A 125,434-nucleotide genomic window follows, 5' to 3' on the forward strand; every position below is an offset into this window, starting at 1 on the left:
TGTCTTAAGATTGAAGGACAGGCTCCCTCAGATGATTACCCGCATTACTCCTAAAAACAAATGCTTTGGAGGGAAATTGGTTAGAATAGCAATAGTGGCTTAAGGTGAACAGCAGAAGGGAAATCTTTTTAGTGCCCTGAGTTAGAAAATCATTTGTAATTTTCCCTCAAACCAGGTTGAACTTAATACACAAATTTAAATGTTTGCTCTTAAAGACATAGAGGCCCTTTAAGAAAACAGTTTTTGGCGAAAGTAATGATAGATAAATCAGTGGAAAATAAATTGAGCCCGTTAAAAAAAAGCTAGGCATTTACTCCTACCTCATTAAATCTTTTAATTTTGACAATGTTGATGAGGGATAGAAGCAGAAAAATGTTCACCTTTAGCCCAGAAGGCTGACCTATAGCTTGCATAGATCCGATAAGGATCAAATATGTACTGGTTGCTACAGTCTTAAAGGGTCTCATGACTGTTTACGTAATCTCATTGATAGTTAATATGGAACTGAATGATAAGCACCAGAGAAATCTTCCGAAAGTAGTTTTACGAGTAGAAATTTGAAGAAGACATTTAAGATCTAATACTCCCTGCATATCCCCTCCCCCTTGAACACTAAGCATATAAGCACTAGCTACATACAGCAAAAGTGCAGCTCTTTCTACCTGATGAGGGAGTGTGAGGCAAGCAGAGGGCAAAGTCCGGGCTAACGGCACTTCCGCCCAGGTGGGACATGTATGATATTCCTTGGACACTCCCAGCTACCCCAAAACAGGAAAGGACAAATAAACAAAGGTTAAACTATAGGAGTGTCCACCAGTTTACAAGAAAGAGGCAGTCCCATCTGTGGTCTGAAGTCCAGGAACTCCCTACTGTCTTAATGTTAATGCTTTGCTAGAGGGAAAAACAACCTTAGCTTGAAAGTAGGTAGGCCTCTGATAAGTCTTTAGCATGTGAAAGTCTCTTTGGAAACTCCCTCCAGACTTTATCTCCCCCGACTCCCTAAAACGGTTACCCCCCCAACACTTGCAGTGCACCTTTTTCTGCCCATGGATCCTGTCCCTGTGCTGTAATAAAATCGCCTTTTTGCACCAAAGATGTCTTCAAGAATTCTTTCTTGGCCTTTGGCTCCGGACCCCCCACCACCCCAAAACTTCATCACTACCCACAAGTCCTGCCCTGCGCTACTTAAATAAATTTACTAAATTGCACTGCAAAATGTCCAAAGATTTCTTTCTTGACCATCGTGCTCAACAATCTCACAACAATGAGATTTTTAAATTGATGTGTCATAATTGTACCGTATAATGAGTTGTTGGATATGGTTCACTTGCAGACTGTTCTACCTAAGTTAAGCAGAAATTTATTACTGGGTGTGCGATGGCTTAAACTCTTTGGAATGGCAGGAACTAAGTGAACTTCTTATAAGAACTTCCACTTGCCCGCTAATTCCTGATTCCCGAGGCAGCACTGACACCGGGAAGTCATCAAACTAAGAGGCAGAGACAGTCAGAATAATGCAGGCTCCTGTTGTGTTTGCAGCATCAAAAACAGCCCCTGCTGTGAGTCCTGTGTCTGTGGATCCAGTGTCCCTGACTGGTAGAACACAAACCCATCCACAGCCATAACAGTGAAGGCATCTGGGAAGTGTAGTTTTTACCTTCCAACCTCAAAGACACAGAAAGATTAGAAGTAGGTTCATATGAAGTAGAGCACTGAATCATAAATTATTCAACCATTCTTTGAATTTTGGTTTTAGATTGATACATATTTTCAATTTTGTATACAATTTAAATATTGATACATATTTATCATTTTATGATAATTAAAATAAATTCCTAGAAGTGAAATTTCTACGTCAAACAGTATGAATTCTGTTGAAGTTTTTCATAATTATTGCAAAATTGCCCTCTTGGAAACTTATATCAGTTTATATTCTTTACAGCCAACTTTGTCAATCATGATTAATGAGTTTGTACTTTTAAGAAGAAAAATGACACATCAATTAAAAACTAAGAATTTCAGAAGTGCCTGGCTGGTTCATTCAATGGAGCATGTGACTCTTAATCTCAGGGTCGAATGTGCAAGTCCCACATTGGGGATAGAGTTAAACAAAAAACAAAGCTTAACTAAGAATTTCCTTTGCTAGTGAGTTTGAACATTTTAATTCTCACCATAAGTGAATTACTGTCACTCATTGCCCTAGTATTTCTCAACAATGCATTTATTCATTATCTGAAGTAATGAGAAATGTAACATTTGTTTTGCTCATCCAAACAAATTTTGGATGTTTATTGTAACTTTAAGATCTAGTGACCTCTTACTTTAGCCCTGTTATTGGTAGGTAGACAATCCTTTGGCTGTCTTTCAAGTAAGTATTAAGGAAAGTTTCTTCTTTTACTGTCTCTAAAATTAAACTTCATTGAGCCTACAGGCTTTAACTTAAAAGTAAGAGTATGTAACTTGATTATGATGCAGTCACCTCAATTTGGGTGGAAATGCTAGACTTGAATGGTAAGTGTCTGAATATCTATCAGTATAATTTGATGAGGTCTGTGGTTTACTTGTGCATGAGTCCAGGCTCTGAATGTCTTGCCACTAACAGTAAGAGTTCTGAAAGGAGAGAAGTTCTGTAAGGAAGAGCTCTTTGATTCAGGAAGGTCTGAAAGGTCCAAACAGACAGCTGTCATTCCATCTGCTAGAATTGGCTGATGGAGTCACTATCCTTTCCTGATTAATGTGGCTGGATCAATTCTGGGGACCCCTTGTCTTGTCAGGACAACAGTTCACACATCTTTTTCTCCTAGCAGGCAGCATGTACAGCATCTAGACTGAAATATTAAGAGATTGATTGATCGATCCATCAATTGATTGATTACTTACTATGCCTGGGGCTAACAATTCTCCCTTTTCTTCCCACATAAATATAGGGTGATTTAGAGGAGGAATTAAAAAGAAGCCTTGTTTTATTCATATGTAGTGATTTAGAGGGGAAAGAACTTGTTTTAAATCCACCCTTGAAACTAGAATTTTAATTTTTTGCTAGATTGAAACAAGACTCCATACATATGCATTACCCCTAAATAGCTATCTTTAAGGCTGGCTATTTACACAAGACTGTACACAGGTCATCACTCTCCATCTAGTGGCAAGATAGGCTAATTGAAAGCAAGTTCCTAAGAAGCAATAGTCTGACTATTGACATCCAATAGTCAAGTGCCAAATATTTTAAAAGAGAACAGTAAGTGTTGTAGTGTCAAATAAAGCTCACCACTGTTTTGTTAAATTTTGACATAAATAAAAACTCTAGCTTCTGACTCTTGATTTCAGCTCAGGTTATGACCCCAGGGTCATGGGATTGAGCTCTGCATGGGGTTTAAGATTCTCTCTCTCCCTCTGCCCTTCTCCCCCTCTCCTCCTCTCCCCCCCTTTCTCTCTCTCAACAAAACAAACAAACAAACAAACAAACACACTATGTGAAATAATCCATGATTACAATTTTGACATTGGGTCAGGTCATCTAATTTGGAAATAAAAAGAATACCCTTGCCGGATAATAAACAGAATATTCATAACTGCAGGCTTTTCTTGAAAGTGTTTTAACATCTTAAATGTTTTATGATCTTAAAAAATCTTGTTCATAATAAAATGTGAATAGAATTTTAATTATTGCAGGGAGAAGATTTCAAAAATATGCTACCAACCAACTTAGGACAAATCAACATCAGAATTAGGTCATTGGGCAGAGAGTTTTGGTACTTAACCAAGAACTTTGCAATCTGGAGATATTAATCAGCATATGATGGTATGTATAACCAGCAAAGGTAGCTGATAGTCCCACATTGGACTAACATTCAGCATTGAGACTATATCAGGTAGTTACAGTGGGCATCTATCTCTTCCAATAAGTTCAATATTCTATTAGGATTAGTGTCCATGCTATCTGGTTATTAAATCATTTAGATATTACTCCAGATCCTAAGGGACACAGGAAAAAAATAACAAAGTAGAAGGAATGAAAGTACTATGAAAAGAAAGTAAGCAAATGGATAAATCTTTAAAAGAGGAAACCAAATGAATGGATCAGACCAAATAAGAATTTTTAAAAAGCATAATAAATAATAGAGAACTAAAGGAAAACATTAGAAACATGAATCAGGAAAATCAATTATGAAGGACCAATTGAAGATATTGAATATGAAAAATCTGCTAGATGAAATAATACAGTAAAGGCACTATCAGATATACCTTGCTACTGTTTTGTGGATACTGTTTATCAGACTGAATGTTCTTGAAACAAATTAGTAAGCAGTGAGATCAGGTCAATGAAAATTTCCAGAAGGAAATTACAAAGGAAGTTACAAAGTTGTACTGAAAAACTAAGAGAAGTTAAGACAGTGACAGGGGTGCCTGTTTGGCTCAGTCAGTTAAGTGTCCTCCTTGGTTTCAACTCAGGTCATGATCTCAGTTTGTGAGTCTGAGCCTTGCATGGGGCTCTGTGATGGCAGCACGAAGCCTGCTTGGGATTGCCTCTCTCATCCTCTCTCTGTTCCTCCCCCCATTTACACTGTCTCTGTCTGTCTCAAAATACATAAATAAACTAAATAACAATACTTAAAAAGGACATAGTGACAGAATTTTGAGAGATTAAAAAATAATAGGGGCACTTGGGCTGAGTAGGTTAAGCGTCCGACTCCGACTCCGGCCATGATCTCATGGTTCCTGAGTTGGAGCCCTCATCCGGCTTTGTGCTGAGAGATCAGAGCCTGGAGCCTGCTTTGGATTCTGTGTCTCCCTCTCTCTCTCTCTCTCTCTGCCCCTCCCTCACTTGTGCTGTCTCTCAGTCTCTCAAAAAAAAAAAAAATAATGAATAAACATTAAGAAAAAAGAATAATATCAGTTTGTAGATAGAAAGAGCACAGAGAAAGTGTTGAAATAAGAGAACTTGGAAGCTAGAACTTTTTATCCTATTAATTATATGTAAGGCTGAATAAGTTATTGTAAGATACACAAGACCTCAGAAGGCTGACACACAAAGATACTATTTGAAAACACGGTAGGAGGAAGTGTTTGATCAAGAAAAGGAATGAATTCAGATGGTAACTAGGAGTGGAAAGGAAGAAAGAAGCAAAGCTTTGCATTGTGTTTGGAAGAGAAACTGCAAGAGGCATCTTTAATACCAACAACTTTAGGGAAAAGCAAGACTGGACTGTTTTCTTTACCCCAGAGATGCCAGAGAGTAAGCATACGTGTCATACTTGTCATATGTATATGTGTGTATTTATCGGAGGAACAAAGGCCAAAAACACCTACCATGAATTTATTTACAATTCAAGTTGTACATGTGAATATGCACTATATCCTACCAATCGGAGGTGATATTTAAAATATATAATAAGTAGGGGCACCTGGGTGGCTCAGTTGGTGAAGAGTTAGACTTTTTTTGTTTTTAATGTTTAGTTTTGGGGGGGGGGGGCAGAGAGAGGAGATAGAGGATCCCAAGCAGGCTCTGTGCTGACAGCAGATGTGGAGCTCCAACTCACAAACTGTGAGATCGTGACCCGAGCTGAAGTTGGATGCTTTACTGACTGAGCCACCCAGGTACCCTGAGCATTGGACTCTTGATTTTGGCTCAGGTCATGATCCCAGGGTTTTGAGATCAAGCCCAATGTTGGGCTCTATGCTGCTTAGTCTTCTCCAGCTCTCCCTCTCTATTTGCCCCTCCCCCCACTCTCTCTCTTTCTCTCTCCCAAATTAAATAAACATTTGAAAAATAAAATAATATTTAGACAGTATAGCACAGTGCACTGACCAATCAGTGCAGACACCAGCTGAAGTGCTGCAGCACGTCCTGGGAGGGGGCTGTGCTTTTTCACCTGGGGATTAGGAGTATATTTGGGTCAGGCTGGGGCAGTGGAGAGGCAATGGGGAGGGACTCAGGGTAGAGCCAATTTACCAATGGAGTTGTGTCAAAATGTTACCAACTGGTATGGTCGTGCATACTGGCAGAATAGCGATATGCCTTCACATTTGATGACTTGTATACAAATGCCTGAAACATGCTTTACTTGTTTTCTCTTTTTATAACAAACCTTGGGTAGATGTTATATTCCTAGAGATTGAGACAGTCTGTAGTAAAACAATTTGGCATATTGGAGAGTCTTCTTTACTTAAAAAAATTTTTTTTAATGTTTATTTTTGAGAGAGAGAGAGAGAAAGAGAAAGAGAGAGAGAGTGGGGGAGGGGCAGCAAGGGAGGAGACAGAATCTGAAGCAAGCTCCAGGCTCTGAGCTGTCAGCACTGAGGCTCGAACTCATGCACCATGAGATCACAACCTGAGCCGAAGTTGGATGCTTAACCGGCTGAACCACCCAGGTGCCCCTGGAGAGTCTTCTTTACATTGGAAGTCAGAATATGTAAGTAGGGAATATTAAGTTATAATAAAAAAAAATCAATTATGATCTTATGCAAGATATTTTCTTGACAAGGAAGCCTGCAAGGTTTTTTGTTAGGCTTCCTGGGTTGTAAATGTTCTGTACTATTTCTTATACTTTAAAGAAAGGCAATTTAAAACGTGGAACCTATTAAGCAACATATTTTTAAAATCTAAAGGAGAGTTTCTCCTCATCACCGTCCTCAACCAAACTGCAGTCTGGAGCCGAGCCCAGTAGATCTCAGCAGAGCCACAATGTACAGCAGACCAGTCTGCACACCCATGAGAGGAATAAACATTTGTTCTTGGGCCATTGAGTTCTGCAGCTGTTTATTATGCAGCAAAAGACATTCATTTGTCATCTGTTCACTTATTCATCATTCATTCAATATGTATTGAACATCTATGTGCCAGGCATTGCTGTAAAAATCCAGAGTTAGTTTTTCTTTGAAAAGATTAATTAGATAAGTTTCTAATAAAACCGAACAGGAAAGAAGATGAAGTCAATAATAGCACTGATAAAGTTTGCATTCTACTGTCAAAAGAGAAAACACATAAATAAATAGAGAAACCCAGAGGGCTAATAAGCACCTGAAGAGTTATTTGCCCATACTACTAATCAAAAAATGCAAATTAGAATAGTAATTAGAAAGTCTAATAATATTAAGTCATGGTGAGGATGTTGGGAAATAAGAAACCTCCCACACAGCTTAAGGGAGAGTTATCTGGTGCAATCATTCCAGAGAGCAACCTGGAAGTACTTGGTAAATTAACCATACTTATGTACTCTCTATGATGTAGTAGTTATGTGCTAGGTCTTTGCAACTGTCACTAAGAATACTTTTTATAGCAGTGTTTGTGGTAATAAGAATGGAGGGAGCCTAATGTCTATCAGGAAGTAAATGGGAAGTAAAGTGAGAGATAGACATATAATTAAGTTACATGCAGCACTAAGAATTAGTATTCTATATTAATATGTAGCTAGGTGGATATTTAAATATCATGACAAGTGGGAAAAAGGAAACTATGAGATTTATAAGAGAATATCTGTCAAGGAGATCAAATGCACACACCTAGAAAACAATACTACATTTATTTTTAAGGATATGCGTGTATCTAAATAAGCAGAAATGACAGACTAGTAAGCACATATTAAATATACAAGAGTGGGAGAGAGATGAAGATGACAGATGAATGGAAAAAATAATAAAATAAAAGTAGCCAAGTAAGAAGAGAAAGGCATTGCACAGATACTGATAATGTGCAGTGAAATGGAGAGGGTGATTAATTCCATTTTGTGAACTTGATAGTCTAAAATAACTTGATAGTAGAACCTGAGGTATGAGGACTAGGGTCATTTGAGAGGGAATATGGAAATCAGTGTTGAAAATGAGCGTATTTAATCCTTAAGCTTCTGATGATTCCCTGCTCTTAAATCCTTTCTAGGGTTAGAGGTAGGTAATAAATATCACAGTAGCTACATTTTAATTCTGCTTTTCGTTTGGCAAGTGATAATAATGGGACAAGCTATAAAACCCTAACTGATGCATCTATATTAGTAAACATAAATGTAGAAAAAAGAAAATGATGTTCTATATTCATCAAAGTCCTTACCTTTTACCATGACAAATATGGTGATTTTTTTTCCATAGGAGAAAATAGGAATTTCCTTTGCAATTATCTTGTTAATTGGTATAAGTGAGGCTTAAACTGCATTAACAGACTTTAATGTGTTGTCATTAAGAATTATTTAAGTTGAAGCTATCATTTTATTTTTCTTTAATCATCATTAATGACCTTGGATGAGGATTCTCTTTGGAGCTCAGTGCCTCTCAAAATTATCTGTCTTGCACTTACCCTGTGCTCTGTATTCTTACTGTCTTGTTTCCTTTGAACAATCATAAAAGAAAGAAGGCAATTGAATATACAGCACAGCCTATTAGAGGAAATAGCTGAAATAACATTTTCTTAACTGTTGGATGTAAAAATCAAGAGGATATTGTGCTTCCATGTAGAATGTATAACTATATTCAATGTGTTTTAATATCACTGATTGCTCCTTAATTGATGGGATAGTGAATGTTTGTCATGGAGAAAAATGCCAAATTGCATCTGAGGGAATCTGAAGAATGTCTTCGGCTGCAGATTAAAGTGCTTCAAAAGTTTAGAGAAAAGAATGTGCTTGTTTTGGGGGGTGAGGAAATACAGACATTACCATTTGAGAAAGAAAAAGCTTATTATATCACTTCATGATCATTATAATTTAGCTGTCAACTGTTTATTTCACCTTCTAACTAGTGAACAAGGTTAGGTTAGTTATTTCTTTGACCAGGTGATTGAGAAGGAATAGATTCAGAAAGATTACCTAATGAAACTGATTAGTATTGTGAATTGATTTGCAGTCACTCTGTAAATGCTGCTGCTACTGCTGCTTTCCTAGTTTCATTGTAATTATGTGTACAATGGGTACACAATGTACATGTGTACATGGGTACAATGTGTACATTGTAATTATGTGTATTTTTCTGGTTATTTCATGTGAATTTTTATACATATTGCATTTCAAAATGATTTGGCGATTGCAAAAATGATTATTTTGACCCAAAGACAGATGAACAAGCTAACCCTTTCAGATCTGATCATGCTGGAACTAGAAGCTCCTGCTTATTTTTCTCAGCATTTGCCTTCTGGTTGCTGATTGTTGTTAGCTGTTCCTTATGATTTGTTTCCCAAAGAAGTAGGATTTGTGAGACTTGGTTCTACCTCCCATTTTGATCCATCTTTCTGGGGCAGGCTAAGTCACAAACTCCCTAGTTCGTTGCCAATAATAGGCAAGGTAACTGAGAATAACCGGTAGTACTTTCAGAAGCTCCTTCTTCTACTCACTGAATGTTAATTACTAATTTTGCTCTGGGAGAGGAACATTTCTTTTGCTCTCTGTCGGAAGAAATACTCTTCAGAGATCCACAGTTCTTTTATATCATAATGTAGGAAAACTACTATGTTCTTTAATGAAACATCTGAAATTCCAAAGTTTCTATTTACAATAGAAAACAAGCAACATTATTTTCTATTTCGTTCACCTTTTCTCCCTTAAGTTGTTCGACTTATAACTTATATGACTCATGTAAGTCATATGACTTATATGACTCCATATAAATATAGGCAATTCTTTTGCTACATTAGTGAAAGAGCGGAACTACACCGGCCGACTCCATCTTGTTCTGTGTCCTCCACCTTGAGTGACTATGTCCCCGACATGGTCCCTTTCCGGGAAAATCACAGAAACCTCAGACCACACCTCCTCCCCTTGAGTAACCTCCCGCTCACCCGTTCAAACTTCCCGATCAAAACATGCCCTGCGACCTGCGTAATGGGACTCTGACCCTTCCCCAGCCAATCGGCTGAGGCCACGACCCTTCCCCAGCCAATTGGCTGAGGCCACGACCCTTCCCCAGCCAATCGGCTGAGGCCACGACCCTTCCCCAGCCAATTGGCTGAGGCCACGACCCTTCCCCAGCCAATCGGCTGAGGCCACAGCCATTACCTCACCAACTGACCCTAGACCCCCTATAAAACCTTTGTGCTTTTGAAACTCGCTGGCTCTCTCCGGCATCTCACCGCTGCGTTGTGCAGGTAGGGGATTGAGCTCGAGCTAGCTCGAATAAAGGCTCTTTGCTTTTGCATCAGACTCAGCTCCCTGGTGGTCTTTGGGGATCACGAATTCTGGGCATAACATTAGGAATTGCAGTTTCACTGGCTAAAGAGAAATAAGTCATAGAACTCATTCACATAGTGTATTTTTGTAACTTTGGAGTTGCTATTGGCTAACCTTCATCAAAATCTATTAGTGTTCGCTTCAGCAGCACATATACTATAATTGAAATGATACAGAGAAGATTAGCATGGCCCCTGTGCAAGGATGACATTCAAATTCGTGAAGGGTTCCATATTTAAGAAAAAAAATCTGTTAGTTAAAAATAGTGTTGTACATAGGAAGTCAAATTTTGGAGGCTCTTATATGTTTGAATAAAGTAATGTTGAAATTAGATGGATACGTCAACATAAATCTTTAAAAATATCTTCAGAATCTATTAGTATAATCTTGATATTAAAATTATTACAATAAAATCAGGATCTTCAGTTTCTGAGAGCTTTCAAATTCATAAAATACTTCCGTATACAGCTTTTTAGAGGCAGGAACTATTTCATTGGCTTTTATCCCTTGAACACAGAAATTGTCAGATATAGCTCAATAAGTGTCTTAAGTAAATATTTATCTTTTGTTGTTCTCTTTGCCCCAAGTGCAAATCCCCTTTTTATACTTGGGGAATTATTCACCACATGCATCTTTGACAGAAGCCCTAAAGTCACGTGCTCTATATCCCACCTTCCTTTTCAGCTATGGCACAGGAGCATGTTGTGGGCTCAGCTAATTAGCTGTATCCTCTCAACTTTGTATCAGGAACTAGTGACACAAAAGGGCAGGAGGGGTGAAGAATATACTGTGACATTGGCAGCAGCATCCTGTTCTATGGCATTGGTAGAAGTAGAGCCAGTGTGGCATATGGCATCCAGTGCCAAGAGGTGGGTGGCTGTGTGGGTGGTGGCATCCAATGTTCACCACCGGTGGGAATAGGATCCTCATGGCCCATAGGTCCCTGGTCTTACTTGTGCCTAGTATCCTTTGTACTTTCCCCCTTTCAGATTGTGGTGCTCTAGTTTTCCTGGCAATTCTCTTAGCTATATAAAATCCTTTCAATAAATTACTTTTTGCCAAAATTAGAGCCAGTTTCTGTTACTGGTATTAATAACCCTGACCAATAAAATATAGAATCAAATTACATATCCTTATGACCTTATAAAGATAGGTTTTCTTTTTTTAATTTTTTTAACGTTTATTTATTTTTGAGAGACTGAGAGAGACAGAGTGTGAATGGGGGAGGGGCAGAGAGAGAGAGACAGAGAGAGAGACAGAGAGAGGGAAAATCCAAAGCAGGCTCCAGGCTCCAAGCAGTCAGCACAGAGCCCAATGCAGGGCTCAAACCCACAAACTTCAAGATCATGACCTGAGCTGAAGTCAGACATTTAACTGACTGAACCACCTAGGCACCCCTAAAGATACGTTTCCTGAATAGTGTTTACATATTGGGAAACAAAGATTAAGAGACATTAATTAACTTGGCTAAGATCAAACATTTAGAAAGAACTAAGAGCCAGGATTCAAATATAACTGCTCTAAGTCCAGGGCTTTTTCTTTTTATCATAGTGTGGCTACATGCTAAGCAATACTTTTTCATTTTACTAAGCACACAGGAAACTTACGTTTCACAGCCTCTCTTGTCATTAATTGGGGCCAAGTGACCGATTTATGGACAATGAGTGAAGGTGATGCTTGCCCCTTCCAGTGTTGGCCACGAAACTGTCTCCTCAATCTTGTACGTACTCTCTAAAGGGAAAACCTTAGGGTTTTTTTTTCCCCATATGTAATGAAAAACCCATTTCTTCCCTATTATATGCTTCTCTTTTATGAGTCTCCTTTATTATTCATACAGAACAATTTACTTCTGACACTTCTGGTCGTTAAATATGTGGAGGTTTTCCCAATATCAGGCAAATTCTCTGTGACACCAGATGAGTGTCTTACAATTTGTCAGTTCTGACTCTATGTATGTGGAGATAGCATCAGATCTCACAGGCAAAGTCCTCAGTCCAAGACTTCTCCCCCCTCTACCTTCAGATACAGGTTGCAAGCCCAGGGTTATCACCTGTGATTCTGACCAACCAGCCATAGATCAGAGGTCCCAATACCTCTCTCCTTGGGTTTGATTAATTTGCTAGTACCATTCACAAAACTCAGAGAAACCCTTCCTTGTGTTTACTAGTTTATTAAAGGATGTGATAAAGTGTATAAATAGTCAGATGAAGAGATGCACAGAGTGAGGTGTGAGAATGTCTGAGCACAGGAGCTTCTATCCCCATGGAGTTGGGGTGTATCACTAACCCCATGTGGTTTTTGCCAGCCTGGAAACTTTCTGAACCCCACACTATAAAGATTTTATGGAGGCTTTCTCACATAAGCATGATCAATTATTAACTCCATTTCCAGCCTTTCTCCTCTCTCTAAAGAAGGCAGAGGGTGTGTGTGTGTGGGGGGGGTGTGCAGTGAAAATTCTAAGCTTCTAATCATGGCTTGGTCATGACCACCATCCAGAAGCCATCTACGAGCCCACCCAGGGTTGCCTCACTAGAACAAAAAATGCTCCCAGTGTTCTTATCACTTTACAAGAGTTTTAGGAGTCTTGTGTCAGGGAGAGGGTCAAAGATAAATATTACAACAAGAGATGCACCTAGTGTTCTTATCACTTAGGAAATTACAAGGGTTTTAGGAGCTCTTTGCCAGGAATTGGGGGTGGAGTCCAATATACGTATTTTTTATTACCTCACATTCTCTTTCTGTTCAAGTGGCTTAAAGTATGATTGAAGACCCTAACCAAGAAAGGAATCCAAAACTGAGTCATTATTTGGAGTAGAGTTACCTGAAAGAGCTACCTGGGGCACATTATGAACTGGAGACCAATTTTTGTTGTGTTCTGCTCCTCTTATTTGAAGGTTTATTGTCAAAGAGGCAAGTTAACTCTTTTTTAAAAAAATTTTTTCTTAATGATTTATTTATTTTTGAGCGACCAAGAGAGAGAGAGAGAGAGAGAGAGAGAGGAGAGAGAGAGAGAGAGCATGAGCAGGGGAAGGAGAGAGAGAGAGAAAGCGTGCACTCACATGGGGGAGGGGCAGAGAGCGAGGGAGGCACAGAATCTGAAGCAGGCTCCAGGCTTTGAACTGTCAGCACAGAGCCTGATGTGGGGCTCGAACTTGTGAACTGTGAGATCATGACCTGAGCTGAAGTCAGATGCTTAGCCAACTGAGCCACCGAGGCACCCCTAGTTAACTCCTTTTAACACAGTAATTGGTAACAGAAGTGAGATACTGCCATAACAGAACCCTAAAATATTCAGCTATTGGCTCTGGATAGTGAAGAACTAGTTACTGGGTAGCTACGTTATATGGTGGCAAAATTTTCAGTACATTTGTTACCTGCTTTTCCTTATAAGACAGACCATGTGCCAATTGGGCTTGGAAACTCTACAGGAAGAATTTGGAAAACCAAATGTTGGCAGTGTTTTGGGAGACTATTGGCTCATTTGGCAAAGTATAGTTAAAAAAAGAGATGATCCCAGGAGAAAATTGGCTAACTGATAAGTAGAAATGATAAGAAAGAAAGAGAAAGAGAGAATAGAAATTCAGGGCCTTAAAAGCCTGAAAGTCCTAATGTCTAAACCCTAAACAATCAGAGCTAGCCTTACTAAAAGTTGTGAATGAAAAAAGTTAAGTACAACTTGATGGTTGGATAAAGGGACTCATGGAAAGATCAGATTATGAGTATGTCCTTAATTTGCTCAAGATAGATTCAAGGTGGCTGTCATTAAGTAAAAAGGAAATCATAGGGTGAAGCAACAACACAAGTCAGACTGCAAAATCATGTCTAGAAAAAACTATTGGTGTGGCCACCGGCACATAGAATTGATTGGAAAGAGATTGAAAAGTATTAAAATTTTTTTCAAGATTTATTTATTTTTGAGACAGGTAGACAGAGCTCAAGCCAGGGAGGGGCAGAGAGAGAGGGGGACACAGAATGTGCTGTCAGCACAGAGCCTGATGTGGGGCTTGAACTCACCAACCATGAGATCATGACCTGAGCTGAAGTCAGTTGCTTAATTAACCAACTGAGCTATCCAGAAGCCCCCAAAAGTATTAAATTTTTGAAGAAATTATTTGCCAATGAAACTAAAAAAGTACAATAAAAAACATTTCTGATATTAGGATTTAAAACAACTTGCAGATCCCCAAATTTGCAGCAGTAGGCAGGCTTTTAAATCTGTACATTCCCTAAACAGGGTTTGCTGCTCAATACCCAAGCCCAATGTAGTCAAGGAAAGTAATGGATAAGGAGGAGGCTTCCAGAGGTTGAGAACATTGGATAGTGGAGTTCTCCCCAGAAAACATAATTGAGCCTAATCAAGATTTTCCCTCTCCCCAGGGCAGTGTCTGCCCAGTGGGATTTCAAAATTGGTTCAAATGAGCAACTGCTGTGTTTCTTAGTCTCCTAAATGGAAGTATTGATTGTGGTTATCTTATCCCTACTCCACCACTGTAATTAGATATGTGTTTAGGTGAGGGTCACTTCCTAGTCTTTTTAGCTCAATAGGTCTCCAGAGCCTGGGACATCACATCTTGATCAGACGGGAAGGACTACATGGCAACCTGAGAGCCTGGATTTCAAGTTGATGCAGTTAGTGATTAAAAGTTTTGGGATAGTGATGGAGGTGAATATGTTTCATGCATTGGAAGATGAATGAAAGGATATTGAGTGGCCAGAAAGGCGGACTGGCTGGATGCTCATTAACCTTATTTCCTTCTTTTGGGCACATGGAAATGCTACAGTTCATAGTGTCTCCTGAAGTTAGATCAGCTAGATTGCACCAATATGAGGTGATAAATAGAACATGGACAGAAGCCATTTGTGTCACTTCCCAGACCTGGCTTCTTAAAGATCCTTCACTATCTTTCATACATTCTCTCCATTGTCCCATCACTGTAAGCAAAGAATCTGAGAGAGTGGAACTTCCTGAGTCAACATTTGTAAGAGAGCTGCTCAAGAGAGCTGCCATACCAACTATGGACTGTGAATTTGTCAAATCACTAACATTTTATGATGGTGAATCAAGGGACGGTCACATTCAAAGATATGATACAGAAGAAATTATGGAAGCTCATTAAATAAATCTGTATATATATACTTAATAAATAACTATTATACAGTCTGAATTTTGTCTGTTGGCATGTTGGAAAAGAAAGAAACATGGAAGAGGGAATTCTTGAGTTCCTTGGAATAAAGCAGAGCATATTCTAAGCATAAATAGGATCACTAGCGAAGAAAGTGATAAATGGAAGTGAATTGTTACCTCTTTGAAACAATAAAAAACAGAAACCTACAAGGGGAAAATAAGAACTGATATCAGATAGTGATTCCCAAGCCTGGGAATGGGCTGAGAGGAGGAGTTAGGGAGTCATGTATGTAACTGAAAAAATTTTATGGAGAAGGGGAAAGTTTTGGAGAGCCCGATGAATGGGAATTATGTGTTGTTGTCCTACTCAGCGGATAGCCTCTGTGCCAAGGAGGATAAAAAGTTCACAATTGAAACCATAAGAGATTCTTAAATACTGAGAACAAACTGAGGGTTGATGGGGGGTAGGGGAGAGGGGAAAGTGGGTGATGGGCATCGAGGAGGGCACTTGTTGGGATGAGTACTGGGTATTGTATGGAAACCAATTTAACAATAAATTATATTTAATAGAAAATTAAAAAAAAGCTCACAATTGTTCATCTAAGACATGAATGTTTAAGAATTCCCATGGAAAAAGTTTAGTCGGTGAGTAAGATGATGGAAATCTGGTTTGAAAAGAAGTGAATTATTAAGGAGAAAGAATTACATTTTTTAAGGGGACTCAGATTTGCTGACTTTTTAACTGTTAATAGTTGCCATCTTTAGAAATAAATTCCATTTATATATTATATTTTGTAGCATTTGCTACCCTTCCCTTCATTATTTATCCTATTCATAAGGAGATAAATTCATTCCTTTATCTATGCTTATTATCATTTCTAGGGTTCAGAGAAGTCAAAGTACTTTGTATACTGTGAGTGTTAAAAGAATAAAGATTCCTTCTTCAAATTTGTAATTCATTTCAACAAAAACTATTAAGCTCCTACACTGTGTACTCAGCAGCGGGGATATAAAGATGAATAACTTAACTTATTCAAGGAGTAAACAGTCAGTTCTTATGGAGGATTATTACACAGCACTCAATTCTATTAGGTAGGTTTTTTCCAAAAAAAAAAAAAAAAAAAAAAAAACAACAACCCACCAAGCAATTCTCTGACACCCACAATGCAACTTAATTCTGACACCATCTACCCAGATATAGCAACAGCTTCCACAGGCTAAAGGTTCAGTCCCACAAGACTGACTTTCACTTGAGATGCCAATGGCAAGTTCAGGTTGTTAACCTGACTGACTGGCTGTAAATCAGAGGTTCCTATGACCCTCCCCTTGGGTTTGATTAAGTTGCTAGAGCTGCTCACAGAATTCAGAAAACCAATTTACTCATTAGATTAGTACTTTATTACAAAGTATATTAAAATATACAAGTTAACAGAAGAAATACATAGGGCGAGGACCTCAACAAAGTAGCTTTGTCCCTGTGGAGTTTGAGGCCAGTCAGTCACCTTTACTGGTTCAGCAACTGGTAAGCTCTCTGAACTCTGTTCTTTTGGATTTTGACAGAGGCTTCATTATTTAGCATAACTGATTAAATCACTAGCCATTGGTGATTGGATTCAATCTTCAGCCCATCTCCCCTGAAGGTCAGGAGCAAGGACTAAAAGGTCCAAACCTCTAATCACTTGGTTGGTTCCCCTGACAACCAGCCCCACTCTTAGGTGACCTAGGAGCTTTCCAATAGTCACTTCATAAACATAATAGAAGACACCTTTGTGGCTTTCTTCACTTAGGAAATTCCAGGAGGTTTAGGGGTTCTGTCCCAGGAACAGAAAGAAGACCAAACATATACTTCTTATTATAAATCACAACATCACAATGATCTAGGCATGTAAAGATACTGTTATTACCCAGTGAAATAGCACAATGGTTAAGAGCTTGGGTTTTTAAGTGGGATTCCCTGGGTTCAAAACCGGCTAATTAATTTACTAGGTGAATGACATTTGAAGTGTTACTTAACATTTGTGTCATCAATGGAAGTAACATTAGAACCTTCCTCATAAAGTTACTTTGAAGTTTAAATTAATTAATATATCTAAAGAATCTGGAATAATGCTCAGCACGTAGTAATCATTGTACATATTAACTATGATTGTAATAGAAGAATCTATGATGTACTCTGTGAGCAAGGAGAAGGAAAAGTAATTTAGTTTACAGGGTGGAGAAGAACATTCGAAGAGCTGGGTTTTGCATACCAAGGGGGAGAGACTGGTATTAAATCATATTTGAGGGTCTTTATAGACTATCAGTTTTTAGAGGGTGAAGTCAGGATAGATCCCAGTTTGGGTGAATCCTTTAGCATGAACTCATCATTCAAAGGATGACTCCATTCCAAATGAGTTTTATACCTGTTAAGGTCTTATATAGTTACATCTGACTAGAAGAAGCTTGATTATACCCAGCTTACCGCTTACTACTTGGTCTATAAAGCCAGGTTTTTTGTTTTTTGTTTTTTGTTTTTTTTACTCTCCCTTTTGTTAGACCACACTTATAATAGTTATGCGGTTTAAATCCTTATTCAGAGCAAGGAAGAGGATTGACTCACACTTTAGAAATTTTCTCTCCATTACTCCTTAAAAACTTGCTCAACTTCATAGTAACTGGTGACTCCTCACCTGAGGGTTTCATGGTGTTTTCTTAGAAATGAGTCAATGATATTAGCTCCAATGGCAGGTGAAAAGATGTCTAAATCACATCATACTTTCAATAGACTATTTTAGCTAAGAGAGTAGAAAAGACCAAACAATACCAAAGAAGTCTTTTCTTTTAAAAAAAATTTTTTTTTAACGTTTATTTATTTTGATAGAGACAGAGCATGAGCTGGGGAGGGGCAGAGAGAGAGGGAAAGAATCTGAAGCAGGTCACAGGCTCCAGGCTCCAAGCTGTCAGCAAAGAGCCCAACACAGGGCTCGAACTCACTAATTGTGAGATCATAACCAGAGTTGAGCGAAGTTGGATACTTAATGGACTGAGCCACCCAGGTGCCCCAAGAAGTCTTTTCCAAGTAATAATAAAAGCATTTACGGGGCGCCTGGGTGGCTCAGTCGGTTAAGCATCTGACTTCGGCTCAGGTCATGATCTTGCGGTTTGTGGGTTTAAGCCCCTCATTGGGCTCTGTGCTGACACCTTAGAGCCTGGAATCTGTTTCAGATTCTGTGTCTCCCTCTCTCTCTGCCCCTCCCCTGCTCATGCTCTGTCTCTCTCTCCTTCAAAATTAAATAAACATTAAAAAATAAATAAATAAATAAAAGTATTTGCCAATCCACTGAAAAATGACTGCCTCTTCTCTATATAAATGAGATGTTTTGCTCTCTGAAAATGATGAGCTGTTAAGTTTGTAATTCCATTCCCAGGAACATTCAAATTTTCAGGCATTACTGTGAATGAGTCTGTGCAGCATTTCGAAGGCTAAAAACAAAGGGAGGAAAGCCAAAGAGAAACACCCGTTTTCAGCATTTGCCCCAGGGCTTTGCAACCAAAGCACCACCCCATTTCTTTTTGAGGTGACTACACCCTCTCTTCTCTAGGCATTGGAATCTCTCCTGTATATGTAAAAGCATTTTTCTCTCTGACAAAGTTTCCTTGTCAGGGAATTTCTAGATAAGAATCTTGAGTTAAAATCTCAAATTATATGCATCCACCCACCCTTATAATTACCGTCTTGGGCTTTAAAAAAATAGCTACACACATCAACAGTTTCACAACTGCTTCAGAGAATGGTTAAGATTAGTAGGCAAGCTCCTAGAGAAATTATGCAGGTGACCACAGTTATTAATGTAAACATGGTTAAAATGTTTGAATGCTGTCATGCTGGGACCAAGAGGCCAAATTTGAAGATTTTATCGTGATGCTTTTGGCTCAGCACTTGAGAACTAAAATAAAGGGATTTGTAAGTGTTGCTGCCTTACCTGCATGCTGCTTGCCTGCTTTGGGATCTTCCCTCATGAAGAACATCATGCAGTATTTTGGGGTAACATTAAGAAAGTTTTCTTTTAAGAACTACAGCTACCATTACAATGCGGTAGCTGTTTTGCTATGTCTTTCTATGAAAGCTAGTCATCGACAATTTTTTTTTCCCATTAATTTCACTTTGGTCAATTTTTTTTTCAGAATGAAATTCAAAGATTGGAATTTCCTGCATATATGTAAATTCATTTATTATGAAACAACATATAACATCATAGACCACTAGAATTAAGAAAAACCACAGAAATGTTGATTTTACTGTTTGGTCTAGGAAGTGAAGGGCTTGCACATTCTGGCTGTGTAGGGCCTGCACATTTCCTGAAGTTATTCCTAGACCCTTTACCTCAATTTCTAACTCAGATTAGCATTATGCAAGTGATCAGACAGTTCATTGAACAGTACTTGCTATTGTGAATCAATTGGGCTTCTAAACCCTTTTTATCTGTCTGTCTTCCTGGACAGGTTGGGGAGAGGAGTTGGTATCTCAGCTCACTTCAGTAGGAGTGGTAAATTTGCCTGCATCTAACCAAAAGCTTACCCATCCAGGACCGGATCATCCTTCTGTACTGTTGATATACTATTTTTGCATTTGTTGATTCATAATGAAGTCTTTTTATCTTGCTTGCATCCTAAATTTCATCTTTATATACACATCGGCACTTTATGTCTTTTTAGACATAAAATAATTATCCCTTTTTAAATTTATATATAACTGTAAACATTTGGAAAACTAAATTAAAATAGGAGAGAGAAATCACTTTATATGAAATAATCATTTTCTTGAAGGAAAAAGAAACTTTGTATTTGTTCCTAACCTACAAATAGTAAATAAATTTTCATTGATGAAACTTCAGACAATAAGCAAAAAGAAGTGAAAAAAAATCTAAACTTCATGTAAAGATATCCACTGTTACATTATTGTGTTTTTGTTGTTGTTGTTTCTCTGTGCATGTGTGTGTGTGTCTATGTAGTCAAGTGGTTTGTTTTCAGGATTGGAATAGTATAAGAAATATAGTTTATAAACTTTATATTCCATTTAAGGCTTAGTTACAAGTATTTCTTCATTCTTTAAATGGCCCTCAAGGTCATGATTTTTAGTGGTGGTATGATAGTCAAACAGATGGAAATAACATTTAACTATTCTCCAAGTGGCAGAAATTTAGGTTATTTTTGCATTTTATTAAAAAATACTGCTGTAATGAATATTTATGTACATAAGTATTTATATTTGTCTCTGATATTTTTAGGTCAAATTCTTTTAAGTGGTATAGCTAAAGACAATTTAAGCTTTTATTTATTTTATTTAATTTTTTATGTTTATTTATTTATTGAGAGAGAGGCACCCAGACAATTTAAGCTTTTAAAAACAATTTTTTTTTTTCAACATTTATTTATTTTTGGGACAGAGAGAGACAGAGCATGAACGGGGGAGGGGCAGAGAGAGAGGGAGACACAGAATCGGAAGCAGGCTCCAGGCTCTGAGCCATCAACCCAGAGCCTGACGCGGGGCTCGAACTCACGGACCGTGAGATCGTGACCTGGCTGAAGTCGGACGCTTAACCGACTGCGCCACCCAGGCGCCCCATAATTTAAGCTTTTAATATAGATATTTGAATATATCATCAAATTGTCTTCCAAAATTTGTACCAGTTTTTATTTATTTTTTATTTATTTATTTTTTAGTTGTACCAGTTTTTAAACTCAGCAATAGTCACTAATATACCCTTACTGTGTGCAACACTGAGTATTATCATTTTTTTTACTACCTAATGCTGATTGGTGAACAATAGTATATTCTATTTCAATTTGCATTTTAAAATATCAAATGAAACTAACATGTCTCTCCATCCTTTGTATATCTTCTTATATGAATTGCTAGTTATTTACTTATTTTTTTTCCTATTGAACACGCTCATCTTTTTTTTTTTTTTTTAAAGATTTTTTTTCTTTCAGGGTGCCTGGGTGGCTTAATGTTTAAGTGTCCGTAATTCTTCGTTTTGGCTCAGGTCATGATCTCATCATGGTTTCGTGGGTTTGAGCCCCGCATCCAGCTCTGTGCTGACGGCATGGAGCCTGCTTGAGATTCCCTTTTTCCCTCTCTCTCTCTCTCTGTCCCTCCTCTGCTCATGTTGTCCCTGTTCTCTCTCTCTCTCTATAGATAGATATAGATATAGATTTAAAGATTTTTTCTTTTTTAAGTAGGCTTCATTCCCAGTACATCTCATGACCCTGAGATCAAGACGTAAGTTGAGATCAAGAGTCAGATACTTAACTGACTGAACTACCAGGAACCCCTAAAGATGCTATTTTTAAGTAATCTCTATGCCTGGTGTGTGGTTTGAATAGCCCCAAGATCAAGAGTTGCATGCTCCACTGACTGAGCCAGCCAGACAACCCAAACATGATAATGTTTGTATTGTTTTGTAATGTTTGTAATGTTTTGTATTGATTTTTAGGAGGTGGTTTTTTTTTTTGGTTGTTTTTTTTTGTTTGTTTTTAATTAAAGGCATTAGCACTTGGCCATATATTCTCCTTTTTGTAAGTTGCTTTCTTATCTGGTTTACATGTTTTTAGGACTAGATTGTGGTGCTAGTAACCTAGTTATGAGGAAAAATTAAACAAAGACAGATGATTGGTCTGGGAGGAACTGATTGAGATTGGGGCATGAATGGTGGTCTTTGGATTGCATTAGAATTTGAATGATTGGTTTACTATTTTGGACAATGAGATTATAATTTTGGTACTCTAGCCCTCTACTATTTTTAACTTTCAAAACAACTCTTTACACTGCTATCATCATATGTAAGGCACAGATCTTCTAAAGTGGCAAAGGCAGACTTACAAGCCAGGTTTGTCCAGCACCAAAATCTATTCTTATGATTATACCACACTACTTTTGAAGATTACATAAGTGATTTTTCATCCCTATGCTTTCTCAGTATGTTTTTAAATGCCTTCCTGATATTCCCTACAGTTGGTGTTCCATAAACTCACCATGGTTGAGTTTGTTTCTCAACTACATAGATAAGGACACAAAGGAACAGAAAAGGATAAGTATCTTGCCCAAGATGACCCAGCTAGTAAAACTAATTCAAGAAAAGCAGAGAAGGCCAAGAGCAGTGAGATCTATCCTGTCAATCTTTTCATCTTGTGTTTCTTTGTTTGTTTTTTATGCCTAGAAAGTTCTTCTCTGCCTAGAGGTGAGAGATAATCAATTATATTTCCTTCCACTTGTTTCTGGTGCTGGTTTGCATATTTATATTTAACTCAAGACTATCTGGAAAATATTTTGGTGAAAGAAATAAATTAGAGGTGTTTTAGTAAGGTGAGGAGCTTGATGAAATGATTCAGAGTTTTATCTGGAAGAATATATAGATGATAATTGTTGAGAAATATTTGAAGAAGAGTACCAGAACAGAGAACTAGTATTGCCAGAAATTTAAAAAATAACAACGATGCAATAATTAAATCAGCATGCACTGTTTTAAGAAAAAAATCAACTCTGTTCAGTATAGAGGAATAATTACAATGATGTGAAATTCTATTTTTCTCAAAGAGCATATTCGGTTATTAATTTGGGATTTTATGATTTTTCAGATCCAGAGAATGTCAAAATAATAATTGAAAAAATACAAACACCCCAAATAAAAATCCAAACATACCTAGTGCTTGTTTTGGTAGATTATATACTAGAATAGGAACCATGCAGAGATTAGCGTGACCCTTGCTAAGGATGACACACAGATTTGTGAAGCATTCCCTACTTTTCAGTTATGCAAGATGAATTTTATACCTCAGTAAAGCTGAAAAAAAAAGTCCAAGCCTAAATTTTCTATTAACAAGGTTTGCCCTTAATGAATTGTGACAGTGAAATAATCCTTTTGACATGGGGCAATTACTGTGGCCGTAAACATAGACTCATGGCAGATGTTGACTTCAGAGGCTACTGAGCTGATAAGCGAACATTTTTGGGCTTTGTTTATGTGCACAATAGGCACTTTCTGCATGCTCCACACCCTGCCTCCTAGCAAAGTGCATCTGCTGCAGAACTCTGTCTTCCCTCTTAACCTATCTTTCTACTTTTGAACTGCAATAGGGTTGGGTAGTCACTGGCTCCGTCTACTTCCTTGTTGTGCTGAGATGTGGATAAACAGGAACCTCTCCCTGGAATTATGAGGATGTTCCAAAGGGCCTCCAGGTGGAAAGCATTTGGCCTTGACATCACATAGAAAAGAAGGGAGAGGTTGGAAAGACAATAATCCTAGAATCAAGGGATTTTAAAAATAGGAGAAAGGATTTCTTAATCTTCTATGATTCAACCAAAAACCTATCAACATATATGTGGTTTTCAGGATAAGGATCTCAATATCAGAAATGGAAAACTCAAGGTTGGCTGTGTATGAGCTCTGAAGATTGGGGAACTTCTTTGCTAACCCTTTTTTCCTTAATGACATTTACAGAAGTAGAGGAAATGTACTTCCTTCTAAGAAAAGCAAGCATAGCAAGATATCAACTTTTCTATAGGAATCAGTCAATTCTATTTTTCTTCTTCTAATTGCCCCAGATTCTTAAATAACTGACTTCTAAACTGTCCAAGTCATGGTCTGGATTAAGCAGTTTTCATTGTCTCCATCGAACATACAATCTTGCTTAAGTGGAGGATCATGCCTTACTTGTAGTACTCAAATGGTGTAAGTTAAGGCTTTTCCCCCCCCAAAAGAGGGATGGATGTTAATATAGGAAAGTCTGCCACTCTGGTTTGCAAAATTTACACAAACTCCAACTTTCAAGAGCTAGTCTATGGGGAAAGGCTGTTTACTTTTCATCTTTGCATTTTCTAGGGTATCTTTGAGCATAGAGTCTTACACATGTAATTTTTCATCAGTAAAACAATAGATACAAACAATAAATATTGAACTGAGGAGTGTAATCAAAGGAAAACCTTTCATTAATTTTGAGACCAGGAGGCAGAAAGAAAGAAAGAAAGAAAGAAAAATGTTACAAACCTTACTGATTATTTTTCTTCCTTACTTTAACTATTTGCCTTAATCTTAGTAGAAAGATCCCCCAATATCTCAGCTTTATCTTCTAGGAAGACTATATACAGGCATCATAGAACGTAGATACTCCCTTTTGCCTTGGAATATTTATCCTTCTGCAATGTTATAGGAAAAGCTTAAGATCATAAGCTGACCTAAGAAAAATGAATGACTGGGGCACCTGGGTGGCTCAGTCATTTAAGCATCCTATTTTGGCTCAGTTCATGATCTCACAGTTCAAGAGTTCAAGACCTGCATTGGTCTCTCTGCTGACAGCATGGAGCCTGCTTGGGATTCTCTGTCACCCTTTTTGTCTACCCATTCCCTACTGTCTCTCTCTTTCTCTCAAAATAACTAAACTTAAAAAAAATAAAAATAATTTATTCTTTTGGCAAATATTTCTAATGCATAATTCACTTTGACTGCCTTGATGTATCCAAGCTTCTGTTGGGTGATATAAGTGAATATTTTCAATTTGCTTTTCAGGAGGAATAGCAAAATAGATGTGTCTACCATAGTTTTCCTAAAGCAAAGTCTCCAATTGCACATGTGCCACACTAGGCAAATTTTCTATAAGGGCATATGCCACATGTTGGAATTTTTGCCAGTTAGTTTCTATGTATCATTTAACATTTGTCATGCCTAATGAGAGTTTGTGTGTGCACAAATGGATGTGTCAAGACCATTTGCTAATTAATCCATTAAAAAAATTGTTATACTGCCTTTTCAAAAAAGGAGAGGATAAGGGCACCTGGGTGGCGCAGTCGGTTAAGCATCCGACTTCAGCCAGGTCACGATCTTGCGGTCTGTGAGTTCGAGCCCCACGTCAGGCTCTGGGCTGATGGCTCAGAGCCTGGAGCCTGTTTCCGATTCTGTGTCTCCCTCTCTCTCTGCCCCTCCCCCATTCATGCTCTGTCTCTCTCTGTCCCAAAAATAAATAAACGTTCAAAAAAAAAAAAAGAAAATTTAAAAAAAAAAGGAGAGGATAAGGCATAAACTATTAATGCGTGTGCCTTTCCTGTGACAATAAAGAGCATATCTTATAGTATTTTAAATTCCAGGTAATACTATAAATTTAATATCTAAGTAGCAAGAGAACAGGTGAGAGAGAGTTTTCAGGTAAGACAGCCTTGGTTTGCTTTTTTCCTTTCTTTAAGCAAGACTTATTAACTACTTGCCTGGCCTCTAACTGTGGTTGATTGAGAGGAAAGGACATCTTTCCATGATTACAATGTCATCCTACTCCTTTTTAAGTAGGTTGAAATGATCCCGGAATCATTTTCTTGCTCTCCTATTTCTTGGTTATCATTGGCCTCATTTAATTTTACCCATTATTTTCCCTTCATGATCTCTGTGCCTGAAGCAGCAACCCACACTTCAGCTGCCAAGGTCAGTTTGCCGTAGTTTTCCAAAGAGGGTGGCCCTTTTAAGTTGTGCACCAAGTCTATAAAAGGGCCCTCATGGGCTATGGTGATAACCGATAACTTTAAGGTTATCTTGTTTCCTCTTTCTTCAGCTTTTCTATTTGTTTTTTTTTTTTTTTTTGCATACTCTCTAAAGTTATACATTGAAAAAATCTGAGAAGATGGAAAAGAAAAACCAAGAAAATTAGAATGCATATCAATTAGTTAAAGCAAACAAACACAGGCTGTATAGAAAATAAAAACAGGAATCATTTCAAAATATCATTGGATTCATGTTTTCTCACTATCCTCTTCCTCCTTCTCCATCTCACTTCCTCCTCCCATATTTCTTCTTTCTCCTTCTTGCGGTAATTTCTAAGATAACCAAGGAGCAAGAGTATGCAGTTACAAATATTCTAATCCTAAAATGAACATATATGCTCGCTCTCTCTCTTCACCTTGATAGAAAGAAAGATAGATAAGCAGATCAGTATATATACACACTTGCATGGGAATGTATATCACATATTCTAGATTAGATTAAGGCGTAAGGTATAAGACCACAGTGTTAGTTTTGCACATTAGGAAGTAGCTCTAGGAATAAATATTTGTTGCATGAATAAAGGAATGAACCAATAGTTTACCGAGTGCCAGATTCTGTGCTTTCCTTTACACGGATAATCTCAGTGAGTTCTCACAATGCAAAGGTTGGGAAACAGAGACTACTGTTGACCTTATGGCAAGACCTAGGTCACAGATCCATGGACTCAGGAGAGAGACGGTGAGGCCTGAATTCACAACAGTACCTACTGTCATGGTATTAGGCATGGGCTCAGATTTTGTGGAATAAAGCTGATCAGAAATCCTCAGTTTAATTATGCATTCCATGCACTTAAGCTTGGGATTTGTTACATTGTTTGTGGTACAATATGCTGATCCAATATTTCAGATATTCCCTACGAATACTGGGAAAAGAGTGGAGAGAATATTTTATTTGTCAATATTCCAAGGAACTATTTGATTTAGAGAGATTCATGAAAGAGTTCAGAGTTTCCAGTCCACCACTTGACTAATGAAATACTTACCTCTGACTATAGCTGAAGTTCAAGTCTCTCAGATTGATCAGCAGTGTTTTCGGAGATAAGATGAGTTTTCCCTTAATCAATTGATATTTATGCATCTATTAGGTATCTTTTCTTCACTGCACATACCTTAAGCTGTTTAATACTAGTAGATTAATTTGAAATAATCCCATCCATGGACTGAGCTAAACTCAGTAAGTTATGATTCAGTATTAAAGGATAGGATGGCACCTGGGAATAAACGACTGAGTCACAGAGCCTGTAAGACTACACAGTGCTGGGAACAAAACACAGGTGATGGCCAGCAGGGAGGAGAGAGGCAAGGTAAAAGGAATTAAGAAAAGGAAGAAATCTGTTTGAAAACTGACACCTTGGACCTTGAAATGCAGCCGGCAATACATTGATATCTACGAGCACTGGGGGTCTAGGGCTGAGATTAAAGACATAGGTACCGTCTGACAGACCTACTCTGATTTCTAGCTATGGGGTTTTCTCTGGTTTTCACTCAGTGCCCATCCTCCTTAGAGTCTTTTGTACTTCCAATGTCTTTCTCCCCATAAAGCCAATAGTTTCTGTGACACTCCTTTCCAGAAACTGGGTGCTCACCTTCAGAGTTGGAGTTCCCACTAGCTGAGAATTCACTGAGATAGTCAGTGCCCCCTGGATTTCTGTGTATTGCCTACTGACAGACTACCTTCCTGCTATCTCGTCCTGTCCATCTTCTGTCACATTTTTCTCACCTGGGATTTGACTGCTTCTTGTCATAATTCTTCCCATCTAGAGTGTTCTACTTTGCTTCTCTGAGCAGACCCCACTAATGCTAAATCTGCCCTTACATGCCTTTAGGCAGAGCTGGTGCTAGACCTGTATTTTGAACTGTCCCTATGGTTAAAAAAAATATCCTGGTTTTCATTCATCTGTTCATGCATCAAAATTTATTTATTTACTTATTTATAATGTTTTTAAATGTTCATTTATTTATTTTGAGAGAGAAAGAGAGAGAGAGAGAGAGCATGCACAAGTGGGGAAGGGGCAGAGAGAGAGGGAGAGAGACTCCCAAGCAGTCTCCGCGCTGCCATGGCAGAGCCAGAAGTGGGTCTCGAACACACAAACTGTGAGATCATGACCTGAGCTGAAACCAAGAGTTGGATTTTTATTTACTTATTTATTAAAAAAATTTTTAAAAATGTTTATTTAGTTTTGAGACAGAGAGAGAGAGCACGAGCAGGGGAGGGGCAGAGAGAGGGGAGACACAGAATCCTAAACAGGCTCCAGGCTCTTAGCTGTCAGTACAGAGCCCGACATGGGGCTCGAACTCACGGACTGTGAGATCATGACCTGAGATGAAACCAAGAGTTGGATTTTTATTTACCTGTTTATTTATTCAAAAAAATTTCTAAAAATGTTTATTTAGTTTTGAGACAGAGAGAGAGAGCACAAGCAGGGGAGGGGCAGAGAGAGAGAGAGACACAGAATCCTAAACAGGCTCCAGGCTCTTAGCTGTCAGCACAGAGCCTGACATGGGGCTTGAACTCACAAACTACGAGATCATGACCTGAGCTGAAGTTGGACACTTAACCAACTGAGCCACCCAGGTGCCCCAAGAGTTGTATTTTTAGCCGACTGAACTACCCAGGCACCCCATCAAATATCATTTAAAGTTTTTTTCTTTCTTTCTTTCTTTCTTTCTTTCTTTCTTTTTCTTTCTTTTGTTTTTGGTTTGAAAGAGAGGGAGAGAGAGAGAGAGAGAGAGATCAGGGTAGGGACAGAGAGAAAAGGAGACACAGAATTTGAAGCAGGCTCCAGGCTCTGAGCTGTCAGCCCAGAGCCTAATGCGGGGCTTAGATTCACAACTGAGATCATGACCCGAGCCGAAGTCAGATGCTTAACCGACTGAGCCATCCAGGTGCCCCTCAAATATTTATATTCCTACTATGTGTTGAGCATTGTCTTAGGTATTTAAGATATAATGACAGAAATAACCATAGACGGACACAGGAACTCTCACATACTGTTCCCGGGAGTATAAATTGGTAAACGACATTGGGAAGCAATTTGGCAATATTTTGCAAAGTTGCATCTGGACACTCCCTATTATCCAGCTATTTCCTGTCTCAGTTTGTACTTCTAAAACCTCTTCTTTCTCAAACCAAACCAAAACAAAAAACTCTTATTTCTCTACATTTGCTTCACATGTTTCTCTTTCATTTTTAACATATAGATTATATAAAATTTATAATTAGCGGACATTGTACCTAATTACCTCTCACAATTACAAAGTGAATTAAAAAGTTATTGGGGCGCCTGGGTGGCGCAGTCGGTTAAGCGTCCGACTTCAGCCAGGTCACGATCTCGCGGTCTGTGAGTTCGAGCCCCGCGTCAGGCTCTGGGCTGATGGCTCAGAGCCTGGAGCCTGTTTCCGATTCTGTGTCTCCCTCTCTCTGCCCCTCCCCCATTCATGCTCTGTCTCTCTCTGTCCCAAAAATAAATAAACGTTGAAAAAAAAAATTAAAAAAAAAAAAGTTATTCCTTGGGGGACGCCTTGGTGGCTCAGTCTGTTAAGTGTTTGACTCTTGGTTTTGGCTCAGGTCATGATCTTGAGGTTTGTGAGTTCAAGCCCCATATTGGGCTTTGCACTGGCAGCATGGACCCTGCTTGGGATTCTCTGTCTCTCCTTCTCTCTTTGCTCTTCCATTGCGTGTGCTCTCTCTCTCTCTCTCTCTCTGTCAAAATAAACAAATAAACTTAAAATCTTATTCCTTGTATAATGATGCTCAGTGGGAGATCCAACTCTTGTCTTTACAAGGTTCTTTCCAAAAAAAAGATGCCCACCCCAGTTCCCCATTACATCTGAACTCAGGTAGTTCAACTAAGTTCTCAGTCTTCAACTGAAGCACAGTGGATCCTTCTAAATGCAAATGCAACAGCACAAATTGTGCATTGTTAATTCTTTAAAATACAGAATTATATACAATTCTATTATCTATATGCTGAAAATATTCACATGGATTAAATATTTGTGAAAACAGAGGAAAGTAAAAGGTTTAAGATGTGCTCTCAAGGTGTGACCCACATTTAAAAGAGTGCTACTCCATAGCCATTAAAAAAAATGTCACTCCCCTCCCCGCTCCATTTCCTGTTGCCAAAGAAAAACTGCTTAATTTCTGCTCTATTTAAAGCCAAAGCATGCCTTCACATGCAGATCAGACTAAGCGATAAACAAATGAGAAAGTGAAGAGGTGACCGGGAGATGACCCCTCCAGAACTTGTGCAACACACATCTCCAGCTTCATGAGCTCATCACTACAAACTGAGGTTACATTTCTGTGTCTAGATGAACATGGCTAAAGACTCTGTCTATCTGATTATCAGATACTGGCACCTGTTTGTCTACCACACTGTTTGGAGAGTTTCCAGGGTACTGCCTTCCATGTGGCTAGGAGATCTGCTAAGGTCAGGTTCCTACCGCCAGCCTTCCCATCCTGCTGGCTCACAGGATGTTTGCTACCTTTCTGCTCCTGATTTTTATCAGACTGCCACTCTGCCTCTAACTACCACTGACATTGCTTGCCCAGCTGCTGAGTGGTGACACTGTTCCGGTAATTCTCCATAAGATGCTTGAACCCCTGCTGGGGCTTGGCAAGGCTTGGGAGGCAGAGGAATTGCAACTTGAATGTTGACAGAAGTCTAGCTAGTAACGGAGGAGTGTGAAGACTGTATGGTATAAGAAAAGTGGCCATGACAGGGGCGCCTGGGTGGCTCAGTCGGTTAAGTGTCTGACTTCGGCTCAGGTCAGGATCTCACAGCTGGTGAGTTCAAGCACACGCTGGGCTCTGTGCTGACACTTCAGAGCCTGGAAACTGCTTCAAATTCTGTTTCTCCCTTTCTCTCTGCCCCTCCCCTGCTCACACTCTGTCTTCCTCTGTCTCTCAAAATTAAACATAAAAAAAAATGAAAAAAAAACCAAGATAACAAAAGTGGCCATGACAATTGACTTAAATGTCAACAAATAATAGACAATGTGAGAGTGCTGGTGAACTGGACAGCACACGCTCCCTTGAAGAAGAGAAGCTGCTGTAACAAAGACCTAGTTTTGCCAAACCTGATTTTGCAAGAAAACTGATAATTAAAAATTTTTTTAATGTTAATTTATTTTTGAAGGAGAGAGAGACAGGGTGTGAACGGGGTGGGGTGCAGAGGGGCAGAGAGAGAGGGAGACACAGAATCCTAAACAGGCTCCAGGCTCTGAGCTGTCAGCACAGAGCCCGACACGGGGCTCGAACCCATGAACTGTGAGATCATGACCCCGAGCCGAAGTCAGACACTTAACCGACTGAGCCACCCAGGCACCCCTGAAATTAATATTTTTAAGTAAAACTTTTCTTCTCAACAGTGGCACTTGATTCTTTTATTTTTTATATGACACTGCCATGGCCAAACGCAACATCTCTGTGGACCGCAATAGGACTGTGGGCCACTGACTTATATATCATTGACAAATAGCTGCTATTATACGTAGCTGCTCTTCGAACCCATAGCCCAACTACATTTCCAAGTCCCTGCATAGCAACCATCAGATTTCCACATGGCATGCATGAGTCAACACACACATGTGAGGGAGAACATGTGAGGGAGAATTCCATTCTTATCAGAGGAAAACCCACATCCTTTCCGCTAATGGAATCTGGCTCAACCAACTACTTAAAACAGTCACATGGTTTGTCCGATTCCATCTCAAATAACACTGTAAAGGAAAGGGTTACGTTATAATCCTGATGCCACTGTACCAAATTCAATACAGTTTTCCTTAGTCTTACCTTCAGGATGAGGCAAGGAAAAGTTCTAAGTGCACATATAATACAATTTCATCTCTTACCCTCCTGGAGACTGAACCACCTTGAATAGAGATTATAAACACAGCTTTGAGGAATAAAGCAGCAACTTTCAGGTTTAAGAGAAAGTGTCTTCAGCTCTGTGGAGGCAGCCTTGGTAGACATTAAATTTATAATACTGAGGAAAACACTTACGCCCAATGTCAGGCCTCTGTGCTGGGGGACTACTTCTCTACATTCAGGACTCTCCTCAAGAATAATGGAAAGCTATTTGTTTGCAAGTGTAAAAGGCCCACCTAATTTCCACACCATGCAGGAAAACTGCATGTCACTTTTTCTCCTTGGAAGCTTCTCCTGCTTCAAAATTTACAGTTTACTTTCCACTAGATAGTTCAGGAACTCCAACTGAAGGCAAAGCAAATTTAAAGGAAGAACAATTCAGCCACAGAAGCAGAAACAAGCAGAATCCCAAGGTCTACTATCAGCAGTAAGAAACAACATCACACTGGGGAGAAGGTGAGAGGCCACCTCTAGTTTTTGGATAACCCAAAAGGTGGACATCCATTGTGGAGAAGACACATAAGGTACACTGGAATTACCTAACTAATGTCTATTCTGATTGCATGGTCACTAGAGAATATTCTGATGGTTTGATTTTTCCAGTAGATTTGCCTACCAGAAAAGAATGTGCTGGTCAGGCCAAACTAAAAATTATGGTCCATTTAGCTAGATGACAATATTTCTCATTGGAAACTAACAAATTTCCTGGTTATGTACTTTATTTATTTATTTATTTATTTAACTATTTTTTAAATGCTTATTTATTTTGGGGGGAGAGAGAGAGAGAGAGAGAGAGAGAGAGAGAGAGCGTGCACACTAGTGGGGGTGGGGCAGAGAGAGAGAAGGAGACAGAATCAGAAGTAGGCTCCAGGCTCTGAACTGTCAGCAAAGAGCTAGAGGCGGGGCTTGAACTCAATGACTGGGAGATTATGACTTGAGTCGAAGTAGAATGCTTAACCAACTGAGCCACCCAGGTGCCCATCTGGCTATATACTTTAGTTACACAAATACATGACTATGTGGTATAAACACATTGGGAGTGCTTTACGTATTTTCCATACTCATATATTTGATAACCTGATTTAATTTTTTTAATGTTTTTATTTATTTTTGAGACAAAGAGCATGAGCAGGGGAGGGGCAGAGAGAGAGGGGGACACAGAATCCGAAGCAGGCTCCAGGCTCTGAGCTGTCAGCACGGAGCCTGACATGGAGCTCGAACTCACGGAATGTACGATCATGACATGAGCTGAAGTTGGATGCTTAATCGACTGAGCCACCCACGCGCCCCGATAACTTGATTTTAAATAGGCATTCAGATAGCAACATGGGTAAATTAAAGTATCACCTGGTGCATTCAACTCATTTTTAACTTTTCTTTATTCATGGACTGGAAAATGAATTTTTGTTTCTATTTCTCAAATTATTTTTCAAGGTTAAATGAATTTATATTTCTTTATCTGCAGAACTTGCACTGCTGTTAACAGGGGGAAGTGGAGAAAACTCAAACAAATCTTTTGACAGCCTACTATTGTTTTGGCTCTTTAAATATATTGTGTCACTTGTTTTGCCCAATAACAGGTAAAACAGATATTTTCCTCATTTTATTAAAATAGGTGTAGGCATGTTTACATGGCCCAAGACTGGTCCTGGGTCACAGAACTAGTGAATTACAGGACTAAGATTTAAATTTAAAGAGGCTAGAGGACTCTTTAATTTCTTTTATTATTGACACATTGTAGCCTCAAACTCTAACATAACATATAATCTTGTCTGTTTCTAAAAGTTTTAATTTGCTCTAAACAAGGTTTAAATGGTATCTGGATGAGCCGGATTGGGATAAGCCTTGTCTCAAGTCTGGTAGATATGTGGGATTGTAGAAGGATGGGCTTTCGAGATATGGGACTCAGGGCAGAGACATGAGACTCCACATAAATTTAAAACCTATGTCATTCTAGGGGCCCCTGGGTGGCTCAGTCAGTTGAGGCTCCAACTTTGGCTCAGGTTATGATCTCGTGGTTCATGAGTTCGAGCCCCTAGTAGGACTCTGCGCTGACAGCTCAGAGCCTGCAGCCTGCTTCAGATTCTGTGTCTCCCTCTTTATCTGCATCTCCCCTGCTCGTGCTCTCTCTCTCTCTCTCTCAAAAATAAACAAACATTAGAAAAAATATTTTAAAAAACTCTACATCATTCTTTGTGAGGCAGTAGGAAGAACAGGTAGAAAATAAGTGTGTGACAAAGGAACAAATTGAGTGTAGCTTCTAAAGAATTGAATTAGTTGCAGGGAAACTAGCAAACACATTCATCCATAGCAGGCAATTGGCAGGGGACCTAAGGACAGGATCAGCTGCATATTATATCTGAAATATGGTTAAAACTTGTTTGATACTTAACATTAAGCTAAACTCATACAGAACTAGAAAACAAGACCATTAAATTCCCAGTTATTGTTTTCTCTGAAAATGGTTTGTTTACTTGATAACTTGACTAACTATAGAATTTCAGGCTCGAAGGTTTTTCACTCAATATTTTGTTCATTTTTTTCACTGTAAGCAAAATGTTGATGCAAAGTCTGTTTTTATTGTCCTGTAAGGAATCTATCTTTTCTCTCAAGTGGCCTCAGGATTCTCCTCTTTCACTTTATATTCTAAGATTTCACTATCTCTTCTCTGTATTTTTAATTTTGTATGGCCCCTGCTGACTCTTTGTGAGGTTTCATGTCCTTGTGCAGTTCTGGAAAATTCTAGACGATTCTGTCCTGAAATATTTCTTCTACTAAATTCTCTCTAAATCTAGCGAAGGAAGTTATACTTGATAGGGTAACTTAATAACTGGTCTGGGTTTGAATTCTCCCCATTCCTCTTTGTGCCTCTAGCCCTCAAGAACATTGCCCTGTTTCTCTGCAGTAAGTGCCCATATTCATCTTTCTTGCCTGGAGGTAGATACTGCCATTTCTTATGCAGGATGGGGAGGAAGGGGACATGCATGGGTTGACCTGCCTGGTTCTTGCTTCTGTGGTACTCCAACTAATCATCCTACCAATTGTTTCTCAGTCTAGCTCCTTCTCCTGGATTTCATCATCTCTATTCATGGAACATGAATCATATATTATATGATATATCATATATCATAGGTAGATTAAACTATAGTTTGAAAATATAATCCTTCATTAAATGATGATAGAGAAGTAATGAAGGCAAACCAAGAGGTTATGGTTGATATATTAAAGTAGTTGAATTTTAACCTTATTAGTCATGACTATGGGACAGAGATGGGGGAAGCATTCATTTAGATTTTAAGTTATTTATTTACAGCTTGATAATACTATTCTGTTATTTTTCCTAATGTCTAAACATTAGGATTTAGGGGAAAGAATAGTTTTCTTCATGCCAAACAACAGTCCTAAGAGGCCAAGTTTTTTTTGTTTTCAAAAATAGTATTTTTAAAGTTATTAATAGAATGGACTCATCATTAAAACACTTCTTTTTAACTGTAGGTATTTGGCATGGAGAGCTTAGCTGTGTTCAACTTTGTTGATTTGCTCCTGCATTTGTGAAATTTATTTCTCAGTTCTTAAATATCAAAAGCAAATCATAAATAAATTCTGGGAGTGCCTGAGTGGCTCATTTGGTTAAGCGTCTGACTTTGACTCAGGTCATGATCTCACAGTTCATGAGTTTGAGCCCTGCTTCGGGCTCTGTGCTGACAGCTCAGAGCCTGGAGCCTGTTTCCAATTCTGTGTCTCCCTCTCTCTCTGCTCTCCCCCACTCACACTCTGTCTTTCTCTCACAAATAAATAAACATTAAAAAAAAGAAAGAAAGAAATATGGGTCACCTGGGTGCCTCAGTCAGTTAAGCATTGGAATTTGGCTCAGGTCATGATCTCGCAGTTTGTGAGTTCAAGCCCCACATTGGGCTCTGCGCTGACAGCTCAGAGCCTGGAGTCTGCTTTGGATTCTGTGTCTCCCTCTCTCTCTGCCCCTAACCTGCTCTCACTCTGTCTCTGTCTCTGTCTCTGTCTCTCTCAAAAATTAATAAACATTAAAGAAAAATAAACTCTGCATAAACATGTATCCATTCAGTTTTTATTAACTGAATATGTGTTTGACTGGAAGAGGCTTATTTTTTAAAAATAAATAGTATTTGTATGGTGCCTATCCTCATAGTCATTATTTTAAACCCAACTACATATCCTGCTATAACTCAGATCTTTTAACCTCTCAAAGTAATGAAAAATAAAAACATATCATGTGACTGACTATCTTAAATCTTTAAGTATATCATGCCTTAAACAAAATGTCTCCTACTGGGAAGAAAAATTAACTTTTTTTTTTCAGGTTTGATATCAAGAACTGACAAACAATATGGAATATGGAGAATATACATAGGGAGTTCTCAGAAAAATTTCTTAGGGATTTACATTTTTTTGTTTTGAATATTTTTTCTTTTTTTTTTTAAAAATGTTTGTTATTTTTGAGAAAGAAAGAGAGAGAGAGTGGGTGTGGGACAGAGAGAGTGTGAGACAGAGTATCCAAAGTTGGCACTGTGCTGATAGCAGAGAGCTCAATGCGGGGCTTGAACTCATGAACCATGAGGTCATGACCTGAGCCAAAGTTGGATGCTTAATCAACTGAGCCATGCAGGCATCCCTATGTTTTGAATATTTTGATAAATAGCCCGAGGAAAGGTCCTCAGTTCTCAGACTGGTTTATAAAAGAGAACACTCATTGTCATTATGCTTCCATGAGCATTTATAGAAAGTCCTGTTCAATGGGATCTACCTTTTTCTTACATACAAACCCAAGTTCAAGCATGCTTCTCTATTACTTGGAACCTGATCCCCCATGGTTCTCAGGAATACTGCCCTGTTGCATCATTAGTCCTTTCTTCATTCCTTTAACTAATTTCTCACTTGCTCCTTATCCTCATATCTGATAGAGAGCTTCTAAAATATTGACATATTTGTCAGACCTACTTTTGTCCTCAGCATACTCCCAAACCAACTTTTGCATCACAGATCTACTGCTGTGCCTCCCCATTGGCTTAGACCAATTGGAGGCCAGAGGACATAAGAATCCATTAATGGTGTCTATATGGGTCAGCCTCCCAGGACAAAGAGTAGGGTAAAGAAAGGTAGAAGGAGGGTAGAGGGAAAACAGCACATTCAGAGGGGCAATTAAAGGCACACCAAAGGCAGAGTAACTATAATAAAATATCTCATTTAGAGAGAAGAAATGGAAGAATGTGATCTCTTGTTAAGAGTATGCACTATAAAATCCATAAGAAATATAATTCCATTGCCCAGACCCTATTATATTGTAGGATTAATTTTCTAGTCTACTCATAGAGATTAGATAGATATTTTAAAAATTGTGTTTGACTATCCAAATACATTCCTCCTTATTCTCCATTGAATAGCAGCACTCTGGTTTGAAAAATTGACCTTAGCTCAATGAGTGAGCCTAACTGGTATAAGGAGAATCACAGGGAGGGGAGAAGATAGGGTCAAGATACTTATCTCCTGGCTTCCTCTCTGCAAGTTTGCCTTCTGTGTCCCTCACTGAAGGCCACTGATCATCTCAAGCCAAATCACTCTACATGACTCTCTCCTTTGGTAACTTCTGGTATAGGGGTCATAGCTCAACTGCTAAAAAACTCCAGGTTCCTACATCTTACCTTGTAATTCACACATCCATTCCTTAGTAAATAGTTCCTTTGTAAATACTCCTCCTTGAAGTTAACCTATTTAATTGTGCTATCTATTTCTTCTTGGGACCCTAATTGAAGAAAAGGAAAACTCATCATCTAACCCATGGCTGACATGAGTCTGACTCAACTGTACTGAAGGAGATTGTACAGAAAGCTTGAACTTGAAGAACAGTTGCCACAGGACCTTGTGAGGGTCAAATAGACAGGACTTAGTACAAATTCCCATTGGGAATGAGGTGGGTGTTTTGGGTGGCACATGAGTTGTGCTTGGTGAAGATATTTTTGGAGTGATAGGTATGTCTTTGGATATGTGCTAAGCAATTAAAGAGTAGATTGTAGTGAATATTCACTGTTGTTCTATTTTATGCCAATAAATTTAATTTTCTATTCATAAAATAATCTGAATTAGGACCCTTACCAATTCAGCAGCACTATTTTATTAGAACAAAGGAGATGAATAGGACATAAATTAGCCTGTCTGTTCGTGAAATCCAAAATAATGGGAGTATTTGAGATTTTGACAAACCACCTCAAATTAAAGGCAAATAACCAGGGAAGTGGCACAAGTGCAAATTTAGTAGAGTACTGATATTTGCAATATTTATGGCTTAACGATGTTCTTTTAATCATGATACAGTATTTGATATGACTAGTTGACTATTCACACACAAATTATTGCCCCTTTTCTCACTTTCTATACCCATATTAGGGGTCCTTGATAACAGATAAGAATGTTATAGCTCAAAGAAATTATTATCTATTCTTTTTAGATTATCCTAATCCTAATCTGGTAATACAATGCCCTTTTTGAGAAGATTGCATCCAGTCAAAGGATAGCTGGTTAACATGACATATCAAATTTAAAAACTCTTAAATGGGACCTTCTTTCCCTACAACAGCCAGAGTTTCTTTGGGGAGCACTATTTTCTGACACTTCTGAATGATGCATGAATATGCTGGGAAAACAGTCCTAACAAATCTCTTGCCACTGAACTCTACCTTTGCCTGGAGCTCAGCGAGGAGGAACTTTGCATGGCATCACGCGTGAGGTGGCAGAATTGCTGTAGTATCAGGTTATAGGAACGTTTTCCTTAATGAAATGTGGTGCAGAGAGCAAAATGGAGTCTCTCATGTCAAGCAGGAGCCTGTGTCAAGCAGGGACTGTGTCAAGTGATGATGCAAGCAAAGGTACTGCAGCTATGATATATCGCTGGGATCAGCATCAGCTGACACCCAGAACTGGTAACAAGCAGAAGCAAAGGAGGTTGGTAGGGGGCCCAAGACCGATTTAACTCCTTTCTAAAAGGGAAAGATTTTTGCAGCAAACTGTCAGACTCTTCAGACATGACCCCTCTATGTCTGACCACTTAAAAAAAGCAACTGTGCCTGAAGACTCTGCTGGATAGAACTGAGATCCTTCACCACTTGAACATAATAAGCAGGAAATTCCAAGAGCTGATCCGGACTCAGACCTGGTCTTTATTTCAACTGTGCACCCATAGACTGACTTCTAGTTTGGTTTGTTAACTTCCTACACCCTTCTGTTGTCTTGTTTGTTGCGTGGTTTGTCTTATGTTCTTTTCTGTGTGATTAAACCAAGTTTAATCACATGGTGAAAGGTCATTGAGTTTGGAATCCTGAACCTGCTTTATAATTGTGATTGACTTTGCTTTGTGATTGAATAAAGCTGATGTTGTGGAAAGACACTACTCGTGTGTGTGCCTTCATAGCCTGCTCGTGACAGGTGGAAACGAAGACAATGCCATCTAAAACTTTCCATGGATTCACAAGAAAGAACTGCTATCTTGGTGTCAAATCTTGAACTTAGATAAAATAATTTTGAACATATAGCTGCTATTTTATTACAGTGGCCATTCAGCAGATGGGCAGTTTGCCTTCAAAAAGGATACTGATATTGAGACCATTTCTTTAATGGAGTCACTGTTAGGGAACCTCATGCATTTAGCAGTACAAGAAGATTGCATAATACACTTTGGAGATGTTGGCAAGGTACAGGTACACAATGGAGTACACACAATGGAGTACTACACAGGCACTCAAAATGATGCTGAGGAATTGAATTTACCGATACAGACAGATGTTCATGATTCATCCTTAAGCAGAAAAAAGACTAAACTGCATGCTGTCAGGATAGTTCCAGCAGCAAGTAACAGAGCATCCAATTCAAAATGAATTCAAAATGATACATTTGTTTTTATAGTTAAAATTATTAGATTTATTCATTCAATTCATCAAGCACAGATGTAGGACACCCTTCAGAGTTGGTGGATTCAGTGACCCAATAATGTTATCAAGGAACCAGGTGGTTTTACTTTGCACTGTCATCCAAATTATGCATCATCCTACAACTGATTCTCCAAATATGAGATAGATTCCAGGTACAATTAAGAATTGCTCTAGCACTGCTAGGAATTTATCCAAGGGATACAGGAGCACTGATGCATAGGGCCACTTGTAGCCCAATGTTCATAGCAGCACTCTCAACAATAGCCAAATTAGGGAAAGAGCCTAAATGTCCATCAACTGATGAATGAATAAAGAAATTGTGGTTTATATACACAATGGAATATTACGTGGCAATGAGAAAAAATGAAATATGGCCTTTTGTAGCAACGTGGATGGAACTGGAGAGTGTGATGCTAAGTGAAATAAGCCATACAGAGAAAGACAGATACCATATGGTTTCACTCTTATGTGGATCCTGAGAAACTTAACAGGAACCCATGGGGGAGGGGAAGGAAAAAAAAAAAAAAGAGGTTAGAATGGGAGAGAGCCAAAGCATAAGAGACTGTTAAAAACTGAGAACAAACTGAGGGTTGATGGGGGGTGGGAGGGAGGAGAGGGTGGGTGATGGGTATTGAGGAGGGCACCTTTTGGGATGAGCACTGGGTGTTGTATGGAAACCAATTTGTCAATAAATTTCAGAAAAAATAAATAAATAAAAACGAAACTGACAAAGAAAAAAAAAGAATTGCTCGCTTCCTCATTCATATTCAGATAGAGAAGTAAAGAATGGCTTTCATTTGCTGTAAATACTGGAAGAGGTACTTTTCTAGAAGTCTCTAGCAACCGTTTCCTCATATATCATTGGCTAGAGTTACATCATTTGCTGGTAAAGGGACTGTGATTCTCTTTAGATCAGTCAGGCTCACACACTGAGTTAAGTAAGGTCGATTTCCGAAACCAGAGTGCTGCTATTCAATGGAGAGTAAGGTAGAATGAGTTTGGAGAGTCAAACACAATTTTTAAAATATCCATATAATTTCTATCTATGAGTAGCTAGAAAATTAATGCTAAAATATGGTAGTGTCTGAACAATAAAATTATATTTCTTATAGATTTAAAAAAATTATCTATCTCTATGCATAGATAGTCTAGAAAAATAATACTACAAAATGGTGGTATCTGGGTGATGGAATTGTCTTTTTGTACATTTTCTTCCTTTTGTTTATTGGCACATTAATTTATAACTAAGCACCTTTGTCTCTTTACATTTTTAGTATGAGAACTTTCAAATAAATAAAAGAATAAAGGAAATAGTATAATGAAGCCTCAGAGTATCTATTACCTAGTTTCAACAATGATCAATTTGTGGCAAATCTTGTTTTATGGATTGCTTTGTAATTGTTTGTAAGAAACACTTGATTTTAGTTTTAAAAAGTTAGGATCTAGTCACCTATTTAACATTTTCTCTAATTCATACAATTCACCTTTATGCAAATCAGAAAAACCAAGCTACAGATAGCCCAATACTGTTCTTGTAAATTGCTCAAGATCTCTCTTGAATTGGGCCCAATGTATCTGAAAGTTTGGTTTTGTTTAGTATCTTACCCTACCTATGCTTCTCAGAAATTTGTACTGCTGGATCCCCAATATGAGGGGGAAAAGCATATGCCTCTAGGAACCTGGGCATACAAACGAAGTGTCTCACTGAAAGCTAGAGCTATTTTGAAATCTCATTTTTATTTGTAAAATCCATGAATATTGGCATTTCACTCTCTTTATATTTAACAGAAATAGAATGTTTTAATTTACTCACCATTGAATAAATCTGACATAGTAGGAAGTTGGTCCATGTTGGTCTTATGGCTTCCTGTCCTCCAAGGCACCCTGACAAATACTCCTGTGAACACAAGGTCCTCAGTTTGAGAGGCACAGCCTAGGATTTCTTTTCATTTAAGACTCTGATTCTGCCATTAGATTTTTGTTTTCTTGACTGTGAAACTCCATCTTTTTAAGGACTTTGGCTTGAATTTAGTCCTCTTGGTTTTTCTACCACAGACCTCCTCAGTTAGTGTGTCATTTCCTGGGAAGTAATCCTCAGTTGCCAGCCCTATTGACTCCTGTCCTGGCCAGGCCTGATCCAGTACCCCACAAGAGGATGCTGGGGCCATAAACCCCAAACAATGCAACACTCATTCATTTAATAGATTTTTGTTGAGTGCCACCTATGGGTCCAGCACTTGGGCAGGCCTTGGGAATACTGTGGTTAAACACAATCCTGTCTTTAAGGAGCCTACACTGTCATGGGGACACGGATGTACAGACAGTTACAAAGTGGGCTAAGAAGTACAACATTATGTGAAGTACTGCGTCCTATGAAGCACAGAGCAGGGTCCCCTAAGTGGCTCAGGAATGTCTTCCAAGAATGCAATGTAGTATAATGACAGGAAAGACAAGGAAGGGAGTGGCTAGGTGGTAATTTTCTATATTTGAAAGAAAACTTAGTCTTATACAACCCTGCAAAATGTTTTCTGAGAAGTAAAGGGATTGTAAAAAAAGAATTCAATATGGGAACTTATTTCCAGGGTTACTGATTACGCTGAACCAACAAGAAGGGACTGGCACAAAGAGTTTGATCACTTAGGGGTGTGGATTAGGAAAAAAAAAATTGTATTTCTTTCAGATTGAGCCTTTTTTTGGGTGAACTGTAGTTCAGTTATACAGTTATAACTGTAGTGTGTATTTTATCCAAGTCTCAGTACTTTTGCTCATGAACTTTCTTTGTTATCCTGGTGAAATCTTCATTATTTGTGAGTTTTTGGCTTTCTGTAAAACTCTGCCAAACAGAAGCAATTGCTCCGTTGTCTCCCTTCCCTTAGCCCTTGTTTCCATACCACACATGGAGCATCTTCATTTGCCTCTCCTGCTATGTCTTCCTGCCAGTGGGAAGCAATTGATGATTCCACCTCTAACCTCAGAACTCTGTATAGCACTTAGATACAATAGATATTTTAACAAATATATGGATTAAATATATTCAAATTTTACTTTATTTTCATAGTCTACTGATTATTTTGATCACTTTATCATTAAAAGTCTATAATATCTCAGGATTCAGAAATTTTAGGTTTATTTTCTCTTTCTTGTTTCTCAATACAAGAATGAGGTATTGGTGGTGACATTGGCATTTGTTCTGAAATTGTCTTGATTGGGTGAATATGATGTGAGACTCATTTCCTACTGAGTAATTCAGCAACAATCATTCCCAATCAATGGTGAGCTCCTTTAAGGTGGAGAGAGAGGGATAGGCCTCATCCACACACAGTGGATCAGGGCTGGGTAATAAAACTGAAAGAGAAACAGATGAAGAAAGGCCTGTGCCTACCCTTTCCAGGCCCTCTATGGATGTATAGCCCTGCACCTCAAAATACTTAGGCAAAAGACTGTTTGATGTTTAGACTTTTATTTTCCAATGTTAGCCCTCCTTTCTTTTCCATTTCAGGTATATATCAGACACAAAAATACTATGAGTTGACTCTTGACACTGGATATTCACCTTGAAATATTTTCATACCATGAAAAAAATGGCACATCCATTCTGACAGCCTGTTTGGGGGTTCCAGTTTTAATAATTTACATCCCATACTTCCAGAAATTCTACACATAGGGCAGGGTCTCATTATCATTTGTGTGTTTTGTTTTAACTTTATTAGGCCCAAACAAACTAAGAGTCACTAATAGGTAGAAAAACATATTACTATAGTATATTAGGATTTGGGTTCGTAACAGGAAGTTGTGGCTTCCAGAGATCAAAATAGCCTTGTTTGTGACATTAAAAGGAAATCAAAAGAGTTGTTCATCTTAGGTTGGGTTTTAAACAAGTAGAACAACATATTTTATGATAATATTTCTGGTCATTCTGTAAATACTTTTGGGTGAGTCTGCTGTTCTAGGCATTATGCTAGATGCTTTGAAGAATAAAAGATGAATAAAAACAAAATTATTTCCTTAAAAGAGACTGCAATAACAGTTAGCTTTTCCATTCATTATGAACAAGATAATTTTGTAACTCCCAGAGGCATTGTGCCAAACACAACTTGCTAGAACTTATTCAGGCATCGCTAGGTTCTGCAGTCCAATTTTGATTAATTTAGCACCACTTAACCTCCTTTAACCTGGACACTTCTGGTATTAGAAATGTCAGGGACTCCTGACTGGCTCAGTGGTTGGGTGTCTGACTTTGGCTCAGGTCATGATCTCACGGCTCATGGGTTTGTGCTGACAGCTCAGGGCCTGGTGCCTGCTTTGAATTTTGTGTCTCCCTCTCTGCACCTCCCCCACTTGCATTCTATCTCTCTTTCTCAAAAATAAATAAAAATTAAAAAAAGTCTTTTATATTATCATCCACCAAATAATTAATATTGTTAAATATTCAGTCCTATCTCTTTTTTTAGAATGAGGCATTACATAAAAATACAAGTAGGTAAGTTTAAAAAAGAAACCAACTAAGACATTGTATCTTTGACTGGATGTTGAGTAGTGATTGCCTTCCCACAGATAATTTAGATAATTTGCATATATTCTTTTTCTGGTTAGCCTTATAGATTCAAAAGGGGCAGTCTTTCAGGTCTTGAGTTTAATTACTTATCAAAAATACTTTAATGCTGGAAAACCACCAATCTAGAAGTTAAAAATGCACTATTAAAGTATGGTAGCTAACAACCCAGCCTATAACCTAGAACTAGACTGATTGGGCTCAAATCCCAGCTTGGACACTTACCAGTGTGTCACCTAGGTTGAGTTATTTAAGTCCTGGCAAAACAAAAATGAAAAAGGGGCACCTGAAGACTCAGTCGGTTAAGCATCCCACTCTTGATTTAGGCTCAGGTCATGATCTCACCATTAGTGAGATCAAGTCCCTCATCAGGTTCTGCACTTGCAGCACAGAGGCTGCTTAGGATTCTGTCCATGTCTCTTTCCTTCTCTCTCTCAAAATGAATAAATAAAAATATAAAAAACAAAATCAAAACCAAAACAAAAAAACAACCAAAAAATAAACAAGTGGGGATACCCAAACTAAAAACTTCTGCCCAGCAAAAGAAATCATCACTAGAGTTAAAAGGCAGCTTATGAAATAGGAGAAAATATTTACAAACCACCTATCTGATATAGGGTTAATCTTCAAAATATATAAAGAACTCCTACAACTCCACAAAAACACTAATAACCTGATTTTTTAAATGGGCTAAGAATATAAATAGACATTTCTCGGAAGAAGATATACAAATGCTTCCCCCCCACCAAAAAAAAACATTCTATACCAATATCAGGGAAATGTAAATCAAAACCAGAATGAGATATCACCTCAAGCCTGTCAGGATGGTTATCATTAAAAACAAAACAAAACAAAACAAACAAACCAACAAAAAATACTGGTGAGAATGTGAAAAAAGGAAACTCTTGCACGCTGTTGATGGGAATGTAAAATGGTGTAGCTACTATGGAAAATAGTATGGAGTTTCCTCAAAAAATTAAAAATAGAACTACCACATGATCCAGCAATCACATTTCTGGGTATTTATCCCCAAGAATTTAAATTAGGAGTTTGAAGTGATATTAGTACTCCTATTTCATTACAGCATTATTCACAATAGCTAAGACATGGAAACAAATTAAATGTCCACGAACAGATGACCGGGCAAAGAAAATGTGGTATATAAAAACAGCATTTTTCACAGAACTAGAACAAATAATACTAAAATTTTTATAGAACTACAAAATACCCCAAATAGCCAAAACATTTTTGAGAAAGAGGAACAAAGCCGGAGGTTTAAATTCCAGATTTCAAAATACACTGCAAAGCTATACTAATCAAAAAAAAAAAAAAAAAAAAGATGGTAGTGGCACAGAAACAGACACACAGTTCAATGAAACAGAATAGAGAGCTCATAAATAAAACCACATATATATGGTCAATTAATCTCTGACAAAGACATAAAAATATACAATGAGGAAAAGACAGTCTCTTCAACAAATGAATGGCATTGGGAAAACTAGACAGCTACATGCAAAAGAATGAAACTAGACCAATTTCCTACACTACACACAAAAATAAACTCTAATTGGGTTAAAGACCTAAATGTGAGATCTAAAACCATAAAAATCCTAGAAGAGAACACAGGCAGTAATTTCTCTGACATTGGCAGTAGCAACTGTTTTCTAGATATGTCTCCCAAGGAAGGGAAACAAAAGCAAAATTTAACTATTGAGATTACATCTATATAAGAAGATTTTGCACAGTAAAGGAAACCAAAAGGCAATCTACTGAATGGGAGAAGATATTTGCAAATGATATATCTGAGAAAGGGTTTGTATCCAAAATATATAAAGAACTTACACATCTCAACACCAATAATAATAATAATAATAATAATTTAATTAAAAAGTGGGTGAGGACCTGAACAGATAGTTCTCCAAAGAAGACATACAGATGGCCAACAGACACATGAAAAGATGCTCAACATCACTGGTCATTAGAGAAATACAAATCAAAACCAAATGAGACATCACCTTATACCTGTCAAAATGGCTAGAATGAAAAACATAAGAAATAACAAGTGTTTGCAAATATGTAGAGAAAAAGGAACTCTTGTGCATTGTTGGTACGAAGGTAAATTGGTGCAGCCACTGTGGAAAATAGTATAAAGATGCCTTCAAAAATTAAAAATAGAAATAGTATATCATCTAATAATTCTACTATTGGGTATTTACCAAAAGAAAATGAAACACCAGTTTGAAAAGATATGTGCATGCTATGTTTATTGTGGCATTATTTACAATAGTTAAGATATGGGAGCAATGTAAGTGTTTATCTATAGATAAATGGATAAGAAAGATTGGTACACACACTCACACATGAATACTATGCAGCCATAAAAAAAGAATGAGATCTTGCCATTTATGACAATGTGGATGGACCTAGAGGGCATTATGCTGAGTGAAAGAAGTCAGAGTGAGAAAGACAAATACCATATGATTCCACTCATATGGAGAATCTAAAAAACAAAACAAATGAATAAGCAAACAAAAAGCAGAATCAGACCTATAAATACAGAGAACAAACTCATGGTTGCCAGAGGAAAAGGGGTTGGGAGGATGGGAAAAGTCAATGAAGGGCAGTAGGAGATGCAGGCTTCCAGTTATGGAATGAATAAGTCATAGGAATAAAAGGTACACATTGAGAATATAGTCAATGATGTTGTAATAGTGTTGCATGGTGACAGATGGTAGCTACATTTGTGGTGAGCATAGAATAATATACAGAGTTGCTGAATCACCAGGTTGTACCTTGGAAACTAATGTAATGTTATATGTCAACCATACTCAAAATTTTTTTACACATTAAAAACTTTAAAAAAATTAAAGAGGTTATACTAATACCATCCCTTTCGCTGAGATGAAATAAGTTATTCATATTTTTAAAGGTTATGGTGTAATATGTTTCCTGATGAATGTGTTTTAAATTTAGCTTAAAAAAGAGAAACTATAGTATATCAACATATTGAAATGCGATTTAGCCTTAAAAAAGGAGGAAATCTGAAATATGTGACAACACGGATGGACCCTGAGAACATTATGCTAAGTGAAATAAGCAGTCACAGAAGGATAAATATTACATGATTCCAATTATATGAGGTATCTAAAATAGCCAAATCCATAGAATCAAAGAGAATGGTGGCTTCCAGGGACTGAGGCGAGAAACAGGGAGTTACTAATCAATGGGCATAAAGTTTCAGTTACACACAAGTTGAATAACCTAGAGATCTGCTCTGCGATATTGTACCTATAGTCAACAATAATGTATATTCAACATTTTGTTCAAAGAGTAAGTTTCACATTAACTGTTCTTACCACAACAAAGATTTTTAAAAATTACATAAATCTTTGTACCATAGTTCCCTTCTCTGCAAGATGGACATAAAAATGATGCCTGCTTTACAGGCTTGTTGTGAAGATTGAAATATACATGAAGTGTCTTGAAGAGGATATGACACAGGTAAACATTTCATAAATGTTACCTATTATTATTTTTTACTTGAAGATAAAAACCTGCTACCTAATTATACCAATAGTCTCCTATTGGGACACAAAGAGATTGGGTACAAAGAAATGTTCAGTAAATAATTCAGTCAATGAGTATTTTTGAATGCCATGTTTCAGGTGCTGTCTAGGTCATAGGATAGAGCCAAGGAAAACAATATAAAGATCTTAGTCTTAAGGGTTTTCATCCTAATGGAAGAAACTGTAAATGATTTTAACTATTAATAAATATTTTGAAGAAAAAGATGGCAGGCTAACAGGATGGAGACAGATGGGAGATATTAGTGGCACAGACTGTTTTAAACAGAATTGTCAGGACTCCCTGGAGGACATAATATTTGAGCATAGACAAGAGTGAAGTGATAGTGTAAGTTCTGGGAAAATCAATGAGAATTCTAGGAAGTGAGAACAGCCAGTGTAAAGACAATGAGGCAGAACTAAATTCCGGGGTCAAGAGCAAACAGAAGGAGTGACATGTAGCAGTTGGAGATAAGGTGGGAGTAGCCAAATAATTTTGGATTAATAGTAGATACCTTCAATGGATCAATAGAAATGATGGAACTGATTTAAAAAATACTCCAAGAAATATAAAATATTATGGAAATTAGGGACCGCAATAAGATATGTTTTTTTAAAATTTTTAAATGTTTATTTATTTTTGAGAGACAGAGAGACAGAGCATGAGTGGGGGAGGAGCTGAGAAAGAGGGAGACACAGAATCTGAAGCAGGCTCCAGACTCTGAGCTGTCAGCACAGAGCCCATCATAGGGCTTGAACCCATGAACCATGAGATCATGACCTGAGCTGAACTGGACACTTTAAGCAACTAAGCCACCCAGGTGTCCCTACCATTAGATAAGTTTGTAAGAAAGACTTTAGGATATTGAATAGAAGGGGTTTTTCTCTTGTTCATAACTGAAAAGAAGAACTAAGTCCCACCCTTCCTATGAGAAATTGCAAAGAGATACCAAAAATTGGGGCCAGACCCCATCCCTCACCAAGAGTAGACACACTGTGGGATGAAATAACTTGTTCTCCTAACAGTTCCCAGCACTCAACTCTCAACATGTATAAAGAGGAAACTAGGGAAAAGAGTGGTGAAAGTCAACAAACTCTTGGACACCACAGTATTCATGGGAAAAGGTTATTCCTCTTTCTCTTCCTGAAGCTCAATGATAAAAGCACATTGGGAGAATCACATGTAAAGATCACATGTGTGTCCACATGTGTGCAAGTGGGGAGATTGGCTTCTCTTTCCTCAGCTGGATGGATGATAAGCTATTGAACACACAAGTCTTCCTGGAGCTTCTATGGCAGAGTCGTGTGGTGAGAGTCTTCTTGGAGAATTTAAGAACTTGCCACTGAAGTTGGGGAGCCACTTGTGAACCAAACATAGCTGCTCACTTCTAGTCTTCAGATTTGAATAAGAGTTCACTGGAGTAGCTCACACTAGCAGGGTAGGAAAGGACTGTGGTCCAGAATTTGTTCCTGACAGGGAATAAATAGCCTCCTCTACCTAAGGCTGTTATTCTGTGGTTTTTGAAGGTTCAAAAGGTGGTTATCAATGGTTACCATAGCTATATGCAGAGCAGCATGAAGGAAAGGAAAAGGGCAGGATAGCTTCTAAGTGAAGGGAAACTCTAGCTAGAGAAGGAATTAGGGGTAGAACTGGTGTCAGAGCCCAGAATGGACATGACCGATTCTCTCTGAGGGATTCCTCAATAGCTGAGAGAGCTAGAGAAAAGCTGAAAATCATCCAAAGAAAAACAAGCACATCACCAGCACAGAGCTCTCAATTGTAGAATCTAATAGCCATAGACAAACTGGACTGAACCAGAGAAAGACCTGGGACACTGTCCCCCACCAACAGGCCTGATTATGTAAGATTTCTTACCTCTATCTCCCCCTCTGACCCCAAAACTAGAGGAACTAAGTAGTGAGGAGAGAGGAGCCAGATCTTCCAACTTCTCTACTCCAAGCAGCCAGCGTCACTGTTTAAGCTTATGTTGAGGGGAAGAAGAAGGCAAACTTATTTATATTAGATTCACAGTTGAAATTTTATACTAGACAAAAATTCTAGCAACTGAAATTAGTAGAAAATGATCACATGTGCCAAGATTTTATGAAGACTTATGAAAAGGAGATTCAATCCATCATGGTTGGAAGCTTTCACTAGAATAAAAATAAAATGATTTAGCGTTTATGCTCCTGTTGAGATGTAACCAAGCAATAAAACATAATAATACAAAGCATGCAGGATCTACTAAGGAGGCAAATGCACTAATCTAAAATCATAATCTTGTGGAATTTTTAAAACATTGAAATGTAAATTTTCATCCAGCTCCTCAGTTTTGATAAAGCATTGATTCTGTCAACTGTCTTCTTGGTTTAACAAAGTAAATGTGAACTTCCCTCAATCAGCGACAGTAAGATGGAGCCCTGAGACAGGCTCTGCACTGATAGCTTGGAGCCTGTTTGGGATTCTCCCTCTGCTTCTCTCTCTCCCCCTCCCCTGCTCACATGCTCTTTCTTTCTCTCAAAGTGAATAAATAAACTAAAAAAAAAAAAAAAAGATCAAAAGTCTTCCAAGAGAAATTATATTTCAGAAATTCATCTAAGGAACATGGGTACCTCTAATCTAGGGACTTTGAGTTCTACCCTTGGGTCAAGCTAGACCAGTGGAAGTATACCCTTATTTATGAGTATATCCTCATAAATATATTTCCTATACAAATCTGTCACCAACCTTAACTTTAAAGTTATGTTCTCAGTCTTCTTTGAATTTATTATTAAAAACAGCTATAAAAAATTCTCTTCGATTTTTTGGTAAAAATATTGCTGGTATTATTCAATGCATTGCTCAGTATAGCCCCTCTCTGGGAAATGTCTTCATCAACTTAGTGGCAGAAAAAAATCTCTCTGGATGTGCTTTTTTTCTTCCAAAGATGAGAATTGTAAAACTTTCTAAGTTTCCTTTGTTTTCCCTGTTGCCAGGACGTTCAGAGCCATTTTCATCTCTATCAGAGCAAGTATGTCAAACGATATATAGAACATACGTGCATTTGTACTTTTTTCTTGAATTTGATCCCTATTTTATCAATTTATTGTACGTTTGGGGGAATGTCTACTTGTAGAGATTCATATCCCAGAAAGGGTTTGCTTCATATCCCAGAAAGGGTTTGTTTAGAAGACTGAAAGCTGATCTCCTAACATGAAATCAATTAACCTTAAAAATGTTTTTCAAAGACTAATTGCAAAAAATTGTTTTAAAAGAAAATGGGTCCAAAAATCTTCATTCATTCACTAGTGTAACAACACTAACTAATCTGTATTGTATATTCTAACAAATTAAACAATGAAAAGATTGTTGTTGCTTGTTATTGTGTATTAATTATAAAAACTCATGTCTTATTTTTACTATAAGCATCATTAGGCATTGTAAAGCTTAGTAAAACCTCACATCAATACCCAGAAAAATTATTCCTAGCATCATGAAGATAGTTGTACCAGATGCAGAACATCTCATGGAGGAATTTATTTTTTCATTTTATAATACTTTTTATTTGAAAGAATTTGCCTTCTTTGTGTACACTGGAATGTTATATTCTCTATGTATTTTACAGGAATAAAAAACATGTCTCATTTTAAATATTATCCCAAAAATAATTTAAGGGAGAAAAAGTTTCTGTGAAACTAAACTTTAAAAAAATCCTCTGGGTAAGCACCTCTCAAACAAAAGACTGATAATAAAATAATCTAGATTAATAAGATTTCTTGCCTACCTAACTACATGATAGGTTTCTTGTCCTTCCCCTTCCTCAAACACCTCAAAAAACATGCAGAAACCAAGCTAGAGATAAGGATTCTTCCCTGATACAGGTAATGCAAAGGGAAGGACCAGAAATTTCTTTGGCAAACGATTCCATCTCTGGCCATTTGTGTGTGGCTGCTTTAATGCCAGGAACCCCACGAAGTGCAATACTGGGTTAAAAGCCAACCCTGGGCTAGCTGATGGAGTCTTCTCTGTTGAGAAAGTAGTGGATGAGACAGGCTGAGAAACAACCATCACATAGTGACACTCGATAGGAAAGTCTTAGACGCAAAAAAGGAAGGGTTTCACAGACAGGTACAGATAGGTTAATGAAAAACAAATCACATTTTGGTTAAGAAAATAAGACAGAAAAAAGGAGAGTCGGTGATCCAGCAGCATTTTTACATGATCTCCTTACTGAGATAGAGTCCAAAGGTTAATTATATTAATGTTTTTTGTTTTCTCAGCTTGAACAAATTAAGGTGCATGAGTAGCTTCAAAACAATACATGATAGGAGGAAATGGAAACACAACTGACAATAGCTGTGTGTATTCTGATAACTCGCTCATTCACGGGTTTAACATTAGTCAATCTGTAATGCTAACCCAATAAATTGACCAATAAAAGGATTGCTTTAGCATTACAGAGACATAACCTAGGTATAATTTTGAGGGCTTCCATAAATTAATTATATTATTATGCATAAACATCCATATATTATCAGGCATAAAAGAACTTGACTCAAGCTAGGGGATATTTAAACAGTGATAAAAATCATCCATGACTAGCCACGCTGGCACTATACTTCTTCAGCATACTCATGCTTATGGCTATTAGATGCCTCATTGCTATGACATTGCTAAGTATAGGAAGGACTATGGAAAAGTTTGTTGGCTGGTAAAAATACCTGTGGTTCAAGTTATTATTTTACTAGTTATGCAATGTAACGTATCTATTGTGGGTTTCCAAGAGACTCAAGTTGACAAATATATTTCATCTTGACTCTGCCTCCACCTGGCACAGAAGGACACAGGGAAGACAGACTGCTCTGATCTCAGTCATGAAAAGGAGGGTAACTCATTGAATACATCTTCTTTATGCCACAGTTTAGGGCAAAAGGATCACAAAATAAAATTTATGATTTTAGGAAAACAGCAATAGAGAAAATAAATATTTGAATAAAAGACAAACTTTTGCTCTAAAATCCTTTTTCCACCCTCTTAGATATCAATTAACTTAAAAATGATTGACTTTGCTTTTGTACCCTACCTCTAAGAATAACTGTTAAGGAAATGCCTAAATACATGAAAAGCTCTATTTGGTGGATAATTTAATCTAATGTTTTATTCTTCCCTCTTTCTCTGTCATTCTTCAAATGTCTACTGAAGTATAAGCAGTATCATGAAATTTGATGACACATACAAATACTCTCTGAGTAGACTGAATGAAGGTCATTAATACAGGAAGGGTATACTTAGAATTATCTTTTGGTTGATAACCACTCATCCTCTATTCACATATCCTTAATCTCTGGTTTTCTATAATTCTAGGATTTATCCATGAGTTTTTAAAAAATCATGAAGCCCTCTTATTTTTTGCATCTACATCTTTAGATGTACATAACCCTAAGTTTACACGACCATCAGACCTTATAAAGAATTTGAGTTGGAATCTGGATTTTAGTAAAGAAAAAAGTCATGAGATTCTGTTAAAATGAGTCTGACCTGGTCTTGGCCCAAAGTTATAATAGAGAGGAAACTTTTTTCTTTTGAAAGCAAGAGTATAGTCAATATTTTCACAAAATATGAAATAAAATAGAATATAGCATTATTAAGCCAGTATTAACATTTTATTAATGAAGATTTCACTTTTTAAAGGCTGTGTAATAGGACAACTTAATCTCATAACCTGGAAGTTTTTACTTCATTATTGTTGCCTCTTTATTTTTGGCTAAATTGTACTTTCAAGTGAGTAGACAAAAACCTGATACTATAACTTCAAGTAAATATACATGCTATTCTTCAGTGTTAAGTGATCTATTGGGCTGAATAAAAAGGGTAGATATGACGGTCTCTCTAGTCCCTAGAACAGTTTGCCCCAACATAGAGGTTTCTTGGGTTATTGCTAGAGAATGATTCCAGTTCTTGGTAGCCTTACTACGGATCCCAATTTCTGCATCTGTTTAGATAAGCCAGTGGCTAAATGGATGTTTGGTAATATTAAACAGTACCAATCTGCCTTCTGTATGGTGATTTTTAGGACTGGTCACACATACCCTCTTCCTCTTTCCTTTCTGTCCTCTTTCCATGCATATTTTTGAGATCCCATACATGTTAAGAACGGGGTTACTGTCTGTTAAGAATTCAGCCCAGTGGAGTTGAGATATAAGAAAACAAAAAATTCTAGCTCAATATAGTAAGTGCTATGATACCATGGAAGTTCAGATGAGATACACCTAATGTCATTTATGGGGATTAGGGAAGGCAATTTAAAGATTATACCTGACACAAATACACAGATATTTGTATATACATGTATGAAAACACATTTTTTAAATACATCACTTCCTTTGCAGAAGTAAGACAGTAATGACTGTGTTGGCTGATATGCCTTTCTCCAGTATAATGAAAGACATATACTATCTCAATTGGGGGTGAATATCTATAAACTACTTGGTTTTTCTAGAAGAATGATACCACTTAATTTTAAGGTATTAATACTTCTTAAATCTCTACTATATTTTCAACAGATGACTTACAGTCAATACCAAAGGAGAATTTTCATTATATGCATGGTAGAGTGGAAAGCATGTTAGACAAATTAAAAAATATAGCTGTTACTCCTGGGTTGGTGGGTCATAAACAATGTGATTTTGACCAAATCATTTAACTTAATTAAATGATTCTTCACTGAAAACATGAGGAGGCTGAGCAATATGATTTAAAATTTCTTCCTAGATTTAAACTTCTGAACTTTACAAAACTCCTGGTGCACGTTAACACTTTTAAGCTATTATGATCTTAAGGCAATAACTTTTAAGTTTCCACTCTTAGAAAGTGCTTATAAATTATTTATGTTCTCATGCTCCCTATAAAATTGACTTAGTCCTGCTCCCCATACAAACAGTCCCCACTACACTTGCCAAGACCCGTCAGACTGGTTCTATTTACATCATTAGTGACTTCTTTCTTCACCTCAATCCAGCCCATGAAATTGCTGATATAGTCTGGATGCACACACTTGATTGCAGACCTCGGTCTCCACAGGGCTCTTCCCTGCTGGTCAGCGATGTATCGGTGAGTTCCTTTTTTCTTTGTCTTAAATTAACTTGTAGTTCAAAATGGCACAAACCACACCACAGAATGTGTAGATCTCTAATTTATTATTTGTTTAAGAAAATATTTTTGATTTTAACATAAAATTATGTCAAGAAATACATTTCTCTTCTTTCTGCATTAGTGTTCCCTGGGATGTAAGGCTTCATCCCCAAATATTTTTGTATATATTTTCAGATGGATTCAATAAATGATAAATGTAGATGGGGTTTCACAGCTGTCTTTTAGTTAACTGGTTAGTTAGTTTCAAGAATAGAATGTGTTCTTAGCTTGGGCTTTGTGTTATTGAGAAAGTATTCTTATTTTCAAAGGTATACGTGAGAAAAAATAAATCTGAAATCATGCAGTTCAAAATTACATTCATTTCTAGAAGTAAATAATTTAAATTTCAAAATTATAGATGTTTTGAAAGGAAAAAAAAATAATTTAAGGAGACAGTCTGATCAAATTATTAGAGTTGGATTTAAAAAATAAATCCAGTGATATACCTGGCCACAATCACTTCTCTAACAGATAAATCATAATTATTTTGAAGTTGTTTTCATTCAAAGTTAGAAACTAAACAGTAACAAAGTTTCTATGTACTAGTTTGGACTCTGAAAAATAATTTTATCTTCAGATTAAGATTTTATATTCTCTAAGTGATATATTGGCATGTCATTTTTTTTTTTTTTTTTTTTTGATTCTACTTTGAGAAGGAAACAGTTCAGAAAAACTTCCAGTAGAATCTTAATAGGGGCAAACACTCAGTCTCTGTCATTGATAGAAAGCTCCACATACTTATGAAAAGTTTAATACTTTTCTATACACATTGATGAAGCAACTAAGAGCTACAGACATAAATTTAGTCAGACTTCAAGGCTCCCTACCTTTTGCAAGTACTTCCCTATAATCCATGATGATTCTTCTGTCCTACACTTTTTACTACATTAAGAATATTACTGTAAAAAAGAGTGCTTTTATTTAAACATATAATCTCTATCAAACTTAAGATACTAAATAGATTTCAGACTTTGTCTATGCTAGATATGAGTGAGTCTAGAAATTGTGTAGAGGAGCTATAACATGGGGGTATTGGAATGCATTTTTCTGAGTAGACTCTCTAATTTGAAGGAAAAGATGTACCTATTTTTTGGTCCTACTTCAGAGAGGAGGGAAGATATCTCTCAGGGAAAAACAAAATAAACAAACAAAAAACTCCTCCCTGATCTAAAACTGTAAAAAAAGGGGAGCATATCTATGTTTGTCAGCCTAAGAGATGTTAAGAGAATGGGCTAGAGTGGAAAGGGACTAAATTTACTATGCACATTTGCACCAACAGGAAGGCTTTGAAGAAAGAGGTGTAATTGAAATACGTTCTTTCTAAGGACATTGGTTCATAGCTGGGCAAACATATAAGAAACACTGGAGGGTTTTATCAAATGTCACATTCCTTCCTCATTAGCCAAATTTCTGAGAGCCCCCTCCCTCACTGCACCTGTTCTAAATGAGAACCCTATTTTAGAATTTAAAAGTAAAAAGAAATTTGGACCAGGTAAATATTATTTTTCAAACGCTACCATTTCCCCCAAATTCTTATTTTATACTATCCTTTGAGCACGAAGAGAATAACCCATGGATTTTATAAACACACACACACAGAGCAGAAGGTTAAAGAAAAATTTACTAGGAATAAGTTCATAGGGAAGAGATTGGGAAGAGAAGAATATATTTATTAAATATAGTTATTTTTGATGGGATGTATGCTAACTGTAGTTATCTGCAACCACTGATAAGAATGAAAGATAAACAGACTGAATTTATAGACAGTATCTACACAAATTTAGATGCACAAAGGCGAAATGAGTAATATTCAAATTAAAAAAATTGACTTTAGTTTTTACTCAGTAGGGTGAGAACTACCTCTCAGTTTGTGTGTGGCCCATGGACCCTTTCCATTAGATTCAATGGGGGCTTATTAAAAATAGAAAAGCCCAATTCTCATCCTAGAAATTCTCATCAATCTCTGACTGAGGCATGGGAATCACATTTTTTAAAAGTTACACCAGGTAACTCTTATTCACTCTAAAGTTTGAGAAGTACTGATTACAGTGTAAAGCTATAAAAAAGAAAGGAACTTGTAAGGTGGAATAGAATTAAAGCACAAATGAAATAGGTCAGCTTTTAAGAGAGCTGTAGCCCTTCGTTTTATTTAAATTGGTATAATTATATCATAATGGGAGGTAATCTCTCCCTAGTCACTTTTCCCTCCAAGGGAGAAGAGTACTCATTTATGCAATGTAGTGATGATTAAGGAAGAGAGGATAATTTCAGAAGGTATGGGAAACTGAAGGGTGGATACAGACATGATTTAGGTAGTTTGTGTCCAACAGGGAGGGTCTTAATATGGATCAAAAATATGTTTGTTTAGAGGGAAACCTTAACGTAAAACCAATCAAGCGTATCCCCCTCTCCCACCCTCTAACCCAAATCAATTCAGAGATAGTGATACTGAAAGGTCACCAAATTGAGGTTTAGGCCCAGAGTTGCTATGGGATCCTGAAGAAAGAAAACTATCTGTTGAGCACCTATTATGTATTGTACATTTTCTAAAATACTATCTTATTTAATTCTGGAAATACCTTGAGAAACACTTACTGAGTGGCACCTGGGTGGCTCAGTTTGTTGAGCGTCTGACTTTGGCTCAGATCATGATCTCCCAGTTCGTGGATTTGAACCCTGCGTGGGGCTATGTGCTGACAGCTCAGAGCCTGGAGCCTGCTTCGGATTCTGTGTCTCCTTCTCTGTCTCTATCCCTCCCCACTTGCACTCTGTCTCTGTCTCTGTTTCTCTCTCTCTGTCTCTCTCTGTCTCTCTCTCTCTCTCTGTCTCTCTCTCGAAAGAAAAACAAACAACAACAAAAAAAAACCACACAACTTCCCCTATCCCCAACTTATTGTGATTGCTCCTTTAAGAGTTGAAATAAGTGTGGCTCAGATTGTCCAGGGTTGGTCAATATTGAATCAGGTAAGAATCTGATCTTGGCCTTCTTGGCTCTAAAGTCTATGCTGTTACTGCCATAACACATTGTCTATCATGTGCGGGGAGCTAAAAGAAGAGTCTTTGGAAAGTTTGCATTCTAATAGAGAAAGGGAAAACATGCACACAAACACACATATACAGATTGGAGAAAATGTGCATGTATGTGTAGGCATATATGGCTATACAATGTCCTAGGCAAAGAAACAGATCGTATACAGATTGATATGAAATAATGTGCACAAATGCTGAAGGAGGAAAGGTGGTGGCATGTATTTTACTTTCATTGGTACATTTTTAGAAACATTTTAAAGAATGCATGGACTGCCCTTATTTAATTTTCTTAAAACTATCTTTGTACTAAAACAAGACGAAAATGTGACCTAACTTTTCCACAGTTTCAAAGGTGAGCAGTGACTGAGAGTATAATACCTCAATTACATCATCACTGTTTTCTAAAAAGGATTACAACATTTGCTATTGCATGAAAATCAAGTTCAATTCGAGCGGCATATCATGGAAAGAAGTCACCTGTCTGTTGTAACTGTAACTGTCTCAATGGACCTTTGTTATTTTTTTCATTGTTGTCGGCTTTCCTCCAAAAATATGCCATTGTTTCAATACAAAGAGGGAATAAATAGAAACATTCAAGAAAAAAAGCAACATCGTGTGCTTCAGTATCAGCATTGAGCTTTATAAGTATGCCTGATGGCTTTAGTAATCGAGAATGGGGTGAGTTGGGTAGCTGTGGAGCAGGTCTTCTAAGACAGAAGGTGGTGAAATGGGTGCTCTGGCTGCTTTCCATGGCTTTGTCAGCATTAGGATTTAGAGGAACTGCATGAAGAACTTCATAAAGCACACTCCTTTGGGCATATTCTCATCAAAGACGGTGGGTGAGAATTAGGAAGAATGCCCTCACAACTGCAAGCATAATTTAATACATTTGAAATGAGTGGATTAGAGAATAGGAAAGTATTAAGAGGTTGAGAAAAAAAAATGGGTTGCAGAGATATCAAGTTATGCCAGAATCTGCAAGCCTGAACTTCTCCCACTTACTTACATGGCCTGTGTGGTTGGGCAATTTGTGAGACTTTTAGAATAGTAGCTCTGAAATAATAGAACTAAACTAGGGAAATCAGAAGTACCATACATCATCACTAAATTCTTTCTTGCAATCTTTTGTCTGAAGATGTCAGGTGATGCCTCTTTTTTGAAGCTGCAAAAGGAGATACAGAAGAACTTAGCACTTTGTTTCAAGTCAACTTGTGAGTCAGCGAAGAACAAAATAATAATTGCTATCATTTGTTTTACGTGTCCTATGTGCCAACTACCGTTTTAAAATATCATGAGTATTTAATCTTTATAACAACCTATGATTATATTATTATACCCATTTTATAGGTGAAGAAATTGAGGCTCAGTTGGTAACATTATTTGCTCAGAGGTAACACATGGCAGAACTGGGAGTTAACCTAGGTCTATCTCACTCTAAACCTATGCTATTAACCACAATGTTGTACCATCCTCCCGTCTCCTGTATTTACCACAATGGTTCTACAGCGAGGATGATTTAACTGTCCCATTGTGTCAAAAGCTATAAAAGCTATAATTATAAGCAACAGTGTTACTAATCAATGGGTAGTCTTCTCAGTTTTCCTCCTGGTAGACAGGCAGCATTGCTATCTGTGTTCTATAAAGTAGGGGATTCAATGTTCAAAGATTAGGTAATTTGCATGTGGTTACAGGAATGGGTGAGTCAGTCAATAGTAGACAGAGGATCTGTTTTTCCTGTTCACCTGTAAACTGAATCCAATATTGTCAAGTAGAAGAGTTAAATTAACACAGGTGTCTACATTATCTAGGAAATACTACTGTTATTATTATTATTTCCATTTGAATATGTACAGAAATATATGACCTTTTAAAAATTAGTTGTTCACTTTAAAAGCTTGTCAGGTTGCATTTAGCAAAATTCAGAGAGGGTACATATAGCAGGAAAAAATACATATAGATGATTCCACCATATATTTTCTTATTTGGTACTTATCAACTACCCTGTAAGGTAGATAATTTTAATAGTACCATGAATTTACAGGTAGGGAAACCAAAGATTAGGAAGACCAAGACTTCCAAATCTCTGAGTAAGTGATTGGTAGAGCTGGAGTTTAATTCATCAGTTGAATTTCTTTTTACACATGAGGCCTAAGCAAACTCCTGATACGTGGAGCAGAGTTGCTGTGGGTGAAGTGGCACTAAGGCTTGGGAGCCTTACTTGCTTTGTCTTCTTATCCCCTTAGGCATGCACGAGGCAACTTGAGGGATTTTTCAGCCCACTTCGAAAACAAATTAATTTCTCATTATTATGGTGGAAATAATGATAAGAGCCAACAGTTGTTGAACCTTTATTATGTGCCTGGTCTGATGTCAATTGCTCTATAGGTGTTATTTTGTTTAACCCTCAGAAGAACCCTATACTTACATCCTATCATTAGCCCCATTTATAGGTGGGGACATGTAGACTTAGAGAGAGTGAGTAATTTCAGAGCCGCTTAGCTAGTGAGAGGCAGAGCCAGGACTAAATCCAAACTCATGGATGCCAATGAGTTTGATGCCAAAGCCCAGACAGGGAAATGGAAGTCCTTTGTTTAAAGTCATAGAGCATAATCAAGAGTATCTTAAAATCAGTTGCTAGAGAATATTAACTAAAAGTATTTTATCATCTTTTCCATATACAGAAACTATAAAAAAGTTAGTAATATATTTCTTGATGTTCTCTTTTCACAAAGATAATTACATAAAAGTGGCAATTTACCTTGATTGCAATTAATCTGTTTTGCATATTTTAATAGCATTGGATTTCTCTATGTAGGAGTGACAAGAAATTTAGGGTAACAGAGGTTTATATAAAAGGGAATTAATATAAACAAGTCTGGAGGCAAACAGGTAAACCTGTGAGGAGATTAACAAAGTAATCAGGAATTTAGGCTCCTGCTGTTGTGCCGTCCCACTAGCAATGAATATACACCCTTAAATCACGGTCCAATATGATTGCCTGAGCTCCAACTAGCACATATGCATTCTAGCTATGAAATGCACATCAGGATTCCACCCACTGGAATAGAGACTCATTAGTCAGAACTTATTCACACGGTGACTCCTATGGACAAGGGACACTATTCTATTTTCCAGATGGCCACGTGCTTAACCAAATATCAAAAATTCTATTAATAAGAAGAAAATATTTGGGATATACATTTACAAGTATCTACTACAGACATGTTAAGTTTGAACGATGGTAAGTGTATCCTATTGTGATGAACAGCAGGCAGTAGACATATGGGTCTGAAGTTAGCAAAGTGATCTGAGCTGCAGTTATGGATTTGGTAGCCATCAGCATATAGATACAAATTAAAGCCGTGGGTGTTGGTAACTGAAAATATTTTATTCTTTTGGATAAAAAACACTGCCTTTATAATTTTATGGTATTGATTTGCACAGCAAGTCCTACCTTATTCTAACATGAATCTGAGCATATTTCTTTATTATCATTAAAATGCCAATATATTAGGGTATTATTAATGTAATTATATAATGATCAATTTTATAAATTCTGTGTTCCATTCAAAAGTTAAGACCCAATACTTTCGTATATTACAGGTCAACAACTGGGGCAGGAGATTCATTAATCAAGAAATCTCACATCTGGAAGAATAATATAAATATTAACAGAATCAGTAATTTTCCAATTGTCCTTCATTGACAAATTAATTCAGATATTATAAACAGGAGTTTCTAGACTACTGGAGGGATTCTTCGATTGTGGCTAACAGTGTTTGCCAGGAAAACAGCAACCTGGAAGACACCATAGAGTCTTAGCATGTGTTTCAATGGATACGTTCCAATTTTAAGGGCCATTACTGTTTTATGCAAAATGAAATCTAGGGATTTTTAAACTGGCTTAGGAGGCAAGCAGTAAAGACATTTTATGACTTCCTCTTACAAAACTTGGATCACTTGCAGTCCCTTACTTGTAATCCCTTACTTTGTTCCAGTTATCTGGCATGTGGCAACCAGAGAAAATTATGTTAAAGCTACTTGTTTGATAAATGCTGAATTTTTATTACAAAAATATTAAGCATTTTTAAGTCATGTGAGACATGGAACACTAACTTTGCTGGAAATTAAAGAGCATTTAGATCAGTTAAAGTCCCCATTGTTTTTTTAACAAATTAAGAAAATGAGAGCACGTGCAACAATGGTGCAAATTGGAGATTAAGGGATGCTGGAATTTGTGTGATGTTGCATATGCTCTCAGGTTTTTCAGCTGAGAAACTTCAGGCTCAGATGAAAGGACTTCATCCTTAAAATTTTTTTAACGTATTTTTTTGAGAGACGGAACACTAGCGGGGGAGGGGCAGAGAGAGCGGGAGACACAGAATCTGAAGCAGGCTCTAGGTTCTGAGTTGTCAGCACAGAGCCCCATACGGGGCTTGAACTCACGAATCACAAGATCACCACCTGAGCTAAAGTCGGAGGCTATCCTGACTGAGCATCCAAGCGCCCCAGAAAGGACTTAATCCTTAAGCAAGAACCCTCAGGACTAAGATGCAGGTCACTGGTTTTATAGTTCAGAGCTATTTCTACTATATCATGCCAACTCTCATAGGAGGCATCTAAGCAAAGTTATGAGAAAGATTTGGAAGGAAGATATCTAACGTTACAAAAAGTTTCTGAAAGTCCATATGTTAGCCTCAGAGCAGCCCCAAACTGAGGTTTCTCAACTATTTTTCTTCTAATAACACCTGCCGCCACATACTCACACACTTCCTGTGAATTCCTATTTTCTTTTACACTTTTAAGTGTGTACAATTCCCACGACTAGTTGCAGTGGCATATCTTGTCGACATTTCTGTGGGAAACTGGCTTTTCAAGTTCCTTACTCAGATCGTGCCAATTTAACATCTTGAAGTGGAAAGAGTTTGAGGAAAAGAAAGCAAATATATCTAAGGAATTAAAGATTAAGATAGCTCAATTTATAAGTCTATAAACCCATACCTAATTTCTTAATAATATCTTTAAGTTCTGTTTCACCACATCTACCTATGATTATATATTTCTAGAGGTCAAGCTAAGTGTCAACCTGAATTTCAGTTTGTAGTTTCCTGTGCTGCACCATATCTGTCTGGGAACTTAATAAATACCTTGATGATCACACAATGGAGATCAGAGACATTCCTTCCTGTTGAGTTGCCACTAATACTTGCCACTAATATAATATGTGTATTTAACAAAGTCTAATGATCACATGTGTGATTTTCACAACTTCCATTTAAATTAGGTGCCAGAAAAGATATTATTACTTGAGTTTATGGTTGGTTAAATATAGGAATGGTTAAGCTATGGGTTTTGGCTAAGTTAACAGTTAATGAGTGGTAGGGTTTTCTGTCAACAATGTTTATTCACAATATCTATTTAAAACTTCCTACTGTACTAAGTACTGTATTTATTACTGTACTAAGTAATACTATGTTTTTGTGCCTACAATTTCAATAATCTTTAGATATTTTACAATGTGAAATCCCATTATGGAGTCATTTCAGTAATAATCAAGGAAGTGTTGTCAGATATGTTAAAAATTGTTGTAGAGCTTGGTATGAATGATTTTATACTGCTCCCCTCCCTACCCCATCATATTGCTTTTACTAGGTAGTAATTGGTGTCACCTGCCAATTTTGAAGGAAACGCTAAGAGTGTTACAAAACTAATTTTTGTTTCAATGCTAGGAATATTGTGGAGAATAGAACTTATTACATTATATACGTTGTTTTTTTGTTTGTTTGTTTGTTTGTTTTTTTGGTGAGAAAAATGTGGCGTTGCTACTGAATAATTGATCAGTATTTATTTTATGGTTGCCATGAAGAATGTACCTGAACATGGTTGCCTTGTTTGCTCTGTTTGTTTATTTTTGTTTTTGAGTTGGTTGCTGGTAAGCTACAAATTTTGTGGCCGGACTTAAGGAAATGTCTAAATGGGAATTTACATAGTTTTAGTATTACTCCCATTTTATGTTTTCACTCATGTTTTGTTTTCTCCTTGCAGAGAATTTAAATTCTCTCTAAATTTAAAACTTTTAAAAAATGTTTATATTTGAGAGAGTGGAGGAGAAAGGGCAGAGAGAGAGGGGGACAGAAGATCTAAAGCAGGCTCTACGCTGACATTAGAGAGCCTTACGTGGGGCTCAACCTCACAAACTGTGAGATCATGACCTGAGCCAAAGTCAGACACTTAACTGACTGAGCCACCCAGGTGCCCTTCGCATCTCTAAATTTAATTTAATACCATATATACTATATTATATCTATATATCTATATCTATATCTATATCTATATCTATATCTATATCTATATCTATACCTAATGTCCTTTTAAGTTACCTTAAGCCAATCTAGAACAAGATGGAATATAAATAAAAACATTTATAATAAAAACAATGAGCTTCTCACCATTTATCTTAGCTGTAAGGAGAAAATGGAAAAGGTTTTCTGGTAATTAGACTACCACCTTGTTGTAATTTAACTTCTCTATGTGAATTTTTCATAGTTATCATTCTTGAGAATGCACACATAATTCAGCCCAAAGGCCTGACTGATGTTATTAGACACTTTATAAATTTGTGTAACAGTTGACAGGACAGAAATATGTTATTTGCAATTTTATAAGAAGTAATTTGTATTTCTTTAAAAAAACAGCAATGAAAATATATGATCCATGCACACATATACAAATGTTAATTCCACCCTGTATATTTTTATAGTCTTATTCTACAAAGTATAAGAAAGATTAAAGATCTCTCCAATGCCTACTGGTATGAGTTTTCCACAGAGGAGAAAGCACCTGAGGTATTTGTGTAGATAGAAAGCAGGCACAACTCAATAAGCTAAAGAAATAAACAAGTGCCAAAAATGTAATAAAAATTGAATAAATAGTTATTACTTGATATTTGAAATCCTAAGTGCTGACTTAGGGGATTAGCAATGTCATAAGGTACCAGGTTGTTACTTTATTGTGGTATCTTTCTTCATGCTTTTCTTTTGACATTGTAATATACAGACCTTTAATAGCCCCAGATAACGTTTCCTGAAATTAATGTCCCTTATTTGCATTTATCACTTTCTGTACTATGATCACACTTTACAGTGGAAAGATCAAATCACAGTTGGAAAATCATGTTTTCAGCTGAGATAGAAATATTAACCACAAAGCTTGATCATTACATGAAGTGTTTTATGGAAATCAGGTTTTACTTAATAGTAATTATTCTTCACAACTTCTGACCTGTCTTTCCTTGTGTGTAATATGCCAAGTTCTTTTCCAAGGCTAAGGCAGACTAGAAGTGCTTTGAGAGAAATTAAAACCTACACTATGGTGTTGACAAACATTCAGTTTAATTTGGTTTAGTCAATTTTAATTCATTTCCCTCTGTGAATATAAGTCAGAGAATATAGATATAAGTAAGGCTCAGTCCCTATCCTCAAGGAGTTCAGAATACATACTTCAACGTGATGCTCTGATGCTTGGGAGGGGGCAGGGGGATAGACCTAACTAAGGGGACTTTTTGAACTGGCTCTTAAATACACATGAGCTTTTATGATGCAAGCAGAGCTTAAACTCTGTTACTGCACCTAGGAGGCAGCAGAAACAAAGGCGAAGAGCCTGAAAGCTCATGGGGAAAAGGGGGAATGTCAGTTTGGGTTTCTAGTAGTCTCAACTGGCTATATCACTTCTAGAAAGATAGCTTACTGAAATGGAGAGTGATCTAGAGATTGGGAGGACAGAAAAGAAAACTTGTTAAGCTACAGGAAAAATTTTAATGAGAATTCCAGAATAAGGTCAGTGACAATGGGATTGCAGACAGACTACATTAAATTTGCCATGCAGATGAGACTGGAAAATGAAAAGATTATTATAGCTTCCCAACACAATTTGCATTGACTTGTAGGTTATTGCTTAAGTCAACCATCAGTAAACTATGGCCCAAGAGCCAAATCTGTTCCACCACCTGTTTTTGTACAGTGCTTGAGCTAAGAATGATTTTTATACTTTCGTGGTTGAAAACAAATCAAAAGCCATGACAAATGAAAATTATATGAAATTCAAATTTCAGTGTATAGAAATAAAGTTTTATCAGAACACAGCTATGCTCATTTGTTTATGTATATTGTCTATGGCTGTTTTGGGCCTACAAGGGCAGAGCTGAGTAGTTGCAACAGAAAACGTGTGGCCCAGGAAGCCTAAAATAGTTTCTATCTGAACTTTGACAGAAGAGTTTGCTGACCTGTAGTTGAAGTAGTTGATAATAATGCTTTGGAACCATCAGCTTTACAGATACTGTGCACATGTTCATTCAAAACATCTCAGCTGGACTGGTCTGGTGAAACACGCAGACTAGGAATATCAGTGCTGGTTACCGTTACAGAGAATAAGCAAAGAGTTTGAGATCCACTGTTCATCAGTCTATGATGGTGGTGTGATGTGCGGGCTTGTGCTGATAAACTTTCCTTTGAAGCACTGTGAGCCCTGACTTACTCTCCAGTGCTTGCCATGAGGTTTATTTGTCTTAGTGTCTTTTTTTTTTTTTTTTGCCCTTGCCTTTTTGTTGTTATCTCTGCTTTTCTTTTTTAGTACAATTCTAATTTGACATATTAGGAAGTGATAATGATAATACAACTCTGGACATATTACTTATCTTTTGGCCATTTTAGGCTTCTAAAAATGTACCCATATTTTATTTGCTGTATTCACTTGCTATATTCATTGTCTAATCACACATGTCCTCAAACCGAAAAGAAAAATCACAGAAAAAAGGAAATTTGATGCCACTGAAACTATTAGAATTTATCTAGTCTGTCTGAAGATGTGATTTTACATGAAAAGGTTCAGAAAAGTTTCAACAGGCCACAATAATCGTTGGACAGGATTTCTGAACAAGAGGGGTTAATTACATTAAGTGTCTATTGATAGGCACTTTATTCCTCCATTTTACCTATTTTTTTTGGAGCATACTTCAACCACATGTAATTAGGAATAATTCAGTATTGGATCTCTTGCTGAGAGAGCAACAAAAAAAGTAATTAAGAAACAGGGTGAATCAGTTTGAAAAACAATGCCATATAGACTGGGAAGAGAAGAGATAATGTTTCAAATGACTAACATCTCAGCAATGTGGTCATTACCATTATTATTAATAATGAAAATAACGATACTAATAACAGTCCTTGCTGACTGTTTTCTACTTGTGAACCCAGAGTAATAAAAAAAAATTATCATTTTAATCTCTATATAGCTCATCATGTTAGGTGGGGTCTGAAATTATTATCTCTGGTTTTGACCTGAAGAAAATAAGAGAGAGAATAAGAGAATCTATTGGTACAAGATTATACAATAAGTAAGTTGGTGGCAGGACTCAGAATCAGACTCTCAATTGTTTATTCAAAGTGTTTTTGGTAGATTCCCTTTTCTCTTTGTCACATGCTGTCCCTGTTGTCCCTTCAAATTACCAAAGACAGAGCATCACCAAAATTGTTGTGAATCGTGGGGGTTAGGACAGTACCTTGGGCACAATAGTGATGGGAAATCCATAAAAAGACAGGTATAATCTTCCTTGTTAATTTTTTTTTTTACCTTTTAAAAAATCTCTCTCTCTCTTTTGTTTAGTTCAAAAGCTATTATGTTTGTGGTTTTAAAAAAATGAATGCATCATAACACAAAAAGTAAATAAAATGAGTCTCTCATATTTCTGCTATTCCACTTCTTGCTATCAGTAATTTTGTGTCTCTTTCTCTACATTTTGCTATGCACACACGTAGTTTCATTATTTAAAAACAACTGGAACATAGAATGCATATATTTCTGCAACACTTTTTCATTAAATATATATCATTGACTATTTGAATGTTAATACTTCTAGATTTACCCCATCAATTTAACAGCTGCATTGTTTTACTTTGCTGTCTTGATTAAAAGTTATCATAGAGCAATTAGAATTTCTGCCATATTTCACAACTCTACATAGTGATAATATATTTTTGATAATTACAGCACATTTCCAGCAGTTACAAATTCATATTCTTCATCTGGCATGTTTTGACATTAGTTGAGAAGCCCTTCCCTCCCCACATTCCCCCCAAAGTTTTGCTTACGTCTGCTATATCCATCTCCTTTCTTCTGCAACAGGTGAATAGCAAGCATTCAGAGATGAAGGAGCAGGGATCAGTTTTTAGGTTTCTTAGGCACATTTGCACATAAAAAATAATAACCTCCTCGTGGAGCAGTCTTTTTATATTGCAGTAATTGCCATTCTAGGATCAGGTGTTTGGAATATCACTCAAGGGAGGACTGAAGATTGAAGAGACAGGGGAGAGGAAGGTGAAGTTTCCTTGGCTATAACCCCATAGGAAAATCACAGGAACAAGGGAGGAGACCAAACAGAGTCTCTGGAGTCTTTCCCTATATCTCTGTGTTTTCAGGAGGGGCAGAATCATATCTCAATGATGATAGTATTGACTTCTGTGACAGTGTTCCCACAGAATAAAGCATCGAGACAGAGCCAGGGTATGATGAGGTATGATAGGGACCAAAATGATATCACTTCCTCGTCCTCCATAACTGGAAACAGAGTCCCCTTGATTCCTGTAGGCAAAAATTATTTATTGCAAAATGCTTTCCAGTTTGCAAGAAGTTTTCACATTCATGACCTCATGCAGGATTCCGCAATCAATCATGTGCTTTAGACAGAATGGCTATCCTGTCCCTTATCAATGAATGGGCAACTTAGTTCAGAGTTTAAATGATTTTTCCAAGTTTCATAGCTACTAAGGAAAGAGGTGGACTCAGAGTCCTCCTTATTTTGGTTGAACTTCCTGTGTTCCTCCAGGATAGCACCACACTTTCTCACCAGTCCTCATGTACCAGGCAGTGCTCTGGAGACAAGCATACATGCCAATGATTCTACCAGTATCTCAAGACATTTAAAATAACAGAATCCTTATTTAAAATAACAGCAACTCTGACTATTATTTTATTTTCTCCAACTTTTGAGTTTGCTTAGCAGCTATTATAGCACAAGGGAACAGCAACTGTGATAATTAAACAAAAACCTGGTTGACAAACATTTTTCAGTAACATGCTTTTGAAGAAAGAACAAATGGGAGAGGTTGAGGGATCTTACACAGAAGGGATTTCCTGCAGTGTTACTGAAATTTGGAGTCAAACAGGTTCTTTGGAAGAGAGTTCTGGGTATCTTTTATGTGTATCCTCATAGTTTGTTTGGAGACAAATTAGAAAAATGGAAGGAGAATAGAATTAGAAATTCTATCTGGAATAGTATAGATCAAGCTGTAATGCGTTTCATGGACCATTTAAGATTCTAGAGTGGTAGAAATAGGCTTTAAACATTTTTATAACCTCTACAGTGCCTAACTCAGTATTTTGAACCTAGCCAGCTCTGTAAATCATAACTAACACTTACACAGCACTTTCTACATGCCAGGCACTGTGGTAGGCACTTTACATATAGTAATTCATATAATCCTTACAAAAATCCAATGAGGGGCGTCTGGGTGGCTCAGTCGGTTAAGCGTCCGACTTCAGCTCAGGTCACGATCTCGCGGTCCATGAGTTCGAGCCCCGCGTCGGGCTCTGGGCTGATGGCTCAGAGCCTGGAGCCTGCTTCCGATTCTGTGTCTTCCTCTCTCTCTGTCCCTCCCCCACTCATGCTCTGTCTCTCTCTGTCTCAAAAATAAATAAAAGTTAAAAAAAATTTTTAAAAATCCAATGAGATACGTACTGTCATTATCATCTTCACGTTATGGATGAGGAAACAGGCACAGAGATGTCAAATTACTTGCCTAAGGTCAAGCAACCAGAGGCCAGGATTAGCTTCAGCAGCCTGGGACCAGAGAGTGCTCTAAACCAAAACAGTACTCTACCACCTGAGTGTCCTGAATTCCCCAGAAATGTCTGCCTTAACTAAGGAATACATGTGGCACATACTGTGATATAACCCATTTATTTGCTTTCTTTCTCAGGCGAGCTGTGGTGAGGGCCAGAAAGAGAACGTGTTTGGAGCCCTGGGCTATTGGCCTCATCACTTTTATATCCCTGATTGTCCTGGCAGTGTGCATTGGACTTACTGTTCATTATGTGAGATACAGTAAGTATGGGCTGCCCTGGCATCATGTGATTTACCCCCAAATATTTCCTCTTGTGCATTCCAGTTTTGATTTGCCTCAGGCCTATTCATTCATGCCCACAACTTATTTGCATAGCTGGTACAAAGAATTCTTTACCTACCTGTCTCTTACTTAATCCTCACAAGCCAAGAAGGATTCTTTCATCTATCTTTGATGTAGCAATGCTTCCTGCTGGGAATAGCATGCTAGTTTTAATATTCGTTAATAAGCGATAATCAAATATTAAATAGGAAGACCATAGGAGAGTTAGAGTCCACTGTGTTGAGTTGTTTGAAGACATAGGACAATCACCTTGATTTAAAATTATTCCAACTTATTGATATCCTGAGAGCCCAATAAATTAATTACATAATCAAGGATCAGAGAGAAGTAGGCTCTATTCTTTATGAGTAAGATAGAAAAATGCTCATAATGATATATTGTTGAATAAGTGCCCATTTCTGTTATTTTAAATCTAATAATCTCGGAATATATTACATGTGATTAAAGAGGATAGGATATGCTGAGAAGGTTAATTATAAAGAGGTTCACTCTGGTAGTCAGGTGTCTCACATCTAGGTGAACCATGAGTGTGCTATGTTATTAGAAAGGTCCCCAGGGTTATTTTTCTATAACAACCCTTCTGAAGTTTCCCTCTACTTTGCTTGGGGTTGTAATTACTTGACTCCACTATGACCTATTGGCTTAATATCTCCCTTAGTGACTAACTAATTCTTTGATGTCAAGACACTGTAACCAAAGAAGCTAATCACTTGATTCAAATTTAATTGCAAATTTGCACAAGTTGCTTTCCTATAAAGAGACAGTATGATCAGTAAATTGGTTATCTACTTCCACTAGCAGACATAGTCTCAATTCCAATCTCAAATCCAATCTCAATTTCTAAAGCAAGGTGGACCATTTCTGGGTAGTTTAAAGTAAAAATATTTAAAGTAAATACTTGTTTTGGTAGAATTTGCCCACACACAAATCTCTAAATTTGGAGTATCTATATTTTGATGATTTCTCTGGAGCATGTTTTTAATTAAAAAAAAAAAAAGAATGGCTAAAATAACTTAATTCTATAGTTCTGTTATGAATATATTGAGTCTCATTATATTGTAAACATCATTATTTCTCTCTACAGATGCCTAGCACTGTATGATAAAGATTAGTGAGGAGTATCTAGGTGGCTCAGTCTGTCAAGTGTCTGACTCTTGGTTTCAGCTCAGGTCATGATCTTACGGTTCGTGAGTTTGAGTCCTGGGTTGGGCTGTGCTGACAATGCAGAGCCTGCTTGGGATTGTCTCTCTCCCTTTCTCTCTCTGCCCCTCTCCTGCTCATGCTGTCTCTGTCTCTCTCAAAATAAATAAACTTAAAAAAAGATTAGTAAATCATATGTATGATATCTTCATGGGGGCATACTTTGGTTTGTCTGACTTCACAAGGAATTCCTAGTAATGCTAGAGGTTTCATTACTGAAGTGAGAGAAAATGTTTCTTACTATTTCTCCTTTGCTTTTTCTAAGCCATGCATTATAAGGCTTACAAATCTTACTCACATGCATAAAATGAAAACCTGGCAAGGTTTTTCCAGTAACTTGTTCCTGGATCCTATTGTCTGGATGATCAGTATGGTAATATGGAACACTCAACTTCCACTGCCCACACAGCACATCTGAATAAATAGTGATTGTTGTGATATGTGTTACTGTCTTACATGTATGACCCGCCCTCTGTTTGGAGATATAAACAAAGAACAGAGTGGATATAGCACATGAGCATTGAGGAGTTGGCACACCTAGATAACCAACTAAACCAAAAAGTTACGGAAACAGACAAGTTAGGATGGAGGTAATTCACCTTGAAAAAAACATCATTTTGGCAAAAAGTCCAGGACAGCATAGAATTGTGTGGGCAGCTTCTATCCAGGGGCCTTTAGGTCTGCCTTTTTGCCCTTTTGTAAATTGTCTGACAGGAGGTGACTCTCTTGTGAGCAATATCCTTATAGGTTACAGATTCAGGAACTTGTTAGAAAATTATCAGCAAACTAGTGTTCATCCTTATTTTTCTTACTTTTCTGTTAATATTCCTCAATAATATTTCCCAACAACTACACATGCCATATAATTTTGGCAACTGGGAATATATTTTGACTCTTGGTGACCTATTTGAGTCTCTTCAACAAAGTAAAATATTGACTACAGATAAGTTGTTCATTTGGGTGAAACATATGAAATTGTCATATTTGAGCATATTTGGCTTATACAAATGGCAGTTTCAAAAAGTCAATCTAATAATTTAAAACAGAATAAGAACAATATGTATAAGTCAGTTCTTTCTACTATTCAGTGAGGGGATAGGTACCCCACCAGTAGTATTACATGGGAGCTTGTTAGAAATGAGGATTATTATGCCCAATTTAGACCCCATGTTCAGTATTTCAATAAATTAAAAAGCTTCTTTGGGATTATGTGTATTTCCAGGGAACTTCCTGGATTTCAGGTCATTCTGGCCTTTCAGGGCAAGACCGTTCAGTGAAAGGGAACAAGGCAAAACCTCCCTAGCACCTCACTTTGGTGGCTCATTTCCAGGAGGTCCTAACATTTCAGGCTGCCATCCAACATCTTTTGCATCACTGACCATTCCTTAGCCATTCCCTAGCCTTGCCAACCCAACCAAATCCTCTGGATGGCTCGGATGTTCTTTTGAAATTTACCAGTAGTTTTTTCCCAAAACTCTTATGTATGAGAGACTTCTTATACAGCTTCAGTGAGTGGGTTTGGTTTTTCCCACCCAAAAAGTGGTATGTAAAGAAAGTTTGTGTTATGAGAATTAGAGCTTGACTTGAAATCCAGTTCTGTCTTTTCTGGCTATGTCATGTTAGAGTTGGGCAATTTCCTTACATTTCAGAGACTGTAGTCTTTACCTGTTAAATGTGGACATACTGCCTTCCCATGGAGATTATAGTAAACTAATGTTAGTTTCCCTTTCCTCTGGGGTTCAAGTGAAGAGGAAAAGAATGAGAAGCAAGAGAGAAGAGGAAAGAAATTGAGATTGCGTGAGGCACACTCCATTCTCCTACAATAACCACACACAACTGTCTTGATCACCGTTATATTCCTAATACTCAACACAGAGTCTTTCATAGAAGAATTAATATTTGTTGAATTAATGAATCTTCTTAAGGTCCCATGCTTGCTTCAGGTATAGAAGGGTAGATTAATACTGTGTTAATTTTCAGCAGGCCCAAAATGAGGGCTGCTTAAACCGGATGAAGAAAGTGTAGACAATGGCTAAGGAAACAGGACACTCCTTATGGCTGGTGGGAGAAAATAAGTGGAGTGAGAAGGGAGTCAGGTGAAATTAAGTGTCCCTGGAAGGTTATGTCAGATGGCAGCTCTAGCTCTCTACCTGAACTCCAAGCATTTTCATCTCTACCCTTATCTCCTTCTTTAGCCCCAAAACATTTTCTTACACTATGGTCCCTGTGGCCAGAATTGATATGTAGTTTCCTGAATTGGAAGAAATCTACTTCTGGAATATAATAGTAAATTTACTAGGGGCGCCCGGGTGGCTCAGTCGGTTAAGCGTCCGACTTCAGCTCAGGTCACGATCTCGTGGTCCGTGAGTTCGAGCCCCGCCTCGGCCTCTGGGCTGATAGCTCAGAGCCTGGAGCCTGCTTCTGATTCTGTGTCTCCCTCTCTCTCTGCCCCTCCCCCATTCATGCTCTGTCTCTCTCTGTCTCAAAAAAACCAAAAACAAAAAAAAACAAAAAAAAAATAAGTTTACTCTTTGGAAACTTCTGAGTCCATTTTATTTTGACACTTCTTTAAAAAATTTAAATCCAAGTAAGTTAACTTATAGTGTAATGATGGTTTCAGGAGTAGAATTTAGTGATTCATCACTTATATATAACACCCAATTCTCATCCCCACAAGTTCCCTGCTTAATGCCCATCACCCATTTCGCCCATTCCCCCACTCAACACCCCTGTAGCAACCCTCAGTTTGTTCTCTGTATTTAAAAGTCTCAAATGGTTTGCCTCCCTCTCTGTTTTTATCTTATTTTTCCTTCCCTTCCCCTCTGTTTATCTGTTTCGTTTCTTAAATTCCACATATGAGTGAAATCATATGATGTTTATCTTTCGCTGACTGCTGAGTCCATTCTTGTTTGTACGTTCTGATGGTGTAACTTGCTGCCTCTCGTGGCTAATTCAGGAATGGGTAACAAATGACTAATCAGCCCACAGGAACACCAAGCATTTCTTATGGCTTTTACACTCTAAATCTTATGATGATGAGTGTTGTTTTTTATTCTGAGATAACCAGGAAGCTCAGGGCAAGATAATGGAGATGACGACCTGGGGTAGGACACTCTTTCTGGTCTAAACAGGGAAATAATGATGCTTTACACACATCTAATTAAAAGTATTATGGGTTTTTTTTTTTCCCTCTCTCCTCATAGACCAAAGGAAGACCTACAATTACTATAGCACATTGTCATTTACAAGTAACAAACTATATGATGACTTTGGAAAAGAGGCTTCTAAAAATTTCACTGAAATGAGCCAGAAAATTGAATCAATGGTAAGCAATTTTTTCTCCATTTCTAGGCATTTGCAATCACTTTATATCATAAGTTTTGGTACCTAGCTTCCAAAACATCCATTCAACTGATCTTGTGTATCTTTGAAAAATGGGAAGCAGCCCTGCCTGAAAGATATAAAACAAACTGACAGTACATGACTTGGAGAGCACACCTTGCAGGGCTGAGGCAAGTGAACTGTAGACTTTCCTTCATGTCCCTCCTACTTGCTCTTCCATAGCTAGTGCTACAATCTTGATGAGTGGAGTCCAGGAATTTTGGGAATGTGAGGGTGACCCAAAATATGACTGTTGTATCCTATAGAAGACACCTTGAGCAAAAGACCATGAGACTGAAACTATTCAGACACATACTTGAATAGTATTTTGGTATTCAAAAATATCTGACCTTGGGCTGGTTTTTGGTATATGAGTCTATAGGAAATACATGGATACTCATCTCTACCTTTAAGACATCAACATTCATCCTCAGAGATGAATCAGATATTTTAAAAAGTGGAAAAATTATCAGTTTAGGCCAAGAGAGCAACAGTCTGTGTGATGATTCGAATCATTATCAGATTACTTAGAGAATAATTTGGACTTTTCCTGACAGTGTATGAGGTAATTTGTGGCATATGATGTGATGGAAAATACCCTAAACTAGAAGTTGGGACACTTAGTTTTAGAACCACTTGTTACCAATTTTCATTCTGGACAAATTTTCTTATGTGAAAATTAAGGTATTAGACTAGATAATTTTAAAATTGTCTTCCATATCCAATATCCTGCGTGAGAACATAATGGCAGTTATGTGCATAGAAACTGCCTAATAGACTAGAAGCCTGAGGATTTAAATACATTTGTAAGGAGGGGGTCAAATCCTGGTTGAATTTGTACTTATAAACAACAAATCAGGAAAATATCTGAATATACTCTCTTCTAAAACTATATTATATATATACATATACACATATATATAGACTGTATATGAATATACTCTCTTCTAAGACTATATGTATATATATATATATATATAATAAAGAAAAGAAAATGGAACTAAAAAGGTCAAAAAAGATGCAACTATTTGCCTTGTTTTTTGTGACATTCACTAAAATAAATTTTATAAGATCCAAAATGATTTACGTATGAAGGAATATAGATAGGACTCTTGAACACTCTTAAAATTAATAATAATTTTTAAATTATTTGATTAAATATAAGCCCTTAAATAAAAATATCCAAGTGAATGTTGTCATTAGAGGACTCACTTGTACTATGCTGATCTGTCTTATAATTGAAGTAACTGCTCTTGGGCACAAAGAGGAGTCAGCAAAAGATATGAAAGAATAAAAAGGCTCATTGTTCCTGTCAGTCAATCACTAGCTTGTAGTAACTGTGTTTGGTTAATATTCACACACTTGAAACCAAGAAATACTTGACATGTTTACCTTGACTTCTAATTTAAAATTTTAATTTGGCTAGAATTCTTTTAAAAAAATTTTTAAAAAATGTTTTTATTTATGTTTGAGACCGAGAGAGAGAGACAGAGACAGAGACAGAGCACGAGCTGGAGAGGGGCAGAGAGGGAGAGGGAGACATAGAATTGGAAGCAAGCTCCAGACTCCGAGCAGTCAGCACATAGCCCCACGCGGGGCTCAAACTCACGGACCATGTGATCATGACCTGAGATGAAGTCAGACGCTTAACCGACTGAGCCACCCAGGATCTCCAAGTTGGATAGAATTCTTAATTATAGTAGTAAGAAATATCTCCACAAGATACATTCTGGTATCTTATTAAAGTAAACCTTACAGAACATATTAGGCTAAGTATCCTAGTTCACATGGGCTTTTCTAAGAGCATTTTGAGTACTGAAGTGGGTGCAGATAATGCCAGGATATTTGGTAACTTCTTCACAAGGTTTAAGAACCACATGACACTGTCATACACCCACATCTATGATCCAACCATCAGTTGGCAGAACTGTTCAATTTCCTTTGTTTACCTACAGTAGAAGTCTGTATCTCAGGGTATGAATATTTACTCTTTCTTTTCATAAAACAGTGTGTTTATTCCTTTTTAGTCTCTTTCTGAGTGTACACAGCAGATGTCATTCTTGGCCAACTACTGTGGTTCCCAGATAACTCCTAAGGCAGAGTTCAGTTGAAATTACTGAGTAGAATACCAGAAAAGATTCTTTGAGATTCTTCAAGTTGAGTGAATTGTGAAATGTTGATTAATGTTTCTTGTTTTGCTTTGTTTTGTTTTTAAATTTTCCATAGAGCTTTAAATTGACTTGTAGAAAATTATTCTTGCTGATGTATGTTGAATCTTTTTGGAACAGGTAAAAAATGCATTTCATAAATCTCCATTGAGGGGAGAGTTTGTCAAGCCTCACATTATCAGGTTCAGGTATGTAAATCTTAAATGCTGACTTCTGAATATAATTTAAAACTAAAGCTGTTAACTTGGCTAGTAATAAATACTATTGGAAATATTAATGATATGATATAATTCAATTAAACCAATATTCATTTGACAACTGTTCTAAGGCACGGATTATAATTTGCTTTACTCATTCTCTAAATCCATAAGAAAGCATTTGCAAGGTGAGGTAAGGGACGAGTATTATTGGTGGCTATATTATTGAATTGTTCTTTGGGAATCTAATTACAAAAATAGGGACCTAAGCCATATACCTTAGTTTAATAACCAATTTTTCCCTCTATAAAATAGCATAGTAGATGAGGTTTGTCTTACCCTCTTCATTCTCCTCTTTATGAATTTTGTTTACTTTTTTCACTCTCTCAAGGGGACTTCATGCACCCACATGACTTCATACTATCGAAATCCAAATTTCTATTTCCAATCTAAACTGTTTTTCTGATTTCTAGAGCTATCTGCCTGCCCATGCACATCTCCACATGTAGGTTCCACAGAAAATTCTCTAACTCAAGTGAAACTAATGGGAAACCTGGACATCATCCTACACTCCTCCATTTCCTGGGCCCCTCACATTTTATGAATAACCATGTTCTTCCAGTTCTACCTTCCAAATCACTTTCCAATTTGTTTACCTCTTCATCTTAGTAACATTCTTACTCATTAGTATTTTTTCTGCAATCAGTGGGAAGAAATGCAAGTTTGTACAAAAGATGAAGTTAGTCTTACAGATTTTAAGCTGAGATACTAGGGGACATGAGCCTGAAATACGAGTCTCACTCAGGGGAGGAAAAGGGAGCTGAGTTGAAGATATGCCTTTGCCCATTCTCAATCAAAGTACTAGAGAGTGTGGATGTAACCAGAATTTTTCAGAAAAAGGGTAATGCAAGGAAAAAAATGATGATGAAGAAAGCCTGAAGAAAATAATACTTAAGGAGATGGGGAAAAAATAGGAGCCAAGGAAATAGGGAAGGAGAAAGAAAAAAGAGATATCATGAGAAAGGCACCACTGATACAAAAGACAAAAAGTTTCAAGCATGGAATGGTCAGCATTGACAAATACTCCTGAGAGACCAAGTAATATGACCAGAAATAATTAACTGGATATGCCAGTGAGGAAGTCATTTAGTGTACAGAAAAGACTCAGTGGGATGGAAAGGGAGGAAGTAGATTGCAAGGAAGTAAATATGAGGCACAGTGTAATTTACCCTTTCAAGAAGGTTTGTTGTGATAAGGTGAGAGATAAATTGAATAGCTGGGGTAGAGAGACAGTTTTGTTTGTTTTTGTTTCTATTAGTCAACCAGTATAGGAATAGTTTAAGAGAAGGAATAAAGAATAATTGTTGTACGGTGTTGTTTAGTCAGTGAAAGGGGTGAGATACATAACAATATTCTCATTAAAGTCCTATTTGTTTTTTCAGATTACAAAAACAATATAAAATATATAAAATTCAAATAACACAATATCACATAAAATAGAAGGCAAAAACTCCCTCTCTAATAATTCAATTTGCAGAAGTAACATAGCTTCTTAACAATTGGTTGTGTGGTATTTCACTACAAGTATGTGTCAGGGTTGATTTAGCCAATGCCCTTGTGATGGACACTTGGGTTGTTACATATTTTTTTCTGATTTAAAAACAAGGTTATGATAAACATTTGTATAAATCTCTTTGTACACACAAAAGTTTATTTGAAGAGAGTGCTGTATCAGAGAAATGGATCATCAAATGTATAATTGATAAACAAAACTGACCTCTAAAAATAAGGTTCTAATTTACATTCCCATTTACAGTTTATATGAGAAGTCAATACACTGTATAGTGGGGAGTAAAATTCTTTGAGAACTGATTATATATGAAAAAAAAAGGAGGTAGAGTAGCTGACAGAAAATGAGAAAGAGAAGTCAAGGATGATTCCAAGAAGTAATTCACCCAAACAACACTAAGGCTAATTAATGCTCTATCTTGAAAAATATAATCACATGAAGTAACAACAATTTGGTCAAGCTTTCTAATATCCCTAGGATTAGAAGTTGTTTAGGAAAGCATGAAGTTGCTTAGGAGATTTCACTGGATTTAAGCCACTGGGAATTAGACCTGAAGGCCAAACCCAGAGTTGATTTCACATTGATCATATGGTATATTTAATAGTATTAAATGGTTGACAAGAGGGTATCTTTTTATATTAATAACTAGATATTTTGGTGTTAAGGGACACCATGAGCATACTATCTTACTATCAGGGAGGCTAAGTTGGAAGTTTTATATGTGGAAAACAATAGGAATATAGAATGAAACAAATTGGATCTTTTAAATTACATTATGGATTTGTTTTGTGTGTGTGTTTCAAATGGGTGATAAAGAAAAAAAATAGATTGTGATATTACCACAAATATAATTTTGAACTTTATCTTTAAAACCATTTTTTTCTGTTTTTCTTTTTGATCCACAGTCCAGAGGAACATGGAGTGTTGGCTCATATGTTGCTGATTTTTAGATTTCGCTCTACTGAGGATCCTGAAGCCATCAATAAAATTATTCAACGTGTTCTAACTGAAAAGCTGCATGATGCTGTAGGACCCCCTAAATTAGATCCTGAATCAGTTGAAATTAAAAGTAAGTTTCTTTCTGTTATTTAGCTTAATTTTCTTACATAGAACAGCTCCATGTTAGTTTTGGTCTTAAGCACTGATTTTATTTATTTATTTATTTATTTAAAATCCAAGTTAGGTAACATATGATTTCAGGAATAGAATTTAGTGATTAATCACTTAAATATAACACCCAGTGCTCATCCCAACAAGTTCCCTCTTAGGCACTGACTTTTAAAAATTGTTTTGGATATCCTTTAATTATGGAGTCTTGTCATCAATAGAACATTTATTCGGGACTAAATTGGTCCTAATAAAGTATTTTAATTTTATTACTACCCTAAACTTATGTCTCCTATGCACATCTCTCATTAACCCCGGGTCTGTGTTCTTTCTCTGTATTGGGACTTACACCTCAGCTCTAGCATCCAATTATACATGGAGAAAGTGGCTTTGTACATTCTTCTTCTTATTGCTTCCATTTTATGTTCTGAGAGTATGATGTATGGAAAGGTTCATGCCATTCACACATTTGCCTTCAAGTTACATTGATATACCTTGTTATAGCTTCTTTCCTTAGACCATTTACCAATGAAAAATTTATAATTTATTTATACTTATTTTTTATATATTTTACAACTAATTTAAAAAGTCTGAGCTTTTTGTGTGGAGGATAGGGGAATGAAATAAGCAGGAGTATGTCCTCATTACCAGAAAGGAAGAAATATAGTAGACCCTCAGTGGAAATAAATGTTTGGTTAAGAGTTGTGTGCTATAGAACAATGCTAGTCATAGAAATACCATGTGGGCCAACCCTATGATCTTAAATTTTCTAGTATCCACATTAAAAAAGCAATAGTAAACATGTGAACTTCATTTAAATAGTTTGATATTTAACCCACTATATCAAAGTATTATTATTTCAACAAGTAGTCAATAGAAAAATTATTCATGAGATATTTTATATTCTTTTTTTTGTACTAAGGCTTTGAAATCTAGTGTATATTTTGTTATTTATAGCACATTTCGGTTTAGACTAGCCACATTTCAAGAGCTACTAGGCACATGTGGCTAGTGGACACAGTATTGAACATGGCAGCACTAGAAAATAGAGAAGAGGGAACAAGTAGAAAGTATGAACATAATGTGCTAACATAAAAGCTGATAGACCTAACTAGCAGCATGACCTAATGGTCACCTACCCTGTTTGCTTAGGAAGAAAGACTTGGGTAGTTAGGACTAGCTACATAATTTATGGGCCCTAGTGCCAAATGCTGGACTCTTTTCAAAAAGCAACAAAAACTTACCACTAAGAGTATTAATATATAAGATTTCTTTCTTCTACAGTCTCTCTTGACTCGTCATGGTATTTTTATTTGCTAATTAATGCCATTCTATGTGAAAAAATTAAAATTTGAAATTACTAGCATGAGATGTATCGTTCCTCTTCATGTTGTAAAATATCAATTTCAAATGCAAATGTAAAAGCATTTAAGTATGTGGAATTACGAAAATTATACAACAGTATTTCACACATGCATGAATTTGGCTCTAATCAGATCGATAGAAAAACTATACAAGACTAGCTTCACAGTTTTTTTTTTCCCTTGTTGATATGTGCACATTTTACAAATGTTCTCTACCTTCGGCTTAAGTAAGAAAGACCTGAAAAGTCCTTGTATGTCATTATTTTCAGCAGAAGCTGTTGGCTAATATAAAAAAGTAATGGGAGCAAGAAAGGATATAATAGGGCCCTTGGGTGGTTTGTGTCTAGTAGAATGCTATTGCTTTCTTTCTGTGTTCTGAGCAAGTCCTGCTTCAAACAGAAAACATGGTCTCCTGGACTGTCACTGCGTCCTGGTTCCTTAATGGTAAGCATCACACACTTATTTTGTACTCACTTTGAGTTTGCTGAATGTTGTGGATCCACTGGAATTCTGAGTTCATTGGGTATCACAAATGACATATGCAAATGGGCGCCAGGAGCCCATGGGCACATATATTGTGTGTTATCTCCTCTGTGTATGTCATACCCCATTGCTCTTCAGACTTCACTTTTATTTATTTTTATTTTTAAGTTTATTCATTTATTTTGAGAGATGGGGGAGGGGCACAGAGAGGGAGAGAGAGAGAATCCCAAGCAGGCTGTGTGCTGTCAGTGCAGAGCCCAGTGCGGGGCTCTATATCACAAAGGGTGACTTCATAACCTGGGCCAAAACCAAGAGTTGGAGACTTAACTGCCTAAGCCACCCAGGCTCCCCAGACTTCACTTTTAAAACACAAATTATAAAATAAAAAATATTAGGAATTTCAAGACAGTGAGCATTAAACCAAGTGCACAGTCATGCTGAGTGCAGAGCCCAATGTAGATACACATCCATTAAGATGGCCCTTTAAGTAGTATCAAGAGCAAAGCCAGAACTTTCTCTAGGAAAAGTCTGAGCTAGAGAAGAACAGGTTATTTAAAACAAGGAGATAAGAGGTGATGATATTTAATATCTACAGAGAATAGTCACTTCTTTATTTGAGCCATTTCCCCCCAAAATAGCCAGAATGGAGAAAGTCAGAAAGAAGCTTTCTAGAATATAGATTTCTGGCATATAAATACTATTAAAGACTAAAAGAAAAATTAACATTAACATTTTTGTATTTAGAACACTGATTCTGCCATGTTCAAAGAGAAGAGTTTTGGTCATTGGAAATCTACTGAATCAGGACATTTAACTGTGTGGAGTTTTATGTATCTGTTGGTTGGCTTAATGCTTGCATAGGGTTAGAGCCTGATTGTTGAGAAATAAATAAGCTAAGAAGCCATGCGCTAAAGTTGAAAAGAGGGCAAATTGCCTTTGCAAATTTCAGCAGAAAGAAAAATTAGAGAGATAACATTCTTTTTAAGTGAGAGTGAGGATGGATTTATGGACCTGCCATTCAAAAATGTTATACAAATGGGACGATGCCTGTGAGTTTAGTGGGGAAAAAATCTGAAATAATGGTCAGTAAAAATATCATTGCATTTAGGGAATCAATACCATGGTTTAGAAAAGTATTTCCACAAAAGGGGGAAATACTGCATCTTATTTCTGGTATGAAACTCAGATTCCTGGGTTTCATTATAAAACTACTGAATCAGAATTACTGGGAAGAGGAACAGGAACTGACAGTATAAAGACGCTCTCTCTGTGACTGTCATTCGGACTAAAGTTTAAAAACGCTGTTCAGATCTCCCTTTTCTCCAAGGTAATGAACATGCTCTACATATGATAAACTAACTGTGTTGCTTTTTTTTTTTTTTTTTTTTTTTTTTTTACAATCTAGAGGTTCTGTCTTATAACGGAATTAACCAGCCTTTCCTATTTAAAGTACTCAGAGGCATTATGAAATCCTGATGTGCTGGCCCTGTTCTATTCACCATTTCTGTGTATTTCAGAAATCAACAAGACAGAAACAGACAACTTTCTGAACAGTTGTAAGTGTAACATATTTATTAAAATTGCATTACTTGAATGTTAACACTGGATCATTTAGGCTTACTTTGTGTGATATTATAGCGTCAGAATAAAGTTTGATTGATCTGTGCACAGCTCATGGTGCTTTATCTTATTGTTGAAGCACATTTTATTACTAAGTAATGAAAAAAAAATTGGGAGAACTTTGGAGTGGATATATGGGTGTCTGTGGCACAGGTATAGTGGAAATGAGTTGTACACTTGTTAAAGAAGGGAAAAAAGACTCTGTTCTGGCTGCAGATATCTATAATAATACTTTTACAAACACTTTCTAAAGATTATATAAAAGTAAACGGCATGTTGGCATTTTTCAGCTATAGGCAGGAGCTCATTGTTACTCTAAACAAAATCTTAATGATGATTTTTAAAAAAAATTTTAACGTTTATTTATTATTGAGAGACAGAGAGAGACAGAGCATGAGCATGGGAGGGGCAGAGAGAGGGGGAGACAGAATCTGAAGCAGGCTCCAGGATCTGAGGTGTCAGCACAGAGCCCAATGTGGGGCTTGAACCCATGGACTTTGAGATCATGACCTGAGCCGAAATCGGATGCCCAACTGACTGAGCCACCCAGGTGCCCCTTCATGATGATTGTTAATCCTATACTATGGAAATATCAGGCAACTATGGGGTTGGGTATATATTGATAAAATTACTGAAGGCTCAGATAGTATCTTTACCCATATTTTATTTATTATTTTTTTAAGTTTATTTATTTTGAGGGAGAGAGAGAGCATGAGCAGAGGAGGGGCAAAGAGGGAGGGAGGGAGAGAGAGAGAGAGAGAGAGAGAGAGAGAGAGAGAGAAAGAGAATCCCAAGCAGGCTCCATGCTGTCAGCACAGAGCCAGATGTGGGGTTGAACTGTCAAATTGTGAGATCGTGACCTGAGCTGAAATCCAGAGTTGGACGCTTAACTGACTGAGCCACCCAGGCACTCCTACCTATATTTTAAAAGTACTGACTCTAGGCCTAGTATTTCCCTTCACCTACAGCAGATTACTCCACCATGATTTAGAGGATACATTTGATAATTATGGAGTTAGTACATAATATATTTTTCTTAAATGATGGAAGGAAATGTGCTACTCACCAGCTTAGAATATCAGTTAATTCATGAGCTTGATTAAACATGAGACCAAAGAATAATCCTGTTACGTAAATGGCATGTATTCTTGCCACCGATATTTATTGTGCTAGTGATGTATTAAGCAATAGAAATATAAAATGGATGAGATATAATACCTGTGTAAAGCAGCTTTTACTCTAGTGAGACTAGATGTATGAGATTAATGCATGAACACATAATTCTGAAGCAATGGGTCTCAAGCAAGAGAAATTTTGACCCCCATGGGATCATGACCCACTGTGACTTTGGTTATCATGGTTGTGGGGGGGATGCTACTGGCATCTAATATGTATAGGCCAAGGATTCTTCTGAACATTCGATCATATACAGGATCATATACAGGATACAGTGAAGAATTATGCATCTCAAAAATGTCAATACAGCCAAGGCTGAGAAACCCTGTTATAAACAATATATATACACATATATAATATTATATATGTATATGTATAAAATTGGTGTATATATTATTAGTGTATCTATATATAATTAGCATATATAATAAACCCTGTTATAAACAATGCTTATATGTAAATAATATATATAATTAGTGTATATATGATATATAATTATATATAATTAGTACTGGTAACTATACTAGCATATATACATGTATATATAAACAGACATATATACATATATATGTATATACACACAGAGAGAGAGAGAAACGATGATGATGATAGAAGTATGAAAAAAGCCATAACTAATCCAGTTTGGGGGCAGAGGAATTGTTAGAGAAGGGCATCCTAGAGGAGGTAATGAATGACTTAATCCTACAAGATGAATAGATGTTAAATTAATGAACCACTATAGTTTAAGGAAAAGTAAGGACAAGAGAAAATGTTTGGTACTATTGGAGCACGAAGTATGAAAAAAATTGAGATAGTAACGCAGTTTGATACTTAGAAGCAACTGCTAAGTAAGGCATTGTCTCTCTTTGGCAGGCTGTGGGACACGAAGGAATAAAACTTCAAGACAGAGTCTCAGGATCGTTGGTGGGACACCTGTAGAGGAGGGAGAATGGCCGTGGCAAGCTAGCCTGCAGTGGGATGGGATGCATCGCTGTGGAGCAACTTTAATTAATAGCACGTGGCTTGTGAGTGCTGCTCACTGCTTTAGAACGTAAGTCTTGAAACTTGTGAATGACTGGGGGTAAGCAAAGTGCACTCGTGCACTCGGGCTTGGCAGGAAGGAAATACCTTGCGAAGTTTGAAAGAGATGAGTTTAAATTTTTTTTTCTGTAATGTTTATTTATTTTTGAGAGAGATAGAGACCGAGTGTGAGTGAGGGAGAGGCAGGGAGAGAGGGAGACACAGAATCTGAAACAGGCTCCAGGCTTCCAGCCGCCAGCACAGAGCCTGATTGGGGCGGGGCGGGACGGGGCGGGGCTCAAACTCACGAACCATGAGCTCATCACCGGAGCCGAAGTCGGGCGCTCAACCGACTGAGCCACCCAGGCACCCCGTGAAAGAGATGAGTTTAATATGAAGGTAACATACACATCACAAAGAGTGGAAGGCTCCTAAACCTTAGTGAGAGGTTTAATGGTCGGGAATTGGAAATGGCATCAAAGTACATATAGATAAATTATCCACTGATAAAGAAATAATAATTTGTCAAAGCAAGCCGGTGTTTTAAAGAAATTTTAAAGTCATCTTTGGACTTTGAGCCTGATGTCAAAGAGCCTTATCTCTCTGCTGTGTATCTATCAGGAATGGGGGCTGGGTGGATTGCAGATTTGACCTCAAAGGAGAAATTCTACATGGCAAGAAATAATTAAATATGAAGATATTTGGTAGTAACAAATTATACAACTGAAGTATTCCAAGGAATGAAGACCTTTTAACCTAATGCAAAATGCCTATGTATATAGGATAGTAATGTTTTGTTAAATTTATGTGTAGCCTTTTCAGTTTTCATAGAAATGTGTATGTTTGTGAGTAGGGAGCATGGTACATAGCATTTGTTCCTGCATCTGTACAAAATATGCTTTCTGTATGTCTCCTGGAGTCACTGATTCCTAGAAATGTCAAAAGGCTCTAGGATCTGGAGTAAGCGATTCAGTGCAGAGTGACATGTATTTCCTAAAATCCACACCACTGTGGCATTTCCACCTCACCTTACTCCTGAGCCAGATTCTCAGATTGGAAAGAGTTTATTTTTATACATAGAAACTGTAATTTTATTTTTATTTTTTTAAAGGTTTTTACTTAATTTTGAGAGAGAGAGAGAGAGAGAGAGAGAGCAAGCAGGGGAAGGGCAGAGAGAGAGAGAGAGGGAGACACAGAATCCAAAGCAGGCTCCAGGCTCTGAGCTGTCAGCATAGAGCCTGACGTGGGGCGTGAACCCATGAGCCACGAGATCATGACCTGAGCCGAAGTCAGACGCTTAACCGACTGAGCCACCCAGGAGCCCCAGAAACTGTAATTTTAAAAAGAAAACTTATGTTGACACCAGCAGCCTAAAATGTGTAATATAAGTCCTTACATTGGTAGCATAATAAAGTGGAATTTGCTGTTCATATTTTTTCCTCAGGTATAAGGACCCAACCAGATGGACTGCTTCCTTTGGAGTAACAATAAAGACTCCAAAGATGAAGCAAGGCCTTCGAAGGATATTTGTCCATGAAAAATACAAGTATCCATCACATGACTATGATATTTCAGTTGCAGAGCTTTCTAGCCCGGTCCCCTACACAAATGCAGTACATAGGATTTGTCTTCCTGATGCATCTCATGAGTTCCAACCAGGGGATGAGATGTTTGTGACAGGATTTGGAGCACTGGAAAATGATGGTGAGTATCTGAAGAGAAATCAAACCATAGTTACCCAGTTTGGTATTCTAAGCCTTTTAAAGAATGGAATGTCATTATGCCAAAATATGCTGGTGCATTGGTCCTGTGGACCTGGGTAAGTCAGGCCCTGTTTGTAAATTAGGTCTTTTATAAGACACAAAGATTCCTTCATTGCTTTAGGTTACTATCAAGTGCCTCACTACTACTGTAGTCATAGTGCTTGGTAAGGTGTCTGAAATAGTAAATATGTCTGAAGTTTTTACTAGGGATTTAACTGCATAGGAGATTAGGAATCATTAATATACTCAATTGTGAAGATGAGAGAATCGTATAGCCACCATTCTCCCTACTGAAATTACATTCTAAGTTTCACAATGGAACAGAAGCCACTTAGACAACATGATGCTCTCTCATAAGTATCTAATTTTTCATTTAAAGTAGTAAGGAAATCATTCTTTTCCCAAATATTACTGTACCTGAAAGAATACATATCCTAAATTGCCATCTTATCCAACAATTATGAAAGATTTTCTCAAGGTTTATAGAATATATGTATATCCACAAATATAAAGAATTTTTTTGTCTTTAGGTAGTGGTCAAAATCATCTTCGGCAAGTACAGGTGGATCTCATAGACACTAAAACCTGTAATGAACCCCAATCTTACAATGGTGCCATAACTCCTAGAATGTTATGTGCTGGCTCCTTGAAAGGAAAAAGAGATGCATGCCAGGTACGCGGTTTGACCAGTAGTATGCTGTGTAATTTTTTGTTCATCTTTTATTTTGAAATCATTATAATTTGCAGAAGGTTTACAGAGGGGTCTCATGTATTCTTCACCTCGTTTTCCCCAAACATTGCATCTCACATCCTATAATACAATATAGAATCTAGGAAATTGACATTGGTGCATATTCTATGGCATATTTTTTTACATGTGTTGTATGTTTGTGTAACCATCACTCCAGCTGAGAGATATTCCATCACCACAAAGATCTCCTTTATAGTAACACTTACTTCTCTATCACTTTCTTTTTTTATCTTTTCTCATTTAAATTCCAGTTGGTTAGCATACAGTGCAATTTTAGTTTCCAGGGTAGAATATAGTGATTCAACAGTTCCATACCACACCTGGTGCTCATCACTACAAGTGAACTCCTTAGTCCCATCACCTATTTAACCACCACCCCCCCCCACCTCCCTTCTGGTAACCATCAGTTTGTTCTCTACAGTTAAGAGTCTGCTTCTTGGTTTGCTTCCCTGTCTCTTTTTTTCCCTCTGCTCATTTGTTTTGTTTTGTTTTAAATTTTTTAATGTTTATTTTTGAGAGAGGGAGACAGACAGAGTGTGTTTTGTTTTGTTTGCTTTGTTTCTTAAACTCCACATCTGAGTGAAATCATATGGTATTTATCTTTCTCCAATTTATTTTACTTAGCATAATACTCTCTAGCTCCATCCAAGTCATTATAAATGGCAAGATTTCATTCTTTTTATGACCGAGTAATATTCTATTATATATACATTATATATATAACATATGTATATTATATGTATATAATATGTATATATGTATGTGTATATATACATATACATACACACACACTATGTGTGTGTGTGTGTGTGTATATGTATATGTACACACTACATCTTCTTTATCCATTCATCTTCTTTATCCATTCATCAGTCAAAGGACATTTGGGTTGTTCCATAACTTGGCTGTTATAGATAATACTGCTATTAGGGGAACATGTATCCCTTTGATATTTGTTTATTTATTTATGTATTTATGTATGTATTTATTTATTTATGTATTTATAAATTTACATCCAAGTTAGTTAGCACATAGTGCAACAATGATTTCAGGAGTAGATTCCTTAATGCCCCTTACCCATTTAGCACCCCCCTCCCAATCCCTCCAGCAACCCTCTGTTTGTTCTCTATATTTAAGAATCTCTTATGTTTTGTCCTCCTCCCTGTTTTTATATTAGTTTTGTTTTCCTTCTCCTATGTTCATCTGTTTTGTATCTTAAATTTCTCATATGACTGAAGTCATATGATATTCGTCTTTGACTAATTTCGCTTAGCATAATACCCTCTAGTTCCATCCAAATAGTTGCAAATGGCAAGATTTCATTTTTTTCTTTTTTTTACATTTAAAAGTATTGTATTATAATATTTAACATTTGTAATTTAAAGATTTAAAAAAAATTTTTTTTTTCAACGTTTATTTATTTTTGGGACAGAGAGAGACAGAGCATGAATGGGGGAGGGGCAGAGAGAGAGGGAGACACAGAATCGGAAACAGGATCCAGGCTCTGAGCCATCAGCCCAGAGCCCGACGCAGGGCTCGAACTCCCGGACCGCGAGATCGTGACCTGGCTGAAGTCGGACGCTTAACCGACTGCGCCACCCAGGTGCCCCAAAGATTTTTTATTAATATATGAAATTTTTTTTTTTTTTTTTTTTTTTTTTGGGACAGAGAGAGACAGAGCATGAACGGGGGAGGGGCAGAGAGAGAGGGAGACACAGAATCGGAAACAGGCTCCAGGCTCTGAGCCATCATCCCAGAGCCCGACGCGGGGCTCGAACTCACGGACCGCGAGATCGTGACCTGGCTGAAGTCGGACGCTTAACAGACTGCGCCACCCAGGCGCCCCGTATATGAAATTTATTGTCAAATTGGTTTCCATACAACACCCAGTGCTCATCCCAAAAGGTGCCCTCCTCAATACCCATCACCCACCCTCCCCTCCCTCCCACCCCCCATCAACCCTCAGTTTGTTCTCAGTTTCTAACAGTCTCTTATGCTTTGGCTCTCTCCCACTCTAACCTCTTTTTTTTTTTTTCCTTCCCCTCCCCCATGGGTTTCTGTTAAGTTTCTCAGGATCCACATAAGAGTGAAACCATATGGTATCTGTCTTTCTCTCTATGGCTTATTTCACTTAGCATCACACTCTACAGTTCCATCCACGTTGCTGCAAAAGGCCATATTTCATTTTTTCTCATTGCCACGTAGTATTCCATTCTGTATATAAACCACAATTTCTTTATCCATTCATCAGTTGATGGACATTTAGGCTCTTTCCATAATTTGGCTATTGTTGAGAGTGCTGCTATAAACATTGGGGCACAAGTGCCCCTATGCATCAGTACTCCTGTATCCCTTGGGTAAATTCCTAGCAGTGCTATTGCTGGGTCATAGGGTAGGTCTATTTTTAATTTTCTGAGGAACCTCCACACTGCTTTCCAGAGCAGCTGCACCACTTTGCATTCCCACCAACAGTGCAAGAGGGTTCCCATTTCTCCACATCCTCTCCAGCATCTGTAGTCTCCTGATTTGTTCATTTTGGCCACTCTGACTGGCGTGAGGTGATACCTGAGTGTGGTTTTGATTTGTATTTTCCTGATAAGGAGCGACGTTGAACATCTTTTCATGTGCCTGTTGGCCATCTGGATGTCTTCTTTAGAGAAGTGTCTATTCATGTTTTCTGCCCATTTCTTCACTGGGTTATTTGTTTTTCGGGTGTGGAGTTTGGTGAGCTCTTTATAGATTTTAGATACTAGCCTTTGTCCGATATGTCATTTGCAAATATATTTTCCCATTCCGTTGGTTGACTTTTAGTCTTGTTGGTTGTTTCCTTTGCTGTGCAGAAGCTTTTTATCTTCATAAGGTCCCAGTAATTCACTTTTGCTTTTAATTCCCTTGCCTTTGGGGATGTGCCGAGTAAGAGATTGCTACGGCTGAGGTCAGAGAGGTCTTTTCCTGCTTTCTCCTCTAAGGTTTTGATGGTTTCCTGTCTCACATTCAGGTCCTTTATCCATTTTGAGTTTATTTTTGTGAATGGTGTGAGAAAGTGGTCTAGTTTCAACCTTCTGCATGTTGCTGTCCAGTTCTCCCAGCACCATTTGTTAGAGACTGTCTTTTTTCCATTGGATGTTCTTTCCTGCTTTGTCAAAGATGAGTTGGCCATACGTTTGTGGGTCTAGTTCTGAGGTTTCTATTCTATTCCATTGGTCTGTTTTTGTGCCAATACCATGCTGTCTTGATCATTACAGCTTTGTAGTAGAGGCTAAAGTCTGGGATTGTGATGCCTCCTGCTTTGGTCTTCTTCTTCAAAATTCCTTTGGCTATTCCGGGCCTTTTGTGGTTCCATATGAATTTTAGGATTGCTTGTTCTAGTTTCGAGAAGAATGCTGGTGCAATTTTGATTGGGATTGCATTGAATGTGTAGATAGCTTTGGGTAGTATTGACATTTTGACAATATTTATTCTTACAATCCATGAGCAGGGAATGTCTTTCCATTTCTTTAAATCTTCTTCAATTACCTTCATAAGCTTTCTATAATTTTCAGCATACAGATCTTTTACATCTTTGGTTAGATTTATTCCTAGGTATTTTATGCTTCTTGGTGCAATTGTGAATGGAATCAGTTTCTTTGTCTTTCTGTTGCTTCATTGTTAGTGTATAAGAATGCAACTGATTTCTGTACATTGATTTTGTATCCTGCAACTTTGCTGAATTCATGTATCAGTTCTAGCAGACTTTTGGTGGAGTCTATCGGATTTTCCATACAGTTGTTTTAGATTCTATATTGTTTATTTCTGCTCTGATCTTTATTATTTCTCTTCTTCTGCTGGGTTTAGGCTGCCTTTGCTGTTCTGCTTCTAGTTCCTTTAGGTGTGCTGTTAGATTTTGTATTTGGGATTTTTCTTGTTTCTTGAGATAGGCCTGGATTGCAATGTATTTTCCTCTCAGGACTGCCTTCGCTGCGTCCCAAAGCGTTTGGATTGTTGTATTTTCATTTTCGTTTGTTTCCATATATTTTTTAATTCCTTCTCTAATTGCCTGGTTGACCCACTCATTCGTTAGTAGGGTGTTCTTTAACCTCCATGCTTTTGGAGGTTTTCCAGACTTTTTTCTGTGGTTGATTTCAAGCTTCATAGCATTGTGGTCTGAAAGTATGCATGGTATAATTTCAATTCTTGTAAACTTAAGAAGGGCTGTTTTGTGGCCCAGTATGTGATCTATCTTGGAGAATGTTCCATGTGCACTCGAGAAGAAAGTATATTCTGTTGCTTTGGGATGCAGAGTTCTAAATATATCTGTCAAGTCCATCTGATCCAATGTCTCATTCAGGGCCCTTGTTTCTTTATTGACCGTGTGTCTAGATGATCTATCCATTTCTGTAAGTGGGGTGTTAAAGTCCCCTGCAATGACCACATTCTTATCGATAAGGTTGCTTATGTTTATGAGTAATTGTTTTATATATTTGGGGGCTCCGGTATTCGGCGCATAGACATTTATAATTGTTAGCTCTTCCTGATGGATAGACCCTGTAACCATTATATAATGTCCTTCTTCATCTCTTGTTACAGCCTTTAATTTAAAGTCTAGTTTGTCTGATATAAGTATGGCTACTCCAGCTTTCTTTTGGCTTCCAGTCGCATGATAAATAGTTCTCCATCCCCTCACTCTCAATCTAAAGGTGTCCTCAGGTCTAAAATGAGTCTCTTGTAGACAGCAAATAGATGGGTCTTGTTTTTTTTATCCATTCTGATACCCTATGTCTTTTGGTTGGCGCATTTAATCCATTTACATTCAGTGTTATTATAGAAAGATACGGGTTTAGAGTCATTGTGATGTCTGTATGTTTTATGCTTGTAGTGAAGTCTCTGGGACTTTGTCTCACAGGGTCCCCCTTAGGATCTCTTGTAGGGCTGGTTTAGTGGTGACAAATTCCTTCAGTTTTTGTTTGTTTGGGAAGACCTTTATCTCTCCTTCTATTCTAAATGACAGACTTGCTGGATAAAGGATTCTCGGCTGCATATTTTTTCTGTCTAGCACACTGAAGATATCGTGCCAATTCTTTCTGGCCTGCCAAGTTTCAAAAGAGAGATCAGTCATGAGTCTTATAGGTCTCACTTTATATGCGAGGGCACGTTTATCCCTTGCTGCTTTCAGAATTTTCTCTTTATCCTTGTATTTTGCCAGTTTCACTATGATATGTCGTGCAGAAGATCGATTCAAGTTACATCTGAAGGGAGTTCTCTGTGCCTCTTGGATTTCAATGCCTTTTTCCTTCCCCAGTTCAGGGAAGTTCTCAGCTATAATTTCTTCAGGTACCCCTTCAGCACCTTTCCTTCTCTCTTCCTCCTCTGGGATACCAATTATGCGTATATTATTTCTTTTTAGTGTATCACTTAGTTCTCTAATTTTCCCCTCATACTCCTTGATTTTTTTATCTTTCTCTCAGCATCCTCTTTTTCCATAAGTTTATCTTCTAGTTCACCTATTCTCTCCTCTGCCTCTTCAATCCGAGCTGTCGTCGTTTCCATTTTGTTTTGCATTTCGTTTAAAGACCTTTTCAGCTCCTCGTGACTGTTCCTTAGTCCCTTGATCTCTGTAGCAAGAGATTCTCTGCTGTCCTCTATACTGTTTTCAAGCCCAGCGATTAATTTTATGACTATTATTCTAAATTCACTTTCTGTTATATTATTTAAATCCTTTTTGATCAGTTCATTAGCTGTTGTTATTTCCTGGAGATTCTTCTGAGGGGAATTCTTCCGTTTGGTCATTTGGGATAGTCCCTGGAGTGGTGCGACCTGCAGGACACTTCCCCTGTGCTGTGGTGTATAACTGGAGTTGGTGGGCGGGGCCGCAGTCCGACCTGGTGTCTGCCCCCAACCCACCGCTGGGGCCACAGTCAGACTGGTGTGTGCCTTCTCTTCCCCTCTCCTAGGGGCGGGATTCACTGTGGGGTGGCCTGGCCCGTCTGGGCTACTTGCACACTGCCAGGCTTGTGATGCTGGGGATCTGGCGTATTAGCTGGGGTGGGTAGGCAAGGCAGGAGGGGCAGGCTTAGCTCGGTTCTCCTTAGGTGATCCACTTCAGGAGGGGCCCTGTGGCAGCGGGAGAGAGTCAGATCCGCTGCCGGAGGTTTGGCTCCGCAGAAGCACAGAGTTGGGTGTTTGTGCGGAGGGAGCAAGTTCCCTGGCAGGAACCGGTTCCCTTTGGGATTTTGGCTGGGGGATGGGCAGGGGAGATGGCGCTGGCGAGCGCCTTTGTTCCCCACCAAACTGAGCTCTGTCGTCCTGGGGCTCAGCAGCTCTCCCTCCCTTTGTCCTCCAGCCTTCCCGCTTTCTGAGCAGAGCTGCTAACTTATGTCCTCCCAGACGCTAAGTCGCGCTTGCTGTTGGAACACAGTCCGCCCGGCCCCTCCGCTTTTGCAAGCCAGACTCCGGGGGCTCTGCTTGGCCGGCGAGCCGCCCCTCCACCCCGGCTCCCTCCTGCCAGTCCGTGGAGCGCACTGCCTTGCCGCCCTTCCTACCCTCTTCCGTGGGCCTCTCGTCTGTGCTTGGCTCTGGAGACTCCGTTCTGCTAATCCTCTGGAAGTTTTCTGGGTTATTTAGGCAGGTGTAGGTGGAATCTAAGTGATCAGCAGGACGCGCGGTGAGCCCAGCGTCCTCCTATGCCGCCTTCTTCCCTCCCGTCATCTCTTTTTTTTTTTTTTATTGCTGAGTAATACTCCACTGTATATATATATATACACCATATCTTCTTTATCCATTCATCCATTGATGGATATTTGGGCTCTTTCTATACTTTGGCTATTGTTGATAGTGCTGCTATAAACATTGGTGTGCATGTGCCCCTTAAAACAGCATTCTTGTATCCCTTGGATAAATACCTAGTAGTGCAATTGCTGGGTCATAGAGTAGTTCTATTTTTAGTTTTTATTTTATTTTATTTATTTTATTTTAAGTTTTTTAAGGAACCTCCATACTCTTTACCAGAGTGGCTGCACCAGTTTGCATTCCCACCAGCAGTGCCAAAGAGATCCTCTTTCTCCATATCCCCACAAACATCTGTTGTTGCCTGAGTTGTTGATGTTATCCATTCTGACAGTTGTAAGGTGGTATATCTCCATGTGGTTTTGATTTGTATTTCCCTGATGATGAGTGATGTGGAGCATTTTTTCATGTGTCGGTTGGCCATCTGGATGTCTTCTTTGGAGAAGTGTCTATTCATGTCTTTTGCCCATTTATTCACTGGATTATTTGTTTTTTGGGTGTTGAGTTTGAGAAGTTCTTTATACATTTGGATCTATGCCTTTATCTTATATGTCTACATATCTTTATATGATATGTCTTTTGCAAATATCATCTCCCATTCTGTCAGTTACCTTTTAGTTTTGTTGATTGTTTCCTTCGCTGTGCAGAAGGTTTTTATTTTGATGAGGTCCCAGTAATTCATTTTTGCTTTTGTTTCCCTTGCCTCCAGAGACGTGTTGAGGAAGAAGTTGCTGCAGCCAAGGTCAAAGAGGTTTTTGCCTGCTTTCTCCTTGAGGATTTTGATGGCTTCCTGTCTTACTTTGAGGTCTTTCATCCATTTTGAGTTTATTTTTGTGTATGGTGTAAGAAAGTGGTCCAGGTTCATTCTGCATGTCGCTGTCCAGTTTCCCCACCACCACTTGCTGAAGAGACTGTCTTTATTCCACTGGATATTCTTTCCTTCTTTGTCAAATATTAGTTGGCCATACGTTTGTGGTTCCATTTCTGGGTTCTCTATTCTGTTCCATTGATCTGAGTGTCTGTTTTTGTGCCAGTACCATACTCTCTTGATGATTACAGCTTTGTAATACAGTTTGAAGTCTGGGATTGTGATGCATCCTGCTTTGGTTTTCTTTTTCAAGATTGCTTTGGCTATTCAGGGTCTTTTCTAGTTCCATACAAATTTTAGGATTGTTTGTTCTAGCTCTGAATTCTTGAGTTATTTTGATAAGTATTGCATTGAATATGTAGATTGCTTTGGGTTGTATCAACATTTAAATAGTATTTGTTCTCCTATCCAGGAGCATAGAATATTTTTCCATTTTTTTATGTCTTCTTCAATTTCTTTCATCAGCTTTCTATAAATTTCAGTGTATAGATTTTTCACCTCTTTGGTTAGATTTATTCCTAGGTATTTTACAGTTTTTGGTGCAATTGTAAATGGGATCGATCCTTGATTTCTCTTGCTGTTGCTTCATTGTTGGTATATAGGAAAACAATCGATTTCTGTGCATTGATTTTATATCCTGTGATTTTGCTGAATTCATTGATTGGTTCCAGCAGTTTTTTTGGTGGAATTTTTGGGTTTTCCATATAGAGTATCATGTCATCTGCAAAGAGTGAAAGGTTGACCTCCTCCTGGCCGATTTGGATGCCTTTTATTTCTTTGTGTTGTCTTATTGCTGAGGCTAAGACTTCCAGTAGTATCTTGAATAACAGTGGCGAGAGTGGACATCCCTGTCTTGTTCCTGACCTTAGGGGGAAAGCTCTCAGTTTTTCCCCATTGATAATGATATTAGGATTGGGTCTTTCATATATGCTTTTATGATCTTGAGGTATGATCCTTCTATCCCTACTTTCTTGAGGTTTCTATCAAGAAAGGATGCTGTATTTTGTTAAATGCTTTCTCTGCCTCTATTGAGAGCATCATGTGGTTCTTGTCCTTTCTTTTATTGATGTGATGAATCACATTGATTGTGTTGCAGGTATTGAACTGGCCCTGCATCCCAGGTATAAATCCCACTTGGTCGTGGTGAATAATTTTTTTAATGTATTGTTGGATCTGGTTGGCTAATATCTTTTTGAGGATTTTTGCATCCATGTTCATCAGAATAATTGGTCTATGGTTCTCCTTTTTAGTAGGGCCTTTGTCTGGTTTTGGAATCAAGGTAATGCTGGCTTCATAGAAAGAGTTTGGAAGTTTTCCTTCCATTTCTATTTTTTGGACCAGCTTCAAGAGAATAGGTGTTAACTCTTCCTTAAATATTTGGTAGAATTCCCCTGGAAAGCCATCTGGCCCTGGACTCTTATTTTTTCGCAGATTTTTGGTTACTAATTCGATTTCCTTACTGGTTATGGGCCTGTTCAAATTTTCTATTTCTTCCTGTTTCAGTTTTGGTAGTTTATATGTTTCTAGAAATTTGTCCATCGCTTCCAGATAGGGCACAGACACCTTTAAAATATTTTTTAAAAATAGAGCCCCAAAGACTTCTACCTGTGCAACAGCTCAGTTGAGAGCTTTTTTCTATTTTTCTGAATGGCATAATTTTACTCCCATTGTTCTGGCATCCATGCCTAAGACAAAACACATATAAACCATCACAACTTCCATCTTATAATGACATAATTCCCTGATAATGTGTGAACTAATTAGTTTCAGTAGGACAGACTATCTTTCCGTTTTTGATAACTGCTGGTGGACATCACCTGATGCATCTTGTAATCTGTTAGCTATTCTGATTTTTCCATTAATTCCTTTATTCTCAGATTCATTTTTTCCTGTCTCTTAAGCAGATTTAAATTTTGTTGTCTCTGTAATGTCTATTTCTGCATCCTAATCTGCTCTGCCTTCATTTAGGCTTGGGTTTTAATTATCAAAATGATTTATTTGGATGCTACCTGTACTTACACTCTTTTTGTATCTCCTACCACCTACGAGGCTATACATCAACACTTATTGGTGAATTGATTTAAAAATTACAAACACGTTATTCCAAATTCAGTTACTATTAGCATTAGTTAACATGTTTACATGAACAAAAGAAAATGCACAAAGAAGTTAGTATAATGCAGAGGGGAAAAGCCAAATGTCTGAGTTAGAGCACTCTGGATTCAAATTCAATTCTGCCACTGAATACATGTGCCATCAGGCAAATTACTTAATTTCTCCAAGTTTTGATTTCCTCATTGTTAATATGGAGAAAACGAAATCTTGCTCCATGTTTTGTTGCCAGAATTAACATGAGTGAATTAGATAACATGTTAATTCAGAGCTCCATAGAGTGCTGAACACCTAATGGGTGGTCAGTACTAAAGACCCCATGATTTTGAGGCAAGATCAGCCTGTACCTTGTTTTTCTGAGGTATATAAAGAAACAGCCCTCGGGAGTTTACAAGGCATAAACAATCGGAATTTGTGGTTTTAAATATGTATTTACTAAGTTCTATTTTATGCCAGGCTCTATGCTAAGCACTTTATATTTACTGTTTTATCTAATCTTCAAAATTATCATCAGAGGTAGGTATTATTAGGAGCATTACAAATATATAAATTAAAGGTCTTAGCCGGCTGGAAGAGCCAGACTTGAGATTTAAACCCAGGTGTCTGACTCTAGTGTCTGTCCTTTTTATCAGTAATAGACTCTCCACCCTTCTTTTGGGAGCTATGTCACACTGATAAAGAATATGAGGAATTATAGTCTCAGATGTACCAGATAAGAGTACTCTTCTCCAAAGAGATGGCTCCTTTAATCTCAGCGTACCCACCTCTGAATCTAAGCTAATGCTTCAGGTAGTGGATCTCCTCCCTTATGTGAACTACTGACACAGGGTATCACTTCTGCATCTGAGCACACTGATTTTTGAAAACTTCCCTTTCATTAAATTCAAATTAGAAAAATAACAAAAACTGCCATAATGAACTGAATTATTAGTTACCAATCTCTCTCTTCTCCTGTAGGGTGACTCTGGAGGACCACTGGTTAGTCCAGATGCTAGAGATATCTGGTATCTTGCTGGAATAGTGAGCTGGGGAGATGAATGTGGACAACCTAACAAGCCTGGTGTTTATACTAGAGTGACTGCTTTCCGAGACTGGATCCATTCCAAAACTGGTATCTAAGAGAGAAAAATCTAGTAGAATGGAACACATTTTTGTGTATAGGCCATTCTCAAAGATACAGAATTGCAGAAGTCTTGCAGGTCACTTGGATATGACCCATCTAACTAACCTGTTTGCTTGATGCACATATTTCCTTCCTACCTCTGCTCCACACTGAACGTCCTGCTTCTGTCAGATAGATTCTGTCCCAATTTGCGTTCATTTGTTTTCTAGAAGCTCTTTCATCAAAATTTTGGCTTGTTGACATAAATTTCTTATGCATAAATTTCTTATGCATATATATATAATTTGAAGCAATTCCTTCTTTCATTTTTCCAACTTCTCTCATCTCAGATCTCTGCTTTCAAGGTGCAGAACAAAGGGCCAAAGGAAATGTAAAAAGGAAAGAACTATATTTTTATGTACACAAAAGTATTAGGAATTTCTTTTTCCTTAAAGGAATGAGGAAAATGATAATATTCATTATGACAGGTCAAGCAAACAGAAAGCAGAATACAAAACACTTAATAATGGAGAAAGAATGGGAATTAAGGAAGTACAGAGAAACCAAGATATAGTTTTATTTCATTTCTAGCTAACATCTACAGTGATAAGTGTGGGGACAATTCTGTTTTCCTGTGACCTACAATAATTATACAGATTCTATATAATGTACTTGTTCTAAGTTAAAGCAAATAATATTTATTTAGTCTTGCACTACTGAAAGTATCAATATATTATAATGAAAACATCATCCATTTACTTGATATTATGATAGTCCATGAAGAAGGGGAAGATGGGAAAATATCACCACTCAATGTATTGCAAATGCTCTAAAAATCTGAGGTTATGAAAATTCATTTAAGAACGACCAGTATACCTTACGTATTAAGATTTTTTTGTGGTTGACTAGACGAGAATGAAGAGAGAATTAGTATTTAACGAAAAGGAACTATCACCAAGGGCTTGTGTGCTTGTGATTAAAGCTTTTCCAGCTACAAAGCCTGGAAGGGAATAAGGCCCAGGTGTTAATGTATAGTTGTAGTCATGCAAATGGAAATGAGACCTCCATTTGGAGATGATTACACATCTTTGCCTGCTACCTGCTTTACCAGCCTGTGGCCTGAGCACTTCCCTGGGCTTGGATCAGAAGATATCCTCCCTGCTGTGTCTAGTATGGCACAGAATTGCTAACTGCCTACATACAAAATTGAAGACGGAAAGCCAAATATCAACCATTTTCATAATTTTATTTTTGGTAATTTACTAAGCTGTGAGAGACATAACACGCAAGTGATCTAGGCCATCATGAAGTTAGAACTCATGCCATGTTAATGGTGAGATTTCACTAAAGTTTTCATTACCCTTACCTGCTCATATATAGCTATTCACCAAATTCTGTATTGGGCCATAACCACTTTGAAAACCACAATCAGTAGGAAAAATTTGACTTTTATTGGCCTGAATAATATTGGCATATGAACTGGTAAAATTTAGGCACTTGGCTAAAATAAGATGAAAACTGACATGAATGGACGTGCTTGATATTTTGCACAAATTATTTTTGTTTTATTTAATATTCTGAAAAAAATAAAATTGAGGCAAGTGATGAATTTTAAACAAAGATTTAAGTACATTTCAAACTAAATTACTCTGAGTGTTCTATTCAAAATTGACCCCGTTTCAGTACCTTCTGTAGTTGGGCCTCTAGATGGCACCTGTAAGCTGTGGGAAGATAGAAAAAGATGTCTGGATCTTCAAGTGCTAAAAACTGTAGTAGAAATTCTGTGTTAGGGATTTTTTTATAAAAGCAAAAGAATACAATTCCTCTCTTTGAAGGCATTTAAAAATAAGTACACATAAATTGACATCATGGTCAATATTTTCCAGATTTCTGGAGGCGAGTTTCCAAACTAAAAATTTATAACATGTGATGTGAGGAATTTCTTCTGCAAGCCAACTTGAAGAGATTTAAATTAAGGAGAAATTTTAGGAGTTTAATTTCACAATGGCATCATAGTCCTCAGAGAAATACTTTTGATACTATCTTTTACAAAAGATTTGAGAAACAGAGGTTGGGTCACAGTGAAAATATGAGCAGTAGTTCAAACTTTATGTGCAGAGAAATAGATAATACAATAGGTCATATTTTTAAAATAACTTCTTTTGAAAAAAGATAACATATGGAGGGTTTCAGCATTTTTGAACATGTCTATTTTAACTATGTCATTGGAGAAAGTTAAGTCATGACTGGAATAACATTTATTAATTGTATAAGCGGTATGCGGTTCCTTTTATATCTTTTATCTCTCTTCCCACAGTACCTAGTAAAGTGCTTTGTATGTCATAGTCTTTCAATGTGTTGCTTTATTTTTATATTATGCAGAAAACATAGCTTTATTATTGTTTACACATTGACTTTAAGAAGTAATCCAGATTTTACATTAACTGTGATTTAAGCCAGGTGATTAAACACTCTAAACCTCAATATACTCCCTTATAAGACAGGGATAATAATATTACCTCAAATGATCGATTGTAGAGACTACAATGAGATAACATTTGAAAGTGCTTAGCAGAGTTCTTGGCACATAGTGGGTGCTCAAGAAATGGTAGCTATTATAACTATTACTTTAATTAAATGGCAATCTTGTTTTAAACAATTGGTACTTGATCATTAGATAATTAGATAATTAGAATAATAGAATAGGCCAATTTCTTGTTTAGTTAAGACTCCTCCTGGAAGTCTTTCTTGACTCCCTCAAGTGAATATAACATCCTCTTTTCTGAAATTCCTTACCATCTAAAAAAAACACTTTAAGATTTTCCCAGATAATCATAGATTCACATATAGTTGTAAAATATAAAACAGAGAGATCATGTGTATCATTTACCTAGTTTCCCACAATGGTAAACATCTTGCTTAGCTATAATATAATATCACAGCCAAGAAGTCAACATTGAGACAATCCATCAATCCATCAACCTTATTCAGATTTCACCAGTTTTAAAAGCATGCAGTTATGTGGGTATGTATGTGTTTAATTCTGTAATTTTATCATGTGTAGATTTATGTAATCCCCACCACAGATGAGGTACAGCATAGTTTGATCTCAAGGATCCCTCAAACTACCCATAGCCACCTGGCTCCTTCCCTATCCCTGTCCTCAGTCTTTAACTCCTGGTAACCATTAATCTCTTCTATATGCTTATGATTTTGTCAATTCAAGAATGGTAATGGAATCATACTCTATGAAACCTTTAGAGGTTAGCTTTTTCATTCAGCATACTTCCATTGGCATCAATCCAAGTTATGTGTGTCAATAGTTCATTCTTTTATTACTGAGTAGCATTCTATGGTATGGATGTACCACAATTTGTTTAACCATTCATTCACTGAAAGGCATTTGAAGTGTGTACAATTTTTGACTATCATGAATAAAGCAGCTATAACATTTGTGTGTCGGTGTGTAGGTTTTGTGTGAACATTCATTCTTATGGGACTAATACCCTAGAGGGCATTAATGGTCATATGGTAAGCACATGCTTAGTTTTTACAGAAACTGTTATATTCTTTTCATCTGGTTTCTTACCATTTTTTTAAACCTCTCTGTACCTACATTCTCTCCCCATGTTTTCTAAAACTGTTTTTAAAGTTTATTTATTTTCAGAGAGAGAGAATAAGCAGGGGAGGGACAGAGAGAGAGAGAGAGAGAGAGAGAGAGAAAGAGAGAGAGAGAGAATCCCAAGCAGGCTCTGTGCTGGCATCACAGAGCCTGACACAGGACTTGATCCCATGACCCTGAGATCATGACCTGAGCTGAAATCAAGAGTTGGATGCTCAAATGACTGAGCCATCCAGGCACCCCTCCCCATGTTTTTTTAGAGATGTGTGAATAGATCTGATACAACAACTAGACCATAAGCCCTCTCAGGTGGGGACCATGGCCGTTTCATTTTTATAACATTTATAGTTCATAGGAAAGTATAATATTTATGGCACATACTCAATAAAGATTTATGAAATAAAGATTGAAGACAGTAATAAAAGAAAGCAAACCGGAATACATGAGAAATTTTAAAAAAGGAATTACTTTGGGGAGAAAAAAATTAACAGTGTTGCCTTCATGAATGCATTATGCCATAATTTTTATAATTCTGGACTTTACCACAGTACCTCCAAGTATCTCATATTGCTTGATATATAATCTTGCTCTCTGGACTCTCCCACATGGTATACAATCAAATACAGACTAAAAGACATGGATTATGTGATAATCTTAAACTTGTGCCTGTTTATTTCCTGATACATAATGTCTTTGATGGTTTTCTGATGAATCTGTATCAATTTCTACACTGTATTTGTGGAGTGGATTCAAGTACAAGGATATATCTTATATCTGTGTTGGTATTAATTTTTATAACCCTGACTCTATGAGTTTTTTGTTCTAGTAATGTTTTTATTGTACATATTTCAAGGTGGGGTGGAAGACAGAGAGGCCTGAGACATGTAATTAGATGTGCCTTAGTCGACACTGATCCATTAATCAATACTTCTTTGGCACAGCTGTAGCCAGTTTAAATAAATAACAGTGTCCATCACTATAATCACTGCCCTGCACATACCTTTGACTCCTGCTTTTCATTCTTGCTTCACCACCCTATGACATTTGCTTTTTACCACAACCCTGATAAAATCCAGATCTCCACCTACTCTTTTCCTATAGTGTGCCATTGAACATGTTTGGAGAAAAACACAAAACCACTCTGACGGGTCTGACTTCAAATTCATGATCACAAATCTCCAGTCACTCTCAGTGCTTCCCCAACATCATATGATACTTCACTGTTCACCTTCCCGTTCTCCCAGATTTCTGTTTCACACCTCTTCCTCTCCTCAACTCCCCTATCACCTCCTTCTGCATCCCATTCTCTACTGATGATCTTGCTTCTCACCTCCTTCACTGAAAATCGAAGCATTCTGAAGAAACCCTCCACCACCTCTATTCGCGTGTCAGCGGCTACTTCTGCACACTTGACCTTCCTGCCAGTTGCCCCAGGTGCTCTGACTGAAAGCCAATTTTCCCACCTATACACTAGATCCCATATTCTCTCACCTACGTAGGTAATTCGCTCCAGCAACTCCTCCCTCCCTCTCCTACATCAAAATTTCTTTTTATTTTCTCAACCTTAAAACAGACACACACACACACACACACACACCAAAATGATCTCGACTCAACTTTTTCTACCCGTTGCAGCTCCAAGATTTTGCAGGAAAGCTTTTTGAAAAAAATCACTCTATATTTACTACCTGTTTACTACCTCCTATAACCTCTGCTTCTGTTATTCCTTAAGCACATTTCAATCAAATTTTGGCTTCGTAATTTCTCTAAAACTGCTCTTCACAAGGGCACTAATAGTCTCCATGTTGCTAAATCTAATGGTGAGTTCTCATCTTACATGTCTCATCAATCGCATTTGGCACAGTTAATCCCTGCCTCCTCCTTGTTAGATCCTCTTCTTTTTCTTTCAGGTCACTACATATTCCTGATTTCCTGCTACTCTCAGACTTTGTACTCACAGGTAGTCTCATTTTCTGGTTGCCACCCTTGTCCTTGCGCTCCTAATGTTAGCTTACACCAGGGCTAAGACCTTATTATTCTTCCTTGGTGATCTCATTCAGTCTCATGGTTTTAAATACCATCTATATGATGACATTTCCAGATTTTTATCTCTGGCTCAGACCTCTCTTCTCAAATCCAGACTCCTATGTCCAATGGTCTATTGGTATCTCCATTACTGGTATCTCCATTAAGTAACCATTTCTTAAAAAAAAAATTCTTTTTAATGTTTGTTTATTTTTGAGAGACAGAGAGAGAGACAGAGCATGAGTAGGGGAGGGGCAGAGAGAGAGGAGACACAGACTCTGAAGCAGACTCCAGCTCCAAGCTGTCAGCACAGATCCTGACGTGGGGCTCAAACTCACGAGCTGTGAGATCATGATCTGAGCTGAAGTTGGGTGCCTGACTGAGTCACCCATGTGTCCCTCTAATAATCATTTCAAACACAATGTGTCTTGTCTCCAAACATGTTGTACCCACTGTCTTCCCCACCTCAGTCAATGCCATTCTTCCAGTTGCTCAGGCCCTAAAACTTTTGACTTCTCTCTTTCTTTCACATCCCACATCTAGAATTTTCTAGTATAATATTCTCTAGAATTTTGCCTAAGCTCAAGCTCACTTATCAATTATTTGTAAATTTATCTTCTGTTCCCCTTTGAAAAGAATATCATTTGCTACTTTTTCCATTCTCTGAATCTCCAAAATTCCAAGGCCTGTGTCTCCCTCTCTATTTGACTCTCCCCCACTGTGCACACTCTCTCAAGCATTTCATGAATTCTTCTGCCTCCACACTTTCATTTTTGCTGCTTTTCTACCTGGGAAGCTATTTCCCTAAATAGTCATGTGATTTTCCCCGTTCTCTTTTCATTCAAGTCTCTGCTCAGATGTTGATCCTCAGAGAAGTCTACTTTGACCATTGCATCTTGTATAATTGCTTCTGTCTCTCATTTTCCTTTTTACCACACTTTACATATCTTTATAGCAATCATTTCTACCTGACACTACACACACACACACACACACACACACACAAATGCACACTTAAGCACACACACACATTGAGTATAATCCAGTATAATCTCATTTTAATTACATCTGAAAAGATTATTTTTCCAAATAAGGTCACATTCTGAAGTTCCAGTTGGGGGACAATACTCAACACAGTACAGTGCCCAAGACAGAAGCCACAGTCTTTTTGTATCCTTGGAAGTGACCTAATCTAATCTTGGAAGCAACATCCTGCTGCATTTAATTTGGTAGAAGTGAGTCAGTAAGTCCAGTCCATCCTCAGGGGAGGAGATTGCACAAGGGTGGTTGTGACCCTTGTGTGTCATACAAGGGTGATTCCAGGAGGTTGACACTATGGGGGGGGGCATTTTAGAGGCTCCCTACCATGAGCATGGACTTGGAAGGGGTCTTTTGAAGTTAAGGCTCCAACCTGTTGCTGTGATTGACTCTATGATCTTAGCTTTAGTTCTCCTGAAAGCAGAAGCTGAAACAATGGCTTCCATGCAGATAGTCTCCTGGAAGTGATCCTACGAACGGCGGGGTGGAGGTGTTGGGAGGAAATAGCAAGGGGAAAACCAAGACTTGGCTATGTGATTGAGTTGCAACCTCTGGGGGAATGGTTCTCCATCCCACAGGGATTTCAGAAGGGCTGTATGGAATGCTTCTCAGAATTATCCATTTGAGAAAATAAAGAAGGAACATTTCCCCTCATTGATTGAGAGTGCCCCATGGTGAATTACCTGTTTGCGCTTCCAGGTTGTGCAAATGTCAGGGTTGATCTGACTCCCATTGCTCCCATGCTGAAGTTTCTAAAGAAGTTTCTAAAGAAGTCCTACGATGCTTGAGGTGAAGTGATGTCTGAAGTCTATGCGGAACTATTTGCCATATTTGCATTTGGAATTGAGGTGAGACCAAAAAGAAATAAAGAGTGCCCAAGAGATTTATGGTAAAAGGGAGAGGTTAGGAGAAATTGGAAATTCAATGACAAAAGAATTTGCCTTTTCTAAGTCAGAAATAGTTCACCTACATAACTGTCATATGCCTTCCCTCCCATTTTAGTTCTCAAGACTAAAAACTATGGCTGTCCTCCTGTGTAAGGCCTAACTATTCTGTGCCCTAAAGTTACTGTTGATCAGATTAACCATTGACTTGCTGCTCTCACTGCTCCCATGTATTTATGTATGTAAATATTCACAAATATAATAGTTTTGTTATAAAGGCATTGGTCTTAAGGTCTGGGCTATTAATTTATATCATAGTCGTGGATCTAAAAAGATAAAAATCAAATAAGCCAAAAATAAGCCAAAATAATAAAAGTGATTGTCATCTCTAGATCAGTGCTTTGTAACAGAAATATAATGTAAGCTACACATGTATTTTAATTTTCTAGTGGACACACTTAAAAAAGTAAAAAGAAACATGTGGCAGGTGGCCTCAAGACGGGCCACATTGTCATGATGATTATTTTGAATTAAAAAGCAGTTAAGGGGCGCCTGGGTGGCGCAGTCGGTTAAGCGTCCGACTTCAGCCAGGTCACGATCTCGCGGTCCGGGAGTTCGAGCCCCGCGTCAGGCTCTGGGCTGATGGCTCGGAGCCTGGAGCCTGCTTCCGATTCTGTGTCTCCCTCTCTCTCTGCCCCTCCCCCGTTCATGCTCTGTCTCTCTCTGTCCCAAAAATAAATAAACGTTGAAAAAAAAAATTAAAAAAAAAAAAAAGCAGTTAAAACCCATTAGATTCAGGAAGAGCTCTTTACTTCCCCCCTCAACTGCCTAAAAATTTAGAAGGAGGACTTGCTCTAGGAAGAGAACTATTACCATAGTTAATTACACACTGAACTAGATATGGTAGAACCTAGCAAAGCCTTTCCCTTTTTCTCTTTAGACTTGCCCAATGTGTAACATAGTTTGCTTGTCCACAAATGCAGTTCCTCTACTATTTCCTGATGAACTCATTTTGCTGGTAAAATAACCAGCCATTTTATTTTTAAGGTTGACAATACAGCCATAGTAGTTCAAAATACTGGGCTTATTTTATTATTTCTGCAGTGACATTTATTAAGGATTATTCAAAAGATTTAGTGCTTAAAAAACATTTTATTTCAAATTAATTTTTGACTTCTAGAAAGTTGCAAAAATAGTAAACAATGTTCCCTTATATTACTCGCCCCACCATGTCTCATGCAAACATTAACCATAGTACAATTATCAAGAACAGGAAATTAACATTACTACAGTATTATTAGTTAACCTAAGGTCCTATTTGAGTTATTAAAAAAAACTGGCAGTTGGGTGCTGAAGGGTATACTAATTTCTTTTAATACTTTCAGTACATGCCTAAAACTACTGGTCTCATCCTTTCAGGATTAAAACTCGTTAAAATTTTAAAGGAAATACAGTAACTTCTTTAGCTCCTAGGGTTTCTTTTTGTTATAACTCATATGAATATTCTTAGAGCAATGTTTTTCAGACTTTGGTGTCTATAAACTTACCAGGGATATTTGTCAACAATTTATCTTGGGTTCCATCCCTACATGCATATACAGTTGGGTTGGGAGAGCCTAGAATCTGTATTTTAAACAAACATTTGCTAATGGATCACTCTTTGATGAACATAGGATTAAAAGCAGATTTGGCAGAAATCAATGTGGTATACTGAAGAGGTTTTGAAAAATCTTTCCTCAATTGTCTTTCAAACTGATTTTTTTTTTAAAGAATGACTCACTAATATCAGTTCTTATATTTTACTATTAAAACATGCATGCATTACCTGGAGGAACACATAGGTTACCTGTCTTTTTTTTTCTTGATATAAATTGCCATCCTATCTGGTAGCTACATCATGCAAGAGAGAATGGGAACAAGATACAGGGTAGAACCCCAATACCCACAAACGTTGTAAAAGGTCTTCAAGGCAGTAAAATCAGTCCTGCAGCAACCCAGCCTCTAGAGGTGGGGAAGCAAATAGCTCACACCCAAAATACTGTATTGACTCCAGTTAGCACAGCACCAAAATGTTTGTACCTTCTCATTTTTTTCCCCAATCTTACATAATCTACTATGCAAACATACATCTAACCTCCTTTGGTGCACAAATTCTACATTTACCACCGCCTCTGCTGCATTGTCCTCCTGTGTACCTACCGGCCACTTAGAAACTTTGCAGGGCCAGTAATATATTCTAATACAATAAGGCACTATATTAATAATAGAACTATTATTGTAATTAATAGCTTTTTATGTAAGCATATAGACTTTAATAATTACATTTTGTGACATTCAAGAAATTCACACAACATCTTCAAAGAAACAACTTGTAGCAGAAAGCTAGCATGGCAATGATGCCTTTATCAGCACTAGAATATTTCTCTCGCTAGTTCTAGCACTTCTGGAAGTGTAAATGAATAGATATTACTGATGTTCAGGTTTCTTCCTGCAAAAAGAAACCATTTGAGAAGAAACACAGAAGCTATTTTATAGTAGATGCTAAAAGACCACATAACATCCATAAATGCAGTTCCCTCTTCTCCTGGTATTTTAGGTATTTACTTATCTTTCTGATTTAATTTCTATTTCTTAGGTTTCTAAACCATACTAAACATGGGAATAATGTACCCAAAACTTCCAGAATTTAAATAGGAAATATATTATTTGCTGAGATGTGGTGTTTCCAGCAGCATCTATCTATAAATATGTATTGTGAAACTCGTATCTGAAGGGAGTATGGAGGAGGGTAAAACTACTGCCTAAAAATTGGGCAGAGAAGACAGCACTGGTAGAAAATGGAGAGGAGGATGCTAGGGCTTGACAATAAGAAGCAGATTCTGGAATTCAGTTTGTCAAACATGGTTCATCCTAACTTTACCTTGTAATTGGGGTGACCATCTGTGTTAGCTAATTGGCTTTATCCGGAGAAAAATGAAACTTTGCATATCATTGTGATAGGAGCTTGTTTTGCAAATAGGAGCAAGGTACCACGGAAGTTAGGCTCCTACCTTCCCAGAGAAACTGGCAGATGGGGGTGTCATCTCTTATGGTATTTACATCTCAAAGATAAGCTTCTCAGGTCTTTGAGAAAGACATTCCTGGATCATAAAGCTGGCAAAAGGCTTATCTAGTTTTCTTATGTAACTTAGGTTAAGAAATAGACTAATAATTGCTATAATTAAAAAAAAATAAAATAATTGGCACAGTGTCTTTTAGGCCTTTGTTGTTATCATCTTTCCCGAATGAAGGGATGGTTTTTCTTGAGTAGATGAAAATTGTGTGGCAGTTTTTTATTTTTATTTATTTTTATTATTTTAAGTTTATTTATTTATTTTGAGAAAGAGAAAGCACAAGTGGGAGAGGGGCAAAGAGAGAGGGGGAGAGAGAGAATCCCAAGCAGGCTCCATACTCTCAGCGCAGAGCCAGGTGCAGGTCTCCAAATCATGGACTGCGAGATCATGACCTGAGCTGAAGTTGAATGCTTAACCAACGGAGCCACCCAGGTGCCCCGTGTGGCTAGTTTTTTAAAGATCTAATGCAGAAGATTGGCTTACAATAGGTACAACGGATCTTCAGTGAGGATCAATGGGTTATCTGTGTGATGTTTGCTTTGTAATGTCCAAGAGATGGTGGTAAGTAAGAATTAAAATAACTCTTAAAAATAATGTTTCATTATGTATTTTCTTGACAATTGCTTTATCTCTTTTTCATTCTTATTAAAAATGGCACTTTAAAAATGATTTGTTAATCAATGATCAATAAGGTTAGATATCCAACATGAAAATTTCAGCTTTCAGCAATTTCATTCTTTTATCTGCTGAAACATTAGTTTAGATTACTATAATTTATTTAACCACTTCTATATTGATGGACACTTTAGCTCTTTCTCATTTCCTCTAATTAAGAGAACACTGCAGGGAACATACTTGTATTTGTCAGGTAACACAAAACTGTTATAACATGCAGAGCAAAAATGCATAATAGCTCAAGCATAATAGAATTTTATTTCTTGCTCACATGATTATCCAAGGCAGGAGGTCCAGATAATCTACTGGTCTTCTCCAGTGTTTCAGGGACCTAGGATGCTTCCACCATGGAGCTCTACCATCCATTAGGGACACTTCATTCTTTGTATTTAGTCTGCAGAGCAAGAAAGTGATCATGGAGGAGGCACACTTGCTTTTCCTAAAAGCCCTACACAAGTGGAGCACACAACAGTTCCACTCCCATACCACTGGAGAGTGGATCGGTCACACATTCATACCTAAGTACAACAGTGGCTGGAAAGCACGCAGCTAGAAAAACAAAACCAATTTCCTGGGTAGCTATTAGTCTCTGCCACGATACTTGTAATACATTTTTTAATGGATATTTGAACATATTTATGTAGGATTGATACCTAGAAATGTTACTGCTGGGTTTTGATATATACTGTAAAATAATCTTGTAGATAGATTTTAACAACCTAAAAATGCATGATAATACTACTTTCCTTGCATCCTCTTCAACCTGACATTTTCAATACCCCATCTGATAAATAAAAAAAAATCTCCTAATTGTTCTAATTTGCACTTCATTAATTGTTAAGCTTTTTCAACTCAATTAAGGCAAAATAATTCCCCAAAGATTTACTGTTCAATGTGCTTCTGTGAATTGTCTGTTTATAGTGCTTACTGTTTGTTTTTGTTTTTTTTCTACTGGGTTATTTGCCTGGCTTCATATTGATGTTCTGGGTCTCTTTATATATTATAGAAGTAATCCTTTTTCTTTTACATATGCAGTAAGTCTTTTTTTTCCCAGTCTGTCACTTCTCTTTTAACTTTTTAAATTTACCATATTGCATTTTTTAGGTTGTCAAACTCAGTTTGACACTTTTTTTTAAAATGTTTATTTATTTATTTTGAGAAAGAGAGAGACAGAGAGAGAGTGAGAGAGAGCATGAGTGAGTGGGGGGAGGGACAGAGAGAGGAGAGAGAGAATTCCAAGCAGGTTCTACACTGACAACATGGGTCTTGATCTCACAAACTTGGGGCTCTATCTTATGAACCATGCGATGATGACCTCAGCCAAAATCAAGAGTTAGATGCTTAACCAATGAAGCCACCCAGGCACCCCTTCCTTTATCATTTTTAGGCTTTGTGTTTTGCTTAGCAAGTCTTTTACATTGAAGAATGTATAAAGTTTTCTACATTCTTTTTTTATTATTTTTATCATTTTATTTTTATTTACATTTACCTTGTAAAATTTACCTTGGTGTGAGTAGAGCTCAAAATTTGGCATTCAAGTGGTAAAAAAAATAATAGATTTTTGTTGTTTTTAATGAACACTACAAAAACTACCTTGGATCAAGAAAGAGAGATTATTAAAAGGTACCAGGAAGACTTGGTTAACTTGCAATAATTTTCTTGTATAACATGCAAACAAAAAACAATTCTGAAATTAAAATCTCATATTATTTTAGTTGACAAAGGGTGCCAAAATTCTTCCCTGATAGATACTACTCAGTCTAGAGAATGATAGAAAAATATGTTTAAATTTTTGCTAGAAACCTAGAAGGCTATCATTACATAAATTGAAATAAGATGTAATTGAAAAAAAAATTTTAATGTTTATTTATTTTTAAGAGAGAGAGAGAGACAGAGAGAGAGAGACAGAGAGAGTGAGCATGAGTGGGGGAGGAGCAGAGAGAGGAAGACACAGAATCCGAAGCAGACTCCAAGCTCTGAGCTGTCAGCACAGAGCTTGACGAGGGGCTTAAACTCACGAATGGTGAGATCATAACCTGAAGTCAGATGCTTAACGAACTAAGCCACTCAGGTACCCTGAAATAAGGTGTAATTTCTAAACTACCTAAGAAATGATAAAAGATAAATATGCTCAATCCATTATAAAGCAGAAATAATTAAAGCAAATTAAGCATAGCAAAACCATAAAATTGGCAGAAACAACCTTAAACACGTAATTGTAAAAAATATAAATAAGTTAAATTCTTTTAAAAGCTAGAGATTCTGTCTCATAAATTCCCAGAAAACAGACTCTCTGACAGAGATTTATGTATATGTGTTTATTGGACACTGCTCACTGAAATAGTGTCTCTAAGACAGTGAGATACAGTACTGGGAAGAGGGAGAAGTTGCAACAAGGTTTCAATCAATGCCACACAGAGTTCTGAAGCTGACATATCCCCTTAGACATATCCTGGCTTCTCTGACATGTCCTAGATTGAAGCAAAGATACTAGGGCTTTTAAAACAACTTCCTCCTCACTCATTGGCCAATGGTTGTAGACCCTTTGGGCTGCTATACCAAAATATCATAGACTGGATAGTCTGTAACAATAGATATTTATTTCTCACAGCTCTGGGGCTAGGGAGCCCAAGATCAAGGTGCCAGCAGATTTGGTACCTGGTGGGAACTTTCTTGCTGGTTCAATGACTGCGATCTTCTCATTATGTCATCACATGGTAGAAGGGACAAGGGAGGTCTTCAATGTCTCTTTTATAAAAAGGCATTAATACCATTCATGAGGGCTGTGCCCTCATGACCAAGTGACCAACCTGGACTTCTATAAATACTTTGTAACACAGTTCTCTACATCCTCTCTTACTGGCTTCCACACAACAGCCCTTCTCTAGGCAAGGTGATCTCTCTAAAACACAAAATTGATTGGATCATTCCCCACTTTAAAATAGCCAATAACAGTACCTTGGTTTCAGAATGAACAAATCCTTAACATGGCCTATCAAGCCTAACAGGATCTGGTCCCTGACTATATCTCAGTTTTATTTCAGGCCTTTGTCCCTCACTCTTAATGCTAAAAGCCACACTAGCCTTCCTTCAGAGGCTCTAGGGCAGAATCCACTCCCTTTTTTTTCTAGTTTCTTGTGGCTAGCACACACCTTGGTTTGTGGTCACATCTCTGTCTCCATCTTCACATGCCTTTCTCCTCTTCTGTGTGTCCAATTTCCCTCTGCCTCTCTCTTATAAGAACACTTGCAGTTAGATTCACAGTCCCCTTAACTTATCAAGGATGATCTCCCCATGTCAGGGTCCTTAACTTACATCTACAAATACAGTTTTTCTTGATAAGGTAACATTTCTAGGTTCCATGGCTTAGGACCTGATATCTATTGGTGGCCACTATTCAGCCTACCATACCTTCCATAGGAATCCAAAATATATCCCATGCAAATTGTAGCATACAATTTGATTTTGGGGAGCAGGGAGGGACACTGTTTGGAATTGGCAATGAGGAACAAGGAAATATCCTTTCTACCTATATGGACAATGGTAAAAGGGGTAGGAGAGAAAGAATAGCCACCACCTGAAATGGTGGCAAAGAAATCTTTATGCTGGAGTTGTCAGGTTCCAGTTAGAACATGAAAATGATGTTTGGAGAAGAATTAAAAATTAAGAAAGATTTTATATAATAAAATAGAATAAAATGAAATAAAGAAATAAAGAAAATGAAATAGAATAAAAAATTAAAAAATTAAAAAGTGAAAAAATTTTTAAATTTTAAAATTAAAAATTAAAAAAAAGAAAAGAAAAATAAAATTTTCTCTTTCTGTATCCAAGGAAAAAAAAAGGAAAAAAAAAAAAGAAAAGAAACCAATTTTAACAAAATTTGAAGCAAAAAAAACCCAAAAAAACCTAGAAATGAACCAGAAAACAGAATGAAACCCAAGTGAAGTTACATCCAGTTTCCCCTAGAGCTAAAACTATGAAGCACTCTATAGTCCGTACACTAAGCAGGTGGAGGGACTTGTGCTGTTCTTTTAGCGGATGTGCTTGGAGGGCACAGTTGGGTGGGGCTTGGTGTAATGGCTCTGTTCTACATTAGTTGGCCCTGCTTAGCTTACTGGGGTGGATCGGTGTGGTGAGCATGCGCTTGTGCATGCATGTGGGTGCTCAGGAGAGGTGGGGTTGGTTTCACCCAGCTCTCCAATCTCTGGTATGGGAACTTTGTGCTCTCACGACCCCCAATCACTCCCCCACTACCCCTCCCCTCCTTTGTCTCACACCTCCATCCACTCCCTGCCTATACCCTGTGTGTCCAAGCTGTGAGCCTGGCAGGTGGCACCTCCCTCCAGAGTTCTATCTATGATGGGGTTGTGTTTCAAAACCCCATACTTCAGAGACTCCTGTGGCCTGGACCTGTGCTGACTCTCTAGGGGAGGGTCTTGCTGAGCAAAGGTAGGGTGCTAGCTTGCCCCAGAAAAAGTTGGTGAAGTTGTATAGTGGCAGTGGTTCAGAGATTATGGCAAATCACAATACACAGCTGGTGCCAGATTTCACCACACTCTGATGTTTCTGTCCCAATATCAGCAAACATGGCTGTTCTCTGGGGTCCACTGGGACATTTACTTGTGGGGAGGCCATATGGCTTCTACCAAATGAACTCCAAGCAGGGGAACCACTTCTCCCCATGTGGCAAGCGGACCACTCAGACCCTGTTGCCTGCTCCCGGGGATTCACCTTACTTTCTCATCAGAGCACTGCCAGGCACTGGGCTCTGGAGCTTCAGACTCTGTGCTCCACTGTTTATAGAATCCTGGTGGTATTGAAACCCTCTCCTTTCTTCCCATCAGTGATTTGGGGGAACAGATTTCTTGTTCAGTCCCCTGCAAGTGCTTTCACTCTTTCTCTTTCTCTCCAGCTACTTTCAGGCGAGTGTTTTTCCTGCACTCTCCCCCTCTGTCCTTTCTCTGCAGAAACAGTTCCTTACCCTCCATGGCTTTCCTCTCCACCTGTTCACTTCTCTGCACCATGTATCTTCTGAGTTCTGTGGCTCAAGTTATGCAGATTGTTGTGTTAATCCTCAGATCAATTTCCAAGGTATGCAAAATGGTTTCCAAGGTATGCAAAATGGTGCTCATCTAGCTGCGTTTCAGGCACAAGGCAAGCTGAGGGTTTCCATGCTACTCGTCCATCTTGATCTCCACCCTGCCCTAATCTTCTAATCTAAAGGGGATATAAGGTGAATCTGACAACACACAGGCTTCAAGTAACAATTGTTTCCAATTTTTAGATTTGCCCAAGCCATACTTTTAATAATTTATTCTGGATTTTTTTGACCTAAAATTGGTGTCAGACTCATGATTTTAAATATCAACTTTACTCATGTAAAAAATAAATTGTATTATCTCTGTTCTTGTATGTCTTTCATTTTATGCTATATCAAAATTCCACAGACATTAGTTATAACACTGCCACAGTTTCTCTTGTAAGTACTATTAGTAATTCATCTTACAAGAAGACTGAAACTCATTGAACAGCAATTTGGTCTCATAATCTTTTTATTAATGTTGGGCTTCACTTCATGCTGGCAAGGCATGTCAATCCCCCTTTAATTTTCCTGTGGAGGAACAGATTATATAATCAAGTTGTATTTTTAGCAATTAGAATTACCAATGCGCAGGAAATTATGTTTAACTCTAGAGGACTTACAGGAAGTAGGCAGTCAAGCATCAGAATATTTGGTTTTGATGCATATACATCGCTTATTAAGTAACAGGCCTATTGGCTAGGTTGTACAGTTTCCTTGAGAATATGAAGCTAATTTCCTAGTTATGGATTTTATACACAGGGAATAGGGTAGCTCCCATTCTAAGTTAACTAAATGACATCTTGGTCAGATAAATATGTCTTATGAGTTTGATAAATATAAACAATTTCCTACAGCTGGGTCGTAGGGGCTTTACTGAGCTTCAATTTAGCTGTAATTAAAAAGGTCTCTGTTAGTTCTCTACCTAAGCTAACCCAAAATATTACTGCAAATACAGAAGAAAATAGTAGTAAGAAGAACCAAATACTATGTAGGAAGAAACAACCAATAGAAAGAAAAGAGAAGAGGTGCTTGCTTCCTGTTCCACGTTGTAAGAATTAGACAACTCATAAGTGTTTATTAAGAATCTGGAATGTATAGAAAATTAGTATAAGTCATAAACCCTATACTTCAGGATTTTGTCATCTACTTGGGGAAATAAACATGGAACAAATAGAATAGTAAGTAATAATTAGTTGCTATGAAGTACATGAAATTTTATCAGAAAAAATGAAATTAATGTGGGCCAGAGTTTTTCTGGAAGGTTTTGTAATAAGTTTTAAGATAGTTTTGAAGGATTTTGAAAATAAATGGATATAGATGCAAATACCAGGATAAAACTTTGGGGGAAAATATAAACCCAGGAAGAGGAAGTGCTGTCATGGGGTGGATAATTCCAGTGGCTGAAAAGCATTTGAATAATTCTTATCCAAGTTGACATTGAGACTTCATGGCTGCATTGAAGCTAGAACATGATGTCTGTGGGAGTGTCCTTGGAACAAAGGTACATTCTGTAAATCACTCATTAAAAAAATTTTTTTTTAACGTTTATTTATTTTTGAGACAGAGAGAGACAGAGCATGAACGGGGGAAGGTCAGAGAGAGGGAGACACAGAATCTGAAACAGGCTCCAGGCTCTGAGCTGTCAGCACAGAGCCCAACGCGGGGCTCGAACTCACGGACCGCGAGATCATGACCTGAGCCGAAGTTGGCCACTTAACCGACTGAGCCACCCAGGCGCCTCTGTAAATCATCCATTTAAAGAATGATGATTCAATAAGACCATAACTATAACGTATGTACTTTTTCTTTATAACTGACAGGACTTCTGTGATTATGGGGCTAAGAGGAGAAAAATGGCATGAGTCCTGAAAGTTTAGGCTTTGTTCAAAATGGAAGAAAGATTTGTCTTGTTTCAGCAGCAACACTGTCCAGTGGTGGAGAACCACAGTTTCTATTTCTAATACTAGAAGCAAATCAAAAGCAAGAAGAGATGCATATGAAAAGAGTTATATCTAATATAAATACTTTCAAATGTTTAAGTTTTGTTTTAAAAATATAAATTGACAGTAAATATTATACAGCATTTATATTTGTTATAGATGATATTTCTATTAGCTGTTTCAAGAGATAAATTACTGAATCTCAGTGAGTTGGTAAAACGGAAAGTTTATTTCAAGATTTTGCAAAGTCCAAAATGTGATATACTTCAAAGGGCAGGTAACAATTCTTATAGTGGTGATTATGTCAGTTTTGGCACCCTAAGTTTCTTTTGTAGGAATTTGTTTACTTCATATAAATTTTTAAATTTATTTGCAATAAAATAGATATTTCCCAACTTGTTTTATAAGGCCAACATAACTTTGATTACAAACTTAACAATGACATTAAAAGATAGGAAAATTGTGCCATTCTCTCTCAGAAGCATGAATGCAAAAATCCTGAACAAAATAGTGTATGAAACCCAGTGATACCTAAAATGTATAATAAATTGCAATCAAGTTGAAGTTATTCCAGAAATACGAAGTCGGTTTAACATGTAAATATCAGTCAATGTGACTTACAACATTGATCAAACACAGGTAGAAAAGAAGTATCATTATCTCAATTATGCAAAAAAACACATTTGATCAAATTTGAAATTCATTTAATATAAAACATCTCAAACTAAAAACAGAAGATGACTTCCTTAATCTGATATAGTGACAGCAAACATCCTACTGAATGGTGAAACATGCTGGAAGCCGAGCTATCCCAGCCTGAGTGGCAAAGCCCGGGCTGTGGACAGACTGGTGACTGCAAGGCGGCCCACCGACAGTGAAGCTTCTTGTACTCCCGCTTTTAGTAATTTGGCCTTAAAACTACCTGGGGTATTGTCTGTTGGGGAATGGCCCTCGGCAGGCCCCCTGGGAAAAGAAGCATTAGGAAAGAAAATAAGTTTCCACAAGAAATTGTGTAGCCTTACGTTTAGCCCTTGCCATTCCCTATGGAGACTCCTCTACTTACAGGAAGGATAGCCTCATGTATTTGCCAGCAAAGAGGGCCTGTAAAGGAGAGACATATGGATTTGAAAGCCTCACTCCGGCAACTAAGGAGCGTATCTCTGGGCACAGGTGACTTCAACCCATAGCCCCACCTGGCCCCCCGGAGGCATTCCAGATGATGACTGAACCTAGTCAGTTAAGGTACAGAATGGTTCATTGGTTCCTAGGTGCATTGTCTCTCTGAGAATGTATGAGGCATGGGTTTCTAGGGCTTTTTCAGCCCCTTTCTGGCACCTCAGACCGAGGCAAACACATTGTTCTTCTAGCTTCAAGTGGTTAGGAGGTCACGTCCCTGTAACTGTTCCACTTGAGGTGTTTCATGCGAACAGCAAAGCAAATGCTTCATAAACTATAGATAATTATAGATAAACGCAGATGCATAATGGAATAATGTAAGAAATTAATCAATAATCAAAGGGTATGTGGGAACATTACGGGAAAATCGCCATGTTATTTCTTAAAGGTTGATTACACATAGGAACGTTTTTAAAATTAGGTAATGTTAGAAAAACGTAGATGACGTATGCTACAAGGAAATCACTAACAAATATAATGCCACGTTTGCTACAATAAATCAGCCAGTTCAACACACTGCTATTGTCTGTGTCCATTTTTATTTTAGTTTTAGGTTTTTATTTTAGTTTTTTGTTTTTAGTTTTTTTTAATTTTAGTTTTGTTTTATTTTCACCGACGCTGTTCTTCCTTCGGGAACCCCTGGTTGCTGGAGCTCATCTCCAGCAAGTGGCCCCCAAACAGGACCCAAAGGTAATCAGATAGGAGCACTCGGGAGGGCTAGGACTCCACCTGGGGTGCTGCAGACCCCTGCAGACGTAGACAGGTAAGTGAAGGGTGGATAGTCAGAACAAAAATTTGAGAAGTTATGGGCCATATTAAGTCTAAAGAAAGAAGACTATTGAAGTATTACTGCATATGCTTGGAAAAAGAAAAATTAAAGTTACTAATAGCCAGTTGGCTAAATTCTTACATTTTATTCAGGAATGCTGTCCATGGTTTCCTGAAGAAGATACAGTAAACTTACAGACATGGAATAGAGTAGGAGATCAGCTTAGGGAGTATTATACTCTCCATGGACCAGAAAAGGTAACTGTAGATGCCTTTGCTCTTTGGAATTTAATTAAAGATGTTTTAGATGTTTAGAACCTCAGCAAGAGGTTGAAAAACTCCCCCAATGGGAGAATTTTTCTTTAGGGGAAGGTACTCCTTTGCTTTCTCCTGCTAAGTCTCAGGCAATGCTGGCTTCGGCCCTGCCTGATGACGATAAGCTTACACCTGAGGAGGAACAAGATTTGGAGGATGCTGCAGCCAAATATCATGATGAGGGAAGCCCTATAGGGGTTTGTGCAGCTCCACTAAATAATAAAGAGCCTCCTACACCTTTTCGGGCTCCCCCTAGTCCTTTACATTGTGATAAATTGTTTAGACGTTTGCTACCTCGTCCCCCTCTTCCAATGACCTTGGCACGACAGAAGGTCCATAGAACTTCAGGCTTTTTGGCTGCACTAAGACAGGCAGAACAGGCAGGGGATATTGAATTTGCTCAATGTTTTCCTGTCATGTATGGAGGCGAATTTGATGAGGAGATCTCTTGGGAACCTCTGCCATATAAAATACTCAAGGAATTAAAGGCTGCATGTCAGGACTATAGTCCTCTTGCTCCTTATACATTAACTCTTTTGGATACACTGTCTAACCGATGGATGGCACCTTATGATTGTGTGCAAGTGGCCAAGGCCTGTTTGTCTGGAGGTAATTACTTGTTATGGAGGGCAGAATATGAGGAATTGGCTAAGAGGCAGGTTTCTATAAAAAGGAAGTCCAAGGATGCCCCTATGACTTTAGACATGTTGCTAGGAAGAGGAGAGTATAATACTGCCTGGTGTCAGATGTATTTAGACAAGGATGTTCTTGCATAAGTAAATTCCTATGCAGTCAATGCTTGGAAGGCCTTGCCAGTCACCACTGAAAAAGCAACAGCATTAGGGAATGTTAAACAAAGGGCAGAGGAGCCTTTTGAGGATTTTGTCTCTCACCTAATGGTGGCAGTAAAAAGAGTTATAACAGATGAGGAAGCAGCCAACATTTTGGTAAAGCAGCTTGCATTTGAAAATTCCAATACTACGTATCAGTCTTTGCTGCGGTCTATACGAAAAACTGGCTCTTTAACCAATTATGTCAAACAATGTGCAGATGTCAGTCCTGCTTTTATACAGGGAGTAGCTATTGCTTCAGCCCTGAAAGGAGAAACTTATTCTCAATTCATGCAAGGATTGTCTAATAAAAATGGTAAACAACCTTTAAAGGGTCTTAATGTAAATTGCTTTACATGTAAGCAACCAGGGCATTTTAGTCGGCAATGTCCCCAGAATAGATTTGTTTCTCAAGTGTCCGGACAAAATGTAAATACTCGCCTTCCTCAGGCACTTTGCCTTTGCTGCCAGAAGGGATTTCACTGGGCCAAATATTGTAGGTCCATGTTTCATAAGGATGGCACTCTGAACCCTAACAAAGAGTTAGATTTTAATCAAGGGAATTCGGGAAACAGGCAGAGGGGCCTGCCCCAGGCCCAGACAATAAGTGGGGCATCTTCCCTGAACCCGTTCATTCCTTTTGTCCCGTCTTAGAACTCTTCAAAGTCACTCCAGGGAGCTCAGGATAGGACCTACGTTCCTCCACCTCAACAATATTAACACCAGATGTGGCTGTTACCCCTATACTCACCGGAGTAAAAGGACCTTTGCCAAAAGGCATAGTGGGAATCATTTGGGGTCAAAGCTCTATGGCCTTACAAGGGCTGTCAATTATTCCAGGAGTGATTGATTCAGATTACACTGGAGAACTCCAGGTACTCGTTTCTCCTCCAACAAGAACTGTTCAAATAGAGAAAGGACAAAGAATAGCACAATTATTATTATTGCCTTACCATGAGACAGGAAAAGTAGCCTCTCAACAAGATAGAGGTCCAAAGTGATTTGGGTCTAGTGATTTGGTTTTTTGGATCCAAGAGGTCACAGCTTTGCGACCTTTTAAGGAATTATTAATTCAAGGGGAAAAAATTACAGGTTTGCGCGATACAGGCGCAGATGTGTCTTGTATTGCAGGAAATGATTGGCCTTCTGAGTGGCCCACTAAAGCTGCTCCTGTAGGACTTATAGGTATAGGAAGAGCTCCTTCTATTGCTAAAAGCACACAAATTTTGCCATGGGCTAATGAGGAGGGTCAATCTGGAGTTTTTTGTCCTTATGTAATTCCCACTATCCCTATAACGCTATGGGGACGGGACATATTATCCCACATGGGGATGCTGCTATATAGTCCAGATGACAAGGTGCCTGCACAGATGCTACAGATGCATTTTGATCCAGATAAAGGACTGGGAAAACACAATCAGGACATTAAAGAACCTATACAGACAATATCTAATGTTAAAAGACAGGGACTTGGATATCAAAATTTTTAATGGAGGCCATTGCTGAAAGAGCTGCTGATCCCATTAATTGGATAAATGACAATCCAGTTTGGGTGGAACAACGGTCTCTACCCTTAGAAAAGTTACAGGCAGCAAAAGAGTTAATACAGCAACAGTTAGAAGCAGGGCACATAGAACCCTCCAATAGTCCATGGAACACACCTATTTTTGTCATTAAAAAAAAAATCAGGAAAATGGAGATTATTACAAGACTTAAGGGCAGTAAATGCTACTATGGAGGATATGGATTCTCTTCAACCAGGCAACCCTTCTCCTGTGGCAGTACCCTCCGCTCATAACATAATTGTTATTGATCTGCAGGATTGTTTTCTTCACCATTCCTTTAAGTCCTTAAGTCCTTTAAGTCCGACATTCCTTTAAGCAAGCACTTTGCTTTCAGTCTGCCATCAGATAATCTTAAGCAGCCTTATCAAAGATATCAATGGAGGGTGTTGCCACAGGGTATGAAAAACAGTCCTACCTTATGTCAAAAATATGTTGATCAAGCTTTAACAGAAATAAGAGACCTTTATCCTGACCTTTATTTGGTCCATTATATGGATGACATATTAATCGCTCATCTGGACCGGACACTTTTACAAGAAGTGTTAATCAAAACCACCTCCACCCTGTCGTCTCATGGGTTAAAGGTGGCACCAGAAAAAATCCATACATACTTGGGACGGATATTAAAACACATACAGTTTCACCTCAATCTTTGCAACTTAGAAAGGACAATTTACAAACTTTAAATGATTTCCAAAAACAATTAGGAAATATTAATTGGATTAGGCCATTTTTTAAGATTCCCACTGCCAATTTAAAACCATTATTTGATTTATTACAGGGAGACTCTAATCCTTTATCTAAAAGAACTTTAACTCCTGAGGCCTCCGAAGCCTTGAATATGGTAGAATAAGCCATTAATAAGTAGATTTTAAGGTGAATCAACTATAATTTACCTTGGTCTCTAATAATTCTGGCCACAATATATACTCCGACAGGCTGCCTATGGCAGGAGGGGTCACTTGAATGGTTACATATGCCAGCTACTGGAAAGAAAATATTAACAGCATACATTGATTTGACTGCCAGCTTAATAACTAAGGACAGAAGAAGAAGCATGGAGATCTTTGGTAGGGATGTTCATAATATTATTCCTTATAACAAAAACCAATTACAAGATTTAATAGAATCCAATGAAAATTGGCAAATAGCTCTGAGTGATTTTAGAGGCGAAATACTGTTTCATTTGCCAAAAAATCCTATATTACAATTCCTTCGTGAACATCCTGTTATATTTCCAGAGAAATGTAAATCATCTCCTATTCCTAATGCATCTCTGGTATTTACTGATGGTTCATCCAATGGAAAAGCTGTGGCTATTATTGACTATCACCCACATATACAAGAGACTCAGGAAACTTCAGCTCAAAAGGCAGAAATAATGGCAATCCTGTTTGTTTTTTCCACACTAACTGAACAAAGTTTTAATCTTTATACAGATTCTCAATATGTGGTTAAGCTCTTTCCCCATATAGAAACTGCTACAATAGCTATTAATAAAACTACTATTTCTAGATACTTATTGGAATTACAAAATTTGATTCATGAAAGAAGAGATCCTTTTTACATAGGTCACATCAGGGCTCACAGTAATTTGACAGGGCCCTTACATGAGGGAAATGCATTGGCTGATAAGTACACAAAGTTTGTTCTGGGAACAGCAATAGAGGATGCTCAGAGAGCTCATAAAATTCATCATCAAAATGCTGCTGCCTTACGATATCAATTTCAGATTACCAGAGAAGCTGCTAGACAGATAGTAAGAGATTGTCCTACTTGTCCTATGCATGTCAGTGCACAATCTATGGGAGTTAATCCCTGAGGCCTACGACCTGATGATTCATGGCAGATGGATGTAACTCACATTTCCAGCTTTGGGAAACTTTCCTATGGACATGTTACTACAGATACTTACTCCCATTAACTCTAGCCTCAGCCAGAATTGGAGAAGCCCACAAAGATGTCATTCAGCACCTGTTTTATTGTTTTTCTTATTTAGGTATGCCACTTCATTTAAAAACTGATAATGCACCTACCTATACTTCAAAAGCTTTTAAGCAATTCTCCAACACCTTCAACATTAAACATACTACAGGAATTGCTTATAATCCTCAGGGACAAGCTATTGTAGAAAGAGCCCATCAGACTTTAAAACATCAAACTACCAAACTGCAAGAAGGAGAGCTTAAGTATAGCTCCCCTCATCATATTTTGAGCCATGCCATGTTTGTTATTAATAATTTTAATGTGGATACTGCGGGCATTTCTGCCACGCAGCGTCACCGGAACCCTGATCTTGATGCTCCTAAACCATTGGTAAAATGGAAGGATCTTCTTACAGGAACATGGAAAGGGCCTGATGTTTTACTAACTTGTGGGAGAGGATATGCTTGTGTTTTCCCACAGGATTCAGATTCTCCTTTGTGGATTCCGGACAGACTCATTAGACATGTTCAACCCGCCACCACCTCCTCCATCTTTCCACACATCGACTCAACACAAGAGACGTCTATCGGAGGAGAGCCGACGAGGACCACTGACATATCGCATGAGAGAACTTCACCTTCAAGACGACTGGCAACCGCTGAGACCAACCTCGATGCCACGGCACAGACTGACCCAAGCGACTCAAGACAGCAGTCCACCAGCATGGGGCCAAATAAAGAAACTGACGAATGAAGCTGAGAGACTGGTTCTCAACCAAGGACTTCAACCTTCTCCTTTTACTCTTTTTGTTGCTATACTTGCCATTTTAGCTTGTCAGGCAAAATGTGACAAACCGGGTACTTCTTATTGGGCTTATTTACCTAACCCTCCTTCCTTTCAACGGGTAACTTGGGAGAATGAGGTTATTCCACTTTATACTAACATTCCTTCTTTGATGGGAGGAACTCAGTCTCCTATTCAATTGGGACAGGCTGTTAATCCTAAAAACTTCTCCTTTTATGGAGTTTCAAGTTCTGTTCCTATCTGCTTTGTTATCCCCAATATTATAAAGGATGAGGCTCCCTCCATTAATGGTTGTGCTCCAACATCTTATAAGGGGTTGTTGACAGATTCTCCTAATTATGCAGTTGCAGACAAAAGACTCCTATGGTCTCTAATTTTGCTTTTACCTGGAGACTCTTCTCCTAAAATGTTTACTCCTAAAGATTATCCGAAAGCCCTCCCTGTTTGTGCAGCATCTCCTCCAGAGAAGGATTACACTAATGAGGAATGGGCCTTTGTTAACCCTAAAATAGGCTTCCCAAAATGGAGATGTTGTGCTTATAAAAAGGAGATTCATATTGTTATTCCTGGAACATATTTAACTGTAATTGATAGAAGTTGTGCAGATTCTAGATTCTATAATCTGTAGATTATAGGCTTTTCTTGGAATCAACTAATGTTAGATACTCTTGGAAAAATGAATATATCCCTCGCCACATGCCAATTAATAGATGGCATATTAATGGATGGGTACCAAGCATCTTGACTATTTCTACAAAAAAAGGCAGGATATTTTCAATCTGAAATATGGCGTGTGATTGCTGCCAC

At 37.7% G+C, this 125,434-nt stretch overlaps 1 protein-coding gene, 1 non-coding gene and 1 pseudogene across 2 annotated transcripts; all 3 read left to right on the forward strand.

Annotated features, from left to right (window-relative positions):
- Positions 1-10,280: 10,280 nt before the first annotated feature.
- LOC125164987 (U6 spliceosomal RNA) lies at positions 10,281-10,387 on the forward strand. Its single transcript, XR_007151896.1, has one exon. It is a non-coding gene; the product is annotated as a U6 spliceosomal RNA (small nuclear RNA).
- Positions 10,388-22,960: 12,573 nt separating this feature from the next.
- On the forward strand, positions 22,961-23,061 carry LOC125165061 (uncharacterized; annotated as a pseudogene).
- Positions 23,062-38,535: 15,474 nt separating this feature from the next.
- On the forward strand, positions 38,536-98,880 carry LOC125164873 (transmembrane protease serine 11E-like). The gene is made up of 14 exons (XM_047857611.1): positions 38,536-38,681; positions 39,286-39,584; positions 54,679-54,869; positions 68,453-68,547; positions 70,013-70,137; positions 74,623-74,744; positions 77,089-77,156; positions 79,641-79,804; positions 81,606-81,650; positions 83,207-83,245; positions 85,359-85,536; positions 86,950-87,209; positions 87,799-87,941; positions 98,719-98,880. The coding sequence occupies exons 1-14, from the start codon at positions 38,536-38,538 to the stop codon at positions 98,878-98,880; spliced, it is 2,037 nt and encodes a 678-aa protein (XP_047713567.1).
- The last annotated feature ends 26,554 nt before the right edge of the window (positions 98,881-125,434 follow it).

This window comes from Prionailurus viverrinus, chromosome B1 (genome assembly GCF_022837055.1).
Source record: "Prionailurus viverrinus isolate Anna chromosome B1, UM_Priviv_1.0, whole genome shotgun sequence".
In the NCBI taxonomy this organism is placed as follows: Eukaryota; Metazoa; Chordata; class Mammalia; order Carnivora; family Felidae; genus Prionailurus; species Prionailurus viverrinus.

What these genes read in the sequence shown, in the direction of transcription:
- LOC125164873 (XM_047857611.1), top strand. Translation starts at nt 38,536, where the DNA reads ATGGAGTCTCTCATGTCAAGCAGGAGCCTGTGTCAAGCAGGGACTGTG. An exon ending in TGAATCAGTTGAAATTAAAA is followed by an intron (nt 79,805 to 81,605) that starts GTAAGTTTCTTT and finishes TGCTTCAAACAG; the next exon opens with AAAACATGGTCTCCTGGACT. An exon ending in TGGAGCACTGGAAAATGATG is followed by an intron (nt 87,210 to 87,798) that starts GTGAGTATCTGA and finishes TTTTGTCTTTAG; the next exon opens with GTAGTGGTCAAAATCATCTT.